The 121,896-nt window shown below is 43.2% G+C and overlaps 3 protein-coding genes across 12 annotated transcripts; all 3 read left to right on the top strand.

Moving 5' to 3' along the window:
- Positions 1–1,149: 1,149 nt before the first annotated feature.
- LOC115140580 (E3 ubiquitin-protein ligase NEURL3-like) lies at positions 1,150–9,836 on the top strand. The gene is made up of 4 exons (XM_029678920.2): positions 1,150–1,296; positions 4,920–5,432; positions 5,562–5,747; positions 6,703–9,836. Exons 1-4 carry the CDS (start codon positions 1,266–1,268, stop codon positions 6,870–6,872), a joined length of 900 nt encoding a protein of 299 aa, XP_029534780.2. The 5' UTR covers positions 1,150–1,265; the 3' UTR covers positions 6,873–9,836.
- A 1,929-nt stretch (positions 9,837–11,765) lies between these two features.
- On the top strand, positions 11,766–50,399 carry LOC115140040 (vinexin-like). 6 transcript variants are annotated; one of them, XR_003865188.2, is made up of 21 exons: positions 20,992–21,109; positions 30,791–30,946; positions 31,988–32,182; positions 33,240–33,318; positions 33,882–34,018; positions 34,741–34,804; positions 37,936–37,971; positions 38,072–38,153; positions 38,642–38,756; positions 41,001–41,141; positions 41,358–41,468; positions 42,213–42,271; positions 44,972–45,060; positions 45,806–45,864; positions 46,185–46,231; positions 46,482–46,596; positions 46,684–46,809; positions 47,332–47,918; positions 48,058–48,164; positions 48,726–48,995; positions 49,340–50,399. XR_003865188.2 is itself a non-coding variant. In XM_029678067.2 (20 exons), the coding sequence occupies exons 2-20, from the start codon at positions 30,935–30,937 to the stop codon at positions 48,785–48,787; spliced, it is 2,223 nt and encodes a 740-aa protein (XP_029533927.2). In that variant the 5' UTR covers positions 11,766–11,955; positions 30,791–30,934; the 3' UTR covers positions 48,788–50,399. The 6 variants fall into 6 exon arrangements, 5 of the variants coding, with proteins under 5 accessions (XP_029533927.2, XP_029533930.2, XP_029533931.2 ...); XM_029678067.2 differs by lacking the exon at positions 20,992–21,109 and adding an exon at positions 11,766–11,955 and having other exon boundaries at positions 48,726–50,399; XM_029678070.2 differs by lacking the exon at positions 20,992–21,109 and adding an exon at positions 15,058–15,130 and having other exon boundaries at positions 48,726–50,399.
- Positions 50,400–58,962: 8,563 nt separating this feature from the next.
- On the top strand, positions 58,963–120,373 carry LOC115140039 (PDZ and LIM domain protein 2-like). Of its 5 annotated transcripts, none has more exons than XM_029678064.2 (10): positions 58,963–59,393; positions 74,949–75,069; positions 80,491–80,642; positions 88,878–88,947; positions 91,459–91,595; positions 92,674–92,743; positions 110,924–111,042; positions 118,011–118,156; positions 118,812–118,926; positions 119,194–120,373. In XM_029678064.2, exons 2-10 carry the CDS (start codon positions 74,977–74,979, stop codon positions 119,390–119,392), a joined length of 1,101 nt encoding a protein of 366 aa, XP_029533924.1. In that variant the 5' UTR covers positions 58,963–59,393; positions 74,949–74,976; the 3' UTR covers positions 119,393–120,373. The 5 variants fall into 5 exon arrangements, with proteins under 5 accessions (XP_029533924.1, XP_029533922.1, XP_029533925.1 ...); XM_029678062.2 differs by having other exon boundaries at positions 58,964–59,393; positions 118,008–118,156; XM_029678063.1 differs by lacking the exon at positions 58,963–59,393 and adding an exon at positions 67,365–67,446 and having other exon boundaries at positions 118,008–118,156.
- The last annotated feature ends 1,523 nt before the right edge of the window (positions 120,374–121,896 follow it).

The raw sequence follows: 121,896 nt of genomic DNA, 5'->3' as shown, positions 1-121,896 counted from the left end.
TCATATTCTTTGCTGGTTAGTGAATTATTGGCCCAGTTATGGCTAATTTCTAGTCAACGATGGGGGAGTGGTTGCTTCCTACAAGAGCACAGAATGTGTACATCTCTAGCCATATTTAAAAAGTGAGTCAGGTAAAGAGCTTTTTTATGTCTTAAAGGGGCAGTGTTGTATTTTGAGACGGTCTTAAATAAGCTAAGTAGTCAATAGGCAGAGGGTATCATCATTTGTCTGTTTTTTCTATAAAATTGGTATTAGAATAATAATGCATTTTATTTTGTGAAGTGGTATCTTGCATCAAATAACACAACATTTTCAGTCACCTCCTTGTCTGAAGGACACATGGACAAACAGGTTAATGTCAAGCCCTGCATATTTTTCATAAATCTCATGGAATGTAGGCCTACATTCAACACCACACATTTGCTGCTACTGACAGAACAGCTATTTCCATGTGAAAATGTTATGGGATGCCTTTTACTCCATTGTTTATGATGGTAAGCCACTCTGGTAGGCCTACATTATGACCAAAAAGCCACAGTAGCCTACTTGGCCACTGTTAAAACTGTCATTTAAAGTGGGTACAGCCTCAGTGTTCACAGTAAACACACAACGGAAGTTGCACGAACATTGTGAAAATTCGAAGTTTGAGCTTAGCAGAACTGACATTTGCTCAGTGCCGAAAACAATCAGACGGAACATTGGGTGTGAATACTTTCTGAAGGCACTGTACATAAAGAACCTGGTTAGATCTGAATGATGTGAAATGAAAGTGATTACAACTCTAACTTGATACCTATATGATGTGCTATAGATGTTAGAAACTGTGGTTTATTTCCTACAACAGTTTGATCATGCTTTCAAAAAACGTGTACTGTTTTCAAAGATATCATAAAATGTAAAATGGTGTTGCATAAAACGAATAAAAAAATCCACAATTTTAGTACAATAACTAACGCGTAGTAATCATATGATAGATTTTATTTTTGACTTGACATGACTCAGTAGAGTCAAGTGAGTGTTAGCACCAGAAGAAATAAGCAACATCCGTTGTTAGAACGTAGATATTTTCCAGAGAACTGTCCCTCCCCTTAGCCACCCCCTTTCTCTTTCCTTATGTGATGAGTTGTGATCTGTGTTTAAACTACAGGCACATGTGCAGACTGAGAGGAGTATCAAAACACTCTCACCATCTTAGAACTATACTCAACCTATTGTAGGTGTATGTACTATAGATTGCAGAGCATACGAAGAGCAACCTGTACAAGATGGTGAGGGAGATGGTCAGCAGAAACCTGGGTAAGGATGGCCTCTTATTGATGAATGATGACAACTGTGTTGTAATTGTTATAGGAGGAAAATGATAATGCTATATGTACATTTTCATAGATACAGACCTATCACTTATATTATAATGGTCTCATGTTGATTTTTATATCTACAAACATTAGTAGTACAATATATACACTACCGTTCAAACGTTTGGGGACACTTAGAAATGTCCTACGGCTGATTTTCAATGGAATATCTATATAGGCGTGCAGAGTCCCATTATCAGCAACCATGCCCTGTGTTCCAATGGCTTGTTGAGTTAGCTAATCCAAGTTGATCATTTTAAAAGGCTAATTGATCATTAGAAACCCCTTTTGCAATTATGTTAGCACAGCTGAAAACTGTTGTGCTGATTAATGACGCAAAAAGATGGTTGTGATCAAACAAAACTGACAAGGAATGTATGTCTGAAGTGACTGAGAATGAAACTGAAACTGCTTTACTGAAAGACATAAAGACACAAAAAAATGGCCTTCTTTAGACTAGTTGAGTATCAGAATTTGTGGGTTCGATTACAGGCTCACAATAACCAGAAACAAATACCTTTCTTCTGAAACTTGTCATTCTATTCTTGTCAGGCTATTCCATGAGATCTTCAGTTTCTTGGCAATTTCTCACATGGAATAGCCTTCATTTCGCAGAACAAGAATAGACTGATGAGTTTCAGAAGAAAGTAATTTGTTTCTGACCATGTTGAGCCTGTAATCAAACCCACAAATGCTGATGCTCCAGATACTCAACTAGTCTAAAGAATGCCAGTTTTATTGCTTCTTTAATCAGACTAACATGACTGCAAAAGGGTTTTTGAATAACCCTTACCCTAACCCTAACCCCTTTAAAATGATCAACTTGGATTAGCTAACACAACATGCCATTAGAACACAGGAGTGATGGTTGCTGATAATGGGCCTCTGTACGCCTACAGTATGTAGATGTTCCATAAAAGAATCTGCCGTTTCTTGCAACAATAGTTATTTACAACATTAACAATGTCTACATTGTATTTCTGATCAATCTGATGTTATTTTAATGGACAACAAAATGTGCTTTTCTTTCAAAAACAAGGACATTTCTAAGTGACCCAAAACTTTTGAACGGTAGTGTATATATGTATATATAAACTCATCAAAAAAAGAAACGGCCCTTTTTCAGGACCCTGTCTTTCAAAGATAATATGTAAAAATCCAAATAACTTCACAGATCTTCATTGTAAAGGGTTTAAACGCTGTTTCCCATGCTTGTTCAATGAACCATAAACAATTAATGAACATGCACCTGTGTAACGGTCATTAAGACACTAACAGCTTACAGACGGTAGGCAATTAAGGTCACAGTTATGAAAACTTAGGACACTAAAGAGGCCTTTCTACTGACTCTGAAAAACACCAAAAGAAAGATGCCCAGGGTCCCTGCTCATCTGCGTGAATGTGCCTTAGGCATGCTGCAAGGAGGCATGAGGACTGCAGATGTGGCCAGGGCAATAAATTGCAATGTCCGTATTGTGAGATGCCTAAGACAGCGCTACAGGGAGACAGGACAGACAGCTGATCGTCCTCTCAGTGGCAGACCACATGTAACAACACCTGCACTGGATTGGTACATCTGAACATCACACCTGTGGGACAGGTACAGGATGGCAACAACAACTGCCAGAGTTACACCAGGAACGCACAAACCCTCCTTCAGTGCTCAGACTGTCCGCAATAGGCTGAGAGAGGCTGGACTGAGGGCTTGTAGGCCTGTTGTAAGGCAGGTCCTCACCAGACATCACCGGCAACAACGTTGCCTATGGGCACAAACCCACCGTCGCTGGACCAGACAGGACTGGCAAAAAGTGCTCTTCACTGAATGAGTCACGGTTTTCCCTCAGCAGGGTTGATGGTTGGATTCGCATTTATCGTCGAATGAATGAGCGTTACACCGAGGCCTGTACTCTGGAGCGGGATCAATTTGGAAGTGGAGGGTCCGTCATGGTCACAGCATCATTGTACTGAGCTTGTTGTCATTGCAAGCAATCTCAATGCAGTGCGTTTAAGGGAAGACATCCTCCTCCCTCATGTGGTACCCTTCCTGCAGGCTCATCCTGACATGACCCTCCAGCATGACAATGCCACCAGCCATACTGCTCGTTCTGTGCATGATTTCCTGCAAGACAGGAATGTCAGTGTTCTGCCATGGTCAGCGAAGAGCCCGGATCTGAATCCCATTGAGCACGTCTGGGACCTGTTGGAACGGATGGTGAGGGCTAGGCCCATACCCCCCAGAAATGTCCGGGAACTTGCTGGTGCCTTGGTGGAAGAGTGGGGTAACATCTCACAGCAAGAACTGGCAAATCTGGTGCAGTCCATGAGGAGGAGATGCACTGCAGTACTTAATGCAGCTGGTGGCCACACAAGATACCGACTGTTACTTTTAATTTTGACCCCTCTTTGTTCAGGGACACATTATTCAATTTCTGTTAGTCACATGTCTGTGGAACTTGTTCAGTTTATGTCTCAGTTGTTGAATCTTCTTATGTTCATACAAATATTTACACGTTAAGTTTGCTGAAAATGAACACAGTTGACAGTGAGAGGACACTTCTTTTTTTGCTGAGTTTATTTCTAAGTAGATCAGAAAAGCTTTCTTCTGCAGTTCTGAAACCGCTCAAAGATTTTGTATTTTTCCTTCAATTAATCATACACATATTTGTCAAGGGATTCCGGTAGGCACAGATGACAGTACAGCCAGTAATTCACAGCACTGACATACTGTACATGGCCAGTTACATATGGCTGTGCAAATCTTTAACAGATTTGACTTCCTTTCCGAGAGGACAGTAGAATAAGAGATTGTGTGGCAACCAGTCATCTATTCAGTTGATTGGCTAAGTATTTTATTTTATTGCTTTTTTGGCATGACTAGCAATTTAATTTACTACTGACAAAAGATCTGCTTTCCAAAGGCTTGTCTGATCTGGGTTGAAAGGAGGGTTAGGTAATTATTAATGTGATATTCAATCACAACTTATGTTTTGTTGAATAATGACATTGAAACAAATTAAGACATGTGATGTAATGGGGGCCAAAATCAGATAACTTGCTGAGTGCATTGTAAACGAGTATGTGATGTGAACAAGCCTCTTCCTTAACCAGGTTACTCTCCTGTATTTATGTATCTATGTCTATACCTATAACAGCCTTTCCTGCTGGCAGTTTCAATGCAAAACTCAAAGGATCCACCCTGTACTAGTTAGCTAATAACACTGATCTAATTTTTTATTTTAGAAGTAACATTTAGTATTGATTATTGTTATCATGAGCCACTATACACTTTAGAATGGCACCAGATATCATTAGAGATTTAAAGTTACTGAATGCGAAACAAGTTGTCATTCAGATCCCTTGACTAGACTTCTTTATACTGATCTACTTTGTTGGCACAATTTTTATTTATTTCAGTGAAGCAGTTTCAGTTTCATTCTCAGTCACCTTCAGACATACATTCTTTGTTAGTTTTGTTTGATCACAACCATCTTTTTTTTTATCATGACTGAGGTACTGTAGCATTCCAATGATTAACTGTAGTTGCTCTTTTTTAATCTCCTTTAGAGTCTGAGCCAGCACACATTTGTGGACCCCACTGCCTGGGCCCCTTGACCTTCCATAAGGAAGTGATGGGTGCCTTGGTGAGCCTGAGCCAGGGGGCCAGGCGGGCAGACAGGACTGGGGTCACCTTCAGACACGGCCTGGTTTTCAGCAGCCGCCCGGTACGGCCCCAGGAGAGGGTGCGTCTGCGAGTGGAGTTGTGCAAGCTGACCTGGCTTGGAGCCATGCGTGTGGGCTTCACCAATGTGCTTCCTATTGCCAGAGCCCTGCCGCCCCTGGCCATCCCAGACCTCACAGACCTCCCTGGCCACTGGGCCGCTCCTGTGCCTGAAACTTGCTGCCTGCCAGGCTCAGAGCTGGAGTTTTGGGTCTCCCATGGTGGTAGAATGTATTTCAGGAATGGCAACAGACGAAAAAACAGCCGAAAACACAAACTGCTGAAGGGAGTGGACCTCAGCCGTCCCCTGTGGGCCATGATTGACGTTTATGGGCAGACCTGCTCTGTGCTCTTACTGGGTAAGTTCAGAAATCAATGGAACATGTATGAATGAACAGTGCAGTCTGACCTAATTTGATTTCTTGGTTTGAAATGATGTCCAGCTGTCAGTGTCAGTGACTAACCACAAATCTGGTTATTTCGTGTAGGGTCGGAGAAGAAAGAGTTTTTGGGGATTCAAAAGTCCTGTCCTGCTCCGCAACTGCGTTCCTCCTGTTCTGCTCTTCAGAGACACACCTCACTCAATATTGAAAACTATGTGAATGTGAGACAGATTTGTGATTACATTCATGACAGCCAACTTCTTCCCCGTCCAGCCAATAAGCAGACATCAGGTAAGCATCACAATTATACAATACATTCCTGCTATCTTGTTTTGGATATTTTTTATGAAAATGGTACTTCATTTGAGTATAATATCTTGATATTTGATCTAAGGTATTCTTGATTTTTTTAAATAAATATATATGTTTCTATTGTCACATGCTTGGCAAACCTAACATTTTTACAAGTTAACATTTTACACACGTACTACTTGTGTAGCTTAACATTTACAGAAACATCTAAGCCACATTTGTTCAAGGACATAGATACAGTATATGATAGCCTCACGTACTGTAGGACTCAGGGGCATCTATTGGGTATGGCAGAGTATGGCGGTTGCCATACCTTAGCTCTCAACACCAACAATTTCAATCCCCATTAAAAGGCAAATGCAGTTTAGTGGTATCAGTGGGCTGGCTTTAGGACCATGCAGATGGCTCAGAGCAGACTGGCGCGGTAGCAGAGAGCATGTTTTAGGCCCATATGGACACCTCGGAGCTGGCTGGTGGACAGCGAGACTTTTCTCTCAAAACAGTGCAGAGATGGAAGGTGGCTGTAGATGACTAGGACACTAGGTAACTGATGTTTGACTTGACATGAAACTAAACTAGTTTTTAATCCCCGTGCTGAGCTATGGTGGAGCAGCGAATTGCTGTATGACATGTGTTGAGGTGAATTAAGCCACAGCAGCTAAGGTGATAATGGCTGGAGACAGTTTAGCTTGTTTTTGCTGTTCTCCAAATAGTATTTTAGAGTTTTGAAATTGTGTAGAAGTGCAGTAAATGAGCTTTAACCTTTTTAATTTTTTAAAATACCTCCCCCCAGCCCTGTAACTTTGCCATATCCTAGGTTTAGCAGAAATGACACCCGGATCAACCTTATGGACACAACAACACTAGCCACCCTGAGCAAAGTCCCACTTGACCTTATAGGTCATGTAACTGAGCATATCTCATTTGATTGCAGACTGTGAGAGCGTGGAGGACTGTGCGGTGTGTATGAGCCAGAAGGCCTGTATCAGCCTGCAGTGTGGCCACCAGTGCCTGTGTCTCCAGTGTGCCATCAGAGTGATCCAGGAGTTTGGAAACTGCCCTCTGTGTCGCCAGAACATCAAGAGCTTCCTGCAAACTAAATGACCCAGTAGGACTGACCCCAATTACTCGATTGTTGGTCGACAGAGATTGTTTTAGTCGAGCACTATCAAATATATACATTTGTATATATTTGCGCCCATCTCAGTGACTTAATCCATTGACGAGGCCTAGACTAAAAGCCAATTTATGTTTGATTAGAAAATGTGGTCGGAGGCTCCACATGTAGGGTGTGACACAATTGTGGAGCCTCCAGAGGCATGCAGAGGCCATATCGAGCTCTGTAACGCATCGCCATGTGCCTCCCAAAAATGTTTAACAATGGTGAGGGCTCTGTATAATTCAGCATTGATATGATTGGTTGATGGTAGGTGGGGCGGTACATCCTGTATAAACACAAACTCACTTCCTTGACAACAGCTCTGCACTCCTCTGTGAAGGGCAATAAGTATTAATATAAGGTGAATGCACCAATTTGTAAGTCGCTCTGGATAAGAGCGTCTGCTAAATGACTTAAATGTAAATGTAATACCCTGACTTCTAATGAGGCCATTCCTGCCATGACTTTTGCTGAGGCCGTATCACCATAAATGCCGCATGGCCAACGCTGACGTCTGATTGACCATGCGCCCAGATGCACAATGCACTGCTCTCTTCAGAATGTGCTCTCCCTGACAATTTGTGCCAGTGGCCATTTTAGCATGTAAATCTTGGTGGGGCAAGCTCCCCCAAAACATATTGGGATGCATGCCAGCAAAGCCACTACACAACACTAAACAATACATTAATTGCACTACAACATTGACAAACGGTGCCCACAAACTGCTAGGGCCTACACAAAACTGTCCCCACAGCAGTCCCAACAGCAGTACCAACACCTGACCACAACACCACTGGCCATCAGCGGAGCCTTGTCTGGCAGCAAAACACTTCATTCAGACTCATTTACTGCCTTTAAAAAAACCATATCTATTATGGCTGATTTTCTTAAACAAATGTGTTTTTTACTAACAATTGAGATGTACAAACTATGGTATAAGGGGACGGCGAGCGGATAAGAAGCAATCCATAATTACGATTAAGACATGAATGAGCGAGCTAGGACGGACGTAGTCAATTTAACTATTTGTTCTGCACTTTCGAAATGTACAGCAACATAATTGAAAACATGGGCCGTTCTTACAGTATACTCCCTGTACACCTGTCAGTTGGCATGAAGGATTGGGAGGCAGATGCAGGAATGCGTAATCGTTTTTTTTTATTGTACCCAAATTACGGCGTGCCGTGTAAAGGCACGGGGACGAAGACCAAACAAACACTATACAAAAACACAGGGTTACATTTACATTTAACATTTAAGTCATTTAGCAGACGCTCTTATCAAACCCAAATAAAAGAGCGAGGAGTACTTCGAACAAATGCGCACAATGATTAACACACAGGATGAGAACTGTAATCATCTGTGCAATCCACAATGGCACGAAAGCCAAAACACACAGCACAGGTACTCACACGCACCAACGGGCATAGTAACAATAATCGACCCTCCAAATGGAAACCAAAGGACACATATACAAATGCTAATCAGTGGAAATAGGGGACAGGTGTTCCGGAGGGATCCGTGACAACACCAAGTCAGAACCGTAGGATAAATAAAGGGGGTATATAAGCAGACAATGAAACATCTTACAATATTATATGATTACATTTCTCTAAAACAGGCTATAGGCTACATGCACACCACCAAGTCAGAACAGTGGAAAAGGGACCAAATTATTAGGGTGAGGCACATTGGCTACTAACAGCTTACTACACAACATACAATCAGTATTACTTTCTTAACTACAGTATACATATCTCCCTGGCATATTAAGTCATTTATGCAGCAGCATACAATACATTTTTGGACTCACCTTGTTGTACTGTGCTCAATTGAACAGGAAGGTGGCACGGTGGTCCTTTGTGGGCAAATTTTGGTGGGGCTCAAAACAGCTGGGACTCTGTGTGAATTGTTTGCTTTCGATTGTTACTTATTTTATATCAATTCCCCATTACATATATCACCAGTAGTAAATGTACAGTTAATTCCTATCATTTCGACTCTACAATGTTTTTTACATTGGTTACGGTCATTCATTTTAATGCATTTAACATTATTATTCCAGTCTTCCCATTATCATTGTCAGAATGGACACATTGTTTGCAGAGTGCACAACGTATGCTACACTTGTGAGAAATAACTTTTGTTTTTTTTAATCCCATTTACAAGTTCTGTCAATTTAGTCATTGTATTTTGTTTGGAGCGCTCCTGTCAATGTTGAGTAAAGATGCATATGCATTGAAGTAGGCCTATATCTACTTGGCCTGTGCGCAAATGTAGGCATATAAATGTGCCCATTTAGGGATGAGATAGTATTTCTGATTGGCAAAATGTGAAGACTGTGCAAGGGACTGTCACTAGCGACTGTATGTTGCCATGCAGGTAATCACCCACATCTACCTAGTAACTCTGTGTTATCAGATGTCTTTGTAAAGAAATGTTATAATCAGAATTACAAACTCGGTGGGCCGAGCCCTGAAGGCTGACAGCTGTGGTATATCAGACCGTATACCACGGGTATTACAAAACATGTATTTTTACTGAGGCGCCTCGGGGGTTTATGGTATATGGCCAATATACCATGGCTAAAGGCTGTGTCCAAATTACTGAAAAGGGATTACAGGATTTTTTTCAGAAGGATCTACACAATCTACTCCACATTTTGAAAGTGAAAGGAAACTGTAGATTTTTTTAATTAAGAAAAAAGATCAAATGAAGATGTATTGATTGCGTATGTCTTCACACCCCAGAGCTAATACTTGGTGGAAGCATCTTTGTGTCACGTTGTTCGTAATAATGATGGTCGGACCAAGGCGCAGTGTATGTTGAGTTCCACATAATTTCAATGAATAAAGTGAAACTTAGCAATGACAAAAACAAATCAACAATAAACTAACAATGACCCGTGACTACAGAGATGTTATGTGCACTAACTCAAAACACATACATTCAAACAATATCCCATAACCCACAGGTGGAAAAATGCAACTTAAGTATGATCCCCAATTAAAGACAACGATTACCAGCTGCCTCTAATTGGGAATCATACACAAACCCCAACATAGAAAATGAAACCTAGAACCCCACATAGAAATAATAAACTAGACTAAACCTCCTAGTCACGCCCTGACCTACTCTACCATAGAAAATATAGGCTTTCTATGGTCAGGACATGACACTTTGGCAGCCATTACAACTGTGAATAATTCTGAAAACAATTCTACCAACCTTGCCCAACTCAGTTGAAGGCATTCAGTTGTACAACTGACTAGGTATCCCCCTTTCCCTTTCATAGGGAAAGTAGATTTGGTTGGGAACCATTGATGAACAACAATATTCAAACCGTGTCTCTGATTTTCAAGCAGATTTAAGGACTGATTCTGGGCCCTTCAGGAACACTCAATACCTAATGGAAAGCCATTCTGGTGTGTTTTTGGCATTGAAATCTATGTAATTGTCCTTCTGAAAAATAAAACTCTTTCCCAGTCTTAGATTTTCAGAAGACTACTGTAAGGACAGACGCTGGGAGATGAGAAGCAAGTACAGGGAGTGAACATTTAATAAACAACGGACATGAAACAGAACACGGACAGCGTCTGGACAGAGGAAACAAAACAACATTAATGCTGACACAGGGATGAAACTGAGGAATAGACAGGCAATAGACAGGCAATAGACAGGCAATCAAAAACGTGAAGGAGTCCAGGTGAGTCCAATGAAGTGCTGATGCGCGTAACGATGGTGACAGGTGTGCGTAACGATGGGCAGCCTGGTGCCCTCGAGCATCAGAGAGGGGGAGCGGGAGCAGGCGTGACAACTACAGAGGGTTTTTCTCTTGGGCTTTGCTCATTACATTTTTTTTATCCTGACAAACTCCCTAGTCCCTGCCGGTTATAAGCATACCCATAATATGATGCTGCCAGTGCCACCACAATACATGAAAATACAGAGGATCAACAGCATTGTATTCACCTCACATTACTGGCCTGTATGCCAAAGTTAAAAGGAGGAAGCCTGTGTTTAAAAAAAATCCACTCCAAATCATTCATTATTTTTGCAACAAGGCCTTTAACTAACACTGCAAGACAAATATTCTTACTTTTTGGCCAAAATGAAAAACGACCAGTTTGGGTCAAATCTAATACAACACAACACATATTGGAACCCTCTGTGTTTTCATGTATTATGGTGGCAGCATAATTTCTCTTCTAAAATAGGTTTTGAAAGAGTTATTTTCAATTGTGGGATAATAATAATCAAAGCAGATTAATGTCCATGGACATGTTTCTCTTTTGTAGGGTATGGGGGGCCCCTCAAAGGCATTTTGAAATGGGCCCAAAAATCGCTAACCCCAACCCTAATCTTAGCTTCATGTCAACACCCTGGCTCAACCTTAACCATAACCATAACCCTAAACCCTAACCCGTAACTCTTACTTTAGGCAACATGATGTTGGGTAAAATACTTAATCTGACCACTAAGTGGCAGTGTTACACTGTTAATGAAGAGCTAGGCTACACCTTCTAAATTCAAGAGGCAGATCACAGGCCACAAGTTTAACACGACCAGTTATGTGACTTGAGCCACATTGAAACCAATGCCATAACCCACTAAATATCAATTTCTTATACACCTTTCTTCTTAATTTATGGTTGGTGTGACTCAGCTGATGGTAAGGTGACATGATGCTGGAAGCCTGGAACAGTTGGTTTTCTCTCACGAGGAGATAATGTGGATGGAGGGGAACAGAGAGGGTTGTTGATCTCACAGCACAGCCAGGCTGTTAAATATTTATCTTGGATGGCAGAGCGGAGCTGGGTTGCAGTCAGGACAGAGAGAGATAGAGTGAGCCAGAGAGAGGAGGAATCCACTAGTCCACCATGGGCCTGAAGAATATCTGAGGACTGAGTCAGACGTTGGGTAAGACAGAGGGGCCAGCTAGCCTCTCTACCACAGGTTGTCAGGAATAACAACAAAACTAAGGAACTCTGTGAACCGAAACAGGAGGAATAACGTTGTACCTGTACTGTAAGTACACTTTCTGGACCAGATTATCTCTACTTCTGCACAGGTTGTTTATGTTGAGAAACAGGTTGTTTATACTGCTGTCATAACAGCTGTCATTACAACAGTTTAAAGGTCATTTCTCCAACCACTACCACATTCAATGAGTTTCTTGTTCTTCAGCATGTTTGATATTCTAAAGTAGAAAGCAGTTACCAATGTGTCCACTTTACACTGCTGTCCTGCTACATACTACAGTACTTTCCTCTGCAACACACTACTTCCCAAACTGGGTGGGCAAGAGAGGCCTGCCTTTGCAGCATGGGGATGGCTGTTTTTGGAGCAGACCATGGAAACACTGATTCTTCTCCTCCAGCTTTGGGCATGTGTATATAATGTAAATGTGTGACTAAGTGTGTTAGTGTGAGCCCAGGTCTGTATTTTGAATTTGTGTATTCGTGCAGAGATAGCAACCCTAGCATTGCATTGCTTTGTGTCAACTTACATTATGACTCAAGGTTTACTTTAGCAAATCTGCATCTCATTCTCACCAACCTTTCTCAGAGCATTTCTTTGAATTCTGTACGTAAATCCGAGACAGTCCATTTAGTATTATATGTTTAGTTTAGTATGGTATGTATTCATTTGTGGATGTCCATCACCCATTTTGTATGAAACAGTGGGGCAAAAAAGTATTTAGTAAGCCACCAATTGTGCAAGTTCTCCCACTTAAAAAGATGAGAGAGGCCTGTAATTTTCATCATAGGTACACTTCAACTATGACAGACAAAATGAGAAAACAAATCCAGAAAATCACATTGTAATGTGATGAAATGTGACATTTTAATGAATTTATTTGCAAATTATGGTGGAAAATAAGTATTTGGTCAATAACAAAAGTTTATCTCAATACTTTGTTATATACCCTTTGTTGGCAATGACAGAGGTCAAGCATTTTCTGTAAGTCTTCACAAGGTTTTCACACACTGTTGCTGGTATTTTGGCCCATTCCTCCATGCAGATCTCCTCTAGAGCAGTGATGTTTTGGGGCTGTTGCTGGGCAACACGGACTTTCAACTCCCTCCAGAGATTTCCTATGGGGTTGAGATCTGGAGAGTGGCTAGGCCACTCCAGGCCCTTGAAATGCTTCTTACGAAGCCACTCCTTCGTTGCCCGGGCGGTGTGTTTGGGATCATTGGCATGCTGAAAGACCCAGCCACGTTTCATCTTCAATGCCCTTGCTGATGGAAGGAGGTTTTCACTCAAAATCTCACGATACATGGCCCCATTCATTCTTTCCTTTACACGGATCAGTCGTCCTGGTCCCTTTGCAGAAAAACAGCCCCAAAGCATGATGTTTCCACCCCCATGCTTCACAGTAGGTATGATGTTCTTTGGCTGCAACTCAGCATTCTTTGTCCTCCAAACACGACGAGTTGAGTTTTTACCAAAAAGTTATATTTTGGTTTCATCTGACCATATGACATTCTCCCAATCTTCTTCTGGATCATCCAAATGCTCTCTAGCAAACTTCAGACGGGCCTGGACATGTACTGGCTTAAGCAGGGGGACACTACTGGCACTGCAGGATTTGAGTCACTGGCGGCGTAGTGTGTTACTGATGGTAGGCTTTGTTACTTTGGTCCCAGCTCTCTGCAGGTCATTCACTAGGTCCCCCCGTGTGGTTCTGGGATTTTTGCTCACCGTTCTTGTGATCATTTTGACCCCACGGGGTGAGATCTTGCGTGGAGCCCCAGATCGAGGGAGATTATCAGTGGTCTTGTATGTCTTCCATTTCCTAATAATTGCTCCCAAGGTTGATTTCTTCAAACCAAGCTGCTTACCTATTGCAGATTCAGTCTTCCCAGCCTGGTGCAGGTCTACAATTTTGTTTCTGGTGTCCTTTGACAGCTTTTTGGTCTTGGCCATAGTGGAGTTTGGAGTGTGACTGTTTGAGGTTGTGGACAGGTGTATTTTATACTGATAACAAGTTCAAACAGGTGCCATTAATCAGGTAACGAGTGGAGGACAGAGGAGCCTCTTAAAGAAGAAGTTACAGGTCTGTGAGAGACAGAAATCTTGCTTGTTTGTAGGTGACCAAATATTTATTTTCCACCATAATTTGCAAATCACTAAAAATCCTACAATGTGATTTTCTGGAGAAAAAAAATTCTCATTTTGTCTGTCATAGTTGAAGTGTACCTATGATGAAAATTACAGGCCTCTCTCATCTTTTTAAGTGGGAGAACTTGCACAATTGGTGGCTGACTAAATACTTTTTTGCCCCACTGTATGATAACAATTACAATTCGTATTGTATGCTACAAATTTGCAAAACGTATGATATTTTACGAATTCTAGCTAGGTGGCTAACGTTAGCTAGGCTAGGGCTTAGGTTGGGGTTAAGTTAGGAGTTGGGGGAAGGGTTAGCTAAAAAGGTTAAGGTCAAGGTTAGGGGAAGGGTTAGCTAAAAGGGTTGTAAGGGTTAGGATTAGGGTTAGGGGAAGAGTTAGCTAACATGCTAAGTAGTTGCAAAGTAACTCAAAAGTAGTAAGTAGTTGAAAAGTTGCTGATTAGCAAAAATGCTAAAGTAGTCCATGACGAGATTCAAACTCTCAACATTTGGGTTGCTAGACGCTCGCGCTATACTCCCACCCATCCACCCCTACCAAGTAACGTTCTGTCTTTTGTAACCACACCAAACGTAACATATCATACTAATGCAAGTCAGATTTACATTTACTATGTCAAGTCTAGTTTATGAGACCAGGCTGCTCACACAGGCCTTAGACTGTGAATGGAGCACCATACTATTACTGGATCTATCTCAAAGAAAAGTCTGTTTATTTAGATGGCTATGGAAATGGCCTCCTCGGTTCCTGCTCATGGAACACAAAAGGTCGGTGCCACTGAGGCTGTGCCTGCATGGGGATTTCTATTATTTCCAGCTGCAGATGGAAACTATTACAAAGTCGCTGTATAGTGGAGGGGGGGTGCATGCTCAAACACACACCCACACACACACATACATACACACATACAGTCACTCACTGACACAAAAAAAACATTCAAACTCAAGCTCGCAGAAGATAAAAGACCCTGTTGGCTGGAGAGAGTGAGAAAGAGCAGCAGTGGTTCTCTCCCTCCCTCCTTCTTTTTCTTTCTCTAGAACACCTCTCTACTCAGCCTGCACTGCTCTGTAAGTACAACTCTCTCTCTCTCTCTCTCTGTCTGTCTCTGGTGCTCCACACCAAGACTAAAAAACTGTTATTGTGAGACTCCTGCTCTCTCTCTTCTGCTCTGTCACTTAGAGGACTGAAGAGATCAGGAGCATAATGACAGGATTATACACTTGAACTGTGGGAACTGGAACTCTGTTTATCTTTAGGTCTCCATGTGTGTCAATTACTTTTTGTCTGAATATGGTTAAACAGTAACAGCATAGTAGTTCTGGTAGAGTTCTAACATTGTGTTAGGGAGGAGCTATCTTTCACTGTCTATGGTTGAGCAGATAGGAATCAGAACTCCACGGAAAAACAGGTTTCTGCTGTTTCCATGGCTGTTGTTTTGGGCTAAGAGCTATGCTGAATGAAACCACTTCAGTGTTGCACTTCTGGTTATGCTGTGCATGTTCATGTACACATAATGTATACGTTAATTTGTTCATTCGTTCATTCAACATGCCAGTGTTTTATCATGATCATTTTGTTACCATCCCATATGTGAATGGCTTACTAGTAATTTAACTATCATTTCCACTTCTATGGTTTTGGTGCTTGTTCTCTGTTTAGCTTGTTTAAAAAAAAATGTACCCCCTCTTTTCTCCACAATTTTGATTTTGTCTCTTCACGGCAACTCTCCAACTGGCTCGGGAGAGGCGAAGGTCGAGTCATGCGTCCTCAGAAACATGACCCGCCAAACCGCGCTTCTTAACACTGGCCCGCTTAACTCGGAATCCAGCCTCACCAAAGTGTCGGAGGAAACACTGTTCAACTGACAACCGAAGTCAGCCGGCAGGCGCCCGGCCCACCACAAGTAGTCGCTAGAGCACGATGAGCCAAGTAAAGCCCCCCCAGCCAAACCCTCCCTTAACCCGGACAACGCTGGGCCAATTGTGCGCCGTCCTATGGTCACGGCTGGTTGTGATCCCAGCCTGGGATCAAACCTGGGTCTGTAATGACGCATCAAGCACTGTGATGCAGTGCCTTAGACTGCTGCGCCACTCAGGAAGCCCTAGCTGGGTTGTTTTATCCTAGTAGTAGATAACCTTGAGAGCTCCAAATGGATAATGATTATTCAGATTCTTCTTTGGGCAAACCACCACAGGCATATCTTCTTGTGTTCATTCCTCTACTCTTATACTCAGAATAAGTGCTGTGCATCTTAGTGCTGATAGAGAGAATGAAATAGAGGTTTCTTATCATAGGTTAACTCTCAGAAGAGCATTCCTCTAAGGAGAGTCTAAGCAGAGGTATGCATGGGAATGGTTGGCTTCACCATCAGTCAGCATTATGGCTCATAGGGTTGGGAGATGGACCGACCGCTGTCACCAAAGGTTTGTGTACAAGCAAAACAAACCAAAAACTCCCATGGTGCTGTTGTGTCCTTCTGAAAGGCATTGTAAGAACACTGTCACATTGTACACTGAGTGTACAAAATATTCTCTTTCCATGACATAGACTGACTTGGTGAATCCAGATTTAAGCTATGATCTCTTATTGATGTCACCTGTTAAATCCACTTCAATCAGTGTAGATGAAGTGGATAAGATGAGTCAAAGAAGGCTTTTTAAGCCTTGAGACGATTAAGACATGGATTGTGTGTGTGTGTGCCATTCAGAGGGCGAATGGGCAAGACAAAATATTTAAGTGCCTTTGAACGGAGTATGACTGTGTCGAGAACTGCAACGCTGCTGGGTTTTCACCTTCAAGTTTCCCGTGTGTATCAAGAATGGTCCACCACCCAAACAACATCCAGCCAACTTGACACAACTGTGGAAAGCATTGGAGTTACAATATGCCAGCATCCCTGTGGAACACTTTCAACACCTTGTAGAGTCCATGCCCAACGAATTGAGGCTGTTCTGAGGGGAAAAGGGGGTGCAACTCAATATCAGGAAGGTGTTCCTATTGTCTTATTCACTCAGTGTGTGTCCGGCTGTATGGGAGACGGTGATGATCATTTAGGCTGTATGGGAGACGGTGATGATCATTTAGGCTGTATGGGAGACAGTGGTGATCATTTAGGCTGTATGGGAGACATTGGTGATCATTTAGGCTGTATGGGAGACAGTGATGATCATTTAGGCTGTATGGGAGACAGTGGTGATCATTTAGGCTGTATGGGAGACATTGGTGATCATTTAGGCTGTATGGGAGACAGTGGTGATCATTTAGGCTGTATGGGAGACAGTGGTGATCATTTAGGCTGTATGGGAGACAGTGGTGATCATTTAGGCTGTATGGGAGACAGTGGTGATCATTTAGGCTGTATGGGAGACAGTGGTGATCATTTAGGCTGTATGGGAGACAGTGGTGATCATTTAGGCTGTATGGGAGACAGTGGTGATCATTTAGGCTGTATGGGAGACAGTGGTGATCATTTAGGCTGTATGGGAGACAGTGGTGATCATTTAGGCTGTATGGGAGACAGTGGTGATCATTTAGGCTGTATGGGAGACAGTGGTGATCATTTAGGCTGTATGGGAGACAGTGGTGATCATTTAGGCTGTATGGGAGACAGTGGTGATCATTTAGGCTGTATGGGAGACAGTGGTGATCATTTAGGCTGTATGGGAGACAGTGGTGATCATTTAGGCAAAGGTCACCTAAGGATAAACCAGCTGAACTGACAGTTTTTATATTAAACGTCTTTCAGTGTTCAGCAATACTTTGTAATAGGATTGTACTACTATGTATTAAATCTTAAAGGCTTGATGGAAACCAAATAGTTCCTTTTATGGGCAGTTTTTATTGTTTAATTCCAAATGCATGATTCTATTTTGCTATAAATTCAGATACTGTAGTCTAGTACTTTACTAGAGTTTTTCCTAAGCAGTAGTAAAAGTATGCAGCCTATAGCCATCATCAAGTGAGGTAGTTCACTGGTATGTGACAGAGATTTATATCATGATGTATTTACTCACTTGGCTTGGCATTTGGGATTTTAATGACCCACACGATTGTTTCATAGAAACATCCTGGAACATCCAGGAAAATACCACTGAGGTTGGTCAGCGTTTGATAGAAACATACTGGAACATAGTGACATACCACTGAGACAGGACAGGATTGAATGTGTTTTGCTGTAGTTGAAAGTTGCTAGGTGGGATTTACCAGTCTGGTACAGAGCTTGAGAGTTGCTAGGGTTAAGTTATTAGGATCCCATCACTGTTACAAAAACCATGCTATGAACTCAGTGGGATAGTGAAACAAGCTACAGTTCCCACCTCTCCAAATATAGTATTTCTCATTGGAGGGAGGTACAGGCAAGATGGCAGTGAGAGAGAAATATATGTATGTGTATAGGGGAGAGAGAAGGAGAGAAGAGTTAGGGGGAGTGTTTGTGAGAGAGGTGCTGGGTCCTCGGCCAAAGCAGCGATCCCCTCTTGCACCTCATTGAGCCACAGAGTGACAGGGTGCAGGATTGGGTCACAGCGGGGGACTGTGCCTGCCTGACTTCCCTAAACTCGGACCTATAGCCTACTCCACTACAGGCCAAACTATCCAGGACCATTTCTTCTCCTAGGGCTAAAAAACTCTGCTTTCCTTCAGCAAAAACAACCTCCAGAGAAGGGGTGAAGACTCAGTAAGTGGATACTGCCTGGAGTTTCACTGTCCCAAGCCAGACCACTGACTTATTAAAAAAGAGTTGACTCTTTCAATTCCAACCTGGAACTGGCCAAGGAGAGGGGCTTCCACACACGCACGTGCACACACACGCATCCGCGCACACACGCATCCGCACACAGCTTATCAAATCATTTGTAGTTTATAGCTGGTCTGTCTGGAAAGTGCAATAAAGGTGAGTGGACTACCACCTGCAACGAGGGACGTGTAAAGGTTAACTCAGTACCTGAGAAACATGTGACAGTGGACTACCACCTGCAACGAGGGACGTGTAAAGGTTAACTCAGTACCTGAGAAACATGTGACAGTGGACTACCACCTGCAACGAGAGACGTGTAAAGGTTAACTCAGTACCTGAGAAACATGTGACAGTGGACTACCACCTGCAACGAGGGACGTGTAAAGGTTCACTCAGTACCTGAGAAACATGTGACAGTGGACTACCACCTGCAACGAGGGACGTGTAAAGGTTCACTCAGTACCTGAGAAACATGTGACAGTGGACTACCACCTGCAACGAGGGACGTGTAAAGGTTAACTCAGTACCTGAGAAACATGTGACAGTGGACTACCACCTGCAACGAGGGACGTGTAAAGGTTCACTCAGTACCTGAGAAACATGTGACAGTGGACTACCACCTGCAACGAGGACGTGTAAAGGTTAACTCAGTACCTGAGAAACATGTGACAGTGGACTACCACCTGCAACGAGGGACGTGTAAAGGTTCACTCAGTACCAGAGAAACATGTGACAGTGGACTACCACCTGCAACGAGGGACGTGTAAAGGTTCACTCAGTACCTGAGAAACATGTGACAGTGGACTACCACCTGCAACGAGGGACGTGTAAAGGTTAACTCAGTACCTGAGAAACATGTGACAGTGGACTACCACCTGCAACGAGGGACGTGTAAAGGTTCACTCAGTACCTGAGAAACATGTGACAGTGGACTACCACCTGCAACGAGGGACGTGTAAAGGTTCACTCAGTACCTGAGAAACATGTGACAGTGGACTACCACCTGCAACGAGGGACGTGTAAAGGTTAACTCAGTACCTGAGAAACATGTGACAGTGGACTACCACCTGCAACGAGGGACGTGTAAAGGTTAACTCAGTACCTGAGAAACATGTGACAGTGGACTACCACCTGCAACGAGGGACGTGTAAAGGTTAACTCAGTACCTGAGAAACATGTGACAGTGGACTACCACCTGCAACGAGGGACGTGTAAAGGTTAACTCAGTACCTGAGAAACATGTGACAGAAACATTTATGTCAGCATACAACACTTCAGGGTTTAATCCAGTTTCTCTCCATTGGCAAAACACTGCATACAAACTGTAGAACCCAGTTCTAATGTTCCATGTATGGTAGAGAGAACAACTAAGGAATATGAGTGTGCTGCTCTCTTCACTTTAACACAGTATAGTGCCATGTACTGTAATATCTCATGCACTTGATGTATGGCCTGTGTGCCCCAAGGGCTAAATATTATGAAAGGCAAATTAGATGTTTGAAAACAGAATCTCTGGATTGCTATCAGTGGCTGAAGCATATTAAAATTGATTCACCTGCCCTCACATATAGTTTCTCTTTAGTTATCGTACTAACGTGCTGTAGTTGGATATCAGTGATGTGTGAAAGGGCAGGGGATGTGAGAGAGACCAGCTTTGTCTGTCTGTCTAGGGTCTAGTGGTGGCTCCAGTGTCAGTATGATACATGGGGTGGACCCCCCAAAAGACGAATGATGCCAGAGGATGATGCCAGAGGATCATCAGAGAACCCCCCTGGACCTCCCCTCCTCTCTACTCCCATCCCTTTGACTGGACAGAGACCTGGCCTGTATATGCCCGCAGAACAGACACAAACAAACAGCAGCACAAAAGAGAGGGAGTCATGGGAGAGAAATTGACTGAGAGAGAGGTGTGTGATAGGGTGGGGTGTTGGAGAGGTGGAGGTGATGAACTATTTGCATTCCCCTTTGGTTAACCCTGCGCTGTGAAATATCACCTCATTACAACAATGGGCCCTCTTCATTGAAGGAGCCCCACACTGACAAGCAAAGAGGAGGGTGCCTTTTGAACACGGCCCAGGGGTTGCCATGGCTATGCCTGTCAACCGGGAAGTCCTTCACAGGCGGAGCAAGTCCAGGGAGAGAGAGAGAGAGAGAGAGGGAGAGAGGGAGAGAGGGAGGGAGGGAGGGCGGGCAGGCGGGAAAGAGAGAGCGCGAGTAGAGAGTGACTGCCCACAACATATTGGGCTTACATGCACCACAGAGCAGACAGGACTTTGAGAGGTGTGTTGTTCTCTGGGATTCTGCATCAGAGGTGAGTAGCCTACATTTTTCCTATGATGAGGCAGTACTGTAGGATGACATAGCATTAGATACACTTGTCAGATATAGCCAGACAGATATTTTGCACTAACTATGTAACTATGTAATCACGTGGTTGTGCTTTGCTCTGTTTTTATTGAAAAGTTTATTAGCCTGCCCGTCGGCCTGTCTGCTCCTTGCTTACTTGCTTCACAGGATTGGTGAGGTAGACAGGAATTTGTCTGTGGTTTCTTTTAGAGACTCTCAGTAAACTGAGAGGATGGCCATACAGTGAGACCCAGTACAATATAAATATACTTACGTTAAGGCTGTCTCATTCTGACAAAAGAGGCTGATTTATTCTGCTACCCTCAGTGATGGCGTCAATGCTGTGATTTAGGAACTGTCCTAGAGTAGCAGTCTGAGTTGTGGCATGTGGATGATTGAGTGGAGGAGAGGAGAGGAGAGGGCAGCTCTGAGGCACCCCCTGTCACATTACAGGAACACAGAGGGTGGGCATGAGGAGGGGGCTGTGTTATTATGGTCCTTACTCACTGCTCTGCCCACGGGTTTGGAAATACTGTACTGTAATCATGGGGGCTTTCTTATTAACTCTGTATAGAGGTGTGATTCCCATGATGTGACATGTGGAAATAAACATCCCTGTCAGGGACACTGCCCCTAACACAGGGCCCACTGGCTCCAGACATGTTCTCCCTTTACCTTGGGGGTTATTATGGATGTCAGGAGGATTTCTACACCCTGCACTGATCCTCTTTGAGCTCTTCTGAGATCTCTCTTGCTCCATCACCACAGCCTATACTCACTGAAAAGAAATAATCATATCAATCATAATTACAAAAATAAAGGAGTGTAAAGGCTGAACTACCTTTCATAGCACTGCATGAGCCCTAATGTGAGTACAGTAACCTCTCTGAAAACTCCAAACACTCTCTGGTTCAGCCGTCATATTATTAGCGGCCCCCTCAAAGTGAGGCTATGGTATGTCTGATGAAGAGCATCTAATCTAGCAGGGAACATGTAGTATCTCCATTGACAAGTAACACTGAAGCCATGTCTCCCCCAAGCAGCAGGCTGAGGGGAGGGATCACCATACAAGGAGGCAGAATAGTTTCCTTCTGATAAATGTGTGTATCGCTCAATAAACGCATGTCATAAACAGGCCGGGTCCAGGTCCTTGTATGGTCTACGGCTGTGTGTTCACATGGGCCAAGTTGCAGTCTGGAGACAAGGCAGGAGTGTGTGATTAACCTTGTAGGATACTTTCGAGAACATCTTTATAATAACAACCTGATGATGAGTCACCCCTCAGGTCTTTGAAAAGGATTTGCGATGATCTTACATCCTGTTCAAGCAAAAAGATATTGACGGTCTTTTCAGGTTTATTGCTTTCATACGAAACTTATCCCCTGGAATTTACTACATTGTGTGAGATTATTTGATAAGGCATTACCTGCCTCCTACTCATCCGGAGAGTAGTTGTGCGAGACCAGACATGGCCCACTGGGCACAGACGTCAGTTTTGATTTACATTTGATTGAGTTTTCAACTAACTGGAATTCATTGTGAAATCAACAAAACATTTCATGTTATTGGATTTAGGTTAAAAGTTGGGTGAAAAAAAGACAAAATGCCCTTACGATGATGATTTGTTGAAAATCCAATCAGTTTTCCACTTTGATTCAATGTCATCACATAGAGTTTTGGGGTTGAAATGACGTGGAAGCATAGTTGATTCAATCAGTTTTTGCCCAAATGTTTAAAAAATAAATATATATATATTAAAGGATACATGCAGATGAAGGGATGTTTATGCTGTCTGATATTAAATAAAACCAAGATGTTTTCAGGACCTGTATTGCATTACACTACAGGAACACACAAACAAACAAAATGACCACTTTAAGCAGACATGTCGGTGTTTTGGTCTGTCCTTATTAGTCTAACTCTGAGCAGGACTTAGATCCGTTCTCATGGCTGGGAACAACATTATGGAGTCAATGATTAACCTGCTCCTTCTGCCAAACACAGCCCCTCACACAGAGGCCAATGGAGGAGGTCAGTCATAGAAATACAATGAATAGAGAGGATGTCGCTAGTTTGATTAGTTGCAGGGACTTTTTTAGGTGTCAAATCGAGTTGTCCATAAAGTGATTTTGCACACCAATTTCACTATACTCAAGCTATGATACTAGTGATGGGGGAAAATTGATATATTGCGATATTATAAAAATGTTTTGCTAGATAGTGTTAAATCGGGCTTGTCAGATGTACCTACAACAAACTCCTGTATTTGCGTATAGCTTGTTCTCTATCTTCTTTTAAATAGTGAGCCAACATGTTTTCAGCACTTTTATTTCCATGACTGATCAAAACTAATTTTCTCATGCTCTCTCATCTCTCTCATACTCTCTCTTTTCTCTCATACTCTCTCTTGACCCTCATGCGCTCTCTTCAGAACATCAAATTGCAGTATTGAATTGCAATACATATGGAATTGTGAGAATTGCACTACATATCGTATCAGCACCTCAGTATCGTGATAATATTGTATTGTGAGGTCCCTGGCAATTCCCAGCCCTATATGATACTACCATGAACTGCACTTTTTGGTTTATGTCAAATAACATGAAAAATGTCTAAATTGTGTGAATCAATGCTTCAATTCAATTGTTGAGTTTCGTCCATTCTCTTTCAAGCTGAAAAATGTTTCCATGATGTTTGGCATGAAGACAAGTTTTTCTATTGTTATTCCAACTGACTGTAAACTCTCCCTCTACCCTGCTGAGGCTCTGGCAGGCTGCCTGTTGTGGTGATACAGTTGGTAGAAGAAGTTCAGGGGTCGCCACCACGACAACCAGAACAACAACTCATGAGGTGTATTTTGTCGCTGTCCTGACAACCATACTCCCTGGGAGAACAATGCAATGGATGAGGAGTTGGTGGAGGTGATGTGGAAGAGGTCAGAGCTGGGCCGAGTCACAGGAAAACCCCCACTGAGCACAGATGTCATTTCAACGTCAACGTTACATTTGGTTGAGTTGTCAACTGACATGAATTCAATGTGAACTCAACAATACATTTCACCATGGATGTAGGTTAATATTTGGGTGAAAAAAAATAACATTGCCTTTTTATTTCACTAGGCAAGTCAGTTAAGAATACATTTTTATTTACAATGACGGCCTACATGTAAAGCCCCCGCAGCCAAACCCTCACCTAACTCGGACAACGCTGGGCCAATTGTACACCGCACTATGGGACTCCCGATCACGGCCAGTTGCGATACAGCCTGGAATCAAACCCGGGTCTGTAGTGACGGCTCTAGCACTGCGATGCAGTGCCTTATAACACTGCACCACTCGGGAACTTGCACCACCTTTACACTGATGACTTTTTCCAAATCCAATCAGTTTTTCACATTGATTCAATGTCATCATATTGAAAGTTGTTGTTGAAATGATGTGGAAACAAAGTTGATTCAACCAGTTTTTGCCCAGTGGCCTCCTACAGCAGAGCAGAGGAGGAGAGGAGCAGAGGAGGAATATGGGTGACAGAGAAACAGAGTGCCAACTCATTTTTCATGAGATCATCCTATTGCAACATTTGACCATAAAAAAATACTGGTGCTTAGAGAAATCATGTTGTGAAACACCTTCTTGTAATAAAAGGTATTTATGGGATTGAAGATTAAAGCAAATATATGAAAAATGTCCCTGTACGTTATTGGCTACGATGAAAGCTAATATAGTTTGGTTTTTGCCCTAGCACTACACAGCTGATTCAAATAATCAACTAATCATCAAGCTTTGATCATTTGAATCAGCCGTGTAGTGTTAGGGCTAAAATCTGTACCCTTTGGGGTCCCGAGAACTGAGCTTGGGAAACGCTGCACTAGCTATTATCAAAGACAGATTTACTCACAAATAAACCAAGATGAACCATACGACAGATCGCTCCAACAGCCTGAGTGACATAGGCTATTAACTGAGATTGACAAACAATTTTCACCAAATGTGAATACCAATGAAGCAAAGATACTGTACACAAGCAATAGCCTATTTTTTTTTTTTTAAAACCTTTATTTAACCAGGCAAGTCAGTTAAGAACAAATTCTTATTTTCAATGACAGCGGGTTAACTGCCTGTTCAGGGGCAGAACGACAGATTTGTACCTTGTCAGCTCGGGGATTTGAACTTGCAACCTTTCGGTTACTAGTCCAACACTCTAACCACTAGGCTACCCTGCCACCGCTGCCTATGATGGCATCATATTTTATATCATCCGACGAAATGAAACACTGCTTAACTCAGCTCAGCCATAGACCGATGTAGCATCCACAGTTACAACCAAACAACTAATAGGTGTCACTAAAAAAACAATATATGGACACATTTAATCAGTATAATTTACAACACAAACTCCATAGCCTTTCACAATAGATTTACATACTTCCAACGCACTGCATAATAATATTATTATTATGTGAAATATTATTACACACACATATATAATAAGATTCTAACGAAATGTCCAACAATCAAAATGACTGAACATCAAAACATCAAAAAAGTGTCTCATCAAAACTAAATTTGAGCTTGATTAATCAAATGCATCAAAGGATGTTGTCAAATCAAAGCAAATTTTATTTGTCATGTGCGCTGAATACAACAAGTGTAGACCTTACCGTGAAATGCTTACTTAAAAGCCCCTAACCAACAATGCAGTTCTAAGAAAATAGAGTTTAGAAAATATTTACTAAATAAACTAAAGTATAAAATTAAATTAAAAAAAAACATAACACAAAAAAATAACAGTAATGAGGCTACATTCAGGGGGTACAGGTACCGAACAAATGTGCGGGGGTAAAGGTTAGTCGAGGTCATTTGTACATGGTGGTAGGGGCAAAGTGACTATGCATAGATAGTAAACTGCGAGTAACAGCAGTGTAAACAGGGAGTACAGTCGTGGGTGAACAGGGAGTACAGGAAAGGACTAAGCACACACCCCTGAGGGGCCCCCCTGTTGAGGATTAGGGTGGCAGATGTGTCGTTGCCTACCCTTACCACCTGGGGGCAGCCCGTCAGGAAGTCCAGGATCCAGTTGCAGAGGGAGGTGTTTAGTCCCAGGGTCCTTAGCTTTGTGGGCACTAGTGAACAGGCAACTCCGGGATGCTGGTCTTCTAGGCAGAGTTGCAAAGAAAAAGCCATATCTCAGACTGGCCAATAAAAATAAAAGATTAATATGGGCAAAAGAACACAGAACTCTGCCTAGAAGGTGCAGTATAGTGTCCATTCGTCAGACTGTTTTTACTTGCTCGCTACCTTTGTTCAGTTCAAGGGATGCAAGCGCCAAATTAGTCAGGAACGACCACGCCCGTCAACAATTTGAATGGATTTGAATGGAAAGCATGCATACCTTGACACCTTTCCTATGGTTGTAGCATTCTTACCATATTTTTTTATTTTGAGCCTAAAAACCACCAGAATCATTGGGAAAAAACATTAGATAACAAAAAATTATTATTAAAAAATATACAATTATATTTTCTATTTGGCTTTTCATAACAGCTTTTTCATTTGATTATCACAGCATTGCTGACCCTGCCTACCCTGACCCTGCCTACCCTGACCCTGCCTACCCTGACCCTGCCTACCCTGACCCTGCCTACCCCTACCCTGCCTACCCTGACCCTGCCTACCCCTACCCTGCCTACCCCGACCCTGCCTACCCTGACCCTGCCTACCCCTACCCTGCCTACCATGACCCTACGTCACTGATATAGTCATACAGCAGCTTTGCTGTTAGTTATCGAGTCGGTTCCTTGACCTATGTAACTGTGCGTCTCCATTCTACTCAGTTACACGGTTGCTATTCTGGGCCGTGAGGGAAACGTCCCATAGATTTCCTGGGAATCAGCAGCAGGGAGTGGTGAAGTTCAGTGACCCCATGCTGACTAACACTTTTCTGTCTCACTGCATCATAGTGCACTGTTACTGTTACTAACACCACCTCCTACTTCCTCTCTCTGCAAAGTACAGTAGTCTGTTGTCTCAATCGAATTAGTCTACTGGTCTCTACTGATCTCTGTATCTATATCTAACATCTGAGTTTGTGAACCATTATCTCATTAAATGGGAGGCAACTGCTTATGTATTAAAGGTAAAGTCACATTTATTGACAACCCCATTCTCTTGAAATGTGAGTCTATTGCAAAGCATCTGGCAAAGTTCAAAGGGATGAAATGAGTTCTGTTGAGCAGAGATGTGTGAGGCCATGTGAGAGGGATTACTACACAGACATCCTCCCTGTCTCCTATTGTCATATTTCTTCAATTATCTATCCTCTTTCCACATAAGGCCACAAGGCAGATGCTGGAAGACATGGTGAGGGCATTACACAAGGCACACTGCAGCTCTAACAATCTGACATAAGATATTGCATGTGTGAGAAATGTTCAAAATTACTAGAGCATTCCAAATTATACCTGTGTGACTTAATCATGGTATCCAGAGTACAAGAAACATCTTGGACATCAAAGTCAAGTTGACAGACTCTGACATTCCTCACTAGTAGTAAACCAGCCCTGATCTTGGATTTTCAACCCTATATGGTATACCAGACATTATGAGCTTTGCAGGTGTTTTTTATTCATATGTACAGTATATTGCATTTAGATGAGTAGAATTGTCTCTGACTTTGTTTAATACTGTTGGAGGAATCTGCTCCATGTGAATGAGATAGTCATGGTATTTGAACGTTACTAATCAGATAAGAATGTGTGGGGTGTTCAAAGTAAACATATCCCAGGGAGAAGCAAGGTTCTGGAGCACGATTTGTTGCCAGATATCACAGCTGATTTTGCCTTATTAGGCTGGATCATGTTTGGTGCTCTATGAGTGGTAATATGCGTAGCTCTGGCTGATAGAGTTAGACCTACATCCTCCATCCAGACTCATTTTGGTAAGGAGAATGGTGGAGGCCAAATGCACAGACAAAAGGAGAAGCATTTTTTGTGTGCTTCTAATGCATACTGATGGAGATACTTCTAACTATGATTTTATATTTTAAAGGCCCAGCGCAGTCAAAAACGTGATATTCCTGTGTTTTATATATATTTCAACATGAGGCTGGGGTAATACTGTAAAATTGTGAAAATGATGATGATGCCCTTTTAGTTTGAAAAGACTGCCTGAAATTTCAGCCTGTTTTGGGATGGAGTTTTGGTCTGCCTGGTGACATCATAAGTTAATAAAGTTATTGCTTGAGAAATTGCTCTTAGCTAAGAAGCTGTTTTATTTATTTTTGACCATTTTAATTTGAAAACAATCACAATACGGTACTTGTGATTTGATATTGAGATTTTTAAAAAACACTGCATTGGATCTTAAAGATGTTTTTGTTGTGATGCCAAAGATACTAAAAGTACCTAGGCTGGAATTCTTTCAAACCTGCAGTAAGGAAGTGATATTGTTACTGCCATAATTGGAAGTGCATTTGAAGTAATTTGGTGAATCAGAAAATGCTAAAGGATACTATTCTAATAAACACATTAATTTTTGCAGTGCATACGTTATGTATGTCTATGCAGTATGCAGTATGGGTGGTGTGCCACAGTGGCTGTTTCACTGAATCCCACCCTCAGAGCAGATATTGTAATGGTGTTCTGTTGTGAACTGAGAGGACGTTTGTCTGCAGCTGATCCCCCCTCTTCATGTATCATGATTAGATATGTCTCTCCAGTAATAACACAATTTATAATATTGATACATGAAAAGAAGAAATAAGAGACAGCCCTATTGCTGCAGTGATTGACATTGAGACATGAATGGCAGCAGTGTTAGGAACAAAAAGGAGCTCAATTGTTTGCCCTTTTGGAGTATTGGATTGAACAGTCCTCCTATGTGGAAATATTATTTGTCCAAAATGCCAATGAATTACACGTCTAGTTATCCATCAGTGAGATGGGATCTCAGAGTGAATGTCAGCCCAGAGAGCATTACATACAGCCAGACCTGAGGGTTGTAATGGCCACAGAATCAAAAGAAACCAACATGATGTCAAACATCTATAATGCTGCCTGCCCTAAAGGCCATTGGAAGTGTGAATATTTATGTTGAAATACCACAATGAAAACAACCAGAAAGCCTAACTGATTAACACTGTTGGCAAGTGTGATATACTGTTAAAGTGTCCCTCACATAAACATGATTACTTTTAGTGCAGTCTTAACATCTGTGTTGTATCTGAGTTGTAATGGTATTATTGTAGACAATGAGCCCCCATTTCCCATATTTCCCCTCTTACGTAACCTGATTTATTCGGAGGTGATGAGTCAGAAAGAGTGACATCATTGTCTGGAACCAGAAACACTGATTGGATTTCTCTGCTACATTTTGTCTTGTTGTTGTTGTACTGTACACAGACAGAGTGCATATATCTGTCTCTAAGCACTGACCATAATGACCACAGTCAGTAAAGTTGCGGGCCACATGGAAAACCCATCAACCCAAATACTCTTGGACAGCCAAGGCACAAGTCGGAGAAAGTTGATCTCAAATGGAAAGTCTTAATAATCACGTATCAATTCTCAAGTCCCATGGTAGCAGTTGTAGATCTTTTCAGGTCTTGCGTTTCCATGCCAACCCTGTTATTATGGCCTTTTGGAGCCACTGTAGAGGAGAGGAAATGACCTCCCTTTGAGTCCCCAAAGGCCTTTGATGTAGAAACAGCTAATCTGATTTTCCAAGGTGCTGGTGATTAGGACCTGACTTCAGCCTGACATGGCTCACTCTCGCCACGGTGGCCATTCCCACAGCTCTCTTTCACTGTATGTTATGGAAGCGTTTAGGGAGAGTTATGACTCATGTTTTGAATGGCCTCTGCTGTGGTAACAGGGATAGGAGGATAACAAACGTTCTCCTTTCAGAATGCCTTGACAGTGGGTTAATAGAACCCCAGTCAACTCAACTCATGACTTAGTTTTGATTTATGGACGAAAAGGTTGTTTGGCAGACAGACTAATGACTCAGAGATTAAATGTTAAATGTTCCATTGAAAAGAATGGTCTGTGGCATAGGATGAATCAATCAATCCCACAGAGACCCAACAAAGGACGTTACACATTAACATGTAATATAGACGTGCAACGTTTTCTAGACAGTAATGCTATTTTGATCTGGAATGCGTTCACTCGTCTTTAGAGAACACACAATTCAGTCTTGAATGCCTGCCTGCTCTTCTGCCGGGAATTGCATCAAAGTTCAGATCTCTGGGAGTGATGTTCGGCATTTATAAAAAATGATCCAATAACTGAAGAAGCACAGTTTGTTGCATTGTAAGTGACTTTTATCAGTGCAGGCAGCTCCTGAGCTCATTGGTCAGTCCCTTCCCACTAGGCACAGACGTCAACTCAATGTGTATTCCAGATTGGTTCACAACAACGTTGATTCAACCAGTGTGGGTTATTTGCCTTCAAAACTTGGACGTGACCCAACTAAAAGACATAATGCAATTGTCTCTGGAATAAGAGGTAATTGACCATAAATCTGTTTGTCTCCTTTTAGGGTGTTGTGTAAGAGAATATGCTACCGTGGTGTTCTCTGCATGTGAGTGACTTGATATCAATTATTTGCTCACCATCTAACCAGTATGTGTGTTTTGTTTATCACAGGTGAATACTTTGGCGGCTGCACGAAGACTTTGGCGTCATAGACCAGCCAGGCTCATAACACGAAGACTTTGGCGTCATAGACCAGCCAGGCTCATAACACGAAGACTTTGGCGTCAGACCCCAGCCAGGATCATAACAAATGAAATGCAGTCTCAGGTACAGGCATTTTGGCTCACAAATTTCATTTAGGATTTGAGAGTAAAATTGACATCTTTCTCTAACTCCACATGAAGAGAGCTAGATTCTTAGTAGAACTGAATTCTATGAAAGAACATATTCAGGCAGATCCAAAGTATTGAAGATTTCATAGAGATATTAAAAACAAATCGAATTTGCTGTGTCAGAGAAAATATCTTTGAAGTCTGCCTTGGCAGAGTTGGCATGAACAGCATACAGAGAGGTGCCTTTTAAATATGCTATACAACAAGGCAAAACAACAACACATAAGTTAGAATGAAAATAACAGCTATTTACTGTATTTATAGGCTACAATTTCCATGACAATGCCCCAGTCCTAGCTCCATAATGGTATCTCTCGGAATAGCTAGATACAGTTTCATCCTGTGTGAGAGGCACAAGAGCTTCCCATGACCCCCAGAGTTCACACAGAGAGAGCTGAAACGCCCCTTGTGGACTCAAACACGCAGGAGTAGGATAAGAGGGGCAGTGTTGGGCAGCAAGGAGGGAGGCTGACCAGTTGACACGGAAACTTAGAGAGCAGGGGAGGGCTTTGGGAGAATCACTAATGCTGGTGCACTTTCACTGCGGTCAACATCAGCGACCCCTTTTCGACCCCCTCGGCCTGGGCCACTCCCCCTAGTTGGAGAACACAAGGCCCAGCTGAATGGACGGTTAATGGGCTTATAATGGGCCTCTCCTGTTTCAGCCCCCTGATCTAGGTCCTGAATGGGCCCTTTCTACAGCCTCTGCAAGGGAGATGATGAAGTGGGTGGAACAGCACATCCTTCTGCTGCTCTGCTTTAAATAAATGAGAGGCCTTTTCACCAGGAGCCCCACTGTTAGGGTGAATTAATGTCCACATAACAACAATGTCGTTAACAAGCACACCCGACCTCCCTCAGAGAGAGAGAGCGAGAGAGAGAGAGAGAGAGAGAGAGAGAGAGAGAGAGAGAGAGAGCATTAACAACATGACATGGCTGTGTTTAGATGTAGTGTTCAACTGCCTCTCTCCTGTAGCAACGTGTGGACATCCTGGACCATCTGAACGGCTCTCGTATCGTCTTCTCTGACGATGGCCCTCCCTCCAGCCAGCAGCATCACCTGTCCCCTCCAGACCTGACCCAGGAGGTGGTGGTCATCTCCCCGGGGCTCCCCACCCCCCTTCTCAGCCCCTTCCATTCCACAAGACTGCCACCCGTGGAGCTCATTAAGGCAAACAAAACTGTTACGGTGATACACATGGTTATTGTACAGATGTAGAATCTTAATTCGGGCCAATTTGCTACAGCAGGAAAATAATCCTGCAGCAATAGGAAATGTGAATTATTATATGAATTATAATTAATGTACATTTATGTAGGGGTTGATACATTTTTCTTAAGGGAAAATCAAGTCTGACATTTCTAAGTGGAAATTGCAAACTTCAGAGGCCTTGTTCAACCTCAAATACACTAAAGGTTTTAAATGTCCTGCATTGCAGGAAAGTTCTCCTGAAACAGGGTGATCAAATTAAGACCTTTGGATGACCTTTGGGTGGTGGACCATTCTTGATACACACAGGAAACTGTTGAGTGTGAAAGCCCAACAGCACTTAAATATTTTGTCTTGCCAATTCACCCTCTGAATGGCACACATACACAATCCATGTCTCAATTGTCTCAAGGCCTAAAAATCCTTTAACGTGTCTTCCTCCCATTCTAATACACTGATTGAATTGGATTTAACAGGTGACATCAATAAGGATCATAGCTTTCACCTGGATTCACCTGGTCAGTCTGTCATGGAAAGAGCAGGGTTCCTAACGCTTTGTACACTCTGTGTAGATCACACGTTATATTGAGAGACAACGGCTCCTTTCTGTGGAATTGTCTAGTATCACAGGTTCAGTCTTATGCCACTGGATTGGAATATACTGGATATTGATAGAGGACCTGAATTTGTGTTGGTTAATCCAATATATGATAATGTGTCCTGCACTACAGACTATTTCCACAGTTTAGTTTAGTTTATTAAGATCCCCATTAGCTCCTGCACATGCAGCAGCTACTCTTCCTGGGGTCCACATAGAACGTACAAGTACACGACGAAGTACAGAACAGTAATAGACAAGAACAACATAAGATAATACTTTTTAAAAATAAATAAAGAGTTATATATAGTAAAGACACCAAGAGACAACAAAAATACTATTTACACAAAATTCATATATACAATCACATGCTCTCCAACTGTTAATATTTATATCAGACTAATTGATTTTCCATCTTAGGTTTCAGAGGTCAATGGGAGTGACCCTCTTACCGACCCTCTTCGTTTTGGATCATACTATGGCCCTGCTCAATCAAATGGTAGGATTATAGTTTTCTTGAAATTATCATATAGAGCATTATAGTTTGAGTTTTATGTTTAAGTCATGAATGTGCAAAGTATTATGGGATCGTTGGTGGGAGAGAAGACAGAACACTCTGGAATACTCTCAATGGAGACATGAATGACTGATATGTGCTGCGGTCGCAGTCTGCAATCTTCTGCTAAAAGATTCTCAGAACTCTGTGTTTCAAATGTCAAGGCTTAATGTATATATAATATATTTTTTATCATCAGCTTTAACAAAGCCTTCACAATCATATTATTATCACCCTAAAATGTATTATACGATGCAGGGTATTAACCACACAATTGCTTCATAAATGAAAACAACCTCCATTTCACAGTGGCACTCTGTGGCCACCCAGTGGCACTCTGTGGCCACCCAGTCGCACTCTGTGGCCACCCAGTGGCACTCTGTGGCCACCCAGTGGCAATAGTGGTGAAGAAGGCTTCATACTGCTACTCAGCTGAAATGTAATAGAAAAATGAGGACAGTTAGAATTGCTTTTGATAACAGGTCTGTCCTGTCTTTCTGTAACAGGGGGTCTTTCTAATGGAGTCCAGAACAGGGGCTCTTCCACTCTGCCACGCAGGGTTGCTACAAGGGAGGAGCGCCTCATCAAGTTCTCTGGGATCGGCCCAGTGGATGAAACAGGGATGCCCATCGCCTCAAGATCAGTAAGATGAACACAGACAGATAGCAGCTTGCATAACCATACATAAAAACATCTGCTACGTAGCATATATTATTGTTATATTTATATTATATTATAACCGTATATCGCCCTACGGCCCAGACTTTTTCTTAATCTGGTCACGCAGATAATAAAAACTCCTTGGTACACTCAAACAGGTGTAGGATCTTAATTTGACCAGTGTTGTCGCAGCAAAATAATCCTGCAGAAACAGGATTTAAACGTTTAGTCTATAATGGTGCTTGATCGATGGTTAGGCTATTAGCTGTCCAAAATGAGGCTACATGAAAAGTGCAATACTGTTAATATAATCAAGGCTGTATCACATTCGGCCGTGATTGGGAGTCCCATAGGGCGGCGCACAATTGGCCCAGCGTTGTCCGAGTTTTGCCAGGGTAGGCCGTCATTGTAAATAAGAATGTGTTCTTAACTGACTTGACTAGTTAAATTAAGGATACATCCAAAAATACATTTAAAAAATAAATTATTATTGAATTTATGTAACACATGAAGCTCATCTGCATTTCCTGCGGTACAGCAAAATTCTCAGCAACAAAAGAGTGGTCAAATTAAAATCCAACATCTGTAGTTGTCATTTACCTGGAGCCAAAATGTCCTCATTCATGTACTCTGAAACTTCTGAAAGCTTTTTCTCATATGTCTAACAAGGTGTTTTTGTCATGTTTCCTTCTTTTCTCACACCAGAGCGTGAACAAGCCCAAAGACTGGTACAGAAGCATGTTCAGGCAGATCCACAAGAAGCCAGAAGGTATGACTTCTCCTCCCTCTCACCTTCTCTCACACACACTCACTCACACCAGCCCAGACAGAGAATTCCTTTCTATCAATGTCAGCCTCCAGAGAGCTGATCCAGAAGGCAGATTATTCCAGGGACAGGAGAACTCTCAAGATGTTATGATATCTATACCAAATCATTCCAACTTATCTACAGTATCTCCACATATCTAGCACCATCCTAAATGTATTCCTTCATACCAGTCCTTATATCCAGTTGTATATCAGTAGTCTATTTCTGGTTATGTGTCTGCTTGGTGGTATTGACAGGCAGCACTCAGGTCCTCAGAGTGACAGGACAGGAATGACCAGGATGGAGTTTATTAAAACTGTTTCTCAGGTGTCACCACTCTCCAGGCAGTTGGCTTTTAACCCACTACAGGTTTCACAGCCACTGATCCCTCCTGAGAGCAGTGTCTACTGCGCTGGTTCATTGTGCCATAGGCACCAACCTGATTACTGTGCAGGTGATGGATTCCTTTGGCAGAGTACAGAAAATATTTGCATTAGTCACATATCAGAATTGCATTGGAATGTCACTAGGGCCCGATTCTGACTTAGGAAATTACGCCTTTCGTAGGCACGCCTTTCAGCCCTTCGCAGTCGTTGATATTCAGACATACCTTATGAAGGTGCGTAACGGGCTTTGCAGGTGTGGTTACCTTGCGCCGCTGAATAAATGTAATTGAACCGGTGAGACCCCTCCCACTAGCTGGCCAACAGATTTTCTCATTGAGTTTTCATTCAATTGGGTTTTCAGTGCATTTTAAGCCATCCCTTTAAATACGGTGTACATTTAATTAGAATTTTGTCAACAGACTAGAATACATCGAGAGAACGGGTTCAGAAAATGGGGGTCAATGAAAGAAATCCAAATTTATGCATATTCGTCTCCGTTTCAACACCAACTGTTAGATAAAAAAATATCTGATCTTGTAGATTATATAGGCACATTTTGGGGTTAGGAAAGTATGGAATAATTTTAAAAAATGGTTTGGAGAGCCTTTACACACAAAATATATTGATGAATCAAATATACAGTGGTTTGATTCCTTCTGAAAATTGCCATATTCCATTCTTTGACCCATGGTAATGTTAGAAGATTTTTATTTTATTTTGTATTTATTTCACCTTTATTTAACCAGGTAGACTAGTTGAGAACAAGTTCTCATTTAAAATGGTGACCTGGCCCAGATAAAGCAAAGTAGTGTGACACAGACAACAACACAGAGTTTCACATGGAATAAACAATAAACAATAAACAAGCCAATAACACAATAAACAAGTCAATGACACAGTAGAAAAAAAAGTCTATATACAGTGTGTGCAAAAGGCATGAGGAGGTAGGCAAAAAATAGGCCATAGGAGCGAATAATTACAATTTAGCAGATTAACACTGGAGTGATAAATGAGCAGATGATGATGTGCAAGTAGAGAAACTGGTGTGCAAAAGAGCAGAAAAGTACATAAAAACAGTATGGGGGTGAAGTAGGTAGATTGGGTGGGCTATTTACAGATGGACTAAGTGGACTAAGCGATCGGTTAGCTGCTCAGATAGCAGATGGTTGAAGTTGGCGAGGGAAATAAAAGTCTCGAACTTCAGCGATTTTTGCAATTCGCTCCATTCACTGGCAGCAGAGAACTGGAAGGAAAGGCGGCCAAATGAGGTGTTGGCTTTGGGGATGATCAGTGAGATATACCTTCTGGAACGTGTGCTACAGGTGGGTGTTTGTTATCGTGACCAGTGAACTGAGATTTACCTAGCATAGACTTATAGATGACCTGGAGCCAGTGGGTCTGGCGACAAATATGTAGCGAGGGCCAGCCGACTAGAGCATACAGGTTTCAGTGGTGGGTGGTATAAGGTGATTTGTTGACAAAACGGATGGCACTGTGATAGACTGCATCCAGTTTGCTGAGTAGAGTATTGGAAGCTATTATGTAGATGACATCGCCGAAGTCGAGGATCGGTAGGATAGTTTGATGAGTTTGGTGGCGTGAGTGAAGGAGGCTTTGTTGCAAAATGGGAACCGATTCTAGATTTGATTTTGGATTGGAGATGTTTAATATGAGTCTGGAAGGAGAGTTTACAGTCTAACCAGACACCTAGGTATTTATAGTTGTCCACATATTCTAGGTCGGAACCATCCAGGGTGGTGATGCTAGTCGGGTGGGCAGGTGTGGGCAGATTGAATAACAATTCAATTAGCATATATATATATATATATTTATATATTTATATATATATATAGAGAAAAGTGCATAAAAAGGGAATAACGTTCCATTTACGTGAGCTTAACTTGAGACGGAATTCGGAATCAGGGCCCTACTGAATAGAATATTCACTATATATACAAAAGTACATGAACATGCCTTAACATTTGTGGATTTGGCAATTCCAGCACACAGCCATGCAGACAAACATTGGCAGTAGAACGGCCTTACTGAAGAGCTCAGTGACTTTCATTGTGGCACTGTCATAGGATGCCACCTTTCCAACAAGTCAGTTCGTCAAATTTCTGCCCTGCTAGAGCTGCCCCGGTCAAATGTACATGCTGTTATTGTGAAATGGAAACATCTAGGTGCAACAACAGCTCAGCCGTGAAGTGGTAGGCCACACAAGCTCACAGATTGGGACCGCTGAGTGCTGAAGCGTGTAGCGCATAAAATTGTTTGCAACACAGTTGCAACACTCACTCATGCTACCTCAAATGTCAGCACATGAACTGATCGTCGGGAGCTTCATGAAATGGGTTTCCATGGCCGAGCAGCCGCATGCAAGCCTAAGATCACCATGCGCAATGCCAAGCATCGGCTGGAGCTGTGTAAAGTCAACATTGGACTCTGGAGCAGTGGAAACGTGTTCTCTGGAGTGATGAATCACGCTTTACCATCTGGCAGTCTGACAGACGAATCTGGGTTTGACGGATGTCAGGAGAACGGCCCGAATGCATAGTGCCAACTGTAAAGTTTGGTGGAGGAGGAATAATGGTCTGGGGCTGTTTGTCATGGTTCAGGCTAGGCCCCTTAGTTGGGGTGAGTGTACTATTTATGATTAATGTTCTCTAAATCCCTCTAACTCTGCTATCTTTACCCGTTTGTTAGAAACTGACGAGGACTCTGAGCGATGGTCTGCTGAACGTGAGTAAAGTGGAAATAACATAGCCATGTTCTGGGGTGTAACTTATCTACTCTGTCAGATGGCCAGTCTTTGCTAACACTAATTTTTACTGATCCTCAGGGAGCCGGGCCCTTGCTGCTGACTCAGCCGGTGGGCAGCAGACTCAGACCCATATGGACAATTACGGAGCCCTCCCTGACTGGTGAGACTGGGAGAGACTGATGGGACTGAATAGGACTGGGAGATTCCACGTTCAACCTCCTCATTTAAACCAACAGTAGAGCTCATGTTGAGAATGTTAGAACGTATTTGTTTCTGTTACTGTATAACCATGACCAAGTTCACAGCATATCAGAAGCATGTGGTCAGTCATTGTGAAACACCCAGTTCGTGCTACTTCACTCAACATGGTAATTGGGTGAATGGTATAAGTGTGAATTCCAAACCCCGACCCAAGACAAGGAGTGTGGGGAGAGACAAAAACAAGTGCCAGGTAGACACGTTTGGATCTGTTCCTACAGGCATTGACAATGAAACCATGATTAAGTTGTGTTGTGTGTGTGTGTGTGTGTGTGTGTGTGTGTGTGTGTGTGTGTGTGTGTGTGTGTGTGTGTGTGTGTGTGTGTGTGTGTGTGTGTGCGTGCGTGCATGTGTGTTCGTGCATGCATGTTGTTGGGGATTGTGTTTCAGGAGTGAGCTGGGGGTTGAAGATAAGCTTTCAGACCGATGGGGGGAGCCACCACAACCCAGGAGCATATTTGATTTTGAGCCTGGACAGAGCACCACCTCAGAGGTCCACAGCCAGGTTAGGCCTTACCCTCCTTTACCAGGGTGCTTAACATTTAGCAATACCACACATTTTAATATAGGTGGTACTTGGATTGAACATATTTGTTTGTATTTAAAGGTTGCACTGTGGCAAATAATTCCTGATTTTAAAGCAACGTGTTTTTCATTGAGGTTTTCAAAAGATTTGTGGCTTAGCTTCAGAACTATTTTTGAGAGTTTTTCTTTGTACTGTATTTGTTAGTGTGGAGTGGGCTGCCTACAATAGCTGCCCGTGGTGGCAAACACCCTATCCCTTTCTTATTAGGATTAGTTTGTGTCAATACCCTGGAATGCTTCTCAGCTAAAAGCATCTCACGCCAGGTAATCAGGAAGTTGTTAATGCGATCATTGCTACAATGGCAAACCCACACCAGCTGTGTTCTGGCTTTCTTCTTCATTTCGAGATCATAATTTGTAGAACAAACAAAAGAACATGAATACAGTGTTTGTTAACCATGAACTGCCATAAACTACTGGATGGTCAACAGTGTATGTATTGCTGTCTCTGATGCATGTGTTCCCTTGGAAATGTATCTAACATTTCTGCCCTTACTAAAATGAGTAAGTGACTCGGAACTACCCATGAGTGTGTGTGTGTGTGTGTGTGTGTGTGTGTGTGTGTGTGCGTGCGCATGCATGAGGCCCTTTGAATACTGTATGTCTGTCTGTTAAAATACTCTGAGTGATTTAGAGAGGAGTGTGTTTGTCTCTGGGCTGACGTTTTGAATGGCTCCAGATCTGGTGCAAATTGAGCCTGGCGTCTCACAGCGGGAAGAAAACAAATACAGGGCCCAGGCGTCTTGTGATACTGATTATGCCTGTTAACCTCTTGTGGTGCGTAATGTTTCACAGTATAAAGGCATATTTCATTTACTCTGAGGGTCATCACCAGACTTGCTCTAGAATAGGTAGAAGTTGTCCCTCGCCAACTGATACAGGGTCAGATGTGTTTAATACCCCTAATGGTTAAGGATTGGAGGTATTGTAATATGATCCTAGATCTGTGGTTAGGTACAGCTTCTATCTCCAGCAACTCCTCTCCTCAGTTCAGGCCAGCCTGTGTACAGAGAATCACACATTTACAGAGGACAGACCAAATCAAGTGCTGAACTCCTGAGTAGTGATATCATTGCCTGTGATTGTAGTGATGACTACTGACTGAGAGAATACTTTGGCTTTCACAGGAACTCACTCTGCCAAGGTATTTCAAGGAACATGAAAAAGGGGTTGGGAGTTGAAGGTTTCTTAAGTTTATACCCTTTTAAAGTAGTGTAGCAATTATTTCTAGTGTAAGGTACTGGAACATATGTCTTCTTAAAGGCCCAGTGCAGTCAAAATCCAGTTTGCCTGTGTTTTGCATTGGCTGATGACACTGAATTTTTGGGGAAAAAAATGTGATCTATGTTATTTCCTGATAGTTGCTGGTACAATCTACACAGGACCTTCTAATCAGCAGGTTTGGGCTGGAGTTTCTGGCTTGCCTGGTAAATTGGTAAATAAACCAATAACAAAGACAGTTACAAACCTGCCAATAACAGGTAGTTTTTAGTTTTCATTCCCCACTCCCAGACAGTCCTAGCAAAATTATTGCTTGAGAAATAGCTTTTTGTCAATTTTATTGGAAAACTAGTATGGTAAGGTATTTAAAAACCCAGTGCAGTCAATAATGTGATTTTCCTGTGTTTTATATATATTTCCACCATTTAAGGTTGGAATAATACTGTGAAATTGTGAAAATAATGATCATGTATTTTTAGTGTAAGAGCTGTTTGAAAAGACCACCTGAAATTTCAGCCTGTTTCCATTGGAGTTTTGGCCTGCCTGGTGACATGGACCTTTAATTGTTACCCCAAAATGATTTGATATTGATATAAAAATGTCTGCATTGAGCCTTTAATGAGGGAATGAGTTCGGTTTCATCTGACTGTTGAATTATTTATGTGGATGTAGAGTTAATGAAGTGAATCAGATTGACTGACTATAAAGTAGTCTACAGGAACGCACTTCTGTGTTTGGCTGGATTACATAAAAAACACAGGTTTTGTATGTATCCCAAACTATGATCATGCTTTACTGTAAATCAAACTGCGGGGTTTTTTAAGTGGGAGAACTTGAACAATTGGAGGCTGACTAAATACTTTTTTGCCCCACTGTATATGACCAACTCTCAGGTCTCCCTGTCTGACTGTGTGCTCAGAGTCTATATGTTTGTGTTTCCCAGCCTCAGAGTCAGCCAGCCCAGAAGCCCCAGCAGCCTCCCATACAGCTGGCCCAGCAGCCTCCGATACAGCTGGCCCAGCACAGACCCACAGAGAAACCCTGGTCCCCCATAGAGAAGCCGTCTAAGCCATCCGCTTTCGAGGTGAGTGCTCACAGTGATATGATAGTTGTCATAACCTCCACCATGATGGCCAAAGGCAGTGATTGTTTTAATGAGCTAGCAAAGAAAAAGGAAAAGTTAGCATGGACAGATTGAATCATGCCAGGAGCATGAAAGTATGGGGCCACCATGAGTTACTGTATTTAGTTGGATATTTGATTGATTGATTCCTTCCAACCACCATGCTGCGTTGACCAGGAGTCTCTGCTCTCTGAGCTGAGCTGTTTTGAGGCTGAGCTGGACTCGGACATCCAGGGCCTGGAGAGGAGGCTTTCCCAGAAGAAGCAGACGCGGCGAGGCCGGGGTGAGGTACTGAGGCCCCCCTTGTGACTCTGCTGAAGCAACCCTCCTCCCTGCTACCCTGCCTGTAACCCTCTCCTCACTCTCACACTCCTCTAGAAATACACTGAGAGGAGGTCAGGTTGCTTGCATGGATAATGTCAATACCATACCTCCCTGTTATCTCCCCATCTCCCCCTCCTGTGAGGACTGTTTGAAAGACAGACAGGCCTGCATGCCAACCCCGACACTGCCCTGTGACCCTGCTACCCCCAGGACCTGCTTGCCTTGCACTTGGATGTGTCTGCCTCAAATCACACGCCCACAAATCTAAACCCCCCACAAATCTAAATCAGACTGCAAATCCAACACGCATTTGTTATATTTTTCGCTTCCTCGCGCTTTCTGTAGAAAAAGAGGTTCAATTCAATGAAGGACTTAACTGTTTGCAACACTGTATGCCTTGTATGCTTTTAATGCTGAATTGAAGGATTTCATTTCACTCTTCAAAAGTTGATGCTGATTCTCTTCACAACCTTAATTTGCACCTCGTCTAATCAGCTGTATGTGGTTGTATGCTGCCAGTCCTCAATCAAAGATGCCACAGAAAGATACTGTTACCAACTTTGTCATTGTATTCAATGGAGTGTAGGACCCAGGGGAGTTCTCTCTCCCTCTGGCTCATTTGGGAGTGGTCACCACCTCTGCTCTGTCTGAGTAGCTGGGAGATTTCCTCCAAAAGAGAACAGCCTTCAATGTGATCTCTGCTTCCAGGGTGCCAGGAATGCTGATCCAGGAACTTCTGCAGGGACAGGGACAACACAGGACAACAGGTGAGTAATGGGACAGCGTTGTTGCTTTGTCTGTTGGTGTGATTGTACATACAATGGTTTTATCCCTTCAGTAAAACTATGTCTCAAGTTGTACAGGGTAGGTCATTGGGTGTAGCTGTATCACTTTTCTGATGTTGAGAAATATGTACAGGAATTGTTGTCGATACAGGAAACAGTTATTATACTGTTCATTGTTGTATCCTGCTACTATAGTTGCGTCCCCAAAACCATGTCAACGTCAACTGATTCACGCGCCATTATTTAATTTGCTCTGACAAATCTGTTCATGACAGGGGATTTACTCAGCAAATCTTTAGCATTTTTTCAAATCATTGGGGCTTCCTTATCCAGACAATATTTTGTTTTGGACAAAGATCAAATCTGGCAGTTGGTCTCACTGACATGAATTGTGCTTTGTTTTTAGACCATAAAGTTTTTTTTTACAACTTTATTGTCCCACAGAGGCTACAGATGCACTATTGACCCGTGTGCATCATTTCTGACTCAATATACCACTTGAGTAGAAAATCCACATGTTGTTTCTACAAGATTCATGTATGTCAATGGTATTGAGACTATTGCTCCCCAGGCATGTGTCTGTGCACTGGCAGGTTGGTCATTGAAGAGTCTAGCTAGACTGCGGCTTGATGACCAGTGCAGAGAGATGAAGCAAGTCTAAGCCATAATTCAAATTATTACAGTCAATGCATTTGTGCAGGCATGTGAAATAACCGCCCGACAGTAACAATGTAACATGTTTTTTAAAAGATAATGCAATTCAAAAGCTTGTGACTTTCTAAAGATATTCTCCAAAATGATCCCAGATTGTGCGGTTAGTGTGCAGCATGAAGCCAGTGTGAACTGCAGAGGGAGGTAACACTAGGACATGCCAGGTTAATGGTTGAGCCCCAGTCTGGCTGGGGGCCACATACCAGACCTCCTCTGAGCCCAACTCCCACGTTCTTAATCCAGTTACACATTTCTTCATCCACTATGGATACATGCACCTGTCCATCACACTACTCTTGCAATAAGTTACAGTCTTTACAGTCGTTGGTTCCCTATCAGTTAGAAATGAGAACGTAGCAAAGTAAAGTTAGTCTTGCTGCCTAGTAGACACTCTTATAGAATACTTAATAGTTGAGCTATATACATTTTTAACAAATTGAAGTTCAGTTAATTTCTTGCCTACTGTGTAATACATTCTTGGACAGATCTCTCCTAGTTGTTGTTTGCTAAACTGAGCTCGTGTTTTGGCCAAGCGACCTTCTTCCTACCTCGAGACCTCAGAGTCCGGTTACTGAGCAGGTTGCTAAGGAGATGTAAAATGGAAACATACAACAGTAAGAATATGGCAGGTTTTTACGGCTTCCTGTTGTCCAGGCCTCCTGTTTGGCTGCAGGCGGACACAGCCAGCTGCCAGACTCTGACTGGATCAACAGGCAGGTGTGATGCCTTTCTGTGACTGTGTTTATCTGGTTCAGACACAGCCAGCTGCCAGACTCTGACTGGATCAACAGGCAGGTGTGATGCCTTTCTGTGACTGTGTTTATCTGGTTCAGACACAGCCAGCTGCCAGACTCTGACTGGATCAACAGGCAGGTGTGATGCCTTTCTGTGACTGTGTTTATCTGGTTCAGACACAGCCAGCTGCCAGACTCTGACTGGATCAACAGGCAGGTGTGATACCTTTCTGTGACTGTGTTTATCTGGTTCAGACACAGCCAGCTGCCAGACTCTGACTGGATCAACAGGCAGGTGTGATGCCTTTCTGTGACTGTGTTTATCTGGTTCAGACAGCCAGCCAGCTGCCAGACTCTGACTGGATCAGACAGGCAGGTGTGATGCCTTTCTGTGACTGTGTTTATCTGGTTCAGACACAGCCAGCTGCCAGACTCTGACTGGATCAACAGGCAGGTGTGATGCCTTTCTGTGACTGTGTTTATCTGGTTCAGACACAGCCAGCTGCCACTCTGCTGCAGGCAGGTGTGACTCTGACTGGATCAAGCCAGCTGCCAGACTCTGTGTCAACAGGATGCCTTTCTGTGACTGTGTTTATCTGGTTCAGACACAGCCAGCTGCCAGACTCTGACTGGATCAACAGGCAGGTGTGATGCCTTTCTGTGACTGTGTTTATCTGGTTCAGACACAGCCAGCTGCCAGACACTGACTGGATCAACAGGCAGGTGTGATGCCTTTCTGTGACTGTGTTTATCTGGTTCAGACAGTGGACAGCTGTTTACTGATCCAATGCACTTTCTCAGATACATGTTTGTTTAATAATGATACTGATTTGCTCATGCTGCTATGTCTTTTAACTTCACATTTATTGGAGAACCCTGCATGATGTTTCCCTGTCATTTCCACACGGTAATAAAGTCAGTGACTATGATGATGACTATAAGTTCTCCAAAGGCAGAAGGTCCCCAGAGTAATTTCCTCTCTCTCCTGTCTCCTCTCTCTCAATTTTGTCATCTGTTTCAACTTTGTTTATAACTTTATATGCAAACCAGCAGCTGTGGCCAGAGGCCAAATCTGCATGACAAATGTATATACTACTGCACACAGTACCCTGTCCTTATACAGTGTGGCGCTCCACCATGTGGGCTGTTAATGTTGGGAAACATCTAATTGACTGGAGTTTGTGGGAGCATACAGTCATATAGTAAACCTGTTCTCTTTTCCTGTCATTTTTTCCAGCTCTTTGACTGGAGCAAAGCAACCTCTCCATCCTCCCATTGTCCCCACAACAGCTGTTTCTCAGAGGGCAGACCCTAGTCCCACACATGGTAAGGCTATGTAGGAGTTGATCCTGGATCCAATCCATACATGAAAACCTTTATTCAGAAAGAGTGGTGCTAAGGCTAGGCCACTCAACATGCAGTCTCCGTAAAATGGCCCAGTAAAGACTAGTAACAGTAGGTTATGTATAATACTGCTGTGTACTTGAATGCTGTATTTGGAATTGATTCATTTTAATAGTGACTAATGTTTCAAATCTAATCTGTGATACTTCCATGGAAAAACAGCCTCTACTAATGGAATACAGTAATTCAATATGGGACTACTGTTGAAGTCTGTGATTCCTTGTCATTTCCTGCAGACTTTCCTGATCTGTCTGAATGAATTTGATATAAAACTGATCTGGATTAGTGAGAGGAGAGGTTTCTTACTTTTAGCATGGAAAGAGCTGTAGTGTATGGGTGGGGAGGTAGCACAGAAAATAGGGACTGCTGGCCGGAAACCTTGATTATAGATCAGCTTTATCCAACTGTTTTTCTTGGAGATGAGTCTGAGAACCAGCCCAAAGGTTTGGCTTCTTTAGAAGAACATACATTGAACTGGAGAGGGTTCATTCAATGTTTACATACCTTCCCACCGACTTGATATAATTACTCTTAAAGCATCAAAAGCTGGATTGGGGGGCTATACAATTTCCTGATGAACCTTGTGATTCTGCTCCACTCTTTTGACCCGTGTCTTGTTTCCTCACTCATCTGTTGCTGTCCACGTCTCCATGCTGTTCTACAATAGAACGCCTCTCCCCTGCACCTGAAGTCATGGAGTTCCCACCCAAAAGACAGGAGAAGCAGGTAGATGTCTTTATCCTTCTTGGTGTTGGGATATGCAATTACTATACATATCTTTGTATACTGTACACAATGTGAAAACATTTAGAAAATGTATCTATGCTCTTTGAGGAGTGAGGTTCATCGGAAGGTTTTGGTGCTTTATGTATTGTGGTCTGAAAATAATCTGTATATATGAACATATTGTTTTGTTTTCTTTTAGCTGCCCTGATTAAGATCTTGCTATAACTATCAACAACTGCAAGCTGGAACAGGCCTGTGCCCTTGTGAGAAGCAGACTTTCACATCTCGCCAATAAACTTTTTTTGTGTTTGTTTGTGCAGATGAAAGCAGCAAGAGCCAAGTTCAATTTCCAGGCTCAGTCCCCCAAGTGAGTTATAATTCCTGCTGATCGGCTGCAAACCATTCCCTCTCACATGTCCGTTTAACTGTATTGTCAGTGAAAAGAAACACACTCAATGTAATTATATCACATTTAGGCCAGTCAAACCTAATTTGACCAAACCGGTTTTCTCAGAAAGCCCAATAATGTTAATATCGAGTTAGTAAAGCTGAGCTCTTCAATTAATCTAATGCATGTCCCTCGAGCCACAGTCTGACTTTTATCCTCCTCTTCCTAGGGAACTGTCTCTACAGAAGGGAGACATTGTTTACATCCTCAGGCAGGTAGACGCCAACTGGTTTGAAGGAGAGCATCATGGGAGAGCCGGTATCTTCCCCACAACCTATGTGGAGGTGGGTGTGCATCCAACTAACCTCTGAGTGTCGATTTATGTGATGCGCTCCACATGTCATTCTGAACCTCACTCATTTCCGCCCCAGATTGTCCCTCCTACAGAGAAGCCCACACCCATCAAGTCTCCCACCATCCAGGTGCTGGATTACGGACAGGCAGTGGCTCTGTTCACCTTCAATGCAGACCTGCCTGTTGAGCTGTCCTTCCGTAAAGTGAGCATCCTACTATGTAGTCTATCTTTAACACCCTAATACCTGCATTAAATCCTGAAGAAAGCCAGCCTGGAATCAATGCAGGACATGTTCATAAAAAGGCTGCAAGTAAAAACACAGGGACAGGACAATGACACACCCCCTCCACAGCACAGTACTGCAACACATTACTGCCTTTCAGTGTTTTGTTTTTTATCATGTGTTGGTCATTGTTGCGTGTCCTGTCATTGTCTGTCATTGATGATGCATGTTGTGATAAAACAATTTCCCAAATTGGGATTAATAATGTATTACTCATCTTTAGCTTTAGGATGTTGACTGTCCTTTTAGAATATTTTAATCATTCAAAGTATTCCTTCTCTACTGTGTCTCTCTCACACTGCCTGTGTTTCCTTCTTTATGGTTGATACACGGCTGTATTCAGAATTACATAGATAGTGACAATTACCTGAGGTTTGAATGTATTACGTGAGTTATGGAACTTTTGTCCTGAACCATGATGTCCCTGCTCCTCTATCTCAGGGCGAGGTGATCAGTGTAACCAGGCGTGTGGATGACAGGTGGTTGGAGGGCCGGGTACCAGGGACTACCAGGAGTGGCATCTTCCCCACCAACTATGTCCAGGTTAACAAGTTGCCCCGCACCAAATCATCCTCTGACGACTACCCAGTTTGCCCCATGTCACCCACATCCCCAGAGCCAATGAGTCCAGGGCGTCCTCTACACTCACCCTGCTCTCCTTTGACCCGCTCGCCTCGGAGTCTGACCCCCTCCTCCCGCAGCCCTGAACCAGGATTTTCCCCCCTGAAGCCGTCCTCACCCATATCCCATGGGACAGTAGCTTCCCATTCACGTTCATCCCTCCAGCCCTCACTATCTAAAGAAGCACCCAATCACTGGCCACACCCCACTTCTGGGCCTGCCTCCCCCACCCCCCAGAGCAACCACTGGGGAGGAGCACAACCGGCTTTGCACAACTCCATTGGCAGAGCTGATTCACCGTCCAATCAGATGTCCCCATCTGCCCACAGGGGAGGAGCAGCCCCGAACAACATCCCCAAAACAAAAACAACCAACAATGCTGGCTCAACAGTAGTGCACCGCCAACCGTGAGTCAAATGTTTTTGCCAATGAAAATGTGATTTTATGTAATGTAATTGAGGTACTGTTTATCTAATTTTTCACTGCCACAGTCTACTCACCTTGCCAAAAATCAAATCCCACACCCTGGTCTGTGCTCTCACTCAGATACAAAGCAGTTTACAACTACAACCCACAGAACAGAGATGAGCTGGAACTGAGAGAGGGGGACATCGTACAAGTGATGGAGAAGTGTGATGATGGCTGGTTTGTAGGTAAGACATTTACACAAGACTTGAAAGGGGCAATCTGCAGTAGCTACATCTATTTTTGGACTTTAAATTAATGATATGTACCCATTGATTCTTGAAGAATGTAACTTATAAATGCCTCATGAGCTTAGTTCAACTATCATACCCATCAGCACCCAAAATATAAGCTTGTTTCACACAAATGTTTGTAAACAAACTAACATGTAAACAAACACTATATAGCCTCAAAACATGGTTAAAACGATGTTTATTTCATGGATGGTCTGTCCTTGCATCCATAGCTCTGTCTATGAATTTTAGAGTGCTTACATTTCTCCAGCCCCGCCCCTCAGCTTTTTAGCGGAATGTGGTGGGGAGGACACTTTGTTATTGTTTCGGCAGCGGATTGCCACTTTTAAATTAAGTCAAATTAAATACAAGTGTGCCCCCTATCTGGCAGCAAATGCTATTACAAGTATTACTTATGTAGTCAGATGAACGGACCAGGGTTGTATGGTTGGCTGTATGATGTAAAGTAGGAGAGAACAGTCTTTTGGTTTACAATGTGCTCTGCTCTTTCCTTAGGTACGTCAGAAAGGACACATGCCTTTGGGACTTTCCCAGGGAACTATGTCACACCAGTGTAACTGCTTCACTCTACCTGTCCACTCCACAACCACATGGACTGTAGTGGACACATGACTATTAGATCAACCAGCACATCAGATCATTCCAGCAGCCATATGACCAACCCCTTACCCCAACACCCACTGTCACCAACCTGGTTTAGTCAGGTCTGCATGTTCACATCAGCCAGTGACCACAGCTGTTGACCAGTGTGCAGCTAGTCTGGAGGTAGGAACACTGTGTGGTTTGACACCTCACCCCCAGCATGTGGTCCATCACTGAATAGTCTTGGAGTGATTTTCACACACTGCTTGAATGGATATAATGAATGCTGATTATACTGTTCCAGGTACAGTATAAAGAAATAACTTTGTCCTCATTGACCAAAACTCAAATTACATTCCTCCAGTACAGTTCAGCTACTTCTATGGAGTGTTCGGCTTAGCATGCACCTGCTGCACTTTGTCACTCAAGTGCCATCACAGACACAAATGCCTGAGAATGTTATGGTCTCTATAAAGTAGACAGAATGAATGTTGCCTTTTAAATGTCTTCCTACACTTTGATTTCAGATCAATAAATGCGTCCTGGGTGTGTCCGAGGCTACAGCAATGATATGACCGTCCAATATACACGAATGGATCACTTACTTTATTATTCGAAACAATGGCATAAAATATTTGTTGCTTGGTTACAAAATAGTTCTGCTGACTCTCCATTTGTTCAAGATTGTTTGCTCTGCTGCATAGAGTACTAATACAATCAAGGCAACGTCTTCATGTCCTTCAGTGTGTTATTGTTCGCTACTTACATCTTTAATTAATCTCACATGTAATGATTCAGCCAGCCCTTTGTGCAGCTTGTATTTCTGTTGGGAACAGAGGTGTTGAGTGTTAGTGGAAGTTGAATGTGATGGTGGAGAAGAGGAATGTTGACGTTAACCCCCAAGTGAATGCAATACAGAATGTCTTGACAGAGCAGAAGTGGAGCTACACCAATTGTATCAATTCAGTGGAACTACTGACATTTTTAGACCATGACCTAAGGGATAGCAAAGAAATGCCATTGCTTCACTTTGGAGCACAGATCTTTTCTGAAACGAATCCTGCTTGTCAACTACAACATCAAAACCCACAATGGTGTTCAAACATTTCAGAAAGAAAGGCGTGAACAGTAAAATGGACCAGGAGATTGATTCCTTAGGCTACTGTACATTTGATTTGGTAGCTCAATTCTACTGCAAACTGTGTTTGTTTACTACTGTTTCTATTAATCTGTCGCTTAAAAAAAATGAACCAATTTGCTTTGACATACAGTATACATTAAAACAGCGAATCGGAGGTCTGCATACAAGTGTAACCAATGGCAAATATAAGTTTAAGTCAATACGAAGCAACTAAACCCCAAACCCCTATCATGATGTTGCCAAATGAAATGTTTCTCTGCTTTGTTCATTAACGGTATTGTCAAAATGCAACATACATTTTCTAGCCACAACATATGATTGTACAGGGTTTTAACCATGTCAGATTAAACGTAATATATTTCATTTAATACCAACCAATGTTCTTCAATATCTATGATACACATACATTATGTAATTCAAATAAACCATATAAAGTGATAAAACGGTTTTGATGTTTGACTCGAATTGATTCCCGAGCGGTTTGACGTTTGTGAAGTAGCTTGGCCAGTGCTCTCCGGTCCTGTCACTGGAGAACTACACTCTTGAAGCTGTTCACTCCAACCTGATTCGTTTTATCAACCAGCTAATTATTAGATTCAGCTGCACTAGATTAGGGTTGGAGTGAAAACCAATAGAACAGTAGCTCTACAGGAACAGGGTTGGAGAGCCCTGAGCTAGGCCTACCTTTAGCCTACCTCTATTTCCTTCATAAATATGAGTTTACAGTTTGTTTCTGCTCTCTGAAAAGACAGATTTCACACAAATGTGTAGGCCTGTTCTAGGATGATTATTTTATTCCAAAATGTGATCATGAGCACCGAGACAACCATCAGCACACGTGACTATAGCTAGCGCTCCATTTCCTCTTCTTACAAAGTGGTCGTGTTCCCTGCTCAGGAGTTACGTGCGTCAACCAATGGGTGCCACGTCATCGACAGTGCTGCCGGGCACCAGATTGTTATAACATACGATGTGATGAACTGATACCTAAAATTCCTATCAAGGCGTTGTAAGATCTGGCATGGGTCAGCAATGTCTGATGAGAGAAACACGACCATCACGTGCTTAGCTGATACGTAAAATGCCTACCCAGGTGTTATTAGATCCGGCATCCATAAGCAATGGCTGGGTGAAGGAACGAGACTGCTATCTCATGTTGCTAAATACAGTTGGACATGATCTAGTTTTTTGCAGCGTTTATTTCCGTTAATGTGTATGCAGTTGATTTCATGTTGCATTGATTTTGCAATTGCAAATGGCCGTTAAGAAAAGCAAATGCTTGGACAGGGACTCATGTCTGAGCAGACTGCGTTTTGGCAACATATTCATGTCTCAGCCATGTCGCCTAGCTCGTTAGTCCTACAGAAAATTGCTAGAGATAATTTCCCTGCCAAAATGAATTGGCAGTGTCTGCGGATACGACTTTTCTGAACCCTTCTTCCAGACAGTTTAAGGTCCCGAAGCTTCTGCGCATGTGCGGGACTTTCTACTTTAAACACAGTCTCAGTTCCATGGGGATATGCATTTAGATCTTCTTGAGTCATAGTGTTGTTTCAAGTAGCCTACAGTGTTGTTTTGAATATGTGTTATTGGTCACATACACATGGTTAGCAGATGTTATTGTGAGTGTAGTGAAATGCAGTGCAGCAATATCTAACAAGTAATATCTAAAAAAATCCACAACAAATACGTAATACACACAAATCTAAGTAAGGAATGGAATAAGAATATATAAATATGTGGATGAGCAATGTCAGAGAGGCATAGGCTAAGATGCAATAGATAGTATAGAATACAGTGTATACATATGAGATGAGTAATGCAAGATATGTAAACATTATTAATGTGGCATTATTAAAGTGACTAGTGTTCTATTTATTAAAGTGGCCAATGATTTCAAGTCAGTATTCAGGCAGCAGCCTCTCTGTGCTAGTGAGGGCTGTTTAACAGTCTGATGCCTTGAGATAGAAGCTGCTTTTCAGTCTCTCAGTCCCAGCTTTGATGCATCTGTACTGACCTCGCCTCCTGGATGGTAGCGGGGTGAACAGGTAGTGGCTCGGGTGGTTGTTGTCCTTGATCTTTTTGGCCTTCCTGTGACATCGGGTGCTGTAGGTGTCCTGGAGGGCAGGTAATTTGCCCACGGTGATGTATTGTGCAGACCGCACCACCCTCTGGAGAGCCCTGCGGTTGTGGGTGGTGTAGTTGCAGTACCAGGCAGTTTGTGAGGGTTTTAGGTGCCAAGCCAAATTTCACTGTTGCACCTTCTTCACCACACTGTCTGTGTGGGTGGACCTGACAATTTGTCAGTGATATGTACGCCGAAGATCTTAAAACTTTCCCCCTTCTCCACTGCTGTCCTGTCGATGTGGATAGGGGGGTGCTCCCTCTGCTGTTTCCTGAAGTCCATGATCATCTCCTTTGTTTCGTTGAGTGAGAGGTTATTTTCATGACACCACACTCCGAGAGCCTTCACCTCCTCCCTGTAGGCTGTCTCGTCGTTGTTGGTAATCAAGCCTACTACTGTTTGGTCGTCTGCAAACTTGATGATTGAGTTGGAGGTGTGCATGGTCATGCAGTCAAAGGTGAACAGGGAGTACAGGAGGGGGCTGAGCACACACTTGTGGGGCCCCAGTGATGAGCATCGGCAAAGTGGAGATGTTGTTTCCTACCTTCACCACCAGGGGTGGCTCGTCAAGAAGTCCAGGATCCCCATTGCACAGGGCGGGGTTGAGACCCAGGGGCTCAAGCTAAATGATGAGCTTGGAGGGTACTATGGTGTTGAATGTTGAGCTATTGTCAATGAACAGCATTCTTACATAGGTATTCCTCTTGTCCAGATGGGATAGGGCAGTGTGCAGTGTGATGGCGATTGCATCATTTGTGGACCTATTGGGGCGGTAAGCAACTTGAAGTGGGTCTAGGGTGACAGGTAAGGTGGAGGTGACATGATCCTTGACTAGTCTCTCAAAGCACTTCATGATGACAGAAGTGAGTGCTACAGGGCGATAGTAATTTAGTTCAGTTACCTTTGCGTTCTTGGGTACAGGAACAACGGTGGCCAACTTTGGCCAGCAGACTGGGATATGCAGAGACTGAATACACCAGTCAGCTGGTCTGCGCATGCTCTGAGGACGTGGCTAGGGATGCCATCTGGGCCTGCAGCCTTGCGAGGGTTAACACGTTTAAATGTCTTACTCACGTTGGCCACGGAGAGGGAGAGCCCGCAGTCCTTGGTGGCGGGTCACAAACATCCTAAAATCTCATAATATTTTTTTCCCCTTCATACAGTGACGTTATACTATGCTATTATATTCAGTTCTGTTATGTAGAATAGGCTTACTATCATTATGGGAACTTGTAGACATTGATTAATTTTTCATCTAACTTTATTAAATTATGCACCAATCACCAGAGTAGACTGTAAACTAAAGTAGAGAATCCTGCACATGAGCAGTAGCTTCGGGACCTTTAGCTGTTGGGAAGAGGGGTCCAGAAAAGTGGGATCTGCAACCACTCTGAAAGTAATTTCATTAACCATTACAGTAGGCGGCTCAAGAAAAGCGTTCAAGACACAGTAGAATGGGACCTTAAGTACTTACACAAATTAGTAACATATTGTACAAATGCACTTACAAATTCTAAACATATTGTACAAATTGGAATTCGTAACATGTCATGCAAATTACTTTTACTCTTATTTTTATTTTTATGACACACTCAAGAACCTCCAGACGCTAACCAGCTAACTAGCTACAAGCTAGTTAGTCATTGTTAGTTTTTTAAAAACCTGGATAACACTCGCCAGCCCAGCCCCCCTGCCCATCCACCGCTGCCTGGACACTGATCTCTTGGCTACATAGCTGACGCACGCTGGACTGTCCATTAATCACGGTACTCCTTTCTGCTTGTTTGTCTTACCTGTCGGCCCCGTTGCCTAGTCAACGCCATTTTACCTGCTGTTTGTTGTGCTAGCGGATTAGCCTCGCCTACTGTTTTTAGCTAGCTTTCCAAATTCAACACCTGTGATTACTGTATGCCTCGCTGTATGTCTCTCTCAGATGTCAATATGCCTTGTATACTGTTGTTCAGGTTAGTTATCATTGTTTTAGTTCACAATGGAGCTCCTAGACCCACTCTGCATACCCCTGTTACCTCCTTTGTCCCACCTCCCACACATGCGGTGACCTCACCCATTACAACCAGCATGTCCAGAGATACAACCTCTCTCATCATCACCCAGTGCCTGGGCCTACCTCCGCTGTACCCGCACCCCACCATACCCCTGTCTGCGCATTATGCCCTGAATATATTCTACCATGCCCAGAAACCTGCTCCTCTTATCCTCTGCCCCCAACGCTCTAGGCGACCAGTTTTGATAGCCTTTAGCCGCACCCTCATACTACTCCTTCTCTGTTCCGCGGGTGATGTGGAGGTAAACCCAGGCCCTGCATGTCCCCAGGTACCCTCATTTGTTGACTTCTGTGATCGAAAAAGCCTTGGTTTTATGCATGTCAACATCAGAAGCCTCCTCCCTAAGTTTGTTTTACTCACTGCTTTAGCACACTCTGCTAACCCTGATGTCCTTGCCGTGTCTGAATCCTGGCTCAGGAAGGCCACCAAAAATTCAGAGATTTCCATACCCAACTATAACATCTTCCGTCAAGATAGAACTACCAAAGGGGCGGAGTTGCAGTCTACTGCAGAGATAGCCTGCAAAGTAATGTCATACTTTCCAGGTCCATACCCAAACAGTTCGAACTACTAATTTTGAAAATTACCCTCTCCAGAAATAAGTCTCCCACTGTTGCCGCCTGCTACCGACCACCCTCAGCTCCCAGCTGTGCCCTGGACACCATTTGTGAATTGATCGCCCCCATCTAGCTTCAGAGTTTGTTCTGTTAGGTGACCTAAACTGGGATATGCTTAACACCCCGGCAGTCCTACAATGTAAGCTAGATGCCCTCAATCTCACTCAAATCATCAAGGAACCCACCAGGTACAACCCTAACTCTGTAAACAAGGGCACCCTCATAGACGTCATCCTGACCAACTGGCCCTCCAAATACACCTCCGCTGTCTTCAACCAGGATCTCAGCGATCACTGCCTCATTGCCTGTATCCGCCACGGAGCCGCAGTCAAACGACCACCCTCATCACTGTCAAACGCTCCCTAAAACACTTCTGTGAGCAGGCCTTTCTAATCGACCTGGCCCGGGTATCCTGGAAGGACATTGACCTCATCCCGTCAGTTGAGGATGCCTGGTCATTCTTTAAAAGTAACTTCCTCACCATTTTAGATAAGCATGCTCCGTTCAAAAAATGCAGAACCAAGAACAGATACAGCCCTTGGTTCACTCCAGACCTGACTGACCTCGACCAGCACAAAAACATCCTGTGGCGGACTGCAATAGCATCGAATAGCCCCGTGATATGCAACTGTTCAGGGAAGTCAGGAACCAATACACGCAGTCAGTCAGGAAAGCTAAGGCCAGCTTCTTCAGGCAGAAGTTTGCATCCTGTAGCTCCAACTCCAAAAGTTCTGGGACACTGTGAAGTCCATGGAGAACAAGAGCACCTCCTCCCAGCTGCCCACTGCACTGAGGCTAGGTAACACGGTCTCCACCGATAAATCCACGATTATCGAAAGCTTCAATAAGCACTTCTCAACGGCTGGCCATGCCTTCCGCCTGGCTACTCCAACCTCGGCCAACAGCTCCGCCCCCCGCAGCTCCTCGCCCAAGCCTCTCCAGGTTCTCCTTTACCCAAATCCAGATAGCAGATGTTCTGAAAGAGCTGCAAAACCTAGACCCGTACAAATCAGCTGGGCTTGACAATCTGGACCCTCTATTTCTGAAACTATCTGCCGCCATTGTCGCAACCCCTATTACCAGCCTGTTCAACCTCTCTTTCATATCGTCTGAGATCCCCAAGGATTGAAAGCTGCCGCAGTCATCCCCCTCTTCAAAGGGGAGACACCCTGGACCCAAACTGCTATAGACCTATATCCATCCTGCCCTGCCTATCTAAGGTCTTGAAAGCCAAGTCAACAAACAGGTCACTGACCATCTCGAATCCCACCGTACCTTCTCCGCTGTGCAATCTGGTTTCCGAGCCGGTCACGGGTGCACCTCAGCCACGCTCAAGGTACTAAACGATATCATAACCGCCATCGATAAAAGACAGTACTGTGCAGCCGTCTTCATCGACCTCGCCAAGGCTTTCGACTCTGTCAATCACCATATTCTTATCGGCAGACTCAATAGCCTCGGTTTCTCGGATGACTGCCTTGCCTGGTTCACCAATTACTTTGCAGACAGAGTTCAGTGTGTCAAATCGGAGGGCATGCTGTCCGGTCCTCTGGCAGTCTCTATGGGGGTGCCACAGGGTTCAATTCTCGGGCCGACTCTTTTCTCTGTATATATCAATGATGTTGCTCTTGCTGCGGGCGATTCCCTGATCCACCTCTACGCAGACGACACCATTCTATATACTTTCGGCCCGTCATTGGACACTGTGCTATCTAACCTCCAAACGAGCTTCAATGCCATACAGCACTCCTTCCGTGGCCTCCAACTGCTCTTAAACGCGAGTAAAACCAAATGCATGCTTTTCAACCGATCGCTGCCTGCACCCGCATGCCCGACTAGCATCACCACCCTGGATGGTTCCGACCTTGAATATGTGGACATCTATAAGTACCTAGGTGTCTGGCTAGACTGCAAACTCTCCTTCAGACTCACATCAAACATCTCCAATCGAAAATCAAATCAAGAGTCGGCTTTCTATTCCGCAACAAAGCCTCCTTCACTCACGCCGCCAAGCTTACCCTAGTAAAACTGACTATCCTACCGATCCTCGATTTCGGCGATGTCATCTACAAAATGGCTTCCAACACTCTACTCAGCAAACTGGATGCAGTCTATCACAGTGCCATCCGTTTTGTCACCAAAGCACCTTATACCACCCACCACTGCGACTTGTATGCTCTAGTCGGCTGGCCCTCGCTACATATTCGTCGCCAGACCCACTGGCTACAGGTCATCTACAAGTCCATGCTAGGTAAAGCTCCGCCTTATCTCAGTTCACTGGTCACGATGGCAACACCCATCCGTAGCACACGCTCCAGCAGGTGTATCTCACTGATCATCCCTAAAGCCAACACCTCATTTGGCCGCCTTTCGTTCCAGTACTCTGCTGCCTGTGACTGGAACGAACTGCAAAAATCGCTGAAGTTGGAGACTTTTATCTCCCTCACCAACTTCAAACATCAGCTATCCGAGCAGCTAACCGATCGCTGCAGCTGTACATAGTCTATTGGTAAATAGCCCACCCATTTTCACCTACCTCATTCCCATACTGTTTTTATACTGTTTATTTATTTATTTATTTACTTTTCTGCTCTTTTGCACACCAATATCTCTACCTGTACATGACCATCTGATCATTTATCACCCCAGTGTTAATCTGCAAAATTGTATTATTCGCCTACCTCCTCATGCCTTTTGCACACATTGTATATAGACTGCCCATTTTTTTCTACTGTGTTATTGACTTGTTAATTGTTTACTCCATGTGTAACTCTGTGTTGTCTGTTCACACTGCTATGCTTTATCTTGGCCAGGTCGCAGTTGCAAATGAGAACTTGTTCTCAACTAGCCTACCTGGTTAAATAAAGGTGAAATAAAAAAAAATAAAAAAATTGCACACACAAAAAAAGCAGAATGTAACATATCATACAAAATGGATGACGTTATACACAATTGTGCACAATTGTTCAGGGGCCTGTATTGCCTCGTGTGCCGTACTTTCAGAACTAATGGCTAAAAGTCAAACTAACCTCGATCTGGAACGCATCTTTAATTACCTAGTGGCCAATCACTTTGGACATTCTTTGTTCTCCAGGAGATTGCCTGTATGCACTTGCTCAGCACTTGCTCAGCAAGAGCTGTTTGGGAATGAATTGTCCCTGCAGCCAAGGGGGAGGTTAGTTTTGAGAAAAGTTTGCAATTCTCATGATAGTGTTTATTGTCATGTTTTGCTTTCCTACACTCTTAAAAGGGTTCCAAAAGGGTTATTTGGCTGTCCCCATAGGATAACCATTTTTGGTTCCTCTGTGGAAAGGGTTCTACCTGGAACCAAAAAGGGTTCTTCAAAAGGTTATCCTATGGGGACAGCCGAAAAGAGTGTACTTGTTGTCATTTTTCAATCACTCATCCATGTATTGAGTCTTTTTGTGCCAACATGGTAATGTAAGGGGCCAGTAGGGATAACATACTTAGGCCAACCTGACGGGAAATGTTATGGAGATAGTAGGCCTATATTAATAGCACATGCTTCCTGACACAGAGACTCAGTTGGTTTCAGATTTTCAGCTTGGATGGAGTGGAACAGATGGCATGGTACTTTATGTCAAGTTTGGGCTGACTTAAGACAATTTATTTAGCTACAAGTTAAGTGTGAAGTGACATTAAGCCGAAGTGTATTTTCTTGTTAGTACATGAATGCAGTTGTCACTACTTTCTGCACCTTTAGGCTATTCAATAAATCCCGTACCAATTGCAAATCTTGCATTCTATGCATACCTACAGTATCACCTACCTCTCTTGGCTGGATGGCATTTGTAGGCATAGGCATATTTAGGCCTATTGTATTTTGGGATCCCTATGGATCAGTTGAATTTTGTAATGCTAAATATTATCTGCAGATGGCGCACTAAGACACATGTGCAAGGCCCAATGGCCTGGTCATCGCTAGAATGATCCAGTTTTTGTCAAATTAAAGTCAGATTTTAATTTTCGTAGCAGATTAGACGAATTTACGCAGCAGGTTAGGATAATTGGGTTAAGGTTAGAAAAATAGTTAGGGTTAGCTAAAACTTTTTAAAAAATGCCCCTTTTGGCATTCATTTGACAAAAGCTGGATCTCTTCTAGCCATTACCCTATGTAACATCTCAATTATCACCCACCCTTCCAGTATCCCCGACACGCCCAGCGCACTCATATGCCTTTATTTTCACAACAGCACGTGGCACTATGAGCCATTATATGGGTGATCACATGTGGTTTCATATCACTTCTGTATCCAATACCCAACAATAGAAGTACATTTCAGAAGTCTTCTTTTCAGACCCAGATGCTTTTCATCACACTGACAACATAGTAGCGCGAATTGCTCTCAGAGAAGGCTGCGATACCTGTGAGCAGGAAGAACGGACATTGAAAACCTAATTTTTCTGCATTTTTGGAGGCGATTTGCGCGCAAGCGGTGGAGTGTTTCTGGTCCTGCGCTCTTTTAGCACTGTCTGTGAGTTTAGTGCTGTTTGTCTACGCGTTTTTGACTTGTGATAGGCTATTCATCGGGAGAGCCCCGGTGTTGGATCTGCCGGTGTACGGACACAATTCGACTATCACTGATTTATTGACCAACTGCATTGATTTAGGTAAGTGTAATAGGCTACTTTCTGTATGTCTCCCATTACCGGTCAATTCACACTAGTCTATAGGCTATGAATCATTTGATTCAATTAGGCCTCAATTCACTTTATATAGAGAAACGATAAGAAATCATGTATCCGAATGTATGCTGGTCTATACCTATAAACATTAGATACAAGTGTTCTTGTTGACGCTGTCAAATTGTCCGTAATCCTTGGTTTGTGTAATTATTCACTTGATTGTTAATTTAAGGCTCCGTTAACACAGGCAGCCCATTTCTGATATTTTGTCCAATCAATGTTCCGATTGGTCAAAAGACCAATTGGTGAAAAAAGATCAGAATTGGCCTGTCTGTGTTAATGTAGCCACAGTGCCCCAATGTTTTGTGTATCTTGGATTTATACCCAAACTCACAACAGGCTTGACTGTGCCTATCTCAGACCTCCACCTGTTGGTTTGACCGAGTTTTCTTAACTGTCACTGAAAAGAAGGAATAGTTGCCACCAACATCATTTTGGATTTCATTGGCTGTGTTTACACAGGTGGCCTAATTGAGATGTTGCCAATTCTTTGGTATATCTGATACCAATCTGATCGCTTTCCTAATGTGTAAACAGCAAAACACAAATGCAATCTAATATTTTGAGTTAAGATTTATACCCTACCATGTATACTTCCACTGCTAAATACTTCCCACACACACACATTTTTGGGACCAAAAAATGCTTCAGTGCAAACTTAAATGCCTTAACCCAGACTGAAAGTGTGTATAACAATATAGTTGGCATATAATCTTTTTAAGAACTAGAAAACACCAAAATAAAATCTAGACAGTCGAGATATGAAAATTCCCTAATGATGAATTTAGGAGTATTTTTGACAGGGCATGCAGGGTACATGCCCAGGGGCCCCCATTGGAGTCCCCATTGGTTTTGTTATGTTTGAGCATAAGAACACAGAAATAGCCATGACAAAATATGTAGAGTTGCAGGAAATTTGCTGAAAAACAGCCAATTCTTCTCTCTGCTGGACTGATTTAAAAAATATTAAATAAAGAAAAAAAAAAGCCAAACTCGCATCCCCCTTCCCGTCTGCGACCATTGCCACGATTGTAAATGTAAAAAACACCACGCTAACACTGGTAGATTCAATTATTGGGCATTTTGAATAGGTGGGAAAAAGCTGGAAGTGTTTCCCAGGACTGTTGCTCTCAACCCAAGCCCCACTCAAACCCCCTGCCCCATTTCCCCCTCCCTGCTGTTTGCACTGTACCTGTAACTCTCCATTGTGTTTGTTCTCTGCAACCTTTCATGTGCTTGCTGCACCCAACTCCCCTCCTCTTGTTTTCAATTGTGTCTATTTCCTGATGGTTCTGCTGTTCTTAGTGTGCAGGGCCATGGCACAAACAGTCCAGGGACAAAACAGACCACAGTAATTTTGGACAAGTAGTAGCCTACATTTTTGGAGAATGTAGGACAGTAGCCATCTCATTTAGCTGCTGTGGAAACATATATATATATATATATATATATATATATATATATATATATATTTATTTATTTGGCCATTTCTCTTGTTTTTCTTTATATGAACAACACGAATGATGTTTGCTATAGCCTCTATTGTGTAGAGCTTTTCTCCTGAATCACAAGAAGCAACATGCATGAAGTTGCAATTCTGGAGGAAGTTACACACAGATGCAATCTGGTGGAGTTTGTATGATGAAAGCTTCACTGTTGCTTGTTCTCTTGTTTCGAGCGTTGTGGTTTTCTCAGAGTGTCACTGGGTGACTGACTGGCACATGTTGACATCCTTTAAATACTTAGACATTTCTATTGAATTGAAACCTCAATTGCCATGTCTTTCGGTCTGTTTCTCTTTCCTTAGCATTTTCTTGTGCGTGTGTGTGTGAAACCACTGCCTGAGATGGCTTTAGACTTTGAATGAGCTGTGGAGACTTGTCGTTGCAACAGGATATTAAAAAAACAAATGTGCATGTGATGAACTTGACTAAGCAGTGGTAAACTTTCCTGTGACTTCCTCAGTGGTTCAGAAGTCTTAAAATCAAAGTTTATTGGTCTCGTACACAGATTTGCAGACGTTATTGCAGGTGCAGCGAAATGCTGATGTTTCTAGCTCCAACAGTGCAGTAATATCTAGAAACGCATTAACAATACACACAGACCAATAAGAAATGTGAAAATGAGGATTGTCAGAATGAGCATTGTCAGAGTCTGGGATAGCGTTTTATCTTTATACATACATACATACATACATACATACATACAGTTGAAGTTGACATACACCTTAGCCAAATGCATTAAACTCAGTTTTTAATACTAGTAAAAATTCCCTGTCTTAGGGCAGTTAGGATCACCACTTTATTTTAAGAATGTAAAATGTCAGAATAATAGTAGAGTGATTGCTTTTATTTCTTTCATCAGTTCCCCAGTGGGTCAGAAGTTTACATGCTCTCAATTATTATTTGGTAGCATTGCCAAATAACTTGGGTCAAACGTTTCTGTTAGGCCCATTCCTCCTGACAGAGCTGGTGTAACTGAGTCAGGTTTGAAGGCCTCCTTGCTCGCACACACTTTTTCTGTTCTGCCCACACATTTCTATAGGACTGAGGTCAGGGCTTTGTGATGGCCACTTCAATACCTTGACATTGTTGTCCTTAAGCCATTTTGCCACAACTTTGGAAGTATGCTTGGGGTCATTACCCATTTGCAACCAAGCTTTAACTTCCTGACTGATGTCTTGAGTTGTTGCTTCAATATATCCACATAATTTTCCTATTTTGTGAAGTGCACTAGTCCCTCCTACAGCAAAGCACCTCCACAACATGATGCTGCCACCCCATGCTTCATGGTTGGGATGGTGTTCTTTGGCTTGCAAGTATCACCATTTTTCCTCCAAACGTAACAATGGTCGTTATGGCCAAACAGTTCTATTTTTGTTTCATCCCAGAGGACATTTCTCCAAAAAGCACGATCTTTGTCCCCATGTGCAGTTGCAAACTGTTGTCTGGTTTATTTTGTGGCGGTTTTGGAGCAGTGGCTTCTTCCTTGCTGAGCGGTTTTTCAGGTTTTGTCGATGTAGGACTCGTTTTACTGTGGATATAGATACTTTTGTACGTGTCTCCTCCAGCATCTTCACAAGGTCCTTTGCTTTTGTTCTGTGATTGATTTTCACTTTTCACACGATTCCCATGGTGTTTATACTTGCGTACTAGTGTTTGTACAGATAAACGTGGTACCTTCAGGCATTTGGAAATTGCTCCCAAGGATGAAGCAGGCTTGTGGTGGTCTTGGCTGATTTATTTTGAGTTTCCCATGATGTCAAGCAAAGAGGCACTGAGCTTGAAGGTAGGCCTTGAAATGCATCCACAGATATACCTCCAATTGACTCAAATGATGTCAGTTAGCCTATCAGAAGCTTCTGAAGCCATGACATCATTTTCTGGAATTTTCCAAGCTGTTTAAAGGCAGTCAACTTAGTGTATGTGTAACGGATGTGAAACGGCTAGCTTAGTTAGCGGTGCGCGCTAAGTAGCGTTTCAATCAGTGACGTCACTTGCTCTGAGACCTTGAAGTAGTAGTTCCCCTTGCTCTGCAAGGGCCGCGGCTTTTGTGGAGCGATGGGTAACGATGCTTCGTGGGTGACTTGTTGATGTGTGCAGAGGGTCCCTGGTTCGCGCCCGGGTATGGGCGAGGGGACGGTTTAAAGTTATACTGTTACATATGTGAACTTCTCAACCACTGGAATTGTGATTACATTGAATTATAAGTCTGTCTGTCTGTAAACAATTGTTGGGAACATGACTTGTGTCATGCACAAAGTAGATGTCCTAACCAACTTGCCAAAACTATAGTTTGTTAACAAGACATTTTTGGAGTGGTTGAAAAATAAGTTTTAATGGCTCCAACCTAAGTGTATGTATTCTTCCGACTTCAACTGTACATACATACTACCGTTCAAAAGTTTGGGGTCCCTTATAAATGTCCTTGTTTTTGAAAGAAAAGCACCTTTTTTGTCCATTTTCAAAATAACATCAAATTGATCAGAAATACATGTAATACAATGTATTCACTGTTAATGTTATAAATGACTTTTGTAGCTGGAAACACGTACAGAGGCCCATTAGGCGACTCCGAGATGCTGGCCTTCTAGGCAGAGTTCCTTTGTCCAGTGTCTGTCTTCTTTTGCCCATCTTAATCTCTTTTTTTTTTGGCCAGTCTGAGTTACGGCTTTTACTTTGCATCTCTGCCTTGGCCGCCTCTTCACTGTTGACGTTGAGACCAGTGTTTTGCGGGTACTATTTAATGAAGCTGCCAGGTGAGGCGTCTGTTTCTCAAACTAGACACTATAATGTACTAGTCCTCCTGCTCAATTGTGCACAAGAACCTCCCACTCTTTCTATTCTGGTTTATGCTGTTTTATGAAGGGTGTAGTACACAGCGTCGTACGAGATCTTCAGTTTCTTGCCAATTTCTCACATGGAATAGCCTTCATTTCTCAGAACAAGAATAGCTGACGAGTTTCAGAAGAAATGTATTTGTTTCTGACCATTCTGAGCCTGTAATCGAACCTACAAATGCAGAAGCTCCATATACTCAACTTTTCTAAAGAAGGCCAGTTTTATTGCTTTTTTAATCAGAACAATAGTTTTCAGCTATGCTACCAATTGCAAAATTGTTTTCGAATGATCAATTAGCCTTTTAAAATGATCAACTTGGATTAGCTAACAACGTGCCATTGGAACACAGGAGTGATGGTTGCTGACAATGGGCCTATGTAGATTTCCCAGAATAAATCAGCCTTTTCCAGCTACAGTAGTCATTTACAACAGTCTACACTGTATTTCTGATCAATTTGATGTTAATTTAATGGACAAAAGCACTTTTTTTCATTTTTTTTTCTTTCAAAAACGAGTACATTTCTAAGCTGAATTCCATGGTCATGGATTCGATTATTTCAGCAACATCCGTTGCTGACTGGTGTATTAAAATCGAACACACAGCCATGCAATCTCCATAGTAAAACATTGGCAGTAGAATGGCCTGCACTGATGTGCTCAGTGATGCAACGTGGCACTGTCATAGGGTGCAAACTTTCCAACAAGTCAGTTTGTCAATTTTCTGCCATACTCGAGCTCCTCTGGTCAAACTGTAAGTGCTGTTATTGTGAAATGTCTTGGGGCAACAATGGCTCAGCCGCAAAGTGGTAGGCCACACAAGCACACAGAACAGAACCGCTGAAGCACGTACCGCGTAAAAAATAGTGACAACTGTAAAGTTTGGTGGAGGTGGAATAATGGTCTGGGGCTGTTTTTCATTGTTCGGGCTATGCCCCTTAGTTCCAGTGAAGGGAAATCTTAATGCTACAGCATACAATGGTGTTTCTGTGCTTCTAACTTTGTGGCAACAGTTTGGGGAAGGCCCTTTCCTGTTTCAGCATGACAATGCCACCATGCATAAAGTGAGGTCCATACAGAAATGGGTTATCAAGATCGGTGTGGAAGAACTTCACTGGCCTGCACATAGCCCTGACCTCAACCCCATCGAACACCTTTGGGCTGAATTGGAACTCTGACTGTGAGCCAGGCCTGGTCGCCCGACCTCATTAATGCTGTTGTGGCTGAATGGAAGCAAGTCCCCCCCCCCCCCCCCCCTACAATGTGATTTTCTGGATTTATTTTCTTCTCATTTTGTCTGTCATAGTTGAAGTGTACCTATGATGAAAATTACAGGCCTCTCATCTTTTTAAGTGGGAGAACTTAAACAATTGGTGGCTGACTAAATACTTTTTTGCCCCACTGTATAAGTAAATACATTTGGTCCCTTTAGTTTCTAAACGGTTCACCTGATATGGATGAAAATATCCTCAAATGAAGGCTGACAGTCTGCACTTTAACTCCTTAGTCGCTGTATAACTTCAAAGCTCTGGAGTACAGACTCAAATTATTATTTTTTTAAATGCCGTTCTAATAATTACTGAGAGCACTGTGTATGGACAGTATAAACATAGAAAAGGTGTGTACAGCAGTAGTTAATATGATCCGTGAGGGGGGGTCTGATTGCTGTAGGGAGTCAAATCTGTATAGTGATAACACCAGTAACATGATGCTGTTGAGAGGGAGTGCGAAGTGGAGCCAGTGCACTCTGAAGCCACACAACTGACACAACCATGGCTACTGTACCAAGTACAGTAGTAACAATAGCTGCCAGATATGTGGCATGGTCGTTTTTAGGATAGTATATAAAGAACCTTGATACAATAATGATGTCCCTTGCGTGGAAGGTTAAATTCATAATGATATTGAAATTCCAGAGATGTATTGGAGATATGTTAGGTTAAATATAAACGCTGTCAAGTTTTCCTTTTAAGAGGGAGTAACCTGCAGCTCACTATTAGATGGTAATAAGTCTCACACAACATAGGAAGATCTTAGTCACTCATCTCCCTTCAGCAACACCCCATTCTTTTCTTATCTATTCTGTTATTGTTTGATATGTCCTCATCACCTTAGTGATGGCAATTTTACTTGATGAAGTCACTGCGTGTGATTAGTGTTAGAATGTTGAGAATGTAATTCCTTTTTGACACAGGGAGAGGCTTTCCATGGCATTCCTCTCTCTATTCAATGGGTGTGTGTCAGGGCAGGCGGCAGGACGGGTGTCCATCAGCCACAGTCCTCCTCACGAAAGGGAGTATGCTTGAAAACATTACAGGGCATCAGCAAGACAAGAACACTCACGAAGGCTATGGAAAGTTCAGAGCTAAATTGCCACAAGCGAGAGATTTTCATGTGTGAATCATACCCAGACCATTCTGCTACAACCACAGCAGTGGATGTGTGTTTCTCTGCATTAAAGTTCAGCCCGAAGCAAGTTGAGATGAAGTACATCTGCAGATTGAATCATGCCATTCCCTCTGCATTAGCACAATGTTCTGCTCCAATGAATTTTGTCGCTGACTTCCAGGAAAAAGGCCTGTGTAAAACCTAGTTCTGTAGTAACCAGGGGGAAAGGTGAGGAGTGTGAGCTGAGCATGGTGCATAAACAGACATGTTCACATCCAGGCCTGGCATCTTCCCTGTGCTAGCCAACAAGACTCCTCTTTAAAGAACATCAATCAGAATAGAGAAACCCTGGCATAATTGTTTAGTGACGTGCACATGAAACCAAAGACTCACCCAAAGGTGTGTTAGCATTATCTTGCTATACTTAGTTCTGCTAAACTGTAGATGATATCACAGACCTGTTTTAGCAGGACCCACACCCACTTTCACAATTACGTAGTTTTGAATGACGGTAAACAAAGAATTCACAGGGAGGGAGTACTTTAGACAAGTTGCATTGTGTCATAGGTATGGCACTTGTGGTGGTGAATTGGCCTCCAGGTTACTCCCATCCCAAGACCAAGCCCCAGACTCAGTGCCACCAGTGGACACTCCTGTATCTCTCTCTACCAAGTCGACAGCAGTGACCCTCTCCTGCCCCTGTGTGTTATGTTGTGTACTAGGAAGCGTTTCCATGTTGTGTATAGAAGAGGCTAGTCACTGAGTGTACAGTCAGTAACCCAGGCTTACCAGTGGCTAAAGCTAATTGATTTTAATCTGCCTGTCTGTTGAACACTGCTGGCAACATGCAGTGAGGAACAGTCTGAAGGCCAACACCAAGATACTTGAGCTGTTCTACTCTGTCCTGTGTGTGTGTGTCTACTACCTTTTACCCTTAGGGGCTGCTCACTCAAAAACATGACAAGGGCCTTTTCATTTGAGTATGACCGTTTTTAACTCTCCTCAGATGGATCATTCCCCACTTGGAAACTGAATGCAGCCTTCAAGTCTGTCTGTGCAGTTGATTTCCACAGCCTTTATCAAACTCATTATTGCTTCATTCACCTTTGACTCCAGATTTCACAACTGAAACTCTGGATGATACTGCATATAAAGTGCTGATAAAATGTCCCAGGTATTTAGTAGGCAGGTGTAGCACAGCGGAACTGAGAGGTAATTTGACTCGCTGGACCTACCAGTTTCTATTTCCTACTGTAAGTACATTTACATTTGAGTCATTTAGCAGATTCTCTTATCCAGAGTGACTTACAGGACACACCGACAGATTTTTCACCTAGTCTGCTCAGGGATTCTAACTACCTTTCTCAGCGACCTGTTACTGGACCAACACTCTGCCACCAATTAATCATGAACTTCTGTTTACCTGATGAGTGAAGACATGTGAGCCAGATGTATTACTTCGTTACTTTAATTCCTCCCTGTAGTGTGGGTGCTTTTTATTGCACCGCCAATGCAGGGAGATGGCACCAGAATAAAATAAGCCACATAGTTTTTTAACCCTCTTAAAGCTGGTGTGATTTGGACTACTAACCTGTTAGACATTGTTTTAGAGCTAGACTTCTGGGTTGTACCATTTGGATTTGTCTATTCCTTCGATATAAGTCTGTGATTAACAGGGGCTGAGCTAGAGTGGTGTTTGTGAGACTTGGGCAGATCCCGAAGGGGCCTGGGTTCAGGTCTATTTACCAAAACGTCTGTAGAGTAGGCTTGGGCGGCATACTAGGGTATTTGGAAATAGCCACAGTATGGTTTAATCTGTCATATTTATTTTTACTGAACAAAATATAAGCACAACATGCAACAATTTCAAATTTGACTGAGTTACAGTTCATAAGGGAATTGGTCAATTTAAATAGATTCATTAGGCCCTTATCTATGGCTTTAACATGATTGGGAATACAGATCTGCATCTGTTGGTCATGTATACCTTAAAAAAAGGTAGGGGCGTGGATCAGAAAACTAGTCAGTATCTGGTGTGACCACCACTTGCCTCATGCAGCGTGACAAATCTCCTTCACATAGAGTTGATCAGGCTGTTTGTGGCCTGTGGAATGTTGTCCCTTTCCTCTTTAATGGCTGTGCGAAGTTGCTAGATATTGGTGGGAACTGGAACACGCTGTTATACATGTCAATCCAGAGCATCCTAAACATGCTCAATGGGTGACATGTCTGGTGAGAATGCAGGCCATGGAAGAACTGGGACAGTCTCAGCATCCAGGAATTGTGTACAAATCCTTGCGTCATGCTGAAACATGAGGTGATGGCACAATATTTATATCTCTGTGCATTCAAAATGCAATTGTGTTCATTGTCCGTAGCTTATGCCTGTCCATACTATAACCCCACTGCCATCACGAGGCACTCTGTTCACAACGTTGACATCAGCAAACTACATTTAGTAATATGATGGCCATGCATAATTTTTTTCAAAAAACACCATGGTTTTTCATTGTAAGCTCCTTTACCTGTGTGGCTCCCAGCGAAGTAACGTTGTACCTCTGTCATCTGATGAAAATTAAGTTATTTTCTGCCGAATTTATTTTCTTTGATGGTGACTATAGTCACTCAATTGACGCAACAACAAAACGACTTTCAATATAAAACGCGACCCCTGTCAATGCTCCTGCTTTCTCCCATTGTGCTATTTAAAAAAACAAACACGTGACTGGTTCAACTGTTCTGGGGGACTACGGTCAACTTCATAATGTACGCTGAACAAAAATATAAACGTAACATAAAGTGTTGGTCCCATATTTCATGAGCATAAATAAGATTCCAAAAATGTTCCATATGCACAAAAAGCTTATTTCTCTCAAATGTTGTGCACACTTTTTAAATGTATTTTTTTTTACATCCCTGTTATAATTTCTACTTTGCCAAGATAACCCATCCTCCTGACAGGTTTAGCATATCAAGAAATGTATTAAACAGCATGATCATTACACAGGTTCACCTTGTGCTGGGGACAATAAAATGCTATGTCTCAAGTTGAGGGAGTGTGCAATTGGCATGCTGACTGAAGGAATGTCTGCCAGAGTGTTGCCAGAGAATTGAATGTTAATTTCTTTACTATAAGCCGTCTCAAACGTCATTTCAGATAATTTGGCAGTACGTTCAACCGGCCTCCCCATCACAGACCACGTGTTTCCACACCAGCTTAGGACCTCCACATCCAGCTTCTACACCTGCGGGATTGTCTGAGACCAGCCACCCGGACAGCTGATGGAACTGTGGGTTTGCACAACGAAATAATTTCTGCAGAAACTGTCTCGGGAAGCTTTATCATGGAAAGAATGTAGCCAGCTACATTTTCTAATGTTTTGCTAAAAGTTCATCTTGCATTTTACTGGAGAAAAATAGGCTGGCTACAATGAGAAAAGTAGCTACACTGATCACTACCGTCTGCTGATAGAATGCCCCTTCTTGAATTCTCATCTGAGTGAAGTGCAACACAAGCACAACATTAGTCTGATGCAGAACAAAAATTACAATAAGAAGCATTTTAGAGCTGCATTTACAGAACGCAGCAAGGTATTGCTTATGTGTTTAAAAAAAAAAAATCCTTCATGAAAAACAAATGATTCTGTATTAACGCGACCCCTACATTTAACATGCTACTTATCCGAGTAAGTAGCTTATTTTAATTAGGTGAAGAATATTGTACACTTTTTGCAGTGTTTGAGAAGTCAAAGCCCTTTGCAGTGGCAGCAGTACAGATAACTCTGGTTTTGTCCCTGTCTCTGCTTCTCCCCTTTCTTGTCTGAGCAGAGCAGGGATGCCTGTTGCCCTAGCGACGCCAGACGCAACAGACACCGCGTTTACACATGCTGCTCCAGAGCCAGTACTGTTCTTCCTTCAGTCCTGAGCAGAGCAGGGATGCCTGTTGCCCTAGCAACGCCAGACGCAACAGACACCGCGTTTACACATGCTGCTCCAGAGCCAGTACTGTTCTTCCTTCAGTCCTGAGCAGAGCAGGGATGCCTGTTGCCCAGGGCAACAGATGCACATGCTGCTCCAGAGCCAGTACTGTTCTTCCTTCAGTCCTGAGCAGAGCAGGGATGCCTGTTGCCCTAGCAACGCCAGACGCAACAGACACCGCGTTTACACATGCTGCTCCAGAGCCAGTACTGTTCTTCCTTCAGTCCTGAGCAGAGCAGGGATGCCTGTTGCCCTAGCGACGCCAGACGCAATGTTTACACATGCTTCCAGAGCCAGTAATGTTCTTCCTTCAGTCCTGAGCAGAGCAGGGATGCCTGTTGCCCTAGCGACGCCAGACGCAACAGACACCGCGTTTACACATGCTGCTCCAGAGCCAGTACTGTTCTTCCTTCAGTCCTGAGCAGAGCAGGGATGCCTGTTGCCCTAGCGACGCCAGACGCAACAGACACAGCGTTTACACATGCTGCTCCAGAGCCAGTACTGTTCTTCCTTCAGTCCTGAGCAGAGCAGGGATGCCTGTTGCCCTAGCGATGCCAGACGCAACAGACACAGCGTTTACACATGCTGCTCCAGAGCCAGTACTGTTCTTCCTTCAGTCATGTCTATTTTGTCAATTTTCACAATGTCTCTCGTTTACATTCGCTTGTAAATGTCCAACCTCGCCAAAAATCACATTACGGTACACACCGTAACTCTCGGAATGAGAGGACAGTATGAAAGTCTGAATACAGCCCAGTTAAGTGAAGTTGTATTCATTGAGCCCTCCACTGGTGATTTTGGCATTGTAGGTCTTGGTGTGGCAAGCTACTTATGGAAAGCTTATGGATATTCATTTCCCATTCAGCAAACAATATCTGTACTACAGCATTCCTATACATTCCTTTTTATCAGGTTTTTGCTTTGGCAGCCCTTATTTGTTTTGACATTTGTCAATAAACCTCTTGAAAGCACCTGTTTTTATAGCCTTTTGTTTTCTACTTGTAGCCCTGGTTGTCCTAAACATTTAAATGGTAAAACACTTCATTGTGTGACTAAATATAAGGGCTGGACATGCAGATAAATTAAAAGCTGGTTTTATTTAAAAAATATACTGTATATTCTTGGGTCTCTGGACTGATGGGGTTAACACCTGAAGTGTAACTATATTACTGTAATGATCTATTTACCAACAACAGAATTTCAGGTCAATAGCTCACGTTCACCTCAACTGATCTAACTGACAGACTATACCAATAGCAAACAGCTATGACCAATAGCAAGCAGTTATCACCCTTACGCTGCCAATAGCAAGCAGTTTTACAGAGAAGTCGGTCCATTAACACTGAATTAGCGCTGTGCCCTGTTGATAATGGCTCCAGTGGGAGAGCTGCTGATCCTGGTCCATTGGACTAATTCAACAGCCCAGAGGCTGGGAACATTAGTGTCGGTCCCCAGGGACTACAGCAGGAACAACAGCAGGGGCCTCGGCTGTTCCTCATGGCCACAGCAATTAAGGCCTGTAAATGATGGCGAGCCTGGTAACCCCACTAACTGCCTGACTGTGCTAATGACTGGGTTGGTTAGTGCTGCTTGTCCCAAAACCTTGTGGAATGTACAGACAGCTGTAGATGGCTGAAATGGGCCAGTTTAAGGAGGGAGAGATGTCCCAGATCCTGACTGACTGGGTTCACTGTCTGCTATGCTTCTTCCTGGGTGACTGTGGAACCAGCCTTGGCTCCTAAAGATAGACGACCACCTCAATTGTAACACTATGGTATATGGAACTAGACAGATCATATTTCCAGGAAGATTTAAGACCAGGGACGACATCCATGTGCGTTCTCCACCGATCAGTTGTTCCTTCAGTCCTGCTAGACATAAGATTAGGAAGGTTGCCACATGTTGTGCCAAGGTTCAGATGTTGATATGTCCAAGTATGTTTCATTTCAAATTCCTACATACACAGTAATGCTATATAGTTGCATAACGACTTCTGAATCCAGAATTGGGAAACGTCAGCCTTTTGATGTAGGATTTGTCCGCATTTTGTTTCTGGGTCAAACATGTTTAGTCACAAGTCCACTCCAACTCTCTGTGGCTGTATACGGAACAGATTTCAACAGGGACTTGAACACAATAACTTCCTAATTACACAAGACAAGTATTTGCGAGACTGAGCATGCTTTCTTTTCTATATTTAACTCGATGTTATGCAATTTAGGTTGCTTTCAGCTAAGTGAAGTTGTATTCATTGAGCCCGTTTTGAATCATGGTGTGGCAAGCCCCCCCAAAAAAAATGTTGATGCATGCCAGCAAAGGCACTGCACAACAATACATTAATTGCACTATAATGGTGACAAATGGTGCCCACAAACTGTAAGGGCCTACAGCTTTCTTTTCAGCACCATGGAGTGACTCCTTAAAACCGCTACACCTGGCTGTCAGCGGAGTCTTGTCTGGGAGCGAAACATTTACTGCCTTTTACGATGGATGCAGTCTATATAACTATTTGTTATTTTTAAATGTACAGCGACAGAATTCAGAACATGGGCCATTCTTACAGTACTCTCCCTGTACACAAAGTTCGAACCGCAGGATAAATAAAGGGGACATATAAGGAGACAATGAATGCTCTTAGAATATCCAATGATTACATTTCTCTAAAACAGGCTATAGGCTACATGTGCACCACCAAGTCAAAACAGTAGGCCAAGTTATGAGGGGGGACAAATTTATTAGGGGGAGAGACATGGGCTACTAACAGCTTACGACACAACATACACTTAGTATTACTTTCTTAGCTACCGTATACATATCCCCCTGGTATAATACATCATTTATGCAGCAGCATACAAGACATGTTTGGACTCCCCTTGTTGTGTTGTGCTCAACTTACCAGGTAGGTGGCACGGCGGTCCTTCTTGCCGGCACATTTTGTCATCAAAGTCTGGCGTTCTCTGGATTCATGGTGCTTTCAAGACTACTTGGAACCTGGGGGAAAAAACACTTTGTTCAATCAAGACATCAGTGTTCTTCAGGTCGACGGTGTAGAATGAGGCCCGAGTTCCCAACTTGGAATTCCGAGTTGGATGACCGTCCAAAGCATATTTTCCCAGACGGGGCTCGCCGTTCTGGTTAAGTGTGCCTTGAATTCTAAATAAATCACTGACTGTTACCAGCAAAGCACCCCACACCATCACACCACCTCCATACTTGACGGTGGGAACCACATATGCGGAGATATGTGCACCTACTCTGCGACTCACAAAGACAAGGTGGTTGAAACCAAAAATCTCACATTTGAACTCATCAGACCAAAGGACAGATCTCCACCGGTCTAATGTCCATTGTTTGTTTCTTGGCCCAAGCAAGTCTTCTTATTATTGGTGTCCTTTTAGTTGTTTCTTTGCAGCAATTCAACCATTAAGGCTGGATTCATGCAGTCTCCTATGAACAGTTGAGATGTGTCTGTTACTTGAACTGTTACTTGACGCATTTATTTGGGCTGCAATTTCTGAGGTGCAGTTAACACTAATGAACTTATCCTCTGCAGCAGACTAGGTCTTCCTTTCCTCTGGTGGTCCTCAGAGCCCATTTCATCATAGCGCCTGATGGTTTTTGCAACTGCGCTTGAAGAAATCTTCAAAGTTCTTTACATTTTCCGTATTGACTGATCTTCATGTCTTAAAATAATGATGGACTGCCGTTTCTCTTTGCTTATTTGAGCTGTTCTTGCCATTAATATGGACTTGGTCTTTTACCAAATAGGGCTATCTTCTGTATACCACGCCTACCTTGTCACAACACAACCTGATTTGCTCAAACGCATTAAGAAGGAAAGAAATTCCACAAATGAACTTTTAACCTCTATGGGATCTATGTCCTTCCACCGGGAAAGTTGAGCAAACGTGCACTAATGTAATTAGCATGACGTTGTAAATGACAAACTTTATCAGGATATAGACATGTCTTATGGGCAGAAAGATCAACAAGAATTTAAGCTAACTGCACTGTCCAATTTACAGTAGCTATTACGGTGAAAAAAATACCATGCTATTGTTTGAGTGCATAACAACAAACTTATCATGGCAGCTGGTTTGATACATTCACTTATATTCAATGTACTTGATATTGCTCTGATTTGTCATCCTGAGGGTCCCAGAGATAAAATGTAGCCTAGTTTTGATAAAATACATTTTTTATATGAAAATGTAGGAACTGGGTTCTAAAATTTGAACCCCTGCCGTTTCTCAACACAGCATGAATCACAAAGGAGAGGGAGCTGTCACTGTCTCAACATAAACACATGTGCAAATGATAAACACTACAGTAATGTTGTGCATGAGAAGGGCATGGAGTTATGGGGGCCAATTGTATACTGTACCCATTAGATGCATTGACATACCGTAAACCACACTTCCTAAGGGAAAGGGCAGCATCCTGTGCTATGATCCCTTTTAAAATAAGATGGAAATAAGTCCATGGTGAAACGTAAATTAGATATCTGTGGATCTACTGAACAGAAATGTTTGACTTGATTTGTATCCTGTGGTAAGATACCACATTATGCTATGTTATTATAATTTTTTTTTATAAGGATATTTTACAGATTTATTGAAACTGTTGGTTTGCAGGAACTTGAACAATGTCAGTCATGTGCCTTTTGGGTTTCAGATTCCTTCCATTCCTTTTAGATGTGGTTACACAATGTTATGTTAAGTGGAAGTCAGGTGACAGCAGTTCTCACGTCTCCTTTCTCTCTCTCGGGTTGGAACAGGCAGTAGGTGGCAACCTCAGGTCACGTGATGGCGCTGACAGTGAACCTGATTGGTCCGTCTCCATGGGGGTTTAGAATATACGGAGGAAGGGACTTCAAGAAGGCGATAACCATTTCCAAGGTAATTGCTAATGACCTTACTGCTAGTCTGTCACACCCTATCCTCTGTAAAGCAAAACATGGCATGCCAACTCCACTTCCTCAGTCTCTGCTGTACTTCTCTGCTCCTCTCATTGTTTATCTTCATTGGCTGCTTTCTACCTGTTTCCTTGACTACTGTATTTAGTCAGATTGGAATGAAGGCTACATCAGGAGGAAACCGGGGGGGGTGCTGCTGCTGAGTGTCAGACCATTGTGAAGCAACAGGAAGTAGGAGCTGTAAAAGGGAGGACATTAGCATATCGTTCTCCTCTGAAAACAAATCAGAAAATCCAGGGCAGACTCTATGCCACAGCCACTCAAACCCAGGGCAGACTGCTCCCTGCCTGCCACAGCCACTCTGAAACCCAGGGCAGACTGCTCCCTGCCTGCCACAGCCACTCTGAAACCCAGGGCGGACTGCTCCCTGCCTGCCACAGCCACTCTGAAACCCAGGGCGGACTGGCGCCACAGCCACTCTGAAACCCAGGGCGGACCCTGCCTGCCACAGCCACTCTGAAACCCAGGGCGGACTGCTCCCTGCCTGCCACAGCCACTCTGAAACCCAGGGCGGACTGCTCCCTGCCTGCCACAGCCACTCTGAAACCCAGGGCGGACTGCTCCCTGCCTGCCACAGCCACTCTGAAACCCAGGGCGGACTGCTCCCTGCCTGCCACAGCCACTCTGAAACCCAGGGCGGACTGCTCCCTGCCTGCCACAGCCACTCTGAAACCCAGGGCGGACTGCTCCCTGCCTGCCACAGCCACTCTGAAACCCAGGGCGGACTGCTCCCTGCCTGCCACAGCCACTCTGAAACCCAGGGCGGACTGCTCCCTGCCTGCCACAGCCACTCTACCCACTGCACATCCTGATTCCTCACTACCACGGAATTCTCTATCATTCCTCAAACCTTTTAATGCAAGTGGATCGTTGTGTTTTTGGGGTACTGTTGTTGACTTCAAAGGCATCATTTATTGTCAGCCCATTTAATAGCTACTTTCTTGTGACGATGGGCATTCCTTCTAATTTCCTCGCTCTAGTCAAACATGTAGTCAACAACACCAGCATGCAGGAAACACAGGGAATTGTCTCAACTATCAAACAGTCACTTAAAAGAAACTGCGACCCATGCTGAGGAGGGAGACCTCATCAGTGAAAGTGGTTGTCAAACCTATTGGAGAAGCAGGATCCCCCCCCCCTCCCTCTCTGGTTATGCAGCTATGGCTTTGGTCTGTCTGAAGTGGTTGCGTCTTGGCACTGAAACAACATGGAAGGCCCCTCCTTTTCCCGTCCTGTTGGCCTGACTAGAGAGCTTGCCCCTTTTTCTGTCGGGCATAGCCCCTGAGAAAGCTGCATCTTTAGTTTATGTGAATTGAAGCGTGCCCTGATCCGAAAAGGCAGGCACCATTGTGGGTTGCCACAGCAACGCGTAATTGCCACTCGAGTGGACCCACAGACATGGCATCTCTACCCTCTTGCTTTGCAAAATGGACAAACACCCTGTTGCCTGTCATTCTCTCTGCAGTCTTCCATGTTTCTGCTGGAGATTTATGAAGGCGGCCTCTTCTCTTCACTGATTGGTTTTCTTTTCTCCCCTATTTCTGTCTTTAATTGTGCGCCAACCTTGTCGATCGCAAAAGTTGGGCTGCTCTCCGTTGTTCACAAGTGCTCAATACTCCCGAGTTAATCTCCTCATTTGGGTTTTGTATGGTTGAGTGTTTGCTGGTGTGTTTTTGTTCCTGGTAAATCCATTTGAATTCAATCCATTTTTGATAGCGCCCCTTTTGATTTTAACAAACATTCCCATTCATATATTTGCCTGTTGTGGAAGTGCTCAGAAAGTGACTTTTTGGACCTGAATGCCAAAACATTCAAGCGATAAAGTTGACCTATTTTTGCATACCCATACCCTGTGACATAAACAGTTCAGATTGATATAGAACTTTTACAAGCTTACAAACAGTTGTTAAACTATTTAATAATTTCTATAATATTTGTTAAATTCTCTAAACACGTAAACTTTTTTTTCTTCATATGTTGTAGCTTAGGCCCTATTTTCCATCATCTGATGTGTTTGTTGTGCCCGCCATCGGTTGAAACACAACACGCTCTTGAATACAGGGTGGGTGTCATGTTTTGGCTGGTGAATACAATTTAGATTTACTACAAAGAAGATGGGAGATCCACACATCAGAGAATGTTGACTTGAATGGGTATGTCTGTTCTTAAATTACACTGTCAATCTTCCATGGGGAAACATATTGAAAGTAATTAGAATTGAACATTTCAATGGTGTACCAGCAAAATGTGTATGTCTTGTGTTAAATGTAGTTATTTATTACTGCATTGTTGGGTTTAGAACTTTAAAGGTATTTCACTGTACGTTAAAACATCATCTGAAGGGATAGGTCCATTCTGTTAATAATATTTACATTGTTGAAATGACACACCCCCTGTATTCAAGAACATGTATCTCAACCAATGGTGGGCACAACACAAAAATCTCACATGATGAGGGTCTAAGTTAAAACAAATGGGCCTTCTTCTTTTCTAAACTAGTGAACAACTGTTTGGATCTGTTACAAAGTCATTCATAATATTTAAGTCTTTTTTTTTTTTTTTCATGAGTACAAGATCTATAGTTTTGATTCAAATAATTTCTCGTGCTTCGAGTCTTCACAGATTTGGCAAAATTCGTATGTTATAAAACACTACATTTCTTTCCTTACATATATTATACTGTTTTATCATACAGTGCATTCAGAAAATATTCAGACCCCTTGACTTTTTCCACATTTTGTTATTTTACAGCCTTATTATAACATTGATAAAATATATTTTCTTCCTCATCAATCTACACACACTACCCAATGACATATCGAAAACAGGCTTTTAGAATTGTTTGCAAATGTATTAAAATAGAACAACAGAATACCTTCTATAAATATTCAGACCCTTTGCTATGAGACTCAAAATTGAGCTCTGGTGCATCCGGTTTCCATTGAGCATCCTTGCGATGTTACACCAACTTGACTAGAGTCCACCTGTGGTAAATTCAATTGTTGGACATGATTTGGAAAGTCGCACACCTGTCTATATAAGGTCCCACAGTTGACAGTGCATGTCAGATAAAAAGAAACGAGCTATGAGGTCAAAGGAATTGCCCATAGAGCTCCCAGACAGAATTGTGTCAAGGCACAGATCTGGAGAAGGCTACTTAAACATTTCTGCAGCATTGAAGGTCCCTGAGAACACAGTGGCCTCCATGCTTCCTAAATGGAAGAAGTTTGGAACAACCAAGACTCTTTATAGAAGGAAAAGAAGCCAACAAGTGCTTAGCATATGTGGGAACTCCTTCAAGACTGTTGAACGCATTCCAGGTGACTACTTCATGAAGCTGGTTGAGAGAATGCTAAGAGTGTGCAAAGCTGCCATCAAGGCAAAGGGTGGCTACTTTGAAGAATCTCAAATATATTTTGATTTGATTAACACTTAAAAAAAATATATATATATAATTTTCTTTTAGTTACTACATGATTCCATATGTGTGTTCCCCCCCCCCCCTAGTTTTTATGTCTTCACTATTATTCTACAATGTAGTAAAAGTAAAGAAAACTCTTGAATGAGTAGGTGTGTCCAAACTTTTGACCGGTACTTTGATTGGTACTGTGTGTATTTATTTATTTATTTATTTATTTATTTATATATATATATATATATATATGAGATTGATTAATGGCTGCCCAACCAGTGCCAAGATGAGGGCAGATTTCTCAATTTCTGCATACAATTGAGTGTGTATTGACTTATTAATGAACTGTTACTGTAAATGTTTAGCTGACTGATATATCCCAGCTATCTAGCTAACCATGGGTAATCTTATTAAATGATGCTATACAGCCCAAACAGTGTATATATTGCTAGACTAGAGATATGCCCTAGCTTATAGTTTGTTAGTGAGTTGCAGATCTAACTAGCTGGAATGAAGCAAAGGTGTGAATAGTAGCCATGTAAATGTAGCCTTGCACTGTTTACAGTAGGTCCTCAGCTAGCCAGACCTGTCTGATCGGGTGCCATGGGTGTGTCCAGCATACACCTGTGTGTGTGTGTGTGTGTGTGTGTGTGTGTGTGTGTGTATCAAAGGAATTAAACATCCAACCAATGCCTCAAGTGTAGTGCTGTAGGTTCACCACACACCTGGAGGTTGTGGGGTCCTGTCCAGACAACCCCTAGACACTTGTAGAAATATGAGAGAATTGAACCGGTTTAAGCAATACTGCCAAAATTGCACCAAGCCTGGACCTCTCACCATGTCACCACCTATCAATTCCTCTGGGTAGTAGACTAGGGGTTGTTTCTGGACAGGCAGTGGATATTCTGTTAGCTCAGTAATTCATTGTCTGGCACTGTCCCCAAAACATAGCTGTCAAATACTTGCTTCCTCTGTCCTCAATTGCATTTCCTTGATTCATTGCATCCTCTCTCCTCATCCTTCTCAAAACCCATTTGGATAAGAAGGTCAGAGGTCCCTCCCCCTCTCGCCTTCTTATCCAATGGGTTTTGAGAAGTGAGGAATGAAGGAAATGAAATTGAGATTCTCCCCTTGTTTCCTCCAATCCTCAACTCTCTCAAAGCACATTTGGGGGAGAGGAGTGAAGGTTTCTCCCCTCAGGCTCCAATGCACTTTTTAAGGAGAGGCAAGGAGTACAGAAAGCAAGAATGTGATGTCTAGTTTACACGCAAACACACACTGCTTGAAGAGTTGACTGATTTTATGTTTTGGCATTCAGGTCCAACAAGTCACTTTCTGGCCACTTCATGAGCAGACATGTATGGGAAATTTTTGTTTAAATCAAGAGATGCTGTCAAAGGTATTGAATTCAAATGGATGTACCCTTCCATTAGGCTGGAATTCCCCCTAATGCAGGCAGTAGACCCCATTGGCCTTGACATGGGGGGGGGGGCTGGCTGGCATCAAAGGTTAGGCCAGAGTAGTCAACCCCACATCTCCAGTACTGTCCCAATGATTACTTTTCCCTCCGGGTGTCATAAATCCTCAATGTTGAGGTGTTCCAGGTGCATGATGGGCCGTGGTGTCTTACATTTTGGTTGCAATAAACATTAATCACTTGCTAGAGTCCTGCAAGACCTGATTGACACCTGAAAGGCAAACTGAGAAACAGCCCATCTCTCCACAACAGCCACATAACCTGGCTGGGCCTCATGTTATTACAGTCATGACCGTTCACATCTGTCAGCCCTTGACAAATAGTCCAACACTCGTAAGATATGCAGCCTTTCGTTCAGGCATGCTGGTTATTTACGTTGCTGATAGCACCATGTCTGCACCAAGTCCACAGGCAGTAGTGTGAGTCTGACTGCAGCTCTTACTTCTGGCCCACAGGTCAACGGGGGCAGCAAAGCCGAGCTGGCTGCCCTGCAGCCTGGTGATGTCATCCTGGAGATCAATGGAGAGAACACAGTGGACATGCTCAATGTGGAGGCCCAGAACAAGATCAAAAACTCCAAGACTCAACTGCAGCTGCTGGTGGAGAGGTAGGGTTCACTACATTGCACAGCTCAGGAGCATAATGTATCCTCATGTACGGTATCTAAGAGTGTCAAGATGTTTTCATATCTTGGCGTAGATTTACATTTTTGCCATTTAGTAGACTCTTATCCAGAGCCTTTCTCAAGGGAATATTGACAGATTTGTCACCAAGTTTGCTTGGGGATTCGAACCAGTGACCTTTTTGCTACTGGCCCAACGCTCTTAATTGCTAGGCTAGCTGCCTAGATTATTTTTATTCTGTAGGAAGTCCTTACATTAACAGCTTGGCCATGGAAACACTCATCCAAACATCAGATGGGGTCACCACAACGTGGCATCGAGACCACATCTGTGCCTTCTGGTCAGCTTAGATCTGCTGATTGCTTGTATATGTGCCAGTTCCACAGTCGCCACATCCTCTTTCCCAGTTTCCACTTGTCTGCTGTTTTTGTTTTTTAATGTCTTAAGATGTCCCAGCTCTCTCTCCCTACAAAGGACCAGTGGTTTCATTCTGGGGGAATACCAGAATGGGTCAGAATTATGTTGCCAAAATGTACTGTCTGTTACATTTTCCATGTTAATAAACTTTGTTTGGATGTTAGCTGAGACCTTGTTAGGGTGGCAGAGAATTGGCTCCACATTGGACCTTTTCCTGTGTAGTGAGACCATTCTTGGCTGGTGTTTTGATTATGGCTCAGTCTGTTTTTTTTCCTGTCTCTCTCTCTCTCTCCCACCAACTTCTACCTACCTACACTACTGTTCAAAAGTTTGGGGTCACTTAGAAATGTCCTGGTTTTTTAAATAATGTTTTTTTTGTCCATAAAAATATAAAATTCATCAAATACAGTGTAGACACTGTTAATGTTGTAAATGACTATTGTAGCTGGAAACGGCTGATTTTTGTTTTATGGAATATCTACATTGGTGTACAGAGGCCCATTATCAGCAACCATCACTCCTGTGTTCCAATTGTACGTTGTATTATCTAATCCAAGTTTATCATTTTTAAAAGGCTTATTGATCATTAGAAAACCCTTTTCCCTCAAGTCCTCAATTGGCAGCTTCATTAAAGAGTACCCGCAAAACACCAGTCTCAACGTGAAGAGGCGAGACTCTGGGATGCTGGCCTTCAATGCAGAGTTGCAAAGAAAAAGCCATTTCTCAGACTGGCCAATAAAAAAAAAGATTAAGATGGGTAAAGGAACACCGACACTGGACAGAGGAACTCTGCCTAGAAGGCCATCCCAGAGTCGCCTGTTGACATTGAGACTGGTGTTTTGCAGGTACTATTTAATGACGCTGCCAGTTAAGGACTTGTGAGGCTTCTGTTTATCAAACTAGACATTATAATGTACTTGTCCTCTTGCTCAGTTCTGCACCGGGCCCTCACTCCTTTCTATTCTGGTTAGAGCCAGTTTGCGCTGTTCTGTGAAGGGAGTAGTACACAGCGTTGTACGAGATCTTCAGTTTCTTGCCAGGAATAACCTTTCATTTCTCAGAACACAAATGTGTCTTTGTTTCTGGCCATTTTGACCCTGTAATCGAACCCAGATACTCAACTAGTCTAAAGAAGGCCAGTTTCATTGCTTCTTTAATCAGAACAACAGTTTTCAGCTGTGCTAACATAATTGCAAAAGGGATTTCTAATGATCAATTAGCCTTTTTAAATTTTTATTATCAGCTTTGATTAGCTAACACAATGTGCCATTGGAACACAGGAGTGATGGTTGCTGACAATGGACCTATGTACGCCTATGTAGATATTCAATAAAAAAATCTGCTGTTTCCAGCTACAATAGTCATTTACAACATTAACAATGTCTATTCTGTATTTCTGATCAATTTGATATTTTAATGGACAAAAAAAGGACATTTCTAAGTGACCCCAAACTTTTGAACGTGTATTTTTTAAATGTATATCTCACACACCCCGTGAGATACAGACAGACGTGCACACACTTCCTCTTTGCGTGTCCTGGGCCCATGTGAGTGGATTTTTCCCTGCTGACCCCATTCCTCCTTCTGAGCCAGAAACAGCACACACACCGTGACTCGCTAGCTGCCCAGGACAATGGCACTCTGTAGCTCTGCCAGCCACTCTGACCCATCTGCTCCAAGTCCCACTGGTCTACTGGCAGAGGCAGACAGGATGGGCAAGGCGGTGAAGGGTGGTCTGCACGATCAAGGCCCTACCGTCTTTAGATGGTAGGGAGTACCATGTCTCTCTTACCCATCCTAGTCCAGCACCTCTCTAGCCACCTCTAATCAATTACAATATGTGGCCCCATATAGGGTCAACCTGCAGCATTATGCAATGTGTTGTTCTTAAAGGGAAGTTTACTCCCAGAAGGCATCATTCAAAGCACACACACACTGCAGTACAATGCCTGATAATCTGAAGTGTAAACCGAGAGGACCCTGGTAAATGGGTTTATAGCCCTGCTGAACACAGCAGCTGGGTTTGCCCATGGGCAGAGGTTGGCATCAGCCCACCCTTAGAATAGGAGTGTTGGTTAAGGGCGTGACTGTCTTAAACTGAGGAACTGCTCCATTGCAGATACACTTGCCAGTGTTCAACCCATCAAACAACCCGTTGTGCAATAACCAGACTTGTGGACTCTTTGATGTACTTCTTGATTTCAGTTTGAAATCTGCAGCTCAGTGGAGATTTTACTGTGATGCTCAATAGAAAATCACCAGCAGTATATTGTCATTTAGCCTCCATTGCCCTCAGCAGTCTCTTAATGAATCAATTGATCACTGTCCCTGTGTGCATGTCTTGTACCTCTGATCCTATTGGTCCTTGTAATGTGATGTTACTGAGCAACTGCAGATGGGCATCGGAAATTGTCTAACAGCTGTTCTATAGGCTACTATAGAGGCAGCCCTCATCATTTTTCTTTAAAAAAAGAATTGCGCCAAAGTCTCACGTCTGTGACTAGTTTTACAAGTGAGGTTATTTTATTTAACCAGGTAGGCCAGTTGAGAACAAGTTCTCATTTACAACTGCGACCTGAGCAAGCAAAGCAGTGCAACAAAAACAACAGTTACACATGGGATAAACAAACATGCAGTCCATAACAATAGAAAATTCTTTATACAGTGTGTGCAAATGAAGTTAGGAGGTAAGGCAATAAATAGGCTAATAGTGGTGAAGTAATTACAATTTAGCAATTTACACTGGAGTGATATATGTGCAGATGAGGATGTGCAAGTAGAAATACTGGTGTGCAAAAGAGCAGAAAAACATATGGGGATGAGGTACAGTTGAAGTCGGAAGTTTACATACACCAAATACATTTAAACTCAGTTTTTCACAATTCCTGACGTTTAATCCTAGTAAAAATTCCCTTTTTTAGGTCAGTTAGGATCACCACTTTATTTTAAGAATGTGAAATGTCAGAATAATAGTAGAGTGATTGATTTTATTTCAGCTTTTATTTCTTTCATCACATCCCCAGTGGGTCAGAAGTTTACATGCACTCAATTAGTATTTGGTAGCATTGCCTTAATTGTTTAACTTGGGTCAAATGTTTCGGGTATCCTTCCACAAGCTTCCCAACAATAAGTGGTTGTATTTTGGCCCATTCCTTCTGACCGAGCTGGTGTAACGGAGTCAGGTTTGTAGGCCTCCTTGCTCGCACACGCTTTTTCAGTTCTGCCCACAAATTTCTATAGGCCCGGTGCAGAACTGAGCAAGGTCAGGGCTTTGTGATGGCCACTCCAATACCTTGACTTTGTCGTCCTTAAGCCATTTTGCCACAACTTTGGAAGTATGCTTTGGGTTAATGTCCATTTGGAAGACCCATTTGGAGGTATGCTTGGGGTCATTGTCCATTTGGAAAACCCATTTGCTACCAAGCTTTAACTTCCTGACTGATGTTGCTTCAATATATCCACATTTTCTGTCCTCATGATGCTATCTATTTTGAAGTGCAACAGTCCCTCCTGCGGTAAAGCACCCCCACAACATGATGCTGCCACCATTGTTCTTCACGGTTGGGATGGTGTTCTTCAACTTGTAAGCCTCCACCTTTTTCTTTCAAACATAACGATGGTCATTATTGCCAAACAGTTCTATTTTTGTTTCATCAGACCAGAGGACATTTCTCCAAAAAGTACAGTCTTTGTCCCCATGTGCAGTTGCAAACCGTAGTCTGGCAGTACGCTCATCTCTAGGAGACAGAATGCGTCTCCATTCCGAGCGGTATGGCGGTTGCTTGGTCCCATGGTGTTTACACTTGGGAGCAATTTCCAATAGTACGCGAGTTTGAAGCAAAGAGGCACCGATTTGGAAGGTAGGCCTTGAAATACATCCACAGGTACACCTCCAATTGACTCAAATGATGTCAATTAGCCTATCAGATGCTTCTAAAGCCATGACATCATTTTCTGGAATTTTCCAAGCTGTTTAAAGGCCCAGTCAACTTAGTGCATGTGTTCTGACCCACTGGAATTATGATACAGTGAAATAATCTGTCTGTAAACAATTGTTGGACTTTGTCATACACAAAGTAGACGTCCTAACCGACTTGCCAAAACTATAGTTTGAACAAGAACTTTGGAGTGGTTGAAAAATGAGTTTTAATGACTCCAACCTAAGTGTATGTATTCTTCCGACTTCAACTGTAGGTAGTTGGTTGTATCGTCTATTTACAGATTCGCTGTGTACAGCTGCAGCGATCGATGCTTAAAGTTAGATACAAGTCTCCAACTTCAGTGATTTAAAAAAAATTATATATATATATTTTTTTGCTATTTGTTCCAGTCATTCACCTCAGAGATCTTGATGGAAAGGCGGCCAAAAAAGCTGTTGGCTTTGGGGATGACCAGTGAAATATACCTGCGTGCTACGGGTGGGTGTTGCTATGGTGACCAGTGAGCTGAGATTAGGCAGCGCTTTATGGGTGACCTGGAGCCAGTGGGTTTGGTGACGAATATGTAGCGAGGACCAGCCAACGAGAGCATACAGGTCGCAGTGGTTTGTAGTGTATGGGGCTTTGGTGACAAAATGGATGGCACTGTGATGGACTACATCCAGTTTGCTGAGTAGAGTGTTGGAGGCTATTTTGTAAATGACATCAACGAAGTCAGATAGGTGGGATAGTCAGTTTTACCACAGTATGTTTGGCAGCATGAGTGAAATGATGCTTTGTTGCGAAATAGGAAGCCAATTCTAGATTTAATTTTGGATTGGAGATGCTTAATGTGTGTCTGGAAGGAGAGTTTACAGTCTAGCCAGACACCTAGGTATTTGTAGTTGTCCACATTCTAAGTCAGAACCGTCCAGAGTAGTGGCATGCAATGGTCTATGTGAACAGTGTTCGAATGGAATTCAAGATGTCTATAAGACAAGACATTGGTATGTACTGTATATTAGTTCACTGGATTGTCGCCATTCTTCCTGTTTCCATTATTGTGAAGTTGAGAAGGCAGGCACAATAGACAGATAGGAGTCTATGGAAACTGAAGAATGCATGACAGGCAAACTACCAAGTCTCCTATATAACAAAGATCAACATACTGTTCCATTTTGGATCACAATACAAGTCCCTGTTCTGTGCAGGGATCAGATCTCTAGAGGTGAGACGATCATCTTCACCTCAGACAGCCACTGCTCTCAGCCCATGCTCATCCACCCATCTGCTGTACATGAGGCCTGTGGTAGAGGGCAAAGGTCATATTACATAAGGCCCAGCTGTTAACCTTGGATGCCTCTCATTGTCTGAAGGACATCAGTTAAATGTATCCTCGTCTCTCTCAACCACAGGATCTTTCTTCTGTGAACTGTTGGCATTCCAAGTGAACACAGGCATTTCCTTACAGGGAACTTATTTTGAACTCTAATTAACCATCCATTATGTCCCATTTTTAGCCTGTAAGTGTAATATCTTCCGACTGCTGTAGCATGAGGAGCCTGTTTTCCTATTTCAGCTGTTCCTCTGGTTGGATGTGTGCCTGCACATGTGGAGTATTCAGATACAGCCCAGACCCTGTTTCTGCTGTTAGAGGTGTGTTTCTGGGCGATTTACCACAGGCATCCAGGGTCTTCCTGTGTGCCTCATTACCCTGGGCTGAGGCTCAGCTGAGAGGAGAGGCAGGCAGCCCTACAGTGGGGGGTCACTAGTTGTTTACATTGGCTCGTACAGTCCCTACATATTTCCCTTCCGAACTCAATGATAGAACTGCGCATATGTTTTATTAAAGCGAGCACAGTGAAAGAGCTGGAAAGATGAGACTCTGCTAGGAGCGTCATGTTAAAGAGCATCAGAATCTTCAAAACAATTCTCTACTACCTGTCGACTGCAGGCATTTTTAATCAAAACGACATACCAGTGGTTGTACTGACAGCACTTTGGCATAGGGGAAACCAAAACAAGGTGTCTGATTCAAAGATCCGCTTTTGATTTTTGCAGCTGCGCACTTGCACATTGGTGCATACTTGCTGTTAGTCTTCAGTTTCGCACTCTGATCTCTTGTGACATATACGCACTTCGGAGGCGGTAATCAGATTTTCATACCCACATACCGTTTCTATACCATATCGGTGTATACGGTATTACAGGAAGTGCACACATGGGGCGCTATTTCAAAAAACATACAGTACCAGTCAAAAGTTTGGACACCTACTCATTCAAGGGTTTTAATTCATTTTTACATTGTAGAACAATAGTGAAGACATCAAAACTATGAAATGACACATGGAATCATGTAGTAACCAAAAAAGTGTTCAACAAATATTTTGAGATTCTTCAAAGTAGCCACCCTTTGCCTTGATGACAGCTTTGCACGCTCTTCGCAGTCTCTCAACCAGATACACCTGGAATGCTTTTCCAACAGTCTTGAAGGAGTTCCCACATGCTGAGCACTTGTTGACTGCTTTTCCTTCACACTGCGGTCCAACTCATCCCAAACCATCTCAATTGGGTTGAGGTCGGGTGATTGTGGAGGCCAGGTCATCTGATACAGCTCTCCATCACTCTCCTTCTTAGTCAAATAGCCCTTACACAGCCTGGAGGTGTGTTGGGTCATTGTCCTGTTGGCAAAAAAAATGTAGTCCCACTAAGCGCAAACGGGATGGGATGGTGTATCGCTGCAGAATGCTGTGGTACAGTAGCCATGCTGTGTGCTGTGAATTCTAAATAAATCACTGACTGTGTCACCAGCAAAGCACCATCACACCACCTCCATGCTTAACGGTGGGAACCACACATTCGGAGATCATCCGTTCACCTACTCTGCGTCTCACAAATACGCACGGTGGTTGGAACCAAAAATCTAAAAATTTGGACTCATCAGACCAAAGAACAGATTTCCACCGGTCTAGTGTCCATTGCTTGTGTTTCTTGGCCCAAGCAAGTCTCTTCTTATTGATGTCCTTTTAGTGGTTTCTTTGCAGCAATTCAACAATGAAGGCCTGATTCACACAGTCTCCTCTGAACAGTTGATGTTGATGTCTGTTACTTGAATTCTGAAGCATTTATTTGGGCTGCAATCTGAGGCTGTTAACTCTAATCAACTTATCCTCTGAACTATAGCCATTGACTTCTACTGTGCAAATATACTGTGCGTTATAGGCAAATAATGCACATTCTGGAACGCCCTTCAAGCCAATCAGAAACAAGTGTTCAACACCGCTGTCGGTATTTTGAAATACCCCGGTATATGGTATAAATGGTATATTGCCTAATATGCACGCAAGTACACACACACACAAGTCCTCCGGCGCTCACAAAATATCTGAAATGAACCTTTTGTGTAATTTATCTAACCACATCAAATCAGACCATTCTACTTAACATGTTGATGAATAATATGAGACATTACATTAGATGATGTTATCAGAGCTTCCAGTCTATCATTGTAGGGAATACTTTGACATGGCTCAAGTCATCTAACAGACCTGATTTAAATCATTAGTGTGAGAATTACTGTAGTTGACCTTGGGTCCATGTCTTTGAAGTAAAACTCATGTGGGGGTTTTGGCTTGTATCCTGTAATGCATTGACGTATGCAAGCTTCCTCACTCATTATCCTTTAACAACTAATTTTAAGCAATCATGGTTTTGGGTACTTGTTTAGGGCTTGACATGGGTGAATTATGTGGTACTGAAGACGGTGTTACTCTACTGGGCCAGTGTTGCACTCTCCTGGGATGTGGATACCATTCTCCTGATTTATTACAGGTTAGGTTGTGTGTGTGTGTGTGTGGTCCATTGATCTCCAGTGTCTTCCTACAGGCCTGAGCCCCCCAGCCCTGAACAGACCAATGGAACTACCACCCCAGAAAAGCTCACTGGACGCTTCCAGGTCAGTCAATCATGTCTTCTATCTCCTTATGCAGGGGCTTCTATCTTTGGTCTGCAAATTCCCTTTAGGACAGCTATCACCCTAAACCGTCTCACTGTAAAGTATTTCAACACTATCTGTGAATCAGTACTTTTGTTGCTGGGCATATGATGGATGTAAGGCCTATTAAAACGCCGTAGGCCATCACTTTATGACCCATCGAGACATTCTTTCCTACGGTGTTTATCCCACTATCTTCCAGTATCTGGTTACATCAGCAGCATATCTCTACATGATGAATCCTGTCCTAATGGTTTGTGTAATGGCTGATGCCCGAAAGCCATGTAGATGCTGTGTCTGCTTCATATTTACATATCACTTATCAATGATGTATTGGAGGTCCAGATGAGCCGGCAGCAGACATCCTCGTGTGACTGTAGAGATATTCCATAACTCTGTGGCCCTGGGACAGAGAAACATGGGAGAGTAACCAGAGAATGCTGTAAATCAGCAGAGGTTTCTGTTTTTAATATGGTAAGAGAACTACTGCTGGGTCTCCGTGGTAACAATGGCCGAATACGAGCCCATGCAGGGCACAAGGCTGAAGTCTTGGACCGAACACTCACTGTCATTATTTTCACATGGCGATATTACTTATCTGATTCCCACAAACCTGGTTTCACTTACCTCCGGATGTGCAGCTCTAACATGACTGTACATTATACCTCAACGTGTACTGAGTGTATTTCTGTCTTTTTGAAGACTTTTATGAAGCATATATCTCAGTACAGTGCCTACTTGTCAACAGCGTCTGAGCACCATCTAAAAGTTCAAGGAGACAAATGTTTTAGTTACAGTTGAAGTCGAAGTTTACATACACCTACGCCAAATACATTAAACTCAGTTTTTCACAATTCCTGACATTTAATCCTAGTAAAAATCTCCTGTCTTAGGTCAGTTAGGCTCACCACTTTATTTTAAGAATGTGAAATGTCAGAATAATAGTAGAGTGATTGATTTTATTTCAGCTTTTATTTATTTCATCACATTCCCAGTGGATCAGAAGTTTACATACACTCAATTAGTATATGGTAGCATTGCCTTCAACAATTTAAACTTTAAACTTCCACAAGCTTCCCACAATAAGTTGGGTGCATTTTGGCCCATTCCTCCTGACAGAGCTGGTGTAACTGAGTCAGGTTTGTAGGCCTCCTTGCTCACACATGCTTTTTCAGTTCTGCCCACACATTTTCTATAGGCTTGAGGTCAGGGCTTTGTTATGGCCACTCCAGTACCTTGACTGTTGTCGTCCTTAAGCCATTTTGCCACAACTTTGGAAGTATGCTTGGGGTCATTGTCCATTTAGAAGACCCATTTGCGACCAAGCTTTAACTTCCTGACTGCTGTCTTGAGATGTTGCTTCAATATATCCACATCATTTTCCATACTCATGATGCTGTCTATTTTGTGAAGTGCACCAGTCCCTCCTGCAGCAAAACACCCCCACAACATGATGCTGTCACCCCTGTGCTTCATGGTTGGGATGGTGTTCTTCGACTTGCAAGCCTCCCCCTTTTTCCTCCAAACGTAACGATGGTCATTATTGCCAAACAGTTCTATTTTTGTTTCATCAGACCAGAGGACATTTCTCCAAAAAGTATGATCTTTGTCCCCATGTGCAGTTGCAAACCGTAGTCTGGCTTTTTTATGGCGGTTTTGGAGCAGTGGCTTCTTCCTTGCTGAGCGGCCTTTCATGTTATGTTGACATAGGACTCGTTTTACTGTGGATATCAGGTACCTTTTGTACCCGTTTCCTCCCTCCAGCATCTTCACAAGATCCTTTGCTGTTGTTCTGGGATTGATTTGCACTTTTCGCACCAAGGTACGTTAATCTCTAGACAGAACTCATCTCCTTCCTGAGCAGTATGACGGCTGCGTGGTCCCATGGTGTTTAAACTTTCATACTATTGTTTGTACAGATGAACGTGGTAACTTCAGGCGTTGGGAAATTACTCCCAAGGATGAACCAGACTTGTGGAGGTCTACAATAATTTTTTCTGAGGTCTTGGCTGATTATCTTTTAATTTCCCCATGATGTCAAGCGAAGAGGCACAAGTTAGCTTCTAAAGCCATGACATTATTTTCTGGAATTTTCCAAGCTGTTTATAGGCACAGTCAACTTAGTGTAATGAAACTTCACGCACTGGAATTGTGATACAGTGAAATAATTTGTCTGTAAACAATTGTTGGAAAAATGACTTGTGTCATACACAAAGTAGATGTCCTAACCAACTTGCCAAAACTATAGCTTGTTAGAAATGTGTGGAGTGGTTGTAAAACGAGTTTTATACACTTAGGTTGGAGTGAATGTAAACATCCGACTTCAACTGTACATTGTGAATACATTTTTTTTTTTAAACATCCTTGCAATTAAAGTTATTTTAGGAATACGGATAAGCAGTTTCACATTTTTGTGTGTGGATTTTGTGTGTTTTGATTATGCGGACTGTGTCATGCCCTGTTCTGTTGTAGGAAGCGGTGCTGGTGAGTCGAGATGAGAACCAGAACTACAGAGAGTACTCCATCTCCAGCCCAGCCTCCCTGTCACCTGGACCCTACTCACCTGAGCCCCCTTCCAGCCCCGAGGGGAAAAGAGAGAGCACCAAGAGGTACACTACAGCATCCACCATCACGTCAAATGGACTTCCCTCTAAATCACCAGGACAATAATGCGTTGCATGAGTATGAAAAGTGGATAGATGGTGATAGGTTACAACTTTTATCCAGGTGTTTTAGTTAAAGGTCCACTGCAATCTTTTTTTACTTCAATATCAAATAATTTATGGGTAACAATTAATTTTTCTATTAAAATGGGCAAAAAGAAACCTATCGCTTCTTAGCGAAGAGTAATTTCTCAAGCACACATTTGCTAGGACTATCTGGGAGTAGTTTGAGTTGTGAGTGGAAAACTAGCTGTTATTGTCAGTGGTTTGGTACTCTCTTTTTGGTCTATTAACTAATTTAATACCTGGTGATGTCACCAGGCAGGCCAGAACTCCATCCCACCAAAATAGGCTGACATTTCAGGCGGTACTTTCAAACAGGTCTTACACTTAAAGGGTATTATCATAATTTTTATGTGGAAATGTGTATTTAGAAAAAATACAGGTAAATCCCGTTTTTGACTGTGCTGGGCCTTGAAGTTGGGGATGGTTGTAGGGTAGACTACTAGAGCATCCACTTACTGTAAGTGCTCCTTTGAGTCCTACACTGGACCAGAGGAAATTGGTACAATAGTAACTGGCAGAAAATGGAGCCATGGAATTGTGTGGTAGTAACAAAGGATGTGCACAGCATATCACATTCCACCCTGTTCATTGACGGCATCAATGGGCCAGGCCGTGGAACATTCGCTACTCTGCACTGCTCTGTCTGTAAAGCCTAGCTGCTATTCACCTGGATCATTTTGTAGGTCACAGTTCAAACCTTATATTGCCCCGGGTGAATTGAATGCCTGTCTAGTGCTGCGAAACTATGCTTATTTATTCCTGTCCTAGTAATCTGCAGAGCTAGTAAAAATATGATCCCATGACCTTGAACACACACATTTCATAAATTAATATGAACGGTAATGAGAAGTGTTTATTTATGATATTTTGTCAAGTATTTCCATTAAGACCATTATGGTTCTTTTCTATGAGATGGCACACACCATTATCAGTGTAATCTTTCTCTGCCGTTTCATAGCATCCAGCTGTGTTCGTGGTCTCCAGAAGAGAAGACGTCTAGTTACAAGCTGTCCAGACCACTGTCACAGGTAGGTCTTCCTCATACTCTCATTGCACAGGCCCTTTACTTCCTATGTGATTTCAACATGCGTAACCAATCAGTATAAACATAGACCTCCAAAGATTTGCACAACTTGACTATGTAAGTTTCCAAGGCCTTTACAGTGAGAAAGACAGGATGCAGACAGCATTTGATATTTTCATTGCCGGGGAACTGAAAGGTCACTTTTTTTTAAAGATCTGACATTAAGTTGGAACACAATCTGGAAGCGGTTTGTTTAAAGATCACTAAGGAGGAGAGTGATTTAGTTCTCCATAAAACAATAGACTTGACCTTTTTTAGTGGTCTACTATATGAAACTCATTAGTGTAATCTCCACTGGTTGTCTCATTTGCAGTAAATAAATTATGTGGTTGGGGTTATCTGCAGATTTCTGCTTGAATTCACTTCGCTTATTTACTGTTCCAGCAACAAGCGCGGAAGGTGTATGGAAAGAATTCAATAAGCTAGAGGACAGAGAATGTTGTGGGAAAATTCTTCATGAGATATTCCAGCTATGTCTTACAGCCCCAGTCCCAAGTATTGGTCCCACAGAAGACACACCATGGGAGATGACCGCAGGAAAAAAAAACATGCAGGACCCTAATGTCCGGGGGACAGGGAATGGAATTCCATTCATTTTCTAAGTTGTGTGAACATTACATGGTGTTAGATAAATACGGCCACTCTGGCCTGGAGAATGAAGATTTAAACTCTTCATCTAAGGAGCCGATGACTTGATCAGAGGCTAGTATAAAAGTCTTGTCTAATATGGAATATTTTCATGGTGAGGGTGGTCCCGCCAGCCAAGCAGCTCCTACTGTTCAGTGTATTTTAATGATCTCAGAGCTCGTAGCTGATAGATGTTACAGGTATGTATCATCAGTATCAAGCTGTCTATCAACACTCCTTTGGGGGCCTGGTCAATCATTTTCCTTTTTCGGGTTGTCTGTCCTGTTTCTAGAACAGGACGGTTGTCTGGAGGAGGGGAGGGTTGTCTGGAGGAGGGAGGGTTGTCTGGAGGTGGGGAGGGTGCCTGGTTGGATCTCTGTGCAGACAGACAGTTCATAAGGACACTGTTGTGTTATGAGATGTTCATTTTCTGTGGAGAGCTTTGAAGCTATGTACCTCAGGCAGACTGGAGTGGAGACTATTAGGAGCTGTGCTAGTTGGCTGAGACCTTTTATCAGCAGCTTTTTAGGAATGCACTGACTTACATGCTCCTCCATCATGCGTGGCTGTCTGGGATGACCATACATGTTTGTGGTATTTATGAAGGCAGGTGGGCCAAACGGGGGTTGTTATTTAAAAAAAACTTTTTCTGACATTTTGGAGATCAGCTCTCCCTTGTTCTTCATCTCAAGTTTTGGAATCCATATCCCCTCTCTCACTCCCTCTGGGAGCCATCACATTCCTTCTGTCTCACTCCACTGAACATGGTTTTTCTTTTTTCTCCTGTTTAACCCAATTCTTTAGGAGTCACACACTACTGTGTTTCTTTACTGAAGAGACATGAAATTCTAGAGGCCAGATGTTTAATTGTTTGTCAGACCTGTGCATCTAACACATGTTAACAGTATTGCTGGCCTCCCCTTGCTGTGGTTTAACAGGGCTGACCTACTGTCTAAAGACATTATCTTGGGAGCCCTCGGTCACCACTTCACTCACCACCTCCACTGCGGTTTTGCTGGAGCCTGTCTTGGAGAGCTCTCTCTGTCCTGTCCTCCTAAGCCTGAAAACGTTCAAATTACTGAGATTTTGGCGGGACTCTTCCTCCATTGGCTGTATCTCTGGTTCTGAAGAGGAGACGAGCCTCCCACCCTGTATCTGCAATTAGTGAGTGGAGCCCTTCGGTGTGCTCGGCGGGTAAACTGCTGGGAAGAGGCCTGACCTGTTGGCATGGACATACTGCTCTGTAGTGTTGTGCTGCTCCGGACTGACTGGCAGCAACACTGCAGCCTAGTGACCAGCGGGGCCTCTGCTCCCCTGACAAGGCTCTCTGTCATGCCTGAGAGGTGCAGAGTACTGCTGTATCAGGTGATCAGTCCCACTGTAAAGCATCATAGTGTTTTCCAAACCTCGTTTGACTCCACGTGAGGAGAGTGGAATGTGTGACTGGATCCCCCATTTAGCGGGATGTTAGATGTACAGGTCATTTTGTCAGTGATGGTAGGGGTTCTGGGAGGCTAATGTTGGCTTACCCCAGCCTTACAAGGCCTGGCATTGTGAATGGGTGCTTGGGGAGCTGTAGGAGATGGGCAAGGGGGGGGAGAAGGGTAGAGGGACACTTGGGACATGGGAGGGCCTCCACCATTCCCAAACAAACAATGAAGGACTGTCCATTTTTTTTTTGTATATTTGAGCTGTTCTGGCTATAATAGTCTATTACCAAATATGTCTAAGTCCCTATCTTCTGTGTACCACCCCTACCTTGTCACAACACAGCTGATTTGCTCAAATTCCACAAATGTTCTTTTAACATGGCACACCTGTTAATTGAAATGCATTCCAGGTGACTACCTCATGAAGCTGGTTGAGAGAATTCTAAGAGTGTGCAAAGCTGTCAAGGCAAATGGTGGCTACTTTAAAGAAATCTCAAATATCTATATTTTAATTATCACTTTTTTGGTTCCTACATGATTCTATATGTTTTATTTCATAGCTTTGATTATTCTACAATGTAGAAAATAGTAACAAATACAGAAAAACCCTTGAATGAGTAGGTGTGTCCAAACTTTTGACTGGTGCTGTACATGCATACATTCAGTGTCTTCGGAAAGTATTCACACCCCTTGACTTTTTCCACATTTTGTTACGTTACAGCATTATTCTAATATTGATTGATGAAGAACCATTCATTTCAATCTACACACAATACCCCATAATGACAAAGCGAAAACAGGTTTTCAGACATTTTTGCAAATCTATTCAAAATGTTTAAAAAAAATAGAAATACCTTATTTACGTAAGTAATTCCGACCCTTTGCTATGAGACTCGATTGTGTCGGCAAAGATCTGGAGAAGGTTACTAAAACATTTCTGCAGCATTGAAGAACCTTCCAGAAGGACAGCCATCTCTGCAGCACTCCACCATTCAGGTCTTTATGGTAGAGTGGCCAGACTGAAGCCACTCTTCAGTAAAGGCACATGACAGCCCGCTTGGAGTTTGCCAAAAGGCACCGAAACGAGACTCCGACCATAAGAAACAAGATTCTCGGTCTGATGAAACCAAGATTGAACACTTTGGATTGAATGCCAAGCCATCACATCTGGAGGAAACCTGGCACCATCCCTATTGTGAAGCATAGTAGTAGCCTCACAGCATGATGTTGCCGTTTTTCAGTGGCAGGGACTGGGACACTACTCAGGATTGAGGTGAGCCGGGACTTCAACCTGATCGGACATCTCTGGAGATACCTGAAAATAGCTTTGCAGTGATGCTCCCCATCCAACCTGACAGAACGTGAGAGGATCTGCAAGGAATGGGAGAAGCTCCCCAAATATCGGTGTGCCAAGCTTGTAGCGTCATACCCAAGAAGACTTGATGCTGTAAGATGCTGCAACTAAGATGCTGCAACTAAGTACTGAGTAAAGGGTATGAATACTTATGTAAATGTAAGATTTCTGTTTTTATATTTTTAATACATTTTGCAAACATTTGCTGTCATTATGGGGTATTGTGTGCAGTTTTTTGGGGGAAGAGAACAATTGAATCAATTATAGAGCAAGGCTTTAACATAACAACATTTGGAAAAAGTCAAGGTGTCTGAATACTTGGAGCAGTGATATTCTACATACAGTACACATGAAGGTCAACACAAGCAATCATTTATGATGAAAAAAACACATTTGAAAAAATGGTGTGTGTGTGGTGTGTGTGTGTATATATATATATATAGCGTTTTGGAATAAAACTATTCAAATATACTGTAATGTTAATGCACAAAAAAAGCTTAATTCTTGTTATTTGTTTTGGGTTGGATGGTTCAATAGCCTTACTCCCAACTTGATGGATGGAGATCATTTTCATGTGCTTAACTACAGTACATTGAAAGTTGTTAGTGCAATCTTACCCAGTGAACGCACACACTGATTGAATCGATGTTGTTTCCACGTCATTTCAACAGAACTGTGTTGAACCAACTTTGAATAGACATTGAATTGAGTAGTGGGCTTAGTATTATCTTCTGTTGCCTCATTTCACCATGGAACAACATGACTCCATTGTGTCCTGTGCTAGCTACTAGCTAGCCTATCTGCTGTCCCGGCACACCACCATGACAAGAGGAAGAGGCCAGCCTACTAAAGAGGGCAAATTTGGATCTGGTACCACATTCCTCCCATGATACCCTGAGTCAAGCCTGGAGCTGTAGATGAGCTGGCCCCGCGGCTTGCCACCTCCAGGAATCAGAAAGAAGCACTGCATCTGTTTATATCGTCAGGAAGTGACCACAACAGGATCCCTGTTGAGATGAGTGGGGCCAAAACCAAGCTGCTTTTTCAGAATGCATGGCTTGTCATTAGGCCATTAGGGACAGGATCACCAGTCTGGGTTTCCAGTTGTACACTCTGAGGTTCCTGAGGGTAGCCTTGGTGGGCTGCCTCATCCTGTGTAGGGGATGGGACAGTTACTGTATAGATGTCCATCCTCCAGTATCATGGTTAACATCACTGTGAAACTCACCATGGGCCCCACACTGACCACACTAGGCAGTATGACCTTGGGCAAATGATATGCATCACTAAGCTCTTTATCCAGGGGAGGAAAACCCATCCCTCAATATATCCATTCAACCCATACTGTTCGTCCTGATGGGCAGGCAGGCTCGCAGCAGGCCAGCCTGCACATAAGCCGCTGGTTTTACCCCAGTCTATTTTGGGGGGGTGTGGCGGGTTGGAGTGCAAAACTGTGGTTGTTGCTGTGGAGCAGAGATGGAGGCTTGGCATGCAGCGGTAGGAATATCACTAGATGTTGTTCAAGTAGAGTCAAAAAAATGTACTTGAAATTGCTCTCTCTGCTTTCTTTAGCCCGAGAAAATAATATTCAGAAAGCGTTTCATATCCAAACAGATTGAGAAGATGTCGTCTGACATGAGCTGAGCTGCTGTTTGGCTTGGCAGGCCTGGGGTGTGCTCTCTGACAGGGGCATGTTCTAGACAGTGTGGAGGACTGGTGGTGGAGGGAGTCAAGGGGAAGGGGGGATGTTTTCTCTTCTCCACAGAGTGAGGGCTGTGAAGACAGAGCCTGGCCTTTTCACGTGGGCCCTAGACATTAAGCTGGTGTCCATTGTGGCAACTTGTCAGACAGCATGCCTCTCCTCATCCCCACTGATTGATCAGCACTGTTTTTCTTTTCCCTGAAGTGGAAAAACAATTCTGTAAGTAGTTGTCAAGGTAATCGTGTGGGTAACTGCACCTTCATATATTCGGTCCAGCAGAAACTGACACGTAAGCATGTATTCTCCAGTTTACATTTAGTATGTTTTATCATCTTAAGATAGCTAGGTGGGAAAACCACATCTCAGTCATAGTAAGTACATTTTTCGTCAAACTAGCTATCAGCAAAGTCAGTCCTAGGTGGTTGTTTTTTATGCGGGAAATCAACTTGAGTTTCGTTTAGTGGTTGCCATGGCTCCATTTTGTTTGTCGTAGATCATAATTGTTAGGCTGGTAGACGTTAGGCTGGTACAAATCTAGAGCTGCTCAGTCATAAACTGTAAATGTCCATCCAGTTAAATACTAGCCATGGGATTAATGAGAGAGGGAGCGAGAGCTCTCTAATTAGGGGTCACTAACGATTAGCTTAGTTTAGATAACATTATCACCTCTGACGAGGTGTCCAGAGAAATGAATAATTATTCAACCGACCTAACACACGATTCCCAAATCTTAAATGGTTAGGTTTGCAACTTGGCTGCTGTTTTTCTTCCATGGTGCCTCTCATTGTTATGCAGTGTAAATGAAAGGGTGGATTCTGCCAATAATAAATTAAATGTATCGTGAAGTCCAGCGATTTAACAAAACCATAATGAACTCCAGATGTTTAATGAGTTTGATATGCAGCTCCAGTTGGAGACTTGTGGGGAATTTAATAGGGATGAAAAATGTGTTGCTCATAGCTCCCTCTAAGGATAAATAAACTCTCTCTCGGCCTGGCATCGGTTTCTCACTGTATCTGTGCCTGTTGGCCGACTGCTGGCTGGATGGGTGGGTGGACTGCCCCCCTTATGAGACCACCTATGATCTCACCATCACATGAGTAGGCTTTGCCTTGACACAGGAGTTTGAAGGGAGCTCAAGTTCGGTGTGTGCGAAGCTAGCCACAAAGTTTGGGGGCAATATTAAAGTAATCATCCCCATAAAGACTGATTTATGATCAGAAAGGCCCCTTGTCATCAGGGAGTGTAATGATACTACCTTGATGATGGTAGTAGAACAAACGTGCAAAGTACTATAGCTACCACACAGACAGTTTGTTGGCTGAAAAGATTGCAGTGCCTCACTCAGGTGGGTGTCAGGCTTTCAAGTCCAGCAGCCCTTTAAACATGTTCTCATTGTGACTAAGAAGGGTTCTGCCAGAACTGATATACTGCAACAGCACATGAAGTGGATCTGAAGTCAGCTCACAGACATCTCATTGTCTCGAATGTTCATTTGGCCCCTTAATCTCCTCCATCTGGTTCCTATTCAGAGCTGTCTGCCAGGCTGTGTGGCCCTGACAAGTGGCAGTGTCGCTGTGTCTGTGGGCCGGGGCCCAGCCCGGCTTGGGGTGGGGTGGCTTCCGGGCAGGCCTGTAATTAGTGCTGACGTAATAGAGATCTACTGTAGGGATCTCTGGCACTTGTAAGCTGTGTTATTAATCACTAATGTATAGCCCCTTCCATATTTATCTGTGGGTAGCATGTATGAATGTGTAGCTTATGAATTCTTAACGTACTGTGTATGAACTGTATATGGAGGCCGCTCTGTGGGAGTTCAGCGTGGTTGTATTCTGTCAGTGCAACGTCTGTAGCAGTGCTGATATGGAGGTTCAGTGTGTTTCGACATAGTGGAGGCCCTATGGTTGCTGTGTTATTGGGAATTCACACCCTGCAGTGTCCGAGCACAGCCAGAGTCCACATCCTTCTGAAACGTTCAATCCACCAGCAGTCAGCACTGGTCCTGCCATTATCACTAAGGAAACGTTGATCCTTAATATATGTTGTGTGTAAACATTGGGAATAACTTTCTCTCAAATACTTAGCATGATCATATATCTTATTTACAGTGGTTCCACTCTGAATACTGTAAAGGTGAAGTAGGGGAAGCAGTGACTGAGGATAAAGTATCTCAGGTCTTTACAAGAGTCCTCCATGCATGTACACTGCTGGAGAGGAAATAGGATACAGATCTCTCTCTGCTCCTTCCCAGGACTCCTGCTTCCCCTGGATGATTGTCCCATATTTATGTTCATGTAAAGTATTTTCATACAGCAGTCCCCAAAATAAAGTGATGTGTGCGTCAGCCTGCCTCTGTCTGCTGGCCCATGCCCTGTAATTGAAGCTGCAGGGTGGTAATGATGATGAAGATAATGCACAGTGGCTGCGACTGGAGCCAGACGGAGAGCTCCTCCGCTCCCAGAATGTAAAAGAGATGCCAATGCCCCCGCTTCTCCCATTGGCCCTGTCTGAAACACCTGCCCCCGCTTTATTTCTCCATTTCCTGTTTATTTGCGTCTCCAATCCTAGACTGAGGTGTGTTTTGTCCTTTGTGCTCCCTCTTGCTTGTTCTCTCGCTTGTTTTCACTCACTCCATCCTCCTTCCATGCCCTGGAATTGAGATGCACTATAGCTTGGGTAAGCCTGACAGCATATTTCGGTGGCAAAATAGTAGCAAGGCGAGTGGCATGTGGATTAAATGTTAAGGCCCAATGCAGCCATGTTTCTCTCAAATCATTTCTGGGTAACAAAGTGCCTGAAGCAAGATTTTTGCTCTGAGTGGTCTGAGTGGGGAGGGGAAAATGGAAAACTAGCTGTTATTGGCAGAGGTTGTTGCTCTAACTAATTTACCACCTGGTGATATCACCAGGCAGGCCAAAACTCCTACCAAAACAGGCTGACATTTCAAACCTCACTTATGCTAAAAGGGCATTGTTACAATAACAATTTCACAGTATCATTCCAACCTCAGTGTGTAAATGTATATAAAACACAGGAAAATCACATTGTTGACTGCACTGGGCCTTTAACTTCAGAGTTGGCTTTGAAGTGTTATTTGTCCTGTGCACACCCAGGCTTTGTGCAACAGGCAGACAGCGGTGGTCTCTGGTGATCCGGGGCCAGGCCTGGGAAGGCCTCCTCCCCTGCCAGCCAGTCAACCAGCCAGTCAGAGGAACCAATACTAATTGCCTGTTGATTCTATGTTCCCCTCCTTCTCAACATTCCCAACACCATTCACCTTCTCCAAGACACAGCCATTGTGCCCGGCTGGCGGTGCCCCTCTGCCAGTGAGTGGCCTCCCCTGGGGGCATCCACAGGGGGCATCGCTGCCATTCGAGATGCCATGGCTGCTTTTGTTAAAGGTCAGGAGCACAGAGGATAATAGAAACGTGTTGATGCCCAAACTCCACTGCTTCTCCCGACCAAGCTGCTGAGCCCATCTAAGGTCAACTCAATCACAGCTGTCTGTTTGTTGCTTTTGTTGAACTTTTTTTCATAATTCCTTTAATTCCCCTCTGGCCTCAGATCACAGCTGTGATTAAAGCACTCAATCACTGGGCTGGCTAAAACGTGTCTCTGAAAACATGCCTTCAGTTGTTTGCTGATGCTGACAGAAGACTTCATTGGTGTTCAGATGTTCTGAAAGATGCAACCATCTTAGATTTGGACTCTTACTACTTCATTAGCAAGGTTTATAAAAAGTTGTCCTGAGATGACATGTAGCCATTAGAAAGTATTTCCATAGGAAATGTTTGTCACAAGACTGACATCTTGACTTCTGTAGCTAATAGCAGGAGAAGGGAGAGGGTTTCTGCACTTATTCAAAGATGATATGGAGGGAGTGAACACTGATCGTTGCTGGTAAAAGCTTCCTGGCATTGAGCAGTGATCTACCCAAGCCCTGGAAAAGGAAAAGCTGGACCGTTTGAGAGCAGAGCCATTGTTCAAAGAGCTGCTGAATTGGAAGCGGGTGCTGTTGGTTATGGAGACAGTTCCTGGCTCCACCAGTGCCCATGCCTCAGTCAGCCCCAGGCCTTTTCTGGGGCTGGGAGGTGGGGTGGTTTGGAGTGGGGTGGAGACGCAGCTTTTCCTGGGATTGGCTTCTGAGGGCATTGATGCCAGCTGATGACGAATCTGGACAGGGAGTCGCATCATAAAACTACAGATAATACTGGTTAGGAAAGTTTTTGTAAAGCCATCTTATTCATACCTGCTGTTCACTCCAACTGTATACAATACAGTAGTCATTGAACCACAATAACATCAGCCGTGTGTTTTGTAATGACTTCAGTCTGTTGAAGTATCTCTTTTTTTTCTTCATTCAGCTGCCTTTCTAAACTGCTATTTCTTTTAATGCTCAATCTTTTTTTGTAGCTTATGCTTTTCAATCTTCATTTCACTCTTTTTATTTAGCTAAATACCCCATAGAAAATAAATATTTTGTGTGTTTCTGAAAGCTGCTTAGAATAGGATCTCAGGTGGTCATAGTTAGATGCAGTGCATAGCTTTATAATAAAGTATATTAGTTTGTTGGGATTCCTGACAGTAAAAGTGTCTGGGCTGAGTTATGAGTTGCTCAGAAGTGGACCAGGTGTGCCCTGTGTTCTGCGTGCCCCATGTCCCTGGGGTCAAATTCACTACGAACACACACCGACACCACACAGGAAACCCTTAAACTTGCGTACATGTGCATACCAAACACACGCACAAACGCATGCATGCACACACACACACTGCGTGTACAAAACATAAGGAATACCTTCCTAATATTGAGTTGCACTCCTATTTTGCCTTCAGTACAGCCTCAATTCATCTGGGCATGGACTCTACAAGGTGTCAAGCATTCTACAGGGATGCTGGCCATTGTTGACTCCAGTGCTTCACATGGTTGTGTCAAGTTGGGAGGATGTCCTTTGGGTGGTGGACCATTTTTGATACACACAGGAAACTGTTGAGCGTGAAACCCAGCAGCGTTGCAGTTCTTGACACTCAAACCAGTGCGCCTGGCCCCTACTACCATACTCTGTTCCAAGGCACTTAAATATTTTGTTTTGCCCATTCCTTCTCTGAATGGCACACACACACAATCCGTGTATCAATTGTCTCAAGACTTAAAAATCCTTCAACCTGTCTCCTCCCCTTCATCTACACTGATTTTGAAGTGGATTTAACAAGTGACATCAATAACGGCGCATAGCTTTCACGTGGCCAGTCTGTTATGGAAAAAGCAGGCGTTTCTAATGTTGTTTTTTACCAATGTTGTTTTTTAATATATTTTTTATATATCCAATCAGTCCCATGGCGTCAGGATCTCTAGGGCTCTACTGCTTGGCTGTCACCAATGTTACTCTAGCTCCCTCTTGGGGTCAAATAGAAGCAGTAGCTTCTCATGTGAGCAGTTAGGTAATTCAAGTAGGAAGCATTGTCAGTAAACCATTGACTCCCAGGTAAATAAAGGTGATGAAGTTTGGCATTTTCTCTTTCCCGTCCGAATATAATGGTTCATAACTGCCATGCCTAATTGTGTGAACTGTCGGACATCTGGGGTCCATGATGGAAGTATATGTTGGCTCTCCCCTTCTCTTCAAACGAACAAGGGAGCCAAAGCCAAACATCTGCTCCCATGCAAACAGCATCTCTGTCATCAGGCCTGGGGGCTGAGTCCCAGCTGAGATATAAATAGCAATCAAGAGCTAACAAGGTTGACGCAGGCAGCCTACACATGGAGTTAGGGCTGGGAGATAAATGTGATATTGATTAGGAGGGAGCAGTTAGTAAGAGGACAGGAATGCTGGGTGTGTCTCATGATCACTCCATAGAAACCTGCAATATGGGAGGAGCAGGATTAAAACCATGACAAATCAGAGCATGTATTAGCACCAGTCATGATGACTGGGACAAGCCTTTGCTATGGGCACCAGAATCATAGTGGAGGGGAAAAACACACTCCTGCTGTTGGGAGATGTTTGAGTTTGTACGGTCGTAACTCTACATATTTAGGAAGTGAAGGCTTATAGGTGTGTGTTTTCTATTCTCAACATCTGGGATGTGTATTCAGTAGAGTGAAACATTAGATACTGTAGAACAAAATGAATAGAGCTAATATAAATCCCAGTTCTGCAACTAAAGCGTCAACGTCCTTGACGGCAACAGTGCCTCTTCATCCTCAGGAGGCTGAAGAAATTTGTCTTTGCCTCTAAGACCGTCATGAACTTCTATAGCTGCACCATTGAGAGCATCCTGTCGGGCTGTAGCACCACCTGGTATGGCAATTGCACCGTCCGCAACCACAGGGCTCTCCAGAGGGTGACGCGGTCAGCCCAACGCTTCACTGGGATCACACTGCCTGCCCTCCAGGACCTCTACAGCTCCCGGTGTCACAAGGACCTCAGCCACCCGAGCCACATCCTGTTGCCATCTAGGAGGTGGAGACGGTACAGGTGCAACAAAGCTGGGACAGAGAGACCGATAGAGGCCGTTTATCTCCAGGCCATCAGACTGTTAAACATTCACCACTAGCTGGCCTTCACCCAATATCCTGCCTTGAACCATAGACACTGTCACTAGCCAGCTACTCCCCGATACTCTACTCTGCACCTTAGAGACTGCTGCCCTATCTACAGTGCAATTCCACATTTTGTTACGTTACAGCCTTATTCTAAAATGGATTCAATAGTTTTTCCCCCTTATCAATCTACACACAATACCCCATAATGGCAAAGTAAAAAATGCTTTTTTTCATTTACATAAGTATTCAGACCCTTTACTCAGTACTTTTTTGAAGCACCTTTGGCAGCGATCACAGCCTTGAGTCTACAAGCTGCAAGCTTGGCACACCTGTATTTTGGGAGTTTCTCCCATTCTTCTCTACAGATCCTCTTAAGCTCTTAGGTTGGACAGGGAGCATCGCTGCACAGCTATTTTCAGGTCTCTCGAGATGTTCGATTGGGTTCAAGTCCGGGCTCTGGCTGGGCCACTCATGGACGTTTAGAGACTTGTCCTGAAGCCACTCCTGCGTCATCTTGGCTGTGTGCTTAGGGTCATTGTCCTGTTAGGTGAACCTTTGCCCCAGTCTGAGAACCTGCTCGAGAGCACTCAGGACTTCATCAAGGATCTCTCTGTACTTTGCTCTGTTCATCTTTTCCGACTAGTCTCCCAGTCCCTGCCGCTGAAAAACATCCCCACAGGATGACGCTGCCACCACCATGATTCACCATAGGGATGGTGCCAGGTTTCATCCAGATCTGACGTTTGGCATTCAGGCCTAATAGTTCAATCTTGGTTTCATGGGCTAAGAGACCTTTTACGTGCCTTTTTGTCAAACTACAAGTGGGCTGTCATGTGCTTTTTATTGAGGATTGGCTTCCATCCGACCACTCTACCGTTAAGGCCTGATTGGTGGAGTGCTGCAGAGATGGTTGTTCTTCTGGAAGTTTCTCCCATCTCCACAGAGGAACTCTGGAGCTCTGTCAGAGTGACCATTGGGTTCTTTGTCACCTCCCTGACCTCTGCCCTTCTTCCCTGATTGCTCAGTTTGGCCGGGCGGCCAGCTCTAGGGAGAGTCTTGGTAGTTCCATACTTCTTCCATTTAAGAATGATGGAGGGCACTATGTTCTTGGGTACCTTCAATGCTGCAGAATTGTTTTGCTACCCTTCCCCAGATCTGTGCCGCGACACAATCCTGTCTAAGCTCTACGGACAGTTCTTCGACCTCATGGCTTGGTTTTTGCTCTGACATGCACTTTCAACTGTGTGACCTTATACAGACAGGTGTGTGCCTTTCCAAATCATGTCCAATCAATTTTAATTTACCACAGGTGGACTCCAATCAAGTTGTAGAATCAGCTCAAGGATGATCAATGGAAACAGGATGCACCTGAACTCAATTTCCAGTCTCGTAGCAAAGGGTCTGAATACTTATGTAAATAAGGTATTTCTGCAAACATTTCTAGAAACCTGTTTTTGCATCTCATTATGGGGTATTGTGTGTAGATTGAGGGGTGGGGGGCACAATTTAATCCATTTTAGAATAAGGCTGTAACGTAACAACGTGGAACAAGTCGAGGGGTCTGAATACTTTCCGAATGCACCGTACATAGTCATTAAACACTGGTAACTTTACATACTGTTTTGCCCACTTATGTATATACTGTATTCTAGTCATGGCTTATCCTTCCTATATAACTACTGCTGTACACCTTTTCTTTACACACCATTTTTTATATATATATATATATATACACACACAGTGGGGCAAAAAAGTATTTAGTCAGCCACCAATTGTGCAAGTTCTCCCACTTAAAAAGATGAGAGGCCTGTAATTTTCATCATAGGTACACTTCAACTATGACAGACAAAATGAGGGGAAAAAATCCAGAAAATCACATTGTAGGATTTTTAATGAATTTATTTGCAAATTATGGTGGAAAATAAGTATTTGGTCACCTACGAACAAGCAAGATTTCTGGCTCTCACAGACCTGTAACTTCTTCTTTAAGAGGCTCCTCTGTCCTCCACTCGTTACCTGTATTAATGGCACCTGATTGAACTTGTTATCAGTATTAATGGCACCTGATTGAACTTGTTATCAGTATTAATGGCACCGGTTTGAACTTGTTATCAGTATAAAATAGACCTGTCCACAACCTCAAACAGTCACACTCCAAACTCCACTATGGCCAAGACCAAAGAGCTGTCAAAGGACACCAGAAACAAAATGGTAGACCTGCACCAGGCTGGGAAGACTGAATCTGCAATAGGTAAGCAGCTTGGTTTGAAGAAATCAACTGTGGGAGCAATTATTAGGAAATGGAAGACAAATAAGACCACGGGGCTCCACGCAAGATCTTACCCCGTGGGGTCAAAATGATCACAAGAATGGTGAGCAAAAATCCCAGAACCACACGAGGGGACCTAGTGAATGACCTGCAGAGAGCTGGAACCAAAGTAACAAAGCCTACCATCAGTAACACACTACGCCGCCAGGGACTCAAATCCTGCAGTGCCAGACGTGACCCCCTGCTTAAGCCAGTACATGTCCAGGCTCGTCTGAAGTTTGCTAGAGAGCATTTGGATGATCCAGAAGAAGATTGGGAGAATGTCATATGTTCAGATGTTCTTTTTGGTAAAAACTCAACTCGTTGTGATTGGAGGACAAAGAATGCTGAGTTGCATCCAAAGAACACCATACCTACTGTGAAGCATGGGGGTGGAAGCATCATGCTTTGGGGCTGTTTTTCTGCAAAGGGACCAGGACAACTGATCCTTGTGTAGGAAAGAATGAATGGGACCATGTATCGTGAGATTTTGAGTGAAAACCTTCTTCCATCAGCAAGGGCATTGAACATGAAACGTGGCTGGGTCTTTCAGCATGACAATGATCCCAAACACACCACCCGGGCAACGAAGGAGTGGCTTCGTAAGAAGCATTTCAAGGTCCTGGAGTGGCCTAGCCAGTCTCCAGATCTCAACCCCATAGAAAACCAAAATACCAGCAACAGTGTGTGAAATGAAAACCTTGTGAAGACTTACAGAAAACGTTTGACCTCTGTCATTGCCAACAAAGGGTATATAACAAAGTATTGAGAAACTTTTATTATTGACCAAATACTTATTTTCCACTATAATTTGCAAAAAAATTCATTAAAAATCCAACAATGTGATTTTCTGGATTTTTTTCCTCATTTTTGTCTGTCATAGTTGAAGTGTACCTATGATGAAAATTACAGGCCTCATCTTTTTAAGTGGGAGAACTTGCACAATTGGTGGCTGACTAAATACTTTTTTTGCCCCACTGTGTGTGTGTGCACATACATACACACATACATGCATACATGCATGCATACATACATACATACATACATACATACATACATACATACATACATACATACATACATACATACATACATACATACATACATACATACATACATACAGTGCCCTCCATAATTATTACTCCAAGTTTGGATTTGAAATTTTAAAAAATGACTATGGGGTTAAGTGCAGACTGACCGCTTTTCATTTGAGGGTGTTTTCATCTATATCGGGTGAACCGTTTAGAAATCAAACTTTGACTACAAATTTGTTGGATGCATTTGCTCATTGTTTTGGTTGTTTCAGAATATTTTGTGAATAATGCATGTCATTTTGGAGTCACTTTTATTGTAAATAAGAATATAATTTGTGTTAAACACTTCTACATTGTGGATGCTACCTTGATTACGGATAATCCTGAATGAATTGGGAATAACGAGTGAGAAAGTTAGACACAAATCACACCCCCAAGACATGGTAACCTCTCACCTTTTTAATAACAGCAGAGGTTAACCTTTTGGAGGGGGGTATGATACGTGTGTGTTTAACTTTCTCACTCAATATTATTCACGATTCATTCAGGATTATTTGTGATCATGGTAGCATCAACATTCATGTAGAGATGTTTACGATTTAAAGTGACTCCAAAATAACACATGATTTACCATTTAATTTCTATTGGGCAGAAAATAATCTGAAACACAAGTTTATAGAGTCACAAACTTGATGTGGTCCTTGTGTGCTGTGAATATGTGACCAAATACTAAACGTTTGACTACTTTAATACACATGTATGTGAATTTGTCCCAATACTTTTGCTCGTCTAAAATGTGGGGGACTACTGTATGTTTCACTTGATATGGATGAAAATACCATCCAATTAAAGCTGACAGTCTGCACTTTAACGTCATAGTCATTGTTTGATTTCAAATCCACATTTTTGATGGGCAGAACCAAAAGAAGAAAAAATGCTTTACTGTCCCAATAATTAGAGGGGACTGTATATTCCGGACTCTTGCTCATTCTGATATTTCCTTCTTTTTACTTTTTGGATAATGTGTTTTTTGTTTTGCTAGGTATTATTGTAATACTGCGATAACATCTGCTAATCTGTGTACGCAATCAATAAATGTTCATTTGATTTGACTGTTCCACACAAGACATTTCTTTCTGAATGCTCTTAGGGTGCCCACCTGAAAAGGTAGTTTCTGTCACCTGTTCATATAGAGCTCTCCGTATGTGACCTTGACTGGCCCTATTCATGTGTCCAGCTCTTTTTTTTCTCTCTCTCTTTTGAGTTATGCTGGTGCTTTCTCAGTTTACAACATTCTCTTCAATGCCCTTGATGACGCAAACATTAATACAATTCCTGGCATTCGAATGAACATAGCTCTTTTTTTTTATCTGACTGCTTTATGGCGATATTCCATCACATGGTTCTTTCTCATGGTCTCGTCAGATTGCACAACTCTGTAAACTCATTCTACTCTATAAAGTACACTGCTCAAAAAAATAAAGGGAACACTAAAATAACACATCCAAGATCTGAATGAATGAAATATTCTTATTAAATACTTTTATCTTTACATAGTTGAATGTGCTGACAACATAATCACACAAATTATCAATGGAAATCAAATTTGTCAACCCATGGAGGTCTGGATTTGGAGTCCCACTCAAAATTAAAGTGGAAAACCACACTACAGGCTGATCCAACTTTGATGTAATGTCCTTAAAACAAGTCAAAATGAGGCTCAGTAGTGTGTGTGGCCTCTACGTGCCTGTATGACCTCCCTGCAACGCCTGGGCATGCTCCTGATGAGGTGGCGGATGGTCTCCTGAGGGATCTCCTCCCAGACCTGGACTAAAGCATCCGCCAACACCTGGACAGTCTGGTAAACCTTGCGTTGGTGGATGGAGCGAGACATGATGTCCCAGATGTGCTCAATTGGATTCAGGTCTGGGGAACGGGCGGGCCAGTCCATAGCATCAATGCCTTCCTCTTGAAGGAACTGCTCACACACCCCAGCCACATGAGGTCTAGCATTGTCTTGCATTAGGAGGAACCCAGGGCCAACCGCACCAGCATATGGTCTCACAAGGGGTCTAAGGATCTCGTCTCGGTACCTAATGGCAGTCAGGCTACCTCTGGCGAGCACATGGAGGGCTGTGCGGCCCCCCTCCCCCAAAGAAATGCCACCCCACACCATGACTGACCCACCACCAAAACCGGTCATGCTGGAGGATGTTGCAGGCAGAAGAACGTTCTCCACGGCGTCTCCAGACTGTCACGTCTGTCACATGTGCTCAGTGTGAACCTGCTTTCATCTGTGAAGAGCACAGGGCGCCAGTGGCGAATTTGCCAATCTTGGTGTTTTCTGGCAAATGCCAAACGTCCTGCACAGTGTTGGGCTGTAAAGCACAACCCCCACCTGTGGACGTTGGGCCCTCATACCACCCCCATGGAGTCTGTTTCTGACCGTTTGAGCAGACACATGCACATTTGTGGCCTGCTGGAGGTCATTTTGCAGTGCTCTGGCAGTGCTCCTCCTGCTTCTCCTTGCACAAAGGCGGAGGTAGCGGTCCTGCCGCTGGGTTGTTGCCCTCCTAAGGCCTCCTCCACGTCTCCTGATGTACTGGCCTGTCTCCTGGTAGCGCCTCCATGCTCTGGACACTACGCTGACACACAGCAAATCTTCTTGCCACAGCTCGCATTGATCCTGGTTGAGCTGCACTACCTGAGCCACCTGTGTGGGTTGTAGACTCAGTCTCATGCTACCACTAGAGTGAAAGCACCCCCAGAATTCAAAAGTGACCAAAACATCAGTCAGGAAGCATAGGAACTGAGAAGTGGTCTGTGGTCACCACCTGCAGAACCACTCCTTTATTGGGGGTGTCTTGCTAATTGCCTATAATTTCCACCTGTTGTCTATTCCATTTGCACAACAGCATGTGAAATTTATTGTCAATCAGTGTTGCTTCCTAAGTGGACAGTTTGATTTCACAGAAGTGTGATTGACTTGGAGTTACATTGTTGTTTAAGTGTTCCCTTTATTTTTTTGAGCAGTGTATATGTCTGGGTTTCAGCATCTACAGGTGGTTTGGCTGAACATCGGACCAGTCTGACATCCTATTAATCTCGCTCTGTCTCCCCAGGAGTTCTCCTCTTCAGACTTCAGGAGTAACTCTGTGTCCAGTCGAACGCCCACCCCTCCAGGATGCTACTCGCCCAACAGCCCTGTCGACTGCGAGCTGTCTGTCTCCCCCAGGCGCAGGTAAGGACCGTCTCTCACCCATCCGCTCCTAGCGATCTACCATGGGGTACACTACACATTTAACAACTCTGTCGAACTAGAAATAATTACGGCTACGGGTAAATCAAACTCCTATAGCAATTCAGTGGAACATGTAAAAAAAAACGTAAGACTGCACTTAGTGAGGGCAAAAAAGTGTTTGATCCTCTGCTGATTTTGTACGTTTGCCCACTGACAAAGAAATGATAAGTCTATATTTTAATGGTAGGTTTATTTGAACAGTGAGAGACAGAATAACAACAAAAAAATACAGAAAAACGCATGTCAAAAATGCGCTGCAGGATTTGTCCTTCACGGCGTAGTGTGTTACCAATTGTTTTCTTGGTGACTTTGGTCCCAGCTGCCTTGAGATCATTGACAAGATCCTCCTGTGTAGTTCTGGGCTGATTTCCTCACCGTTCTCATGATCATTGCAACTCCACGAGGTGAGATCTTGCATGGAGCCCCAGAGCCCCAGGCTAATCGCACCAACTGTTGCCACCTTCTCACCAAGCTGCTTGGTGATGGTTTTGTTGCCCATTCCAGCCTTGTGTAGGTCTACAATCTTGTCCCTGACATCCTTGGAGAGCTCTTTGGTCTTGGCCATGGTTGAGAGTTTGGATTCTGATTGATTGCTTCTCTGGACAGGTGTCTTTTGTACAGGTAACAAGCTGAGATTAGGAGCACTCCCTTTAAGAGTGTGCTCCTAATCTCATTTTGTTACCTGTATAAAAGACACCTGGGAGCCAGAAATCTTTCTGATTGAGATGTGGTCAAATACTTATTTCCCTCATTAAAATGCTAATCAATTTATAACATTATTGACATGCGTTTATCTGGATTTTTGTTGTTGTTTTTCTGTCTCACTGTTCAAATAAACCTACCATTTTAAAATTATAGATTGATAATTTCTTTGTCAGTTGGAAAATGTACAAAAATCAGCAGGGGATCAAATATTTTTTCCCTCACTGTAGCAAACCACAAAAGATGTGGCTGATATTTGCAGCAAATGCTGTCTTGGCACTACAAGTCGGACTCTTTCAATGTGTGTTGGAGGATTCATCTGTGAAATAACCCTGACTTTATCATATTCAGGTTTAGATTGTACCTTACGCTGAGAGTCATTGCTCCCACAGTGCTATTTACTCAACAGTGAAGAAGACCAGCTAGAGGAAAGTAGAGATTCTTCAAACCGGTTCAACTGTTCCTAAGAACCTCTCAGGTCATCTGTTTTAGCCATACTCATTGTTCCCTACTCCTGGAGAGGTTGGAGCGTGTCTGTGTGCAGTTCTTTAGGAACCTTTCTATTCTGCTAGGGTTTACTTTGGCTTATTTCCTCTGGCTACTCCGGCAGGCCCTGTAATGTGACAGGATATCAATCAAATCAAACTATTTGTCACATGCGCCGAATACCACAAGTGTAGACTTTACTGTGAAATGCTTACTTTACAAGCCCTTAACAAACAGTGCAGTTCAAGAAGAAGAAAAGATTTACCAACTAGACTCAAATAAAAAGAAACAATAACGTGGCTATACACAGGGGGCACCGGTACCGAGTCAGCGTGCGGGGGTACAGGCTAGTTGAGGTAATCTGGACATGTAGGTGGGGGTGAAGTGACTATGCATAGGTAACAAACACAGCGAGTAGCAGTAGTGTACCAAGGGGGGGGGGGTCAATGTAAATTGTTCAGTGGTGATTTTTATGAATTGTTCAGCAGTCTTATGGCTTGGGGGTAGAAGCTGGTGAGGAGCCTTTTGGTCCTAGACTTGGCACTCCGGTACTGCTTGCTGTGCGGTAGCAGTGAAAACCGTCTAACTTGGGTGGCTGGAGTCTCTGACAATTTTATGAGCTTTCCTCTGACACCGCCTATTATATAGGTCCTGGATAGCAGGGAGCTTGGCCCCAGTGATATACTGGGCCATTCGCACTACCCTCTGTAGCGCCTTACGGTCAGATGTTGAGCAGTTGCCATACCAGGCAGTGATGCAACCGGTAAGGATGCTCTCGATGGTGCACCTGTAGAACCTTTTGACAATCTGGGGACCCATGCCAAATCTTTTCAGTCACCTGAGGGGGAAAAGGTTTTGTTGTGACCTATTCACGACTGTCTTGGTATGTTTGGACCATGATAGTTTGTTGGTGATGTGGACACCAAGGAACCTAACTCTCGACCCGCTCCACTACAGTCCCGTCGATGATAATGGGGGCCTGTTCGGCACGCCTTTTCCTGTAGTCCACGATCAGCTCCTTTTTGTCTTGCTCACATTGATGGAGAGGTTGTTGTCCTGGCACCACACTGCCAGTTCTCTGTACTCCTCCCTATAGGCCATCTTATCGTTGTCGGTGATCAGGCCTACCAATGTTGTGTCGTCACCAAACTTAATGATGGTGTTGGAGTCGTGTTTGGCCTCGCATTCGTGGGTGAACAGGGAGGACAGCAGGGGACTATGTACACACCCCTGAGGAGCCCCAGTGTTAAGGATCAGTGTGGCAGATGTGTTGTTGCCTACTCTTACCACCTGGGGGCAGCCTGTCAGGAAGTCCAGGATCCAGTTGCAGAGGAAGGTGTTTAGTCCCAGAATCCTTCGCTTAGTGATGAGCTTCGTGGGCACTATGGTGTTGACTACAGCTCAGCGTTCAATGAGCAGCATTCTCACATAGGTGTTCCTTTTGTCCAGGTGAGAAAGGGCAGTGTGGAGAGCGATTGAGATTGCGTCATCTGTGGATCTTTTGGGGTGGTATGCGAATTGGAGTGGGTCTAGGGTGTCCGGGAGGATGCTGTTGATGTGAGCCATGACCAGCCTTTCAAAGCACTTCATGGCTACGGACGTGAGTGCCACGGGTCGGTAATCATTTAGGCAGGTTACCTTCGCTTCCTTGGGCACAGGGACTATGGTGGTCTGCTTGAAACATGTAGGTATTACAGACTCTGCCAGGGAGAGGTTGAAAATGTCTGAAGACACTTGACAGTTTGTCCACACATGCTTTGAGTACACGTCCTGGTAATCCGTCTGGCCCAGCGGCTTTGTGAACGTTGACCCGTTTAAAGATTTTGTTCACAATGGTTACCAAGAGCGTTTTCACACAGTCATCCAGAACAGCTGGTGCTCTCGTGCGTACTTCAGTGTTGCTTGTCTCGACGCGAGCATAAGGTATTTAGCTCGTCTGGTAGGCTTGCGACACTGGCCAACTCGCGTCTGGGTTTCCCTTTTGTAGTCAGTAATAGTTTTCAAGCCCTACCACATCTGACTGACGTCAGAGCCGGTATAGTAGGATTCAATCTTAATCCTGTATTGACACTTTGCTTGTTTGATGGTTCGTCTGAGGGAATAGTGGGATTTCTTATAAGCGTCCGGATTAGTCTCCGGCTCCTTGAAGGCGGCAGCTCTAGCCTTTAGCTCTATGCGGATATTGTCTGTAATCCATGGCTTCTGGTTGGGATATGTACTTACAGTCACTGGGGACGACGTCATCGATGCACTTATTGATGAAGCCGATGACTGAGGTGGTGTCATCTTCAATGCCATTGGATGAATCCCGGAACATATTCCAGTCTGTGCTAGCAAAACAGTCCTGTAGTGTAGCATCTGCATCATCTGACCACTTCCGTATTGAGCTAGTCACTGGTACTTCCTGCTTTAGTTTTTGCTTGTAAGCAGGAATCAGGAGGATATAATGGTCAGATTTGCTAAATGGAGGGTGGGGGAGAGCTTTGTATACATCTGTGTGTGGAGTAAAGGTGGTCTAGGATTTATTTTTATTTTTTTCCTGGTTGCACATGTGACAAGCTGGTAAAAAATTGGGTAAAACTGATTTAAGCATCAGACCCAGCTCTTACTATTATCCCCCCAAATGTCTTATTTCACTTCCTCCCCTAATTGGCCCCCCACTCTGTAGTCCCCAGCCTACACACCAAGCCTCCCCCCACCCCCTCCCACTCAGCCAATCACAGGCTTAGAGACACCCCCTGAAACGACTCTTTTTTTTCTCTCCAGTCCAATGAGTGGCAGTCAAAAGGCACAGCTTTTAGTCCGAAACTCGCTCTTCTCCTGTGTCTGGTCTGATGTAGATAAAGATGTGTGCCTTTGCTTGCTGGGTTACCACAGCTTAGGATAGATAGGCGTGCAGCCAGGAACAACTGTTTATCCGAAAGCAAAGATTGGCTAGCTGTAAAGGAATTCTCCTCTCTTTGTTCCCTCATTGTTTCTGAGGTGAGTTGTCTGACTTTTATTGTATTTGGTCATGAGTTTAGGGAACACTGGCTTTGATTTAGTATGTGTTTTTAAATGATAGGAAGCAATGGTAAACAACACCAACGCTCTTATTGTTCTCACTTTGGAGAATGCTGTTGGAGCTGACAGCATCTGTTTTGACTGAGGATTCTTTACCAGCCTGTAATCAGGATATCTCTGTGGCTGTGGAAACATGAAAAGGTGGCTTTTTCCATGAACCCATTTCTAGAGCGGTTTCTTAAATACATTCAAACTGTTGTGAAAACTTGCAGTACTACATGAAAGCTAGCTGACAAAATTATTTTCAGGAGTATCAGTATGCATACATAAATTATGATATAGATTAGGCATGTTTCCACTTTCCTCAAGTTATGGCTATTTATGTAACTGATCTCCCTCTATATTGTATTTTGCCATTCGCTGTTCGGACGTGCTATTCATTTGTGCTCTTAGTACATTTGACCCAGTATTTCCATTGGTTTGAAGATGTGATGTCAATAATAAGTGAAATGGTTTGAGCAGGGTGGAGTGTAGCATGAGTTGGACTTGGAGGGTGTGTTTTGGGAGTCTGTTTTAAATTTGAACCATGTTCTGTGATGTAAAAGGTCTGAGCATTGGGTTCACTTGGAGATTTATTGTCTCGTTGTTTTGCCTTCTCCTGTTTCAGCCATGTTACGTCACTGGGACCTAAGTTCCAAATGCTGATGAAAGGCAGGCACAAACTGCAGTCCACACACGTACATTAAATGCTATGAAATAATCTCTCAATCTTGATAGTGCCCCAAACAGTCTTAGCCATGGAAAAAAATTATCATTCACATGGTATTTTCATAGATTTGACCAGCATAGGAGAAAGTTATATGGTCAATATTTTGGCAGACACACTGTAACCTGGCATATGAGAACAGAGTGCTAGATCCAGCTGATGTGTGTTGGTTGACATCTACTGACAGCTTAGCAGGGATGTTCTGCTCAATTGGCTGCAGGTGAATGGCAACACACCGCACCTGGGGACTTGAAGGTCTGTCTGACCGGTTTTCACTTTTCACACAACCTGACTGACTGAAAGGCTCCCTCCAGGCAAACAATGTTGACTAGAGCATTGTATGGGGGTGGGTGTGTGTGTGTGTGTGTGTGTGTGTGTGTGTGTGTGTCCGTGTTTACATTTTACTGTCATCTTTCGTACCATTTCTTTTTTTTTCTCAGTTGACAGGCGGCGACAAAGATAACAATTGCAACCACACACAGTTACTATGGCATGAATAATAAAGTGAACCACTTTTCCGTTCCACCACCCCAGTAGCTAAGAATGTGCTGCTCATAAACCTGTAAGTGCAGTGCTACTGTGCTGCTGCTAATCTGCTAATTAGCTAGGCATCAGAGAAACTACCCTGAGGTGTCAACTCTCTGTAGGCTATTTCCCACCACAAGCACTCTTATTGGTCCAAAGTAGTCACACCATGAATTGTTCTCTTGCTTCAAATCTAAAAGGTGGTCCATTTGGCTCTAGTGGCTTATAAATATAGTGATTGTGTGAGAGGGAGGGATAGTGGTACATGATAGAAATATCACATCTCTGTGATTAAAAAAAAATATATATATATTATTTTTTCATCCAGAAATGTCTGCAGTCAAACAGCAGGATTCCCCACTTTTATTTGGCCAAACATGGCTGCTGTGGTGGTGGGTATCAGGAAAGGTTTAGCCACAGTGCTACTTTACTTGAAATAACATTGGCTTTCTAAAGTCAGCCATTCGCTGGAATGCCCTCACCTCAATACCCAAACACTGCACCAATAATGTATGCTAGTTAGTTGATATCATGGCATCTTCTAAATTATTATGTCTTCAGCAGGTCGTGCTGTACGCAGATAGGAAGGTGATACAGCTCCGTTGTGAGTGTGTAGGGTGAGATTAGAGGCTGGTTTGGCAACTTGCCTGCAGTATGCAATGTAGACTTTTGGCTTGAAGGTCAGTCACAAAGCTGACTGCTGCCACTGGCTTAATTTCCTCTGGGGTTGTTCCAACTCAAAAAGCACAAGAAAGAGGATTTCGACATCCACCAGCTCAGATTGTTCTGAAATCATTTATTTTAAAAACAAATAAGATTAGCATTCCTGCAACTTTTTTAAAAATATATAATTGGATCTCTGAAGTTAAGCTTATTGAGTGCATCCAAATGTGCTATTTTTAATAATAGGATTCATATTCAGTAAATATAGTACCTAACATCTGATTTGGACCGAACTTTTTATTTCTAACACTGAGTAAGACATGAGTCCAAGGGAGTGGTCAAAAGCCACCCACACACTCAACAATGAGTATATAGTATCAGTTCTCTGTCTGCCAAGTTGTATGTAGCAGCTGCTGGCAGTATTGTTTCTTAATCCTATGCTATGTCCCCCCCCCCCCCCGTTCAGAGAAATTAGTCATTGAAGTTGTTAGGTGTATGTCCCATCCTACATCCAGGTGCTAACGATGGCGGGTGTCCATGGCTTGCTGAAATGACATGGAACAACCCTCTGGATTATCTCAAACCAACCACACATACATCCTCCACAATGTACCTTAAACATATACACGGAATGTACATATGTAGCTACATAGATGTGACAGATTGTACATGGAGCGTACATAGATATGGATTGGCTGAATAATCTATTGGAGTGGTTACGTAATCGGTAATGGCTACATCCCCTCTTTCTCTCCCACAGCAGTTCCAGCTCTGACTTTACCATGCAGAGGTTTGACCGGGATTCAGAAGTCTACAAGATGATCCAGGAGAACAAGGAGTCTCGCACGGCTCCTCGACAGTCCAACACCTTCCGCATGCTGCAGGAGGTTCTGGAGGCCGATGAGAAGGGTGAGCAGAGCTTCCCATAAACGCACTCGTCATCACTCGGCCTCTGTGTCAGGCTGCATTTCTGTTGTAATAAACAGCTGTGTGGGACGGACTGGAGCCATAAGTGTTTTGCTTTCATCTCCGTCCCGTTTGAGACCAATTTGATGGGTCTACGGGATGTCAACTCTGAGGTGGATAGAGGTCATTTACTGAATTGTTTCATCAAACTTTTATTCTGTCTGGCTACTAAGACGGTTATTTGATATCGATAGATATATCTGGCCATAACCTGGCCCAGAGCTGACTTAGCGAATTGTTTTTGATGGAGAGCAGTGTGAGTGTTGTTTTTACTTTGCTTAGAGGACTGGCAAAGAAAACAAGCGAGCTGGTAATAAGAGTTTTATGAAGCGATAACGACCAGTGTGTGGACACTGTTCACACCGGGTCATAAAGTGGTGTTCAGACAAGCAGTGTCTCCTACCGGATGCACAGACCTGACACAAGGCAGTAAAGAAGAAAAAGTGATGTGATAACCAGGCTGACAGAGGCATAACTCTGCCTTGATTCCCTGTGTGTGTGTGTGTGTGTGTGTGTGTGTGTGTGTGTGTGTGTGTGTGTGTGAATCCATCTGCTATTTGCTCTGACTGACTGTGCTCTACTTTGTTGTTTTATGCAGAGGCAGCTGTGCGGTTCCCAGGGCTCTCCCCCAAAACCACCCCCCCAAAACCAACATCTCCCGGGGGTGGAGTCCCCAAGTACCACACCTGTGAGAAGTGTGGCATCAGCATTGTGTAAGTCCATAATGACACGACACCTGTTGTGATATGTTTTCTCTGTCCACAGGAGTAACTAGAAGTGTCATTGCGTAACAGATTAATAAGCAACTGACGAATACAAGCTCTGACAATGATAACTTGCCCTACGGTGCAGGATGTTCCTCATAAACACAGAGGAGCTGAATTAACGAGCCTTACCGTAGTGTTTGTGTACATAATGTAGAAAGATTAAAAGGTTCCGAAACAATGTTTTCGTTTATGACTGTGTCCATCTGTCTGCAGTACACAGGCGGTGCGCATCATGGACGACCGCTTCCGCCACCCAGAGTGCTACACCTGTTCTACACCAGAGTGCGGTCTCAACCTGAAGATGCGAGGTCACTTCTGGGTGGGAGAGGAGATGTTCTGTGAGAAGCATGCCCACGAGAATTACCAGGGCCTGGGCACTACCCCACGTGCCACCATCTCGCCCCGCCACTGAGGCTCCGTGACACCAAGCTTCCCCTCCCCTGGACCTCTGAGGGCTGGCACCCCACCTCTTACTGACTCACAGCGATAGACCATGGGCTAGGGAACAGGAGTGGGAGCTTCAGATGTTACAGCATTTCTATAGCATTTAACTATACTCTGCAGTTCTAGCATTCAGCTACTTACCTTTCCTGTAATTGGATGAGATTTGGATGGAACATTGTTTTCCCAGGCCCTCCTGGTTTAGGGTCATTGTTAGCTCTAATGTACAGCTGTATCTTATTCAGACCACTTAGTAGGTTACGCCTGCCACATTCACACCAACCTATTACACAACAGGACTGGTTTCCTGCTGTTGTATGGATCAGATCAATGATGGAGCGTAACATTTAATCCTTTAAATCACATTGAATCTCCTGCTGACCCATTCAGAAGAATGGAAACCAACTCTTCATTTGAATTACATGGTGTCTGAAAAACAAGACAAACTACAAAGGGGGTCATTTCATCTACATCAAAGTTTGTGTGTGTTCAACTTGAGCAAGAGTTCTGATAATTCCTTTTGAAGTGATGGTTTAATAAGTGCCTGAATTGCTGCCATTTCCCCTGCTACTGGTTTCACTATTGAAATGTTTTAGTGGATTCATCTCTCCAGCCAGAAGCCTGTTTGTTTTCCTTTTGCAATTTAGTTGGAATGATAAAATACTTACTTGCTTTCTTATTGCTTTTTGTTGGATAGGGGAATATAAAGATACATGTGATATATAATTAAAATGTTTTGTAAATGTTTCTTTGATAGAACAATATACAGTACCATATTATAGGACGTCTGAAGGCATGCGTGGGCACAGGGTTGCATGACTTGTATATCTTTTTTAGTGTGAAGAGGTTTGCTGATGCTATTACTGTATATTCTGTTTCTTCACAGCAGCACCCAGAGAGCAACACTAGAATGTTATTTTCATGTCACAGTTAATAAAAACACATCAAATTACGGTTGCTCTTTTTTTTTTATACATATATATATAATGCATACACTGAGTATACAAACATTAAGAACACCTAGAGCAGGCATGGCATAGACTAACCTGTTGAATCCAGGTGAAAGCTATGATCCCTTATTGATGTCACTTGTTAAATCCACTTCAATCAGATGAAGGGGAGGAAACTGGTTAAAGAAGGATGTTGAAGCCTTGACAGTTGAGACCGTATGTGTGCCATTCAGAGAGTGAATGGGAAATACAAAAGATTTAAGTGTCTTTGAACGGGGCATGGTAGTAGGGGCCAGGCCCACCGATTTGTGTGTGTCAAGAACTGCAACACTGCTGGGATTTTCATGCTCAGTTTCCCATGTGTATCAAGAATGGTCCACCACCCAAAGGACATCAAGCCCACTTGACACACCTGTGAAAAGCACATGAGTCAACATGTCCCAGCATCCCTTTTCACACCTTTGAGTCCATGCCCTGACGAATTGGGGCTGTTCTGAGAGTAAATGGGGGGGGGGGGGGGGGCTGCAACTCAATATTAGGAATGTGTCCTAATGTTTGGTATAGTGTGTGTGTGTGTGTGTATGTATATATATATATATATATATATATATATATATATATATACACACAAAAGTTTGGGCACCTACTCCAAGGGTTTTTCATTTTAAAGACATCAACTATGAAATAACACATACAGAATCATGTAGTAACCAAAAAAGTGTTAAACAAATCCAAATATATTTTGAGATTCTTCAAAGTAGCCACCCTTTGCCTTGATGACAGCTTTGTGCACTCTTGGCATTCTCTCAACCAGCTTCACATGGAATGCTTTTCCAACAATCTTGAAGGAGTTCCCATATATGTTGAGCACTTGTTGGCTGCTTTCCTTCACACTGCGGTCCAACTCATCCCAAACCATCTCAATTGGGTTGAGGTCGGGTGAATGTGGAGGCCAGGTCATCTGATACAGCACTCCATCACTCTCCTTCTTGGTCAAATAGCCTTGGAGGTGTGTTTTGGGTCATTGTCCTGTTTAAATAAATGATAGTTGCACTAAGTGCAAATCAGACGGGATGGCTTTTCGCTGCGGTGGTAGACATGCTGGTTAAGTGTGCCTTGAATTCCAAATAAATCACAGGCAGTGTCACCAGCAAAGCACCATCACTCAACCACCTCCATGCTTCACGGTGGGAACCACACACGTGGAGATCATCCATTCACCTACTCTGCGTCTCACAAAGACACGGCGGTTGGAACCAAATATCTAAAAAATGTATTCATCAGACCAAAGAACAGATCTCCACCGGTCTAATGTCCATTGGTCATGTTTATTGGCACAAGCAAGACGCTTCTTCTTATTGGTGGCCTTTAGTAGTGTTTTTTTTTGAGTGCTCATCATGAAGGCTTGATTCACGCAGTCTCCCCTGAACAGTTTATGTTGAGATGTCTGTCACTTGAACTCTGTGAAGAATTTATTTGGGCTGCAATTTCTGAGGCTGGTAACTCTAATGAACTTATCCTCTGC

Source organism: Oncorhynchus nerka, linkage group LG13, assembly GCF_034236695.1.
Source record: "Oncorhynchus nerka isolate Pitt River linkage group LG13, Oner_Uvic_2.0, whole genome shotgun sequence".
NCBI classification, from domain to species: Eukaryota; Metazoa; Chordata; class Actinopteri; order Salmoniformes; family Salmonidae; genus Oncorhynchus; species Oncorhynchus nerka.
This window is presented reverse-complemented; position numbering and strand designations above follow the sequence as displayed.

Coding starts and splice junctions, on each gene's coding strand:
- LOC115140039 (XM_029678062.2), top strand. CDS start 74,977: ATGGCGCTGACAGTGAACCTGATTGGTCCGTCTCCATGGGGGTTTAGA. Junction 111,043..118,007: donor TCTGTCTCCCCCAGGCGCAG/GTAAGGACCGTC, acceptor TCTCTCCCACAG/CAGTTCCAGCTCTGACTTTA. Junction 118,157..118,811: donor TCTGGAGGCCGATGAGAAGG/GTGAGCAGAGCT, acceptor TGTTTTATGCAG/AGGCAGCTGTGCGGTTCCCA.
- LOC115140040 (XM_029678067.2), top strand. Junction 32,183..33,239: donor CACCCGTGGAGCTCATTAAG/GCAAACAAAACT, acceptor TTTCCATCTTAG/GTTTCAGAGGTCAATGGGAG. Junction 34,805..37,935: donor GATCCACAAGAAGCCAGAAG/GTATGACTTCTC, acceptor CCCGTTTGTTAG/AAACTGACGAGGACTCTGAG.
- LOC115140580 (XM_029678920.2), top strand. CDS start 1,266: ATGGTGAGGGAGATGGTCAGCAGAAACCTGG. Junction 1,297..4,919: donor GATGGTCAGCAGAAACCTGG/GTAAGGATGGCC, acceptor AATCTCCTTTAG/AGTCTGAGCCAGCACACATT. Junction 5,748..6,702: donor AGCCAATAAGCAGACATCAG/GTAAGCATCACA, acceptor ATTTGATTGCAG/ACTGTGAGAGCGTGGAGGAC.